The sequence below is a fragment of the Bufo bufo genome, chromosome 3, assembly GCF_905171765.1.
Source record: "Bufo bufo chromosome 3, aBufBuf1.1, whole genome shotgun sequence".
NCBI classification, from domain to species: Eukaryota; Metazoa; Chordata; class Amphibia; order Anura; family Bufonidae; genus Bufo; species Bufo bufo.
Window position 1 is genome coordinate 679,948,730 of NC_053391.1, and position 144,179 is coordinate 680,092,908.

Genomic DNA, 144,179 nt, shown 5'->3' on the forward strand with positions numbered 1-144,179 from the left:
ACTCCTACTATCACTACACTCAATTTATTGCAAGTGAGCCAGGAGTCCAGCCGTACCCAGGTAGGAGACACGGTTGACACCATTATCATCACCATACAGAGACATTATAGGCAATCACACCACTCTGGCATTCCTAACCTGGGACGTGCGTTATAACACCTTGGGAGGGCCCTGTGATAGTACCCTGTGCATGCTGCAATTGGCGTCACGAACAAAACATAGACTATCATCTACACCTGACCCAGTCATTGCATAATTTGGCGTCAGCGTATACCCGTATCCTGCTCTTTTGCATTTCTGGTGTCACTGGAACAGGATCGAACTGTGTGCCATAACAGGATCGAAGTGTGTGCCAATGTTAGGGCAAAACCCCTAATTCTATGATCTGCTGGGGTCCAAATCAGATAAAAGTACGAGTATACTCTGGAGAGATAAATGACACAGGCTCAAGGTTGTATCAGAATGATCTCTCTCATCTTTATTGGGTGGATACAAAATATTTATACCCTTTTTCTAGAACTCAAGCCAAACACAGATATCGTCATTTTACGTAAGCATCACATGATTAATAATAATAACTTATTTTTGATGCTTGAAAGTCAAGCACATTTGATTACAAAAAAAACTTATCTTAGCCTTGAAAAGTACCTAGTACCAGTTATACTCCCAGAACATCAGGCACACATACTTCTGAGAACTAATAAGCAATTAACGTTGTTTGTCTCAAATACACACGGCTCAGCAATTCTCAATTCTGACCTAAAATAAACCAAGTAAAATGGAACCCAGGATACAAAATAAATGTGCAATCCCTCACATCAACAGGATCAAATTGTATGTTTAACAGTACTGCAAGATCTGAGAATTGTGCCAAAACCCTGAAAATTGACTTTGCTGCCTTTATTTCTGTGCCAGAAAGCGTTCCCGGTGCAAACCGGCACTCCAAGGGTTAATCCGCCATATTTCAGTAATGGCGCCGCTTCTTCATGCCCTTTGGAAGCGGGAAAACTTAAGAATGCCCTCTCAAGAGCGCGAAAATGATGTCTACGCCCCCCTAGAAGCGGGAAAACTAAAGACTGCCCACCAAGAACTATGCTATGTGAACCAAGGGAGTGAAGACTCCTCCCTCTGGGCTCCACCCTCAGTTCCTGTCTTGAGTGAGGGCGAAGACGCAAGGAAGATGGTGCTCCCACAACCCAAGTGGGACCAAATGTCCGTACGAGGAGAACCCGTTTATGTGACTCACCTACCGGAGATCCGGGTCTCCCAACTTGTGAGAAGAGACGGCCCCAGCACTTTTGGAGTGTCGCCAGAGGCTGTGGGTTACTCGACAGGTGACGAGCTGGCCGCCCCTGTTCAAGTAAAGATGGCCGCTGAACCCGCTCCCATGGAAGATTACGTTGAGTCTACAGTCCAGATCCCGGAGGCTGTGGATCCCTCCACAACGGCTGGATACCCAGACCAGACGTCCCCCAAGATGGCCGCCGACCACAAGCCTACTCCTGCGGGAACCACTGCCAGCAAACCTGACCAAGCCCCGGAGGTTTCTGCATCACCAATCGCACTAACGCCTCCAGTGACTGACGTCCCAGCTACAGAGACGGCCGCGACCACCGCCAGGCATCAGCAGGAGGCACCGGATTCGGCCACCGGGCCGCGACACCAGGTTGTAGCAGCCCCGCTCCCTGAGGCCCTGGTCCAGTCCGTAGCTGCCCACGCACCATGCCCGGAGGGTCCTGATACTCCTAGTAGGCCCGAACAGGCTCCACACACCGGCTGGTGCGGCGGCCGCAGTTTCCACTCCGCCGCCCAGAGGAGACAGCCCCAAGCCTGGACAGCTCAACCCAGAGGTCCCGCCGGAGAAAACTGGCCACACGAAGACCCCATGGGAGTATAAAACTGCCGTGGAGGAGTGGGTCAAACAAGTTTTAGATGACCCCCAGCCTGGAGATCCTAAACTCACCAGACGGATCGGGACAGTCCTCTGGTTTTCTGTACAAAGAGGAGTGGTCTTCCTCCAGCACAATTATTCCGGAGTCAAAATATTTGTGGGTCGCCGCTCCGTTAAGCGCCCCTATTTGCCGCAGGCCCGGCACAACCTGTATGTGGGTGACCAAGTCGAGTACACCCGAATGCGCTCTATTCAAGGCCCTTTCACCGCCGGTGTGACTGTATTGGCTAAACCATTGTCCCCTGCCTTAACCCCAGAGACCTGGCAGGAGGACCCAGGCTCTGCAGGGAGGGTTAAATGCCTTCAGGAGACCCCAGATGGCAGGATGAGGTTCAGAGAACAGGTCCAGCCAGAACCGGAGCCCCTCATCCCTGACCTGGCCGCACCCCCAACACTACGGGTGTGCCAAGTCAACAATTCAGTTCTCACCTTTAACCCCAGGGTGCAACCCTACATTTTACCTTGGAAGCTGCCACAGGCACCCTCAGTGTGCCGGCCAGAACCCCTTCAACCGGAGGTATTGCCCACCTCTGCACTGGCAAGGGATCCCGGTCTGCAGCAGGTCACTGCAGCGTTTGCCAGGCTGACTGCTCAGCCAATTCCAAAAGACACAAGAAGAGGGCAGTGGCGCACCACTACTACTACTATTTTTGCACTAATGTTTACAGGTTATGCAATGTTAAAGTATTATATGCCCATTGAATGTGACCTTTGCACTTAGCCAGATATGTAGCACCTTACTTTTGTGTGCCTTGCTTTACAGCTCTTGTTCTTTCCCCCCTTTATACGGACTGCCTATCTGGACGCTTAATACTAATGGCCTACACCCGATGTTATATACCCATAGGTACCTAGGGTAGAACCAAGTGGTCCCGGCAGGTCTAGTAACTGCACGGGTAACACCGCTGCTTCAGGAATGGTTAGAGGAGTTTTTGACCCCTCCTTCCCGTTTATTTGTTCAGGATTGCTCCCATCCTGAGGTGTCTTCCAGGAGTTTCATGGGATTACTATACCCTTCTCCTGTGACATTGCCAGAAGTGCATGGAGAAGCTGAAACCTCCCCTTCTGTGTCTTTGCCTAAGGTGTAGGCCTCAACCTTAGAGCCATTTTAGCTACCCATAATCACCATAGTGATCGTGCTATAAGCCTTATAGTTTGACTTTGGTGCAGGGAAGGGAATACAGGATAAAGCCACCCATCCATTTGCGGGCATTTCACTACACAATGGTGGGATTACAGAGTAAAGACACCCCTATGCTTTCTTTGGTATCGGATGGACAATACTTCAAAGTCAGTCTGTAGTAAGTGCTTAGTGCAGACCTTTGGTTCATTGGGTATACCGAGAGGGAAACTGTTACTTAGGAGACCCTACTCATGCAGGCAGGAACCTCAGGGTAGCCGTTTTATGTTTGTCTTTGTATGTCTTATATGTATTACATGCAGCACTTTGGACTTAAGCCGAGGGCGGCTTAACTCAAAGTAAGGAGGAATGTAACACCCCAGAGTTGTGTTACTACACTTCTCTACCCCGCTACTATCTTCTAAGAGCTTTCACACTGTCATCTGATATGATTTTGCTCATGTCTTCACAACTGTGCATCTAAACACTGTGTTAAATACAATGTTCCTTGTAATTTTCCATGTTCACCAGCAGGTGGCAGCAATGGATTGGTAAGGAACTAGTTACAATTTAGTACATCTAGGCTGGAATGGTTCATTCCAGCTTAGCTCCCCCTCTGTGGAGGTGTGGACTGTTCCCACATCCTACAAGATGGGTGGAGGAGGAAGTTAGGTTCAGTGTAGCCCACCCCCTGCTAGGAGTAGGGTGTGTGTGTAGGAGATCCCCCTGCATAGGGAAGAAAGCCAGGATCTTGTCTCGGCTGAGACATTGATCAAATACCCAGCCTGAGCCCTGCAGCCTCAGCTGGATGACAAGCAAGCAGACAATCTCCAGAGTTCCAGGACGAAAGCATTCCCTGAGAATATATCTGTGAGTCAAGTCCAGAGACCTAGGAGAAGCCATATTCCTCCTCAGCTAATCAGTCCCCACAAAGCAGAAGATAGAAGCGCGGAAGCTAAATTCCTGCCACAGTTATAGAGCTAACAAGCAAACGTATTTTCCTGCAAGCTCCAGAGTTATAGAGCAGAAGATTTATTCCTGCCAACCATTGCCAATACCTGCTGGGACCTAAGACCAAAGCTGTATTCTGCTTGGATGAAAGTTATCTTCAGTAAAGACAAGTTTTAACTTCCCCTAAAGGTCTGGACATCAATTTCTGCTGCAAAATCCCTCTATTACTCCTACTATCACTACACTTAATTTATTGCAAGTGAGCCAGGAGTCCAGCAGTACCCAGGTAGGAGACACCGTTGACACCATTATCATCACCATACAGAGACACTATAGGCAATCACACCACTCTTGCATTGACCCTAACCTGGGACGTGCGTTATAACACCTTGGGAGGGCCCTGTGACAGTACCCTGCGCACGCTGCAATTGGCGTCACGAACAAAACATAGACTATCATCTACACCTGACCCAGTCTTTGCATAATTTGGCGTCAGCGTATACCCGTATCCTGCTCTATTGCACATGCGTTGGCCTTCACAGAGCGATAGCTGAGGTGTCAATGCCAATAGCGACTTCCATTGCTCCTCTGTTATTGGTCCAACCTTCCCCCTCCCATTTATACTTGACCACTAGAGTATCCTGTTTCATTGATTTCACAAATAAGTTCCTATAAATGGACGAAATTAATCCGCTCGAGGAGTAACCTGTGAGGATTTGTTAAAAACAATGGGACTGTCGTACACTTAAGTGACATAGATTTCGCCTGAACCTGAAAGGTGTGTCGTAGCTGCAAAAACTGGTAAAATGCTGTATGAGGAAGACAAAACTCATTTCTAAGTTGCTCAAAGGACTTAAACTCGCCATCTTTTTCTGGCAGCAGAGAGGCAGCACCCCGGCAACAAGTCTGGGTCCTCTTGACCACTACCCCCCCCCCCCCATGATTGTCTTGGCCTGGCTCCCACACCAGGCACTTATCCTACTCCTCCTCCACGGACATATTGCTGCCTGCCTGTATCATGCCACGGCTGCGACCTGACTACCATCCACGTTCTGTACGGCTGCTGCGGCCTGCCGACATCTACTGCCATCGCTATTAATGCAAAACATCTGCCATTACCACCACTACAACTACTACTACTACCCATAGGCAGCCGATCTACTGCCTTGTATGTTCCATGCTATACTGCTCCTGCTGCTGCCACTATTGCGACCACATGCCACTATATCCGTAACGTTCCCTTTCCACATCCACACTGCACAGCTGCTGCTCCCAATTAAAAGGGATAATTTTTTTAGGCTCGTTTACAATGAGCCACTTTTTCTTCTGACACTTTTTAACTGCTTCCCGACCGCCTAACGCACAGATGCGTCCCGGTGGCGGTCGATTCATTTCTCCTGGACGCATCCGTGCATCATCTCGCGAGACGCGAGATTTCGGTCTGAGCAGGCCCACGCATGCGCATTGCGGGCCGGCAAAAGTTAAAGAACAATTTCGTCACCAGCCTGCCAGCCAATGATCGTTGCTGGCAGGCTGGCAATTTTCAAAAAATCTAATCAGAAGCCATCTAACACCTTATATTTATAAATATAAGGTGTTAAATGGCTTCTGTGCTCCTCTGCTGGTCCTTTTCATCGGTTGGTTCCAGCAGAGGAGCAGACATCACAGTGAGTAGCCACCAAACACTGCACTTAGCCCCAGATCACCCCCCATCACCCCAATTAACCCCTTGATCGCCCCTGTCAATCACCTAGTGAAAGGGAAAAAAGTGATCAGTGTAAACTGTCACTTTTTTTTTCCCACTGGTATTGACTGTTAGGTTTAGGATAGTTTAGGCCCCTTGGTTAGGTAGTTTAGCGTCAGTTAGCGCCCACCCCACTGCACTGCAGTCACTGATTCGCTGATTAGCGTATCGCTAATCAGCATTTGTACTTTTATAGTATCTGTAAGTGATCAAAACTGATCACGGTCAGATCTATAATAGTATTAGTGTCACTTTAGTTCGCCCTCCACCCAAAACGCAGTGTTTGCCCGATCAGGCCTGATCGGTCGCCCACACGTGCTTTCACCCACGCCCGCCCGCCACAATGACAAAAATGATTATTTTTTTTGATCACTGCACAATCACTTTACAAGCGCTGCGGCGATAAAAAATTTTTTATCAACCGCAGCGGCCTCCGGTACTTCGCTAGCCTCCCCTTTGTAAGACAGGTTTGCTTTTTTTCTTGGGTAGTCTCAGGGAATACCCCTAAATTTAGTAGTCCAAAATGTCAAACAGGGGGTATTCTTCTGAAGAGGCCTACAGGATTCTGACCCAGTCGGATGAGGAGTGGGAACCCTCATCTGATGAATCTAGCGGGTCAGAATATGAACCTGTGGAAAGCAGTGGCTCTCTGACCCAAAGTTCGGATGAGGAGGTTGAGGTCCCTGATAGCACCAGGCGTACCCGGCCCCGTGTCGCTAGACCACAGGTTACGCAGGATCCGCTTCAAGAGCAGCAGAGTGGGGCTGGCGCTGTCGGATTACGTGGTGAGGCATACACCAGCAGCGCAGCCCATCCTGGACCTAGTACCAGCACTGCCGTACAACCTGGTGAAGTAGCGAGCACCAGAAGGGCAGTTGAAGCTGGTACGGTGGCACGTGCAATAGTGACCCCGTCACAGCCACCGCACAGACAGGCCCGTAGAGCCCATAGAGTCCCTGAGGTGCTGGCAAACCCTGATTGGCAGTCCCCAACTTCAGCCGCACCTGTAGTTCCCCCTTTCACCGCCCAGTCTGGAGTTCGGGTTGAGACGGCTCAGATCGGTTCGGCCCTGGGATTTTTTGAGCTGTTCTTGACTGCGGAGCTCTTGGACTTAGTCGTGGCAGAAACAAACCGGTATGCCACTCAATTTATAGCCGCCAACCCGGGAAGATTTTTTGCCCAGCCTTTCCGGTGGAAACCAGTCCAAGTTTCCGAAATTAAAATTTTTCTGGGCCTTCTCCTCAACATGGATCTAACCAAAAAGCATGAATTGCGTTCATATTGGTCCACGAACCCGATTCATCACATGCCCATGTTCTCTGCTGCTATGTCCAGGACACGATTTGAGACCATCCTGCGTTTCCTGCACTTTAGCGACAACAGCACCTCTCGTCCCAGAGGCCACCCAGCTTTTGACCGGCTCCACAAAATTGGGCCCCTCATAGACCACTTCAACAACAAATTTGCAGATTTGTATACCCCTGAGCAAAACATCTGCGTAGACGAGTCCCTAATACATTTTACCGGGCGCCTTGGCTTCAAACAATACATCCCAAGCAAGCGCGCCCGGTATGGGGTCAAATTTTATAAGCTCTGTGAAAGGGCCAGAGGCTATACCCACAAATTTTGGATCTATGAGGGTAAAGATCAGACCCTGGAGCCGGTCGGTTGCCCTGACTACCTGGGGAGCAGTGGGAAGACAGTCTGGGACTTGGTGTCACCCTTATTTGGCAAGGGGTACCATCTTTATGTGGACAATTTTTACACAAGTGTGGCCCTCTTTAGGCATTTGTTTCTAGAACGGATTGGCTGCTGTGGCACTGTGCGACCTAGTCGCCGGGGCTTCCCCCAACGGCTCGTTACCACCCGTCTTGCAAGGGGGGAGAGGGCTGCCTTGTGTAACGAAGAACTGCTCGCGGTGAAATGGAGAGACAAGCGTGACGTTTACATGCTCTCCTCCATGAACGCAGACACGACAATACAAATAGAACGGGCAACCAGTGTCATTGAAAAGCCCCTCTCAGTCCACGACTATAACCTTCACATGGGACGGGTGGACTTCAATGACCAGATGTTGGCTCCCTATTTAGTTTCCCGACGCACCAGACGCTGGTATAAGAAGGTGTCTGTATATTTGATTCAATTGGCTGCATATAATAGTTTTGTTCTCTACAGTAAGGCCTCATGCACACGGACGTTTTTTTTTGCGGTCCGCAAAAACGGTTTCCGTTGTTTCGTGATCCGTGTCCGTATTTTCATCCGTGGTCTTCCTTGATTTTTGGAGGATCCACGGACATGAAAAGTGAAAAAAAAAACTAAGTCAAGTTTGCATGGAAAATGATAGGAAAAACGGACATGGATCACGGACGCGAATGACTATCTTGTGTGCATCCGTGATTTTTCACGGACCCATTGACTTGAATGGGTCCGTGAATTGTTGTCCGTGAAAAAAATAGGACAGGTCATATTTTTTTCACGGACTGGAAAAACGGATCACAGACGCGGAAGCCAAAAGGTGCATTTTCCGATTTTTCCACGGACCCATTGAAAGTCAATGGGTCCGCGAAAAAAAACGGAAAACGGAACAACGCCCGCGGATGCACACAACGGTCGTGTGGATGAGGCCTTAGGCTGAGAGAACAGGATCCTTCCTCAAATTTCAGGAAGAGATCATCAAGAACCTCCTGTATCCAGGAGGTTCCGTGGCCCCATCCACCAGTGTAGTGAGCCGTCTACACGAGCGACATTTCCCCAATGTCGTTGCTAGTACCTCAACCCAACCGTCACCCCGAAAAAGATGTCGTGTCTGTAGCAGGAGTGGAATAAGGCGTGACACCCGCTATTTCTGTCCTGACTGCCCTGACCACCCTGCCCTATGCTTAGGGGAGTGTTTCCGGAAGTACCACACACAGGTACACCTAGCATAGGGATTGCATCTCACAGGACAGGCACACAGGGCTATTAGGGCCCTTACAGCTGCTGCAAACCTCTCCTTTCACCTGGGACAAAGTGCATAATGTACTTCGCCACATCTTTGGGCGATTTGCGCTTTGCACATTGTCCCATGGGGAAGGAGAGGTTTGTCCTATAAAGGTAAAAAAAAAAAATCACCGGTAAGCAAAAAAGTTAACGTTCTGTTCAAAAAGTTAAATAAAGTTTATATGTTCCGTTCAAATTTTATTATAAAGTTAATAAATTTATTGTGTTGCGGCCTGGTTTTTTCTTTTTTGTTTTGTTTTTTTTACCTTCCAGGTGGACCATCCGATCGACCAGCTGCAGCACTGATGTGCATTCTGACAGAAGCATTGCGCTGCTGTCAGATTACACGCAAGTCGGTGTATGCGGCGCTGCAAGACGAGATTTCTCCTCTGCAGTAAAAGATACGTTTGCCGAGGCATATGAGCTGAGGAGGTGGCGGTGTTCATATACTTTGGCAAACACTTTGTATATAAAAAAAATATATAAATCCCGGCAATGATTTATTCATTCACATCGATTGATGTGAATGGAGAAATCGGGTTTGCCAGGGCATACGAGCTGAAGTGGGTATGGATGTTGGGCGGAGCTCCTATGTCCTGGCAGACGCCTTTCCCCTCCTTTTTCTTTTTTTGGCAGAGATTTTTTTATCCACATTGATCGATGCGAATGAAGAAATCTGTGCCGTTCATTTTTTCTTTCAGCCCAGAGGCTGAACGGAAAAAAAAAATCTCATTACCCGTATGCTCAATATAAGGAGAATAGCAGAAACTCCTAATGCTGGGCATACATGTAATGATTGCGGAGACCCTCAAATGCCAGGGCAGTACAAACACCCCACAAATAACACCATTTTGGAAAGAAGACACCCCAAGGTATTCGCTGAGGGGCATATTGAGTCCATGAAAGATTTAAATTTTTGTCCCAAGTTAGCGTAAAGGGAGACTTTGTGAGGAAAAAAATATATAATTTCCGCTAACTTGTGGCAAATTTTTTTTTTTTCTATGAACTCGCCATGCCCCTCATTGAATACCTTGTGGTGTCTTCTTTCCAAAATGGGGTCACATGTGGGGTATTTATACTGCCCTGGAATTTTAGGGGCCCTGAAGCGTGAGAAGAAGTCTGGGATCCAAATGTCTAAAAATGCCCCCCTAAAAGGAATTTGGGCCCCTTTGCGCATCTAGGCTGTAAAAAAGTGTCACACATGTGGTATCGCCGTACTCAGGAGAAGTTGGAGAATGTGTTTTGGGGTGTCATTTTACATATACCCATGCTGGGTGAGAGAAATATCTTGGTCAAATGCAAACTTTGTATAAAAAAATGGGAAAAGTTGTCTTTTGCCGAGATATTTCTCTCACCCAGCATGGGTATATGTAAAAAGACACCCCAAAACACATTGCCCTACTTCTTCTGAGTACGGCGATACCAGATGTGTGACACTGTTTTGCAGCCTAGGTGGGCAAATGGGCCCACATTCCAAAGAGCACCTTTCAGATTTCACAGGGCATTTTTTACACATTTTGATTTCAAACTACTTCTCAGGCATTAGGGCCCCTAAAATGCCAGGGCAGTATAACTACCCCACAAGTGACCCCATTTTGGAAAGAAGACACCCCAAGGTATTTCGTGATGGGCATAGTGAGTTCATGGAAGTTTTTATTTTTTGTCACAAGTTAGTGGAATATGAGACTTTGTATGAAAAAAAAAAAAATCATCATTTTCCGCTAACTTGTGACAAAAAATTAAAAGTTCTATGAACTCACTATGCCCATCAGCGAATACCTTAGGGTGTCTACTTTCCGAAATGGGGTTATTTGTGGGTTTTTTCTACTGTCTGGGCATTGTAGAACCTCAGGAAACATGACAGGTGCTCAGAAAGTCAGAGCTGCTTCAAAAAGCGGAAATTCACATTTTTGTACCATAGTTTGTAAACGCTATAACTTTTACCCAAACCATTTTTTTTTTTTTACCCAAACATTTTTTTTAATCAAAGACATGTAGAACAATAAATTTAGAGAAAAATTTATATATGGATGTCGTTTTTAAAAAAAAATTACAACTGAAAGTGAAAAATGACAATTTTTTGCAAAAATTTCGTTAAATTTCGATTAATAACAAAAAAAGTTAAAATGTCAGCAGCAATGAAATACCACCAAATGAAAGCTCTATTAGTGAGAAGAAAAGGAGGTAAAATTCATTTGGGTGGTAAGTTGTATGACCGAGCAATAAACCGTGAAAATAGTGTAGGTCAGAAGTGTAAAAAGTGGCCTGGTCATTAATTTAAGCTAGAGGGGCTGAGGTGGTTAAATCCCCTGTAAGTTAACGTCGTCAAATGTGCGTTTCTCCGTCTCAATGTATGTCAGTGTCACTCAGACATCATTTACTATCGCTGTCATTGCGTTCCACAGCTGGGGGAGGGGGAGGGAAAAAATTCATAAAAAATAAATTAAAAGAGATGTTTTCCTAAAAACTCAGAGTCCTAGGAGGCTAGAGGGGGTTAAATACCAACTTTCAGGGCAATTGGAGCAATTTCGGTTCAATCTGAACCAATTCGGGTCCGAACCAAAGTTTTCAAAAATTCTGTGAACCGGACCCAAAACGAATCTCGAGTGATTCACTTGTCTCTACTTCTGGGGAGAAAACGGCCTCACGATCAGTGATGGTCAGTTCGCAGTGTTCGCCAGCGAACACATGCGGGCTGCCATCTTTAGTAAGGTAGACTCACCCTTCCGGCGATGCACAGGTAAGTCCTTACCTGTGCCGGGAGCCGGTCTGTAATCAAATGCAGTCATCGGGAGCAGGCAGTTCCAAGAACAGCCGCCGGGGGTCTTCATCGGGCTGTTCTAAGAACTGCCTGCTCCCGGTGACTGCAATTGATTTCAGACCGGCTCCCGGCACAGGTAAGGGTTTACCTGTGCATCGCCGGACGGGTGAGTCTACCTTACTAAAGATGGCAGCCCGCATGTGTTCGCTGGCGAACACTGCGAACTGACCATCACTGCTCACGATCCTTCTAACTTTTTGGGACTAGGGGCTTATTCACCCGACTGTTGTTTGGTTCCTCATCCGAGCCGCATTTTTTGGGTCTCAGGTGCGGACCCATTCACTTCAATGGTGCTGCAAAAGATGCTGTCCGCATCCGTTGCTCCGTTCCGTGGCCCCGCAAAAATTATAGATCATGTCCTATTCTTGTCCGTTTTGCGGACAAGAATAGGCATTTCTATAATCGGCTATCCGTTCCGCAGATTGCACACGGGCGGCATCCATGTTTTGCGGATCCACAATTTGCGGACAGCAAAACACGGCACAGTCGTGTGAATGAGCCCTAACTCTCATTTTATTTTAGGCGCTTATGGCATGTGTTTATTGTAGTACCCTACTAAGTGCACCCTATGTGCTGGTGGAATATCAGCACTGTTGTTTGGCACTCTATGGCTGTATTCTGTGTGCACAATATGATGGTATTATATGAGTATTGTTGTTTGGCACTATATGGCGGTATTATGTGAGCGCTATATGGTGATATTATATAAGCACTTTGGCACTGTATGGCAGTATTATTTGTCCAAGATATGGCAACTTTATATGAACACTGTTATTTAGCACTCTATGAATGCACTATATGGCAGTATTATATGAGAACTGTTGTTAGGCACTGTGTGGCGGCAGTATGTGTACACTGTATAGCAACATTGCTGTTTTGCACTGTATGGTGCACTATGTGACACTATTATTTGAGCAGTGTTGTTTGCTACTGCATGGCAGTATTATGTGTGTGTTATATGGCAGTATTATATGAGCATTCTTGTTTGCAACTGTATGGAGGTATTATTTTGCCTTTATAGGCGTCGACCCTGCTCTGATCACAGAATGTAAAGGCTGAAGCCTGAAATGCCGCCTGTGAATACACATGACGTACACTGTGCAGTATTATACATGAGCCCGTGTGTACTGTGGCAGTTAGGAGCCTTAACGTATTGCTTAAACCTAAAAAATGAAGAGGAAGCGATAAGAAGAAAATAAATCAGAGTATGGGCGTCTGGTCCTGTTATCTGGGAGAGATGGCAGGGGCTCAGAATACTCATTAGTACTCGCTCCAGGAGTGATGTCGCCTGTTATAGCGCATTTATGGCATGCACACGATGCAGCCTCCATATGTGCAGGCACAGGGCCGGCTCCAGGTTCATGTGGGCCCTTGGGCGATAAAGACCCCTCAGCACAACGCACGCGGCAATGAAGCTGCATGTGTTATAGATGCTGACAGAGCACACTACAGAGCGGATATATGTGCGCCTACCCAGTGTTTCAGTCCCTCAGGTCCGCTCACAGTATTCTGCTGTACGCCCTGAATATACTGCAGACCGGGAAAGGGCCGCTGAGCCTGGGGAACTGTGCCCCACTTTATGCTCATGATGCTGATGTGCCGCCTCCTCTGACTGGCAGCTCACGCTCCGTGCTGGCACCTAGCCTGTTGGGCTTCCCTGTGTCACCAGCTACTATTGGCTGAGAGCCGAGGTGTAATCAGGGGCGTTGCTAGGGTCTCAAAAGATCCGGGGCCCAAGCCCCAATAAATATGGCCCAGTTCTCTAAGGCTGGGTTCACACCTGAGCGTTTTACAGCGCGTTCCTACGCGCTGTAAAACGCTCAACAGGCAAGAACCAATGTTTCCATATGGGAATGGTTCTCACCTGAGCGTTTCACAGCGCGTACGATCGCGCTGTAAAACGCCCGACGCCCCAAGAAGTACAGGAGCTTCTTCGGGGTGTCTTGTCGCGCGTTCCCATACATAGACTTCCAAGAACGCGCGACAATGGGCGTTCGCTTGTTCCGGAGCCGCGTCTGTAAACGCGCATAAAATAGCTCATACAGAGCGCTCCATCCCGTACGCTCAGGTCTGAACGCAGCGTAAGTCGCTATACTTGCTATACAGCAGCACGTACCTGTCACATCTAGAGCCTCTCAGGTGACGTCTCCTCCGATGTAGATCTTCTCTGTCATCATCTTCTGCATTTGGTCCGGACAACTTCTTTCAGCCGCGCCTCGTCTCTGCAGAGTGTGACACACGGACATCTTAGCTTCCTCAGATTTCTATCATCATCCCCCAATCTGGAGTCCCCATATCCTGCTACTCACTGTGCTCCCCAATACCCCCAAATACTATCTTGAAGAAAAATGAGTGCTCCTCATAGTAATACTGCTCCTCATAGTCCCACCAATAGTAATTCCCTTCTAGAGTGCCCCCATTAGTAATACTGCCCCCTAAAGTGCCCCCAACTGTGATAATGCTCCCCAAGAGTGCCCCCATTCAATAGAAGATCCCTCCAGTATTAAAAAATACCCTCACAGAGCCCCCAGTAGAAATAAGGCCTTCTATTGTTCACCCAGTGGTAATAATGCTATCTAAAGACCCCTCAGTAGTAATAAGCCCCCCATAGTTTTCTTAGTAGAAATAAGGTGGATCTATAAGTCCCTCCTATAGAGCCCCCAGTAGTAAAAAGAATGTCTAATGTCCCCTGGATTTATAATACCCCTACAGTGCCCCCAGTATTTATACTGCCCCCTACTGTTATAATGCTCACCCTGAAATGCCCCCAGTATTTATAATGCCCCCTGTAGTTATATTCCTCCCTCCACCATATAGTCCCATGTAAATAACATCACACCATCTCTCCTGCTAAGCCACTGAGGAAGGGGTATCTTTAACCCCGAAACGCGTCTGGCACTGAACATCAAGCAATAGCGGTTTCAATATTATTGACGCTTCGAGGTCATCTACAGCAAAAACCCAGTAACAGCAAACAGGGATCATCGCTTAACCACCTTATTCCAAATACGGGACCAAGTTACCCCGCCTCCAGAGTCACGTGATACATCACGAGGGGTGCCGTGGACCACGTGGGACGCTGCGTGGGTCCTTGCAGGGCAAAGCAAGGAGTGAATCCTGTGTTCCCTGATCAAAGTTGCAGGGCAAGGCAACGACTGGATCCCTGACCTTTTTACCCACTTCCAGCGAAGAAGTTCGGACATACGATGAGTCTTGGAGGGGTAAGGCAAGTCATATGCAACTATAATATAATACAAATATAGTGACACCTATTGCAAGCCTTGTTATCACCGCCAACCCAAGTGCGGTTGAAACGTGGGGATTGGTGTAAACTCCAACACTAACTCCAATACCGGAGTACCAATACCTGACAATATTTTTAGACCTGCACACTCAATATTCCACAGGGATTTGAATAACTTTTTACTTTGCCAGGCACCAGCACTGGTTGCCGTGACACAGAGGATCTGTTCCATCAGGTGTACAGTGATCACACTTTGATTTCGTCTCGCACATGTCTTTTAGCTTCGCCACCCACATGTCATATGCGAACCTACTATTCCGAATCCATTAGGACTATACGCTGCATATTATAAATTTTTATGCATTTATGTATTGAGTGCGATTGTATTATATACCATTTTTAACCGTCGAGTTTATTGATCTATTGCATACTTGTTTATGTTAGTTTTACTTCGATTAAATTATTCTTAACCCATTCCACCCCCCATGTCCATGTGTTGCCAGATATAGAGTGTCCCCCACCTATTCATCCATTCATCCTAAATAACATCCCTCCCTTCAGCCCTAACATACAGTCCCAGTTAAATAACTCCCAGCATTGCTCTGCCTCTCCCTTTACTTACCTCTCCTCATGTAGCAGACATCACCTCAGCTTCTTCCCCGGGTCTTCTCCTCTTCACTGCGGCCTTCTCCTGCACTGGTCACATCATGGTGACATCATCACAGGTCCTTCTCAACCACTGCCTGTTTTACTGGTCACATGACCTGTGATGTCATCACAGGTCCTTCAGATCTTCCAGTGCATTTGATTCACTTGTATTGCAGTCCTTAGGAGGGCAATACAGTTGTATCTATCAGGCAGGACATTCGGGGCCTGGGACAAAACATCAGGGGCCCAGGCCCCGAATGTTTCAACCTAGCAACGCCCCTGGGTGTACAAACCGTTTACCAAAAAAGTTGGGACACTAAACAAATTGTGAATAAAAACTGAATGCAATGATGTGGAGATGGCAAATGTCAATATTTTATTTGTAATAGAACGTAGATGACAGATCAAACGTTTAATCCGAGTAAATGTATCATTTTAAAGGAAAAATACGTTGATTCCAATTTTCACGGTGTCAACAAATCCCCAAAAAGTTGGGACAAGTAGCAATAAGAGGCTGGAAAAAGTAAATTTGAGCATAACGAAGAGCTGGAAGACCAATTAACACTAATTAGGTCAATTGGCAACATGATTGGGTATAAAAAGAGCTTCTCAGAGTGGCAGTGTCTCTCAGAAGCCAAGATGGGTAGAGGATCACCAATTCCCACAATGTTGCGCAGAAAGATAGTGGAGCAATATCAGAAAGGTGTTACCCAGCGAAAAATTGCAAAGACTTTGCATCTATCATCATCAACTGTGCATAACATCATCCGAAGATTCAGAGAATCTGGAACAATCTCTGTGCGTAAGGGTCAAGGCTGTAAAACCATACTGGATGCCCGTGATCTCCGGGCCCTTAAAAGACACTGCACCACAAACAGGAATACTACTGTAAAGGAAATCACAGAATGGGCTCAGGAATACTTCCAGAAACCATTGTCAGTGAACACAATCCACCGTGCCATCCGCCGTTGCCAGCTTAAACTCTACAGTGCAAAGAAGAAGCCATTTCTAAGCAAGATCCACAAGCTCAGGCGTTTTCACGGGGCCAGGGATCATTTAAAATGGAGTGTGGCAAAATGGAAGACTGTTCTGTGGTCAGACGAGTCATGATTCGAAGTTCTTTTTGGAAATCTGGGACGCCATGTCATCCGGACCAAAGAGGACAAGGACAACCCAAGTTGTTATCAACGCTCAGTTCAGAAGCCTGCATCTCTGATGGTATGGGGTTGCATGAGTGCGTGTGGCATGGGCAGCTTGCATGTCTGGAAAGGCACCATCAATGCAGAAAAATATATTCAGGTTCTAGAACAACATCTGCTCCCATCCAGACGTCATCTCTTTCAGGGAAGACCCTGCATCTTTCAACAAGATAATGCCAGACCACATTCTGCATCAATCACAACATCATGGCTGCGTAGGAGAAGGATCCGGGTACTGAAATGGCCAGTCTGCAGTCCAGATCTTTCACCTATAGAGAACATTTGGCGCATCATAAAGAGGAAGGTGCAACAAAGAAGGCCCAAGACGATTGAACAGTTAGAGGCCTGTATTAGACAAGAATGGGAGAGCATTCCTATTTCTAAACTTGAGAAACTGGTCTCCTCGGTCCCCAGAAGTCTGTTGAGTGTTGTAAGAAGAAGGGGAGATGCCACACAGTGGTGAAAATGGCCTTGTCCCAACTTTTTAGGGATTTGTTGACACCATGAAATTCTGATTCAACATATTTTTCCCTTAAAATGGTACATTTTCTCAGTTTAAACTTTTGTTCCGTGATTTATGTTCTATTCTGAATAAAATATTAGAAGTTGGCACCTCCACATCATTGCATTCAGTTTTTATTCACGATTTGTATAGTGTCCCAACTTTTTTGGAATCCGGTTTGTAATTATTACCCCTTTGTGCCAGCACACAGTAGTAATGCCCTGATGTGCCCCTTCACAGTAGTTATGCCCACACTGTGCCCCCTTAACAGTTGGTATGCCAAGATATGTTCCCCCTCTTACAGTAGATACGCCAAGATATGTTCCCCTTCACAGTAGATATCTCTAGATATGTGCTCCCTCCCAGTATATATGCCAAGATATGTGCCCCTTCACAGTAGATATGCCAAGATATGTGGCCCTTTGCAGTAGATATGCCAAGATATGTGCCCCCTCACAGTAGATATGCCAAGATATGTGCCCCCTTCACAGTAGATACACCAACATATGTGTCCCCTCACAGAAGATATGTGCCCCCTTCACAGTAGATATGCCAAGATATGTGCCCCTCACAGTAGATATGCCAAGATATGTACCCCTTTCACAGTAGATATGCCAAGATATGTACCCCTTTCACAGTAGATATGCCAAGAGATGTGCCCCCTTCACAGTAGACATGCCAAGATATGTACCAACCTCACAGTATATATGCCAAGATATGTGCCCCCTTCACAGTAAATATACCAAGATATGTGCCCCTTTCACAGTAGATATGCCAAGAGATGTGCCCCCTTCACAGTAGACATGCCAAGATATGTACCAACCTCACAGTAAATATGCCAAGATATGTGCCCCCTTCACAGTAAATATGCCCAGATATGTGCCCCCTCAGAGTAGATATGCCAAGATATGTACCCCCTTCACAGTAGATATGACAAGATATGTACCCCCTCACAGTTGATAAGCCAATATATGTGTCCCCTCACAGTAGCTATGCCCAGATATGAGACCCTCTACAGAAGATATGCCAAGATATGTGCCCCCTCACAGTAGCTATTCCCAGATATGTGCCCCCTCACAGTAGCTATTCCCAGATATGTGCCCCTCACAGTAGATATGCCAAGATATGTACCCCTTTCACAGTAGATATGCCAAGAGATGTGCCCCCTTCACAGTAGACATGCCAAGATATGTACCAACCTCACAGTATATATGCCAAGATATGTGCCCCCTTCACAGTAAATATGCCAAGATATGTGCCCCCTTCACAGTAGATATGCCAAGATATGTACCCCCTCACAGTAGATATGCCAAGATATGTACCCCCTCACAGTTGATAAGCCAATATATGTGTCCCCTCACAGTAGATATGCCCAGATATGTGCCCCCTCACAGTAGATATGCCAAGATATGTACCCCCTCACAGTTGATAAGCCAATATATGTGTCCCCTCACAGTAGCTATGCCCAGATATGTGCCCCCTCACAGTAGCTATGCCCAGATATGTGCCCCCTCACAGTAGCTATTCCCAGATATGTGCCCCTTCACAGGAAGTGAAAAAAAAAAAACCATGATCTGTGCTCCCAGGAGGGACACCGTGACATACCATGCTGCTGTCTAGGAGCCGCAGAGGTTGATTCCCAGCCTGCCCCGCTTCTCCTCCTCCACAGACCAGCAGCGCGATGTGTGATGACATCATGGAGCGGGAAGCAAACAACTCCCTGCTTCACCGTTACATCAGCTGTCGGCCCCCCAGGAGCAGTGGGCCTCGACACCGGCATCATGGAAAATCCACAGGGGATGTGATGAAAATCCACAGACATACGAGCCATTGTCTGGACTGCAGTCACGGACCTGTCAACTTAACCAGTTTACCTGTATGTTGTCCATGTTTGCCCTCAATGGACAGCCACATCTCCCCCCCAGGGAACTGCAGTATACAGGGTGAGGCAAAAGTCTGGAGACACCTCTTTAACTGGTGTAATTTGTAGTATCAACTGGGAAGGAGGCTGCATTATTTGGTGGAGAAACGTTTTGGCCTCCATTTTGAAATCCGCCATATTGAATTGAGCTCAGGTTTTTTCGGTGCGGAGGGGGTCATGTGATATATCAATCTTGGCTAGAATGTACTCAGAAACACACTGGAAATATGAGTTTTGACCCATCTTTACCTGTTTAGGAGATAAGCGAGGTCCTAGTTTCCTAAAGTGCTTTACATGACGTGTTCCATGCGTCATCCATTCTGCCGGATGCAAAAGGGGGAACGTTTATTCCAGTCTTTGTGAACGCACTGAGGAAACGCGGGCGATGCTTCCTCACAGCACTGTACAATTCGCCATTTTAGGTGAGCCATATTGCGTTTCGGCAGCCTTGGGGGCCATTCTATGGAACCTCTAGGCCAAATCTAATGCCCAGGGAATTTCCCAAATACCACCCCAGATTATGACCTTATCCAAACACATTGGCAGTATTTATGAACATTTTGTCGTATGGACCCCTTTTTGCAACATTTTAAACCCTGAGGCACTGGGCCTATTTTCGTTTTTGCATTTTTGATTTTTCCTCTCCCCATTCCAATAACATTAACTTTTTAAATTTTCCGTTCACAGTCACATGAGGGCTTATTTTTAGCATTTTTTTATGGCACCATGTAATTTACCATGTCTTGCATTGGAACATTATTTGTGGGCTAAAATTGAAAAAAAAATTTGCCAAGGTTTTTTAGGGGTTTAACTTTACGGCGTTCAATACGTGCTAAAAATGACCTGATGTCCTTATTCTGCAGCTCAATACGATTACACCAATAACAAACTACAGTTTTTGTTTTATTACTTAAAAAAAAAAAAGCTTGAAAAAAAAAAAAAAAATTTCCTTGCATCGCCATTTTCTGAAAGTCGTAACTTTTTTATATTTCGGTTTATAGAGCTGTATGAAGGCTTGTTTTTTTTGCGGGACAAACTGTAGTTTTTATTAGTACCATTTTTGTGGTAAGTACAACTTTTTGATCACTGTTATTACATTTTTTTTGGGAGGGGACAAGGTGACAAAAAAATCGTGTGTTTTTTTATTTTTTTTCCGTTACGCCGTTCACCGCTTTGGAAAATTTTTAAAATATTTTAGTAGTTCAACATTTTCAAACGTGGCGATATCTGATATGTTTATTTTTTATTGTTTCTAAATTTTTATTTAAAAAAAAACAAAAACACAATTATTAAAAGTTTAAATCACAAAAAAACACAAATATTAAAAGTTTAAATCACCCGATTTAAATATTATACTTAATATTTTAGTGTTTTGTTTTTTTTTACCTTGTTTTTTTTTTACTTAAAGGGATAATCCAATGTCTAAAACATTCCCCCCAATGCCCGGGCCCCTCAGAAAGATTATACTTACCCCACTCCCCAGCACCCGCGTCACTCCTGATCCCTGCTCAGCCGAAGCTGCACCCCCCCCCCCCCCCCCCCCGTCATGCGGATCAAAATCATCCGGCGATGGGGGAGAACAGCCAATAGCAGGCCACGACGGGGATGAGCCTCCCTAGCATCATGGGTGATCCACGCAACAGGGAGATGCAGTGGCAGTGATCAGGAGCAGGGGTGCCCAACCAATGAGGCCACGTGAGGCGATCGCCTCAGGAAGCACCAGGTAGGGCCAAGAGGGGGGGCAACCGAAGGGCCATGGGCAACGAGCGCTTTCATTGTGGCAAAGGGGATAGTTTAAGAAATTGGCATTTGGGCGGGGGCGTCGTTTCAGTTTTCGGCTCAGGCAGCAGAAAGGCTAAGTGCACCCCTGATCAGGAGCGACGCGTGTGCCAGGGAGTGGGGTGAGTATAATCTTATATGAAGAGCTGGCTGGGGCATTGTGGTGGGGCATGTTTTAGACTTTGGATAATCCCTTTAATAACTATTAGCCCCCTTAGGGGTCTAGAACCAGGGTGTACCAGGGGGGGTGTATGCAAATTTTCCAGAAAGTGTCTGTAACGTTTGATGGATGCTCTTGGGCAGAATATAAACAACCTGCAAATGGGGATTTGGATGTCGGAAGGAATGGCCATCGGCAGTGATAAGGTGGGAGTTACCTCCAAGCCCTTGGTTCCTAAGGGGACATATATATGACATGTGGTAGATGGGGGGTCCTTTAACAGGTTTCGCACTGTGGCGCCTCTGAACGGGTCTGCAGGGTCCCAGGTCGGTTCTCTGCGCCCTCCTCGGAGACCTGGATGCCTACAGCCTCTTGTTGCCATAATTATACGGCAGGCGGCTGACAAACGACCTTGTATGATTTGTTAGGAGCGCGTTCTCCCATCTGTGCGCTCCAGGTCAGGAAGAACCGCTATAGCATGCTTTCCCCTGCTATTTGCAGATACGTCCCCCTGCTCCAGACCCCGCAGCTTTCCAGATCTATAACATACACAAAAAGAAGGGGGGGAGGGGGGAATATTGCGCAGAGAACCAAAAACCGCCGGCAGCACGTGAAGCGCTGGATGTTTGTTTCTTTCCCCGCGCTGCTTCTGCAGACGTTCCCCGTTCCTTCCAGGATCCACCGACGAGGCGAGCTTTTATCTGCATTACAGGACGCTCCATCACGAGGCTTCCGAATATCATTGTAGGAAAGCTGCAGGAGCGCGACTGCGGGGAGAGATAATGTGAGATTTAATAAGGGCAGAGCCTGGATCATCCAGACTGGTAATTACAGGAGACGTGAAGACGTCTTCTCTTAGTATCCTCGCTCTCTGAAGGAGGCTTTTCTACAAGCATTACCACAGCCGTGATCGCAGGTCCCAGTAAAGCTGGGCTTACACAGGGAGCGGCTGTCAGCGCCATATCCTTACCTGTCTGAGAAAGTAGCTTTCAGGTGACAACAGATCTCTTATCTGTTATGGAAACAGACTGGTTGTCAGATGACAGCTGTTCCCCATCTGTCATGCACATAGAGTGGCTGTCAGGTGACAACAGATCTCTATCTGTTATGTTAATAGAGAAGTTGTCAGATGACAGCTATTCCAACTCTGTCATAGAAATAGAGTGGTTGTCAGATGACAACTGTTCCCTGTCTTGGAAAGAGAGCCAAGGAAACAGAGTAGCCGTCAACTGTCATGGAAATAGCATAGTTGTCAGATGACAACTGTTCCCTATCGATCATGGGAATAGAGTAGTTGTCAGATGGCAGCTGTTCCTTCTCTGACAAGGAAATTGACTGGCTGTTAGGTGACCACAGATCTCTGTTTGTTGTGAAAACAGAGCAGTTGTCAGATGAAAACTGCTCAGTCTCTGACAGGGAAACAGAGTAGTTGTCAGAGGACAGCTGTTCCCTGTCTTGGAAACAGAGTGGTTGTCAGATGACAGCTGTTTCATATCTGTCATGGTAAACAGAGTAGTCAGATGAAATCCATTACTTCTCTGGATATGTCAGAATCCCTTAAAGAGTATCTGTTAGCAGGATCAACCCTATTGAAGTAGGCATCCTACCTGGTAGGGTTGATCATGCCGATTAAAATGATACCTGTCTTGTGAAAATCCGTTGCAGCGTTTCCGAGAAAATAAACTTTTATTCCTTATGCAGATGAGGGTGTGGCCAGCACTGGAGAGGCCACTCCCCTCAGCGCACTGAAGCCCTTATTTGCCTGAAGAATAAATGTATTTTTTCTAGGCCACTCCGCAGCCGATTTTCACAAGACAGGTATTATTTTCATCTGTAGGATTGACCCTAGCAGGGGGTATGTCTGGTTTAATAGAGTTGATCCTGCTGACAGATGCCCTTTAAATAGAGGACATATACCCTGCTATGCTCTTATGACATCTTTTTTTTTTTGTGCAGACTACAGCTATATAACAAAACCCCATTGTACTTTGGGTGTAAAATGAGGTAATAGTGCCAGTAAGCAGCTGCACGAGCCCGTTCATGTGTTACTTAAATATAAATAATAGATTTAATAGCGACACTAAATGTCAGGTCATAGACAAGTTATTATAGGCTACAGATATAAAGCTATTGTAATGCACCACATAATGTACTTTACTTTCTTTATAAATAACTTGAAGGAAAAATATAAGACCCCGGCACGTCTTATATCTACCCGTATAACGTGGAGAGGAAATGAATCCTGATGCTGGAAATCTTTCGCCCAACATCTGCTGAGTTATGACGCCCCAACAAACTAATTCCTATGCACATCCTCAGGTCACCCGCTATCCACGGCGCATATTTTACAGCTCCTGTCAACTTTCAATACGTCATCGATCAAAGTGCGCTCTGCTCTGTAGATACAGGAGCCATATATTCCTTCTAGATTCACGTGGAGGCGCCCATAAATAAGACGTTTGACACCTGGGACAATCCATTCATTGCCACTGACTTCACAAATGAGACGTCAGGGTAAGGAAGGAAATGAATTAGCGTCTCCAGGGCAGGAGGACCGGCAGCAGAGGAGACTGCGGGCCTCTGCTTTCTAAAGGCACCCAGTAATCTGTTCATGGCCTGAACTATAAGTTCCAGCAAGGCAAGTACAACTAGAGACTCGCATGGTAAGAAATTTTACATGGGGGGGGGATGTGCTAGTCGTATACAACTGTATACATTACCAGAAAATGAAAAAAGAAGGATGTTACATGTAGTGATCATGGTTCCAAAATCCTTACTTTACATACAGATGCTCCACAGGTTGTTTTTTTTGTCTGGCATCACTGTTGTTGTTTTTTGTCTGGCATCACTGTTGTTTTTTTCTGTTTGGCATCACTGTTGTTGTTTTTTGTCTGGCATCACTGTTACTGGTATTTGTCTGAAATCACTGTTCCTGTTTTTTGTCTGGCATCACTGTTGTTTTATTGTCTGGCATCACTGTTGTTTTTTGTCTGGCATCACTCTTTATGTCTAGCATCACTGTTGTTTTTGTCTGGCATCACTGTTACTGGTATTTGTCTGAAATCACTGTTCCTGTTTTTTGTCTGGCATCACTGTTGCTGTTTTTTGTCTGGCATCACTGTTGTTTTTTGTCTGGAATCACAGTTGTTTTTTGTCTGGCATCACTGTTGTTTTATTGTCTGGCATCACTGTTGTTTTTTGTCTGGCATCACTCTTTATGTCTAGCATCACTGTTGTTTTTGTCTGGCATCACTGTTACTGTTTTTTGTCTGGCATCACTGTTGTTTTTTGTCTGGCATCACTCTTTATGTCTAGCATCACTGTTGTTTTTGTCTGGCATCACTGTTACTGTTTTTTGTCTGGCATCACTTACGGTTTTTTGTCTGGCATCACTGTTGTTTTTTGTCTGGCATCACTGTTGTTGTTTTTTGTCTGGCATCACTTACGGTTTTTTGTCTGGCATCACTGTTGTTTTTTGTCTGGCATTACTGTTGTTTTTTCTGGCATCACTGTTGTTTTTTCTGGCATCACTGTTGTTTTTTTTGTTTGGGATCACAGGTTTTTTTTGTCAGGGATCACCGTTGTTATTTTCTGTTTGGAATCACTGTTGTTTTTTCCCTGGCATCACTGTTGCTGTTTTTTGTCTGGCATCACTGTTGCTGTTTTTTTGTCTGGCATCACTGCTGTTTTTGTCTGGCATCACTGTTACTGTTTTTTGTCTGGCATCACTTACGGTTTTTTGTCTGGCATCACTGTTGTTTTTTGTCTGGCATCACTCTTTATGTCTAGCATCACTGTTGTTTTTGTCTGGCATCACTGTTACTGTTTTTTGTCTGGCATCACTTACGGTTTTTTGTCTGGCATCACTGTTGTTTTTTGTCTGGCATCACTGTTGTTGTTTTTTGTCTGGCATCACTTACGTTTTTTTGTCTGGCATCACTGTTGTTTTTTGTCTGGCATTACTGTTGTTTTTTCTGGCATCACTGTTGTTTTTTCTGGCATCACTGTTGTTTTTTTTGTTTGGGATCACAGGTTTTTTTTTGTCAGGGATCACCGTTGTTATTTTCTGTTTGGAATCACTGTTGTTTTTTCCCTGGCATCACTGTTGCTGTTTTTTGTCTGGCATCACTGTTGCTGTTTTTTTGTCTGGCATCACTGCTGTTTTTGTCTGGCATCACTGTTGCTGTTTTTTGTCTGACATCACTGTTGTTTTCTGTCTGGCATCACTCTTTTTGTCTAGCATCACTGTTGTTTTTGTCTGGCATTACTGTTGTTTTTTCTGGCATCACTGTTGTATTTTTTTGTTTGGGATCACAGTTTTTTTTTTGTCTGGGATCACTGTTACTGGTATTTGTCTGAAATCACTGTTGTTGTTTTTTTTGCCTGCATCATTGTTACAGTTTTTTGTCTAGCATCACTGTTGCAGTTTCTTGTCTGGCATCACTGTTGCTGTTTTTTGTCTGGCATCACTGTTGCTGTTTTTTGTCTGGCATCACTGTTGTTTTTTGCCTGGAATCACTGTTGTTTTTTGTCTGGCATCACTGTTGTTGTTTTTTGTCTGGCATCACTGTTGTTTTTTTTGTCTGGCATCACTGTTGCAGTTTTTTGTCTGGCATCACTGTTGCAGTTTTTTGTCTGGCATCACTGTTGCTGTTTTTTTGTCTGGCATCACTGTTGCTGTTTTTTTGTCTGGCATCACTGTTGCTGTTTTTTGTCTGGCATCACTGTTGTTTTTTGTCTGGAATCACTGTTGTTGTTTTTTGTCCGGCATCACTGTTGTTGTTTTTTGTCTGGCATCACTGTTGTTTTTTTGTCTGGCATCACTGTTACTGGTATTTGTCTGGAATCACTGTTGTTTTTTGTCTGGCATCACTGTTACTGTTTTTTGTCTGGTATCACTGTTGTTTTTTTGCCTGGCATTACTTTTTCAGTTTTTTTGTCTGGCATGACTGTTCCTGTTTTTATTCTAGCATCACAGTTTTTTTTTTGTTTTTTTGCCTGGCCTCACTGTTGCTGTTTTTTGTCTGGCATCACTGTTGCTGTTTTTTTTGTCTGGCATCACTGTTGTTTTTGTCTGGCATCACTGTTGTGGTTTTTTATCTGGCATCACTGTTGCTGTTTTTTTGTCTGGCATCACTGTTGTTTTTTGTCTGGCATCACTCTTTTTGTCTAGCATCACCGTTGTTTTTGTCTGGCATCACAGTTACTGATTTTTGTCTGGCATCACTGCTGTTGTTTTTTGTCTGGCATCACTGCTGTTGTTTTTTGTCTGGCGTTACTGTTGTTTTTTGTCTGGCATCACTGTTGCTGTTTTTTTGTCTGGCATTACTGTTGTTTTTTGTCTGGGATCACTGTTGTTGTTTTTTGTCTGACATCACTGTTGTTTTTTGTCTGGCATCACTCTTTTTGTCTAGCATCACCGTTGTTTTTGTCTGGCATCACAGTTACTGATTTTTGTCTGGCATCACTGTTGTTTTTTGTCTGGCATCACTGCTGTTGTTTTTTGTCTGGCGTTACTGTTGTTTTTTCCCTGGCATCACTGTTGCTGTTTTTTTGTCTGGCATCACTGCTGTTTTTGTCTGGCATCACTGTTGCTGTTTTTTGTCTGACATCACTGTTGTTTTCTGTCTGGCATCACTCTTTTTGTCTAGCATCACTGTTGTTTTTGTCTGGCATTACTGTTGTTTTTTCTGGCATCACTGTTGTATTTTTTTGTTTGGGATCACAGTTTTTTTTTTGTCTGGGATCACTGTTACTGGTATTTGTCTGAAATCACTGTTGTTGTTTTTTTTGCCTGCATCATTGTTACAGTTTTTTGTCTAGCATCACTGTTGCAGTTTCTTGTCTGGCATCACTGTTGCTGTTTTTTGTCTGGCATCACTGTTGCTGTTTTTTGTCTGGCATCACTGTTGTTTTTTGCCTGGAATCACTGTTGTTTTTTGTCTGGCATCACTGTTGTTGTTTTTTGTCTGGCATCACTGTTGTTTTTTTTGTCTGGCATCACTGTTGCAGTTTTTTGTCTGGCATCACTGTTGCAGTTTTTTGTCTGGCATCACTGTTGCTGTTTTTTTGTCTGGCATCACTGTTGCTGTTTTTTTGTCTGGCATCACTGTTGCTGTTTTTTGTCTGGCATCACTGTTGTTTTTTGTCTGGAATCACTGTTGTTGTTTTTTGTCCGGCATCACTGTTGTTGTTTTTTGTCTGGCATCACTGTTGTTTTTTTGTCTGGCATCACTGTTACTGGTATTTGTCTGGAATCACTGTTGTTTTTTGTCTGGCATCACTGTTACTGTTTTTTGTCTGGTATCACTGTTGTTTTTTTGCCTGGCATTACTTTTTCAGTTTTTTTGTCTGGCATGACTGTTCCTGTTTTTATTCTAGCATCACAGTTTTTTTTTTGTTTTTTTGCCTGGCCTCACTGTTGCTGTTTTTTGTCTGGCATCACTGTTGCTGTTTTTTTTGTCTGGCATCACTGTTGTTTTTGTCTGGCATCACTGTTGTGGTTTTTTATCTGGCATCACTGTTGCTGTTTTTTTGTCTGGCATCACTGTTGTTTTTTGTCTGGCATCACTCTTTTTGTCTAGCATCACCGTTGTTTTTGTCTGGCATCACAGTTACTGATTTTTGTCTGGCATCACTGTTGTTTTTTGTCTGGCATCACTGCTGTTGTTTTTTGTCTGGCGTTACTGTTGTTTTTTGTCTGGCATCACTGTTGCTGTTTTTTTGTCTGGCATTACTGTTGTTTTTTGTCTGGGATCACTGTTGTTGTTTTTTGTCTGGCATCACTGTTGCTGTTTTTTTGTCTGGCATCACTGCTGTTTTTGTCTGGCATCACTGTTGTGGTTTTTTATCTGGCATCACTGTTGTTTTTTGTCTGGCATCACTGTTGCTGTTTTTTTGTCTGGCATCACTGTTGTTTTTTGTCTGGCATCACTGTTGTTTTTGTCTGGCATTACTGTTGTTTTTTGTCTGGCATTACTCTTTTTGTCTAGCATCACCGTTGTTTTTGTCTGGCATCCCTGTTACTGATTTTTGTCTGGCATCACTGTTGTTTTTTGTCTGGGATCACTGTTGTTGTTTTTTGTTTGGCATCACTGTTTTTTTTTGTCTGGCGTTACTGGTATTTGTCTGAAATCACTGTTGTTTTTTTGCCTGGCATCACTTTTGCTGTTTTATTTGCCTGGCATCATTGTTTCAGTTTTTGTCTAGTATCACTGTTCCTGTTTTTTGTCTGGCATCACTGTTGTTTTTTTTTTGTCTGGCATCACTGCTGTTTTTGTCTGACAGGACTGTTACTCTGATTCCTGTCCTGACCTCGGATTAGTTACTTGGATACACATAAACCCTGCCTGCCCTGACCTCAGCCTGTTTCCTGACTTCAAGTGCTGCTTGATCCTTTGGTGCTTTACACCAATGTTTCTGACCGCCGTGCGTCAGCTGCCAACTACACCGGTACTATTCCAGGAGGTAGCAGCCTGGTTAGTTCCCTCCAGCACAGTCCTCATCCCTGAACAGGAGTTAAGGGTGAATACTAGGGGAGTGCCACGATAACACCCTTAAGTGTAACCCAAACAGAATAAAACAGAGCTCTTTATTAAAGTGTCTAAAACTGGAAAAACAAGATTTTTGTGAACTCACCTGTAAAATCTCCTTCTCGCTTAGTTTATTGGGGGACACAGGACCGTGGGTATAGCTGCTGCTGCCACTAGGAGGCGACACTAGGCTGAAAAGTGTTAGCTCCTCCTCTGCCGGCTATACTCCCTCCAGCCTGGAGAGAGCATATCAGTTTGTGCCAAAGCATTAGGAGTAGGAGAAAAACATACATGAAAGGAACCATAACCCAACCAATGTTAGTAGGACCGAACCAAAACTGAGGACCGTGCCGGCAAACCAGCCGCCATCACCTGCGGCAAAAATAGAACAATAATGGGTGGGAGCTGTGTCCCCCCATAAACTAAGCGAGAAAGAGATTTTAGAGGTGAGTTCACAAAAATCTCGTTTTCTTGCTAGTATCACTGGGGGACACAGAACCGTGGGACGTTCCAAAGCAGTCCACGGGGAGGGAAGAACACACCACTATGGAAACTGCCTCGCTGAAGATCAATAAACCGCCGCCTGCAAGATCTTGCGGCCCAGCGCAGCGTACGCTGATGCAAAAGTATGCATCTGGTAAAACTTGGTTAACGTATGCAAGGATGACCACGTCGCTGCTTTGCACAGCTGTGAAGCTGAAGCTTGGTGGAAGCGAGCCCTAGATGCGCCCATCGCCCTGGTCGAGTGGGCCATGATACCGAGGGGCGGCGCCTTGTCCCGGGAGCGGTATGCCTCGGCAATTGCCTAACGGGTCCACCTGGCAATCGTCACCTTGGAGGCCGCTAGAGTTGAGCGGACACCTGGATGTTCGGGTTCGGCCGAACTTCGGAAAAAAGTTCGAGTTCGGGACCCGAACTTGACCCCGAACCCCATTGAAGTCAATGGGGACCCGAACTTTTGAGCACTAAAATGGCTGTAAAAATGTCATGGAAAGGGCTAGAGGGCTGCAAATGTCGTAAAAATGTGGTTAATGTTAATGTGGTGTCGTCAAAATGTGGATGTGGCAGTGGAGGAGGTAGCCTACACTTCTTTTTGGTTTAAAATTTATTTTTATTATTTTAAGTTAGGGTACACCCCAAAACATTGGGAAATATAACTCTCAAGTCGTGCTAAACACACGTTCAGACAATACACCGGCTGCAGGGCAGGCCAGCACCTCCAAGGGGTAAAGGGCAAGCTCAGGCCATGTGCCCAATTTGGAGACCCAGAAGTTGCAGAGGCTGACCCCTGTCAGTCAGTTCGTGTAGGCGTGTGCACACTTACTGCCCCACCATGTCGCACGTCCCCGTGATGTTCACGATCCAATTTGATATCTGCTCTATCAACTTTCGATGTTCTTTTATGCGCCTACCATGGTGATCACGGGTGGCGGGGAATCTGGGTTCCAGGCCGGAGAGGGAGTGTGAGAAAGAGAGACCACATCCAAGGGAGATAAATTTATTAAAATAAAATAAAATTGGGATCGAGAAGAAATGTGGGAAAAGCTATTGAGGCGCAAATGTGGGACAAATTACAGAAGCCCAAATGTGGGCCAAAAGAGTCAAGCGGAATTGTGGGAAAAGTTATTGAGGCGCAAATGTTGGCCAAAAGAGTATAGCGGAAATGTGGGACAAAGTATTGAAGCTTAAATGTGGTACAACTTGTTTAAGTTTAAGCATTGAATCAAAGGAGGTGGCGCGCATCAATTATAGAAGCAGATCAGAAATTTTATTCCCTGTCACCTATGCAGAGCAGGGGTTTATTCACGTCCAAAATTGTAAAATGTCAACCCAAGAATGTAACAGAAAAATTACAGAAATTAATTAACCTGTCTACTTGGTAGAGCAGGGGTCTATGACAGAAAACAATTGTTTATTGTCACCCGAAAATGTAAAATAAAAGTTATTGAAATTTATTAAGCTGTCAACTAGGTAGAGGAGGGGTATATTACACCCAAAAATTGGTGAATTTGACCATAAAATGTAATTGACAAATGTTATATTTTTTTTTTTATCGGTCTACTAGGTATAGCAGTGGTACTTCACACCAAAAAATTGCTGAATTTCACCAGAAAATGTAACTGACAAAAAAAATGTTTTGTTAACCTGTCTACTAGGTATAGCAGTGGTACTACACTGCGTGCAGAATTATTAGGCAAATGAGTATTTTGACCACATCATCCTCTTTATGCATGTTGTCTTACTCCAAGCTGTATAGGCTCGAAAGCCTACTACCAATTAAGCATATTAGGTGATGTGCATCTCTGTAATGAGAAGGGGTGTGGTCTAATGACATCAACACCCTATATTAGGTGTGCATAATTATTAGGCAACTTCCTTTCCTTTGGCAAAATGGGTCAAAAGAAGGACTTGACAGGCTCAGAAAAGTCAAAAATAGTGAGATATCTTGCAGAGGGATGCAGCACTCTTAAAATTGCAAAGCTTCTGAAGCGTGATCATCGAACAATCAAGCGTTTCATTCAAAATAGTCAACAGGGTCGCAAGAAGCGTGTGGAAAAACCAAGGCGCAAAATAACTGCCCATGAACTGAGAAAAGTCAAGCGTGCAGCTGCCAAGATGCCACTTGCCACCAGTTTGGCCATATTTCAGAGCTGCAACATCACTGGAGTGCCCAAAAGCACAAGGTGTGCAATATTGAGAGACATGGCCAAGGTAAGAAAGGCTGAAAGACGACCACCACTGAACAAGACACACAAGCTGAAACGTCAAGACTGGGCCAAGAAATATCTCAAGACTGATTTTTCTAAGGTTTTATGGACTGATGAAATGAGAGTGAGTCTTGATGGGCCAGATGGATGGGCCCGTGGCTGGATTGGTAAAGGGCAGAGAGCTCCAGTCCGACTCAGACGCCAGCAAGGTGGAGGTGGAGTACTGGTTTGGGCTGGTATCATCAAAGATGAGCTTGTGGGGCCTTTTCGGGTTGAGGATGGAGTCAAGCTCAACTCCCAGTCCTACTGCCAGTTTCTGGAAGACACCTTCTTCAAGCAGTGGTACAGGAAGAAGTCTGCATCCTTCAAGAAAAACATGATTTTCATGCAGGCCAATGCTCCATCACACGCGTCCAAGTACTCCACAGTGTGGCTGGCAAGAAAGGGTATAAAAGAAGAAAATCTAATGACATGGCCTCCTTGTTCACCTGATCTGAACCCCATTGAGAACCTGTGGTCCATCATCAAATGTGAGATTTACAAGGAGGGAAAACAGTACACCTCTCTGAACAGTGTCTGGGAGGCTGTGGTTGCTGCTGCACGCAATGTTGATGGTGAACAGATCAAAACACTGACAGAATCCATGAATGGCAGGCTTTTGAGTGTCCTTGCAAAGAAAGGTGGCTATATTGGTCACTGATTTGTTTTTGTTTTGTTTTTGAATGTCAGAAATGTATATTTGTGAATGTTGAGATGTTATATTGGTTTCACTGGTAAAAATAAATAATTGAAATGGGTATATATTTATTTTTTGTTAAGTTGCCTAATAATTATGCACAGTAATAGTCACCTGCACACACAGATATCCCCCTAAAATAGCTAAAACTAAAAACAAACTAAAAACTACTTCCAAAAATATTCAGCTTTGATATCAATGAGTTTTTTGGGTTCATTGAGAACATGGTTGTTGTTCAATAATAAAATTAATCCTCAAAAATACAACTTGCCTAATAATTCTGCACTCCCTGTATACACCCAAAACTTGGTTAATTTCACCCGAAAATGTAACTGACAATTTATTTAATTTTTTTAATGGCCTACTAAGTATAGCAGTGATACATCACACCCAAAAAATAGTGAATTCCACCATAAAATGTAACAGACAATTTTTTTTATTGTTCAACCTGTCTACTGGGTATAGCAGTGGTACTACACACCCAAAAATTGTTTAATTTCAACTGAAAATGTAACTGACAATTTTTTTTTTGTTAATCGGTCTACTAGGTATAGCAGTGGTACTATACACCCAAAAATTGGTTAATTTCACTAGAAAATGTTAATGACAATTTTATTTTTATTTTTAACCAGCCTACTAGGTATATCAGTGGTACTATACACCCAAAAATCGGTTAATTTCACCAGAAAATGTTAATGACAATTTTTTTTTTTTTTAACGTGAGCTTGTCCACGTTGACTATGGACAGGCCACTGCGCTTGTCTGTGATGACGCCCCCTGCCGTGCTGAATACACGTTCAGATAATACACTGGCTGCAGGGCAGGCCAGCACCTCCAAGGCGTAAAGGGCAAGCTCAGGCCATGTGCCCAATTTGGAGACCCAGAAGTTGAAGGGGGCAGACCCGTCATTCAGTACGTGTAGGCGTGTGCACACATACTGCTCCACCATGTTGGTGAAATGCTGCCTCCTGCTAAGACGTTCCATATCAGCTGGTGGTGCTGGTTGTTGTGGCGTGCTGACAAAGCTTTTCCACATGTCGGCCATGCTAACCCTGCCTTCTGAGGTGCTGGCGGTGCCCCAGCTGCGTTGGCGACCTCTTCCTCTGCCTTCGCCTTGTGCTTCCACTGTGCCCCCGCTGTCAGGTGGGAATGCCACTAGCAGCGCGTCTACCAGCGTGCGCTTGTACTCGCGCATCTTACGATCACGCTCCAGTGATGGAATTAAGGACGGTACGTTGTCCTTGTAATGGGGATCCAGCAGTGTGGCCACCCAGTAATCAGCACAAGTTAGAATGTGGGCAACTCGGCGGTCGTTGCGGAGACACTGCAGCATGTAATCGCTCATGTGTGCCAGGCTGCCCAAAGGCAACGAAAAGCTGTCCTCTGTGGGAGGTGTATCGTCTGTGTCCTCTGTATCCCCCCAGCCATGCACCAGTGATGGCCATGAGCTGGTCTGGGTGCCACCCTGCTGTGAACATGGTTCCTCCTCCTCCATCTCCTCTTCCTCATCCTCCATCTCTTCATCCTCCAGAACTGTGCCCTGGCTGGACAATTGTGTACCTTGGGTTTGTGGGTGCAGGAACCCACCCTCGGAGCCACTTGGGAATGACTGGCCGGAAACCCTACGAAATGATCCCTCTTCCTCCTCCTCCTCTTGTGCCACATCCTCTTCCATCATCGCCAGGAGCGTTTTTTCAAGGAGGCATAGAAGTGGGATAGTAACGCTGAGAACGGCGTTATCGGCACTGGCCATGTTGGTGGAGTACTCGAAACAGCTCAACCACTTGCCTGAAGTCCTCCACAATTGTCCCAATTCCAAAACAGGCCGGGGTGAAGACCTTAAGTGATTATCGCCCGGTGGCTCTCACTCCTATTGCTATGAAGTGCTTTGAACAACTTGTCCTCAGGCACATGAAGAGCAAGATCTGCACCTCCATGGACCAATACCAGTCTGCTTACAGAGCACATAGGTCGGCTGAGGATGCTGTCTCACTTACCCTTCACACTGCGCTGTCACACTGGAGCAGAGAGACAGCAATGTGCGGATGCTGTTCATTGATTACAGCTCGGCCTTTAACACCATTCCTCCCAACAAGTTGGTAACGAAACTGAACAACTTGGGTCTCAGCTCACACCTGTGCAACTGGACACTGGATCTTCTTACAAAAAGACCACAAATCGTACGCATGGGCAAGCCCTTCTCTTCATCCTTAACACTAAACACTGGGGTACCGCAAGGCTGTGTGTGGAGCCCTCTCCTTTACTCCCTCTTCACAAATGACTGTAAACCTATTCACAATACCAATACCATTATACAATGTGCAGATGGCACGACCGTGATAGGCCTGATCTCCAACAATGATGAAACAGCCGATAGGAAAGAGGTTGAGAACCTAGAGAGATGGAGTAAGAACAACAACCTCATACTCAATACCAAGAAAACAAAGGAGCTGATTCTGCATTTTAGGAACAAGAAACGAAATGGACACCATCCCATTAGCATTAATGGTGGAAACGTGGAGATAGTTCAAAGTTTCAGATTCTTGGGCGTTCATATTAGTCAGGACCTGTCATGGATAAAAAACACAACAGAAATTACCAAAAAAGGCCTTTAGAGGCTTTATTTTCTGAGGAGTCTGAAGAAAGCACAACTCCCAAAACAGCTGCTAGTCAATTTTTACAGCTGCCCCATAGAATCTGTGATCACATACTGCATTACAGTGGGGTCCTCCGGCTGCTCTTCTGAGGACAAGAAGACCCTCAAGCGCATCATCAGAATGGCTGGCAGAATTACTGGTACTCAGTTACCATCACTGGATGACATCTTCACTGCTCGCTGCAGCAACAGGGCAAAAATTATCTGCGGGGATCCAACTCACCCCGGCCACAGCCTTTTCATTCTCCTACCCTCTGGTAGGCGTCTTAGAGCCCTACACGCCCGCACTACTAGGCTGAAGAACAGCTTTTACCCCAAAACAATCAGTCTCCTAAATGCTCGGAGATTATTGCCCCTTCCTAGGATAGAAACTACCACAGACTGAAAGTGACTGCTGCATTCATGACCCCATGATGATCTCTTGTCTGCAGTGGTGTCTGATCAGTGTGTGTATATACTCAGAAGCACTTCCTACTTTGCTCTTGCTATATATATGCTGTGAACTGTGAATAGTAATGTTTTCTAGTGCAATGTTTTTTTTTTTTTTCTAGTGTAATGCTTTAGTTTAAATGTCAGTTCTTGTTCCTCTGTCCATGGCATCTAGGATTGCTCCAAACAGCATTTCATTGTATTGTACATTGTATTACATTGTATTGTACATTGTATTACATTGTATTGTACAGTGACAATAAAGGCATCTTATCTTGTCTTAGGTCTCGCATGGAGGCCCAGTCATTGGTGGTGAAGGGGTGCTGTTCCGCAGAGCGACTCACCCGTGCGCGCTGCAGCTGAAACTCCACTATCACCTGCTGCTGCTCGCACAGTCTGTCCAGCATGTGCAAGGTGGAGTTCCACCTGGAGGGCACGTCGCATATGAGGCGGTGAGCGGGAAGGCCGAAGTTACGCTGTAGCGCTGACAGGCGAGCAGCAGCAGGGTGAGAACGCCGAAAGCGCGCACAGACGGCCCGCACTTTATGCAGCAGCTCTGACATATCGGGGTAATTTTTATGGAATCTCTGCACCACCAAATTCAGCACATGCGCCAGGCAAGGGATGTGCGTCAAACCGGCTAGTCCCAGAGCTGCTACGACATTTCGCCCATTATCGCACACCACCAGGCCGGGCTTGAGGCTGACTGGCACAAACCACTCATCGGTCTGTTGTTCCATGCCCGTCCACAGCTCCTGCGCGGTGTGGGGTTTGTCCCCCAAACAGATAAGTTTTAAAACTGCCTGCTGTCGTTTACCCCTGGCTGTGCTGAAGTTGGTGGTGAAGGTGTTACGGTGACCGGATGAGGAGCCGGTAGAGGAGGAGGAAGCGGAGTAGGAGGAGGAAGCAACAGGAGGCAAAGAGAAGTGCCCTGCAATCCTCGGTGGTGGAAGGACATGCGCCAAACTGCTATCCGCCTCAGGCCCAGCCGCCACTGCATTTACCCAGTGTGCTGTTATGGAGATATAACGGCCCTGACCGTGCTTACTGGTCCACGTATCCGTAGTCAGGTGCACCTTGCCACAGATGGCGTTGCGCAGTGCACACCTGAATTTGTCCCCTACTTGGTTGTGAAGGGAAGGGATGGCTCACCTGGAAAAGTAGTGGCGGCTGGGCACGACGTACTGTGGGACAGCCACCGCCATAAGGCCTTTAAAACTATCCGTCTCCACCAGACGGAATGACAGCATTTCAAAGGCCAGTAATTTAGAAATGCTGGCATTCAGGGCTAGGGATCGCGGGTGGGTAGGGGGGTACTTCCTCTTCCTCTCCAGCGTTTGGGAGATGGAGAGCTGAAAGCTTCCTTGGGACATTGTGGAGATGCTTGGTGACCCAGGTGTTGGTGTTGCTGGCAGATCCTCTGTTTGCGGGGTGGCAGGTGGCACTGTCACTCCAGAGGTGGATGAAGAGGCCGCGACTGCAGCAGAAGAGGAAGCAGGAGGAGCCAGAGACCTTTCTTGGTTTTTGAGGTGTCTACTCCACTGTAGCTCGTGCTTTACACTTAGATGCCTGGTCATGCAGGTTGTGCTCAGGTTGAGAACGTTTATGCCTCCGTTCAGGCTCTGATTGCACAGCGTGCAAACCACTCGTGTCTTGTCGTCAGCACATTGTCTGAAGAACTGCCACGCCAGGGAACTCCTTGGAGCTTTTGCACCCTGCTCCCTCTTCTGCTGTGCTGGTGGCTCTGTGCGACCACCGCCTCTTCCTCCGAACTACATCGGTCCCTCGCATGACCTTGATTCCATGTGGGGTCGAGGACCTCATCGTCCTCCACATCATCTTCCACCCAGTCTTCACCCCTGACTTCCTTGTCGGTCTGCACACTTTCGAAAACCCCAGCAGTTGGCACCTGTGTTTCGTCATCATCCGAGACGTGCTGCGATGGTCCTCCCATGTACTCATCTTGAAAGATAAGTGGTTGGGCATCGGTGCACTAAATCTCTTCCACTTCTGGGGCAGGGCTATGTGGATGGCCCTGGGAAACCCTGCTAGCAGAGTCATCAAAAAGCAGAAGAGACTGCTGCATGACTTGGGGCTCAGACTGCTTGGCTGATTTGCAAGGGGGTGAGGTGAAAGACTGATGGACATCGGCTGCAGGTGCCAACTGTGGTCTTTCAGCAGGAGACTGGGTGGGAGACAATGTGAAGGAACTGGAGGCACTGTCGGCAACCCAATCTACTATCGCCTGTACTTGTTCTGGCCTCACCATTCGTAGAGCAGCATTAGGCCCGACCAAATACCGCTGCAGGTTTTGTCACCTAGTCGCACCTGAGGAAGGGGTTTCACTTGTGCGTGTAGCTGGCACAGATCGACCGCAACAGGAGCTCCACCAGCAGCACCACGACCTGGGCCACGTCCCTTATTTGACGCTCTCCTCATTGTTTTCAAATTTAGGATCTTTCCCTAAATGGGTGTTTAATTAATAGTAGAATAGAATGACAGTATGTAAAGGGTGTATCTCACACGGCCTGAACCAGTGTAGGCCTGAATGAAATATTTATTTCCCCAAAATGGCTGTATTTCAAATGCCTGAATCAAACCCCTGTATGTAGAGGGGGTATCTCACACGGTCTGAACCAGTGTAGGGCTGAATTCAATATTGGTCCACCAAATGGCGGTATTTCAAATCTCTGAATCTAACCCAAATGTATTAAGGGTGTATCTCACAATGACATCTGCATCAAAGGCTGCCAACTAATTTTTTTTGGCCCAAACGAGTGTTTGTTTAACAACTGAATTTGACAGCAGTACATAAGCCTGTAATTTCACACGTGCTGATGCTGCAAGGCCTGAAAATAGTGGTTTTTGTCAAAAAAGTGTGTTTTTAAAACCCCAGAAAATGATGGGTGTATTTCTAGCTTAAAGGGACACTGACAGGCCCTATAAACATATTTAGTTATTCCTATGCAGTCATAGATCTATTAAAGTGTATTCCAATGATATAAGAGTGTCCCCTGTCCGCATTGTAAACCATGTAAAAACAACTTTATATTGATCTGTCAATCAGATTTCTTTATGCCCAAGGGGCGTTTTTTCTCCTACCTTCGTGCCCAGCCGCGCCTCAACTGTTGATTCCTAGTGCCGCCCAGCTCATTATTATTCACTGCGCTGGGCGGCTCTTACATTCCCCGATCCTGTCACCCGAGAGAAGAGCGCTGGATTCAATTACAGGCTTGGGAGGGTGCCGGCGCATGCGCAGATGGTCCGATTGAGACCGATGCCCATAAGTATCTATCGGGCATGCGCGGGAACGGACAGGATCGGGGAATGTAAGAGCTGCCCAGCGCAGTGAATAATAATGAGCTGGGCGGCGCTAGGAATCAACAGTTGAGGCGCGGCTGGGCACGAAGGTAGGAGAAAAAACGCCCCTTGGGCATAAAGAAATCTGATTGACAGATCAATATAAAGTTGTTTTTACATGGTTTACAATGCGGACAGGGGACACTCTTATATCATTGGAATACACTTTACTAGATCTATGACTGCATAGGAATAACTAAATATGTTTATAGGGCCTGTCAGTGTCCCTTTAAATTGCACACTAATCCAGATGTTGTAGATTGCCAAAAAAGTGTTTTTTTGGTAACAGAATATGAAAGCTGTATATATTAAACTTGAATTTAACACTTGCAGATCAGGAAAATACAGTTTTTTGACAAAAAAAAAGTGTGTTTTTAAACCCCCAGAAAATGATGGGTGTATTTCTAGCTTAAAGAGGACCTTTCACCGATTCTTACCCTATGAACTAACTATACAGATATGTAGAGCGGCGCCCGGGGATCTCACTGCACTTACTGTTATCCCTGGGCGCCGCTCCGTTCTGCCGCTATGCCCTCCGGTATCTTCGCTCACTAAGTTATAGTAGGCGGAGATACCAGTCCCTAAGTTATGGTAGGCGGAGTCTGCCCTAGCGCTGGCCAATCGCATCGCAGAGCTCACAGCCTGGGAGGTTATTTTCTCCCAGGCTGTGAGCTCTGCAATGCGATTGGCCAGTGCTAGGGCAGACTCCGCCTACCATAACTTAGGGAACGGAGATACCGGAGGGCATAGCAGGAGAACGGAGCGGCGCCCGGGGATAATAGTAAGTGCAGTGAGATCCCCGGGCGCCGCTCCACATGTCTGTATACTTAGTTCATAGGGTAAGAATCGGTGAAAGGTCCTCTTTAAATTGCACACTGACTAATCCAGATGTTGTAGATTGCCAAAAAAATGGTGATTTGCAATGTCCCAAAAGCTCAGATGCAGTGCTGGTGCACTGAGCTTGCATAAAATGGCCGCCACCGCCGCCCACCTAACTAACAGAATTATAAAAGTTTTTTTTTTTTTGGTCAATGGCCTCAGGGCAGGGTAAAACGATAGTGCCCGGCACCCACACAACTATTTCTCTGTAGATCACCGAGTTAGATTCTCTCCTATTCTCTCCCTGAAATCACAAGTCCAGCAGCATCCTCTCCCTACACTTGTATCAGCAGAGTGACGTGCAGCGCTACGTGACTCCAGCTTATATAGAGGCTGGGTCACATGCTGCTCTGGCCAATCACAGCCATGCCATTAGTAGGCATGGCTGTGATGGATTCTAAGGTCAGACAGCTAACCGCTTGGTGATTGGCTGCTCTGAAAGCGCCGAACACCGAACCCGAACTTTTACTGAAATGTTCGGGTCCGGGGTCCAAAAATCCTAAAGTTCGGTACGAACCCGAACTTTACAGTTCCGGTTTGCTCAACCCTAGAGGCCGCCAAACCTTTGCACGGACCTTCCGGAATAATGAACAGAGTCCGTACGGCGGAAAGTTCTCGAGACAGATAAGTAAATCCTGAGAGCTCTAACCATGCGAAGGAGAGGGGCAGAACGACGGAACAATGTATTCGTTGACATGGAAGGCAGAGACTACCTTCTGAAAAGAAGGTATAGGTCGGAGCACTGCCTTGTCCTGGTGCAGAATATGGAAGGGTTCCTTACAGGAAAGCACTCCGAAACGCGCCTGATGGAAGTGATAGTCACCAGGAATGCAACCTTCCATGAGAGAATACGAAGGGGAACTGTGTCTAAATGCTCAAATGGAGCCACTTGGAGGGAACCCAGAACCAGGTTCAAGTCCCAAAAAGGCAAGGGGGGACGATATGGAGGGACAGTGTGGGCCACCCCTTGCCTGTAGTGTCAGAGGACGCTGGAAAAAAATTTACAGCGCCGACACCTGCCCCTTCAAGGAACTCAGGGCAAGGTCCAAATCCAGACCCGATTGCAGAAATGAAAGGATGGCGGGAAGAGAAAAGCGTAGCGGGGGGAGGCTACGTTCCTCACAGAAATGCAAAAAGGACTTCCAAGTTCTGTAATAAATTCTGGACGACGCTGGTTTCCTGGCTTTAATCATGGTGCAGATGACACTGTCCGAGAAACCTCGTTGCTTCAGAATGGCGGTTTCAACAGCCACGCAGTCAAACGTAGCGACTCTAAATGCCGGTGGAAGACAGGACCCTTAGAGAGAAGATCGGGCCTGAGTGGTGTGTCTACTAGGAGACGACCGATTTCTGTGTGCCACGCGCAACAAGGCCAACCTGGAGCGATGAAGATTGTTTGGATGCCCTCCATCTTGATTCTGAGTAAGAATCAGGGCAGGAGAGGGAGAGGCGGAAACACGTACACCAGGGAGAACCTGTCCCAAGGTGCTACCAGCACGTCTACTGTGCGTGCCCTGGGATCTCTTGTTCAAGAGAGGAAGGCGGGGAGCTTGTGGTTGAGTCTGGATGCCATAAGGTCCACCTCTTGGTGGCCCAACGGAGACAGATCGCTTGGAACACCTCCGGGTGCAGACACCACTCCCCTGGGTCCACCGTCGTCCGACTCAGGAAATCGGCCATCCAGTTCTCCACTCCCGAAATGTAGACCACCGAAAGAGCTGGCACATGAGTCTCTGCCCATCGCTGACTGCGCCATCACTGTTTGACTGCGGGTTCCTCCTTGATGATTGATATAAGCCACTGCCATGGCGTTGTCTGACTGTACCCGGATCGGCCGGCCCTTCAGGAGAGGGGCCCAATGTAGAAGGGACAGATGAATGGCCCAGAATTCCAGTATGTTGATGGGTAGTTTTGACTCAGACTGAGACCATACACCTTGGACTGTCTGGGGCGGGAAGACTCCGTCCCAACCTTGGAGACTGGCGTCGGAGGTGATGACCGTCCATGAGATTGGGAGAAAAGATTTCCCCGACTCCAAGGTTGTGGTCGAAAGCCACCACCTGAGTGCCGAACGGACCCCTGGGGGTAGGACGATGTGACGGTCCAGGGAATCCGGTGACTTGTCCTACGACGACAAGATTGTTCGCTGAAGTGAACGAGTGTGAAATTGTGCAAATGGAACCGCCTCGAAAGAGGCAACCATTGAACCCAATACCTTCATGTAAAACCGAATTGAAGGGTACCTGCGCCGGAGGAGAAGGCGGATTGACCGACGAAGGGCCAACAGCTTGTCTAGAGGGAGGCGCACCAACTCCGCGGCCGTATCGAGGATCATGGCTTGAAAAGTGATCCGTCTGGTAGGACGCAGGGAAGACTTTTGGAAGTTCACCAACCACCCAAACTGCGCCAGGGTATCCAGAGTGATACGTAGGCTGTCCTCGTTCTGACCGAAGGTCGCCGCTTTGACCAGAATGTCATCCAGATAGGGAATCACGGTGATGCCCCTGGTACGAAGAAGTGCCAGGAAAGGAGCGAGTACTTTTGTAAAGACTTGCGGTGCCGTCGCCAGGCCAAAGGGAAGGGCTATGAACCAATAGTGGTGGAGCCCCACTGCAAAGTGGAGGAAACGCTGATGTGCCGGGGAAATCGGGACGTGTAAGTACGCATCCGGAATGTCTATAGAAGAGAGAAATTCACCTCGATCCAGTGAAGCATTCACGGAGCGAAGGGATTCCATTCTGAAGTGTTGAACCCAGAGGAACTGGTTCAGGAACTTGAAGTCCAGAACCGGGCGAACTGACCCTTCATTTTTTTGGGGGACAACAAACAGGTTTGAATAAAACCCAGAGAATTGCCTGGAAAAAGGCAACAGCCGAACCTGGATCCCTGGGTGGTTGGGAGGGAAAGAAACGTTGCGGAGGAGGTGACGCAAACTCGATCTTGTAACCCGAGGTTACGATTTCGAGTGCCCACACGTCTGAGATGTGGTCCTGCCATACTTCCTGAAAAAGGAGCAGGCGACCCCCCACCCGAGAGGGTGGGGGCACATCTTCATGAGGAGGACTGCTTGTCGGACGAGGGACGGGCAGGCTGTGAGCCAGGCTGATTGAGGCCTGAAAAATGGCTTCTTCCGCTGGTCCTGCGCGGAGAATCTGTGAGGGGCTGCTGCTGCTGGGCGCGTGCCAGAGAAGCGACGAAAGGACTGGGCCCGGGCACTTGTCTGCTTAGCGTGAAACGTGCGCCTGGATTTGCCCTGCGGGAGGTGGGTACTTTTACCGCCCGTAGTCTCAGAGATAATTTCATCAAGCCGGGCTCCGAACCGGGAGCCAGCAAACGGAAGGCTGGTAAGGGAACACTTTGACGAGGAGTCGGCTGCCCAAACCTTAAGCCAGAGTTTGCGCCTCAAGGTTACCGCAAGAGCCGATGAACGGGCAACAAGTGCACCCCGCATCCAAGGACACCTCACAGAGGAACTTCCCCGCCTGAGAGATCTGCAGAGCCAAGGACTAGAGCTTGGTGAGCAGGAGGTCCGCCGCTAAGTCCTGGTTTAACCGAAATGCCCACTCTGAGACTGCCTTAGCCACCCAAGCGGAGGTGAAAATGGGCCGAAGTGCTGAGCCACTTGCCGCGAAAATGGACTTCGCCCAAGACTCCATGCGGCGATCCACAGGATCCTGAAGGGCTGAGCCATCGGCCACCGGAATGGCGGTGTTTTTGCCGAGGCGTGCTACCAGAGGGTCCACCTTGGGAGGAGAGGACCATTTAGTCACCCAATCCGCCAGAAAGGGATAAACCAGATCAAGTCGCTTTGGCGTACTAAAGTGACGATCTTGATCGTCCCACGCCTTGGCAATGACAACCGAAAAGTCGTCATGTAAGGGGAAGGCTTTAGGAGTTTGCCTGGCTTGGAGAAAATACAGTCCCTGGTGACTCGTGGAGGGGGAGTCATCCTGCACCTGGAAGGTGTCACGGACAGCAGAAACTAAGCTGTCCACCGTGGAAGCAACCTTGGAAGATTGCTCCGGATTCATATCCGAGTCACCAATTTCCCCATCTGACAGAACTTCCCCTGGGAACCAGGATGCGTCCGAGCGTCATTCCTGGGGGGGAGGGGATGCTGAGGAGTGACGACCTGCTCTGGGCCGTTTGTGCGAAGGTCTGCCCCTAAGGCGCTCTCCAGAGGAAGGTGCGGACTGCCCAGGTTGAGATTTATCAACCAATTGACCCATGAGAATGAGGGTGGATTGGGATATCTTAGAGAGGTCCTCCACTGCCCGAGATAAGGCACGGGCCTAGTCTGGTTACACCCGGTCAGGGCGGTCATGCAGCCGCGTGGGCTGGGGGGGCAGAACCTGCGTGGAGCGGAGCAGACAGAGTCCGGCTGGCCGCGAGGGAACTTAATTTAGCATTTCACACATGCATAATAAGTGGCGGCTGTTGGAATGCGGGGGTCACTAGTGGGTTCGGACATGGCTGCCCACTACTGTTCTCAAGGCTAGAGAGGGAAGGAACCGTCCAACCAGCATGCAGGGGACCCCAGGCCCAGTGGTCCCTGAAGAATGGTGCTGCCGGCCGAAGCAGAGTCCACGCTGATAGCTGCGGTCCTGCTGGGTCCCCTGAGCTGCGGTGGGAGACTTAGCCCCGCCCCCTTGCATCACTGTGGGAGGCGCCGGTTGCGGCCTACACTTCCCAGAAGCCGGGATTTTAATTTGTGGAGCGTGGCCGACCGGGAGGCATTTCCGGTTGGCTGGAGAACGGAGGGACCCGAAGCGGTGCGCGTAGGCGCCCGCTTGTGTATACCGGCCGCGGGAGCCCACCCCGTGGGACGGAAATAAACCAGCGCGGGGTGGAACCCAAATCCGGGTAGGCCCGAAATGAAGTCGGGAGAAATTGAAACGGCGTGGGCCCCCCCAGACATGGCATCCCAGTGTCCCTACCCTGGAATTAAAGAGTCGAAGCCGTCTACCCTAATGAGCTGGCCGAGAGAGGGGGTGGGGATGCGGAGAATACTCACCCAATCCCGACTACTCACCCCATCTTCATCCTCTTCTCTTCACCCCTCCCCAGAGTACCAGCAGGGTCACCTTTTCAGTAGCTGGCACCCGAAGTGGCAGGAGACTGGAATGGCGGGGGGGTCCAGGTGACCCTTTGGCTGGTGGAAAGCAGCAGTGCTCCAGACTAAAAAAAATAACCAGGAGCCATTGGCTCCTAAAGAAAAAAATTTAGGAGCCAAAATAAAAAATTTTAGTTGCCAAATTAAAATGCATATAATTAAAAAAAGGAGGGAGAAGATAAGACGCAGGTGACAGTACTGAGCCAGCACTACATATAAGAGAATACAGCACCACATACCTCTTTTGGGGGACAAGGTGACTAAAAATGGCGAATTGCGCGGTTTTGATTTTTTTTCTATTATGGCCTTCACCAGAGCGGAAATATTTTTTAATATTTTAATAGCTCACACTTTTTCGGATGTGGCGATATGTAATATGTTTATTTTTTATTGTTTGTAAATTTTATATGTAAAATTGGGAAAGGGGGCAATTTAAACTTTTAGTATTTTTATTTAATAACCATTTCCCCCTTAGGGGGATCTTTTCATCCCTTGTCCTATTCACCCTGATAGATCTCTGTTAGGGTGAATAGGACCTCACACTCTCCCTGCTGCCCTGTGCATAGTGCACACAACAGCAGGGAGGTTACCATGGCAGCCAGGGCCTGAGTAGTGTCCTGGTAGCCGATCGGAGCCCCAGCAGTGTAATCTGCCACTGCCACCAATGGAGGGGAGGGGACCCTGTGGCCACCATATAACAATGAGGGGGGGGGGGGGGGCTGTAGCCACTGTGCCACCAATGAAACTAATAATGCGGGAGGGCTTTGGGAGGGCGCACTGCACCACTAATTATACTAATACTAAGGGGGGGCGCACTGCACCACTAATTATACTAATACTAAGGGGGGGCGCACTGCACCACTAATTATACTAATACTAAGGGGGGGCGCACTGCACCACCAATTATACTAATACTAAGGGGGGGCGCACTGCATCACCAATTATACTAATACTAAGTTATGTCTGGTGTCACTGTTATGTCTGATGTCACTCTCTGCGTGGCACTATGTCTGGTGTCACTCTCTGCGTGGCACTATGTCTGGTGTCACTCTCTGCGTGGCACTGTTATGTCTGGTGTCACCTTCTGCGTGGCACTGTTATGTCTGGTGTCACTCTCTGCGTGGCACTGTTATGTCTGATGTCACTCTGCGTGGCACTGTTATGTCTGGTGTCACTCTCTGCGTGGCACTGTTATGTCTGGTGTCACTCTCTGCGTGGCACTGTTATGTCTGGTGTCACTCTCTGCGTGGCACTGTTATGTCTGGTGTCACTCTCTGCGTGGCACTGTTATGTCTGGTGTCACTCTCTGCGTAGCACTGTTATGTCTGGTGTCACTCTCTGCGTGGCACTGGTATGTCTGATGTCACCTTCTGTGTGGCACTGTTATGTCTGGTGTCACTCTCTGCGTGGCACTGTTATGTCTGGTGTCACTGTTATGTCTGGTGTCACTCTCTGCGTGGCACTGGTATGTCTGATGTCACCTTCTGTGTGGCACTGTTATGTCTGGTGTCACTCTCTGCGTGGCACTGTTATGTCTGGTGTCACTGTTATGTCTGGTGTCACTCTCTGCGTGGCACTATATTTGGTGTCACTCTCTGTGTGGCACTATGTCTGATGTCACCTTCTGCGTGGCACTGTTATGTCTGGTGTCACTCTCTGCGTGGCACTGTTATGTCTGGTGTCACTCTCTGCGTAGCACTGTTATGTCTGGTGTCACTCTCTGCATGGCACTGGTATGTCTGATGTCACCTTCTGTGTGGCACTGTTATGTCTGGTGTCACTCTCTGCGTGGCACTGTTATGTCTGGTGTCACTGTTATGTCTGGTGTCACTCTCTGCGTGGCACTATATTTGGTGTCACTCTCTGTGTGGCACTATGTCTGATGTCACCTTCTGCGTGGCACTGTTATGTCTGGTGTCACTCTCTGAGTGGCACTGTTATGTCTAGTGTCACTCTCTGCGTGGCACTGTTATGTCTGGTTGCAATTGTAACAGAAAAACTGCAGCACTCTCCAGCCTTGATCCTTAATGCTTTATTTCACCAACAAATGCGACGTTTCGATCAGTGTGATCTTTCTCAAGCAATCTTGAGATTGCTTGAGAAAGATCACACTGATCGAAACGTCGCATTTGTTGGTGAAATAAAGCATTAAGGATCAAGGCTGGAGAGTGCTGCAGTTTTTCTGTTACAATTGCATCTGGATTTGGGGAAGCTTAGGACTGGCTTCTGACACAGCGAGCACCACCACAGTAAGGAACAATCTATATTTTTCGTAGTGCTGCTACACATTTTTTCTTTTTACTGTTATGTCTGGTGTCACCCTCTGCGTGGCACTGTTATGTCTGATGTCACCTTCTGCGTGGCACTGTTATGTCTGGTGTCACTCTGCATGGCACTGTTATGTCTGATGTCACCTTCTGCGTGGCACTGTTATGTCTGGTGTCACTCTGCGTGGCACTGTTATGTCCGTTGTCACTCTCTGCGTGGCACTGTTATTTCCGGTGTCACTCTCTGCGTGGCACTGTTATGTCCGGTGTCACTCTCTGCGTGGCACTGTTATTTCCGGTGTCACTCTCTGCGTGGCACTGTTATGTCCGGTGTCACTCTCTGCGTGGCACTGTTATGTCCGGTGTCACTCTCTGCGTGGCACTGTTATGTCCGGTGTCACTCTCTGCGTGGCACTACGAATTCTGCAGTATTTGGGGACATTGGTCAGCACAGCTGGCGCTGTAATGGCGGGGCACCTGTAGCAGTAGCACAAACACAACCACCATCCCGAGCAGTCCACATGACGCCACGGCATCCAGGCCAACACAGAAACTAATTCATAAATTTCCACGATGGGAGAAAGACGTTAGCAACATATGTGTCAAAGATAAATAGCACCAAACAGTAACCAAACCAGCAGCCCATTACCAATGCAGAGAATGCTGCCAAACACAAGGAACAGAACTACATTACCCAGAAATCCTCGAGCACCTCCGCCCCTCTGCTCGGCAGCCTGTCAATTACATTTTGTCTCCTGTGCGGCCGCCATTTTTGTGAAGACTCCCGTTGGATTATAACTATGTAGGTCTTCAAGAAAATGGCCGACGATTTATTTTTCCGCCTTCTTTCTTTCAATGATTTTGTGGATGTAGTCGGGGCCTGCAGCCGGTGACAAGTGTGAAGAAGCCCCAGCAGTGCAGTGTGAGGAGGTAGGGGACGGAAGGGAGAAGGGCAGAGAGTCTGCCTGGGTTCTCAAGCTGGCAGCCGGTCACTGAATGGCAGGGAGACTTGCGTGTGTCTTCACAGTTACAAGCTGCAGCTTCTCCGTGGTGCTTGCTCTGTGACTGCTGGGACTTGTAGTTCTCCAGCAGATGTATATTTTCAATGTATTATTATATCTTTTCTGTCTGAGTAGAAATGCCATTTATCATCAGGTCATTCTTATAAAATACATTATAAAAGTCAGGTTACGTTTTTATAATAATAATAACGTAATAATATATATATATATATATATATATATATATATATATATATATATTAGCCCTTGACTCTTTCTTCAGGTCACTAAAAATGTTAAGCGGCCAGTTGTTAGTTATATCTGCCTATGGGAAAGCTGGGTGACAACCGATATGGCCGCCGCTGCAGCCTAACAGTGGTTGTCACCTAGCTCCAGAATGTGACATCCGCCTCTACAGGATAAGTGACGAATGTGGGACCCCCGGGAGCCCCGCCGTCCCCACAGCTGACATCCTGGAGGGCACTGAATGGCGCTGCGGGTGACCATGTGTGCTGACAGTCTATTCGGAGTCTATGGGTCTAACGGAAACAGCTGAGCGTGGTGGATAAGTGATACGCGTACTTTGTGCGAAACCCCCTTTAAATACAGACCTCATAATCTGTTCTCCATACCAAACCTCCTAACGAAATCCAGACCCCCTAAACCAATACAGACCTCCAGATAAGTACCCACTACAAGTGAACCCCTGAAGTAATACAGACCCCAGACCAGACCCCCCCCCCCCCCCTCCCAAATAGAGGGCAGACCCTCTAAACCAGAACAGGCCTCTAAATAAGTGCATACTACACCCGGACCCCTGAAGTAATACAGACTCCAGACCAGACCCCCAAATAAAGGCAGAGCACAGACCAGAACCACCTTAACCAATACAGACCTCCAGATAAGTACCCACTACAAGTGAACCCCTGAAGTAATACGGACCCCAGACCAGACCACCAAATATAAGCAGACCCCCTAAACCAGAACATAGCCCAGACCACCTAAACCAATACAGACCTCCAAATAAGTGCACACTGCATGGAAACCCCTGAAGTAATGCAGACCCCCAAATAAAGGCAGACCCTCTAAACCAGTACAGACCCCAGACCAGAACACCTGAACCAATACAGACCTCCAAACAAGTGCACACTACACATGACCCCCTGAAGTAATACAGACCCCCCCCCCCCCAAATAAAGGCAGACCCCCTGAACCAATACATACCCGTAGACCACAGGTCCTAAACAAATACAGAGCAGACCCTCCTAAATCAGTATAGACCCCAGACCTCCTAATAAGTTCAGACTCACACAAGACCCCCCTAAAGTAATGAAGACCCCACACAAGAGCTTCAAATAAATGCAGACCTCCTAAACAAAATGTATTATCTTTCCTTCATCTCACTCAACCCCCCCCAGCAGACCTCTCTATCACAGTCCGTGGCTTCCCGCTGTCCCTGGTCACACAAGTCCGCTGCCTTGGAGTAACCTTGGATTCTGCCCTCTCCTTCAGACCGCACATCCAAGCCCTTTCCACCACCTGCCGCCTCCAACTCATATCTCCCGCATCCGCGCTTTCCTCAACCAGGAGTCTGCGAAAATGCTTGTACATGCCCTCATCATCTCCCGCCTAGACTACTGCAACACTCTCCTCTGTGGCCTCCCATCTAGCACTCTCGCACCCCTCCAATCTATCCTCAACTCTGCTCCCTGACTGATCCACCTCCCCCCCCCCCCCCCCGTTACTCCTCTGCCTCTCCCCTCTGCCAATCCCTTCACTGGCTCCCCATTGCCCAGCGAATTAACTTCAAAATACTAACAAATACATACAAGTCCGTCCATAACCTGTCCCCTCCGTACATCTCTGAGCTACTTTCCCGATACATCCCCACACGCACTCTCCGATCCTCACAAGACCTCCTTCTCTCCTCTCCCCTTATTGCCTCTTCCCACAATCGCCTCCAAGATTTCTCCGGTGCATCCCCCATACTCTGGAACTCGCTACCCCAACATATCAGACTCTCACCTACAGTGGAATCCTTCAAAAGAAAACTAAAACCCACCTCTTCAGACAAGCCTAAAACCAGTGACCCTGCTGCCTCTATACCGCCATGACCAACTTAACTCGCACCTACTGTGTCCTTCTCCCATACCATGTAGATTGTAAGCCTCGCGGGCAGGGCCCTCTCTCCTTCTGTACCAGTCTGTAACGTGACCTGTTCATGCTTATTGCTATTGTTTGGTATTGTGAATGTTCACCTCTTATCATATGGACAGCGGCGCCATGGGATGAATGGCGCTGTAATAGTAATAATAAACCAATACAGACCACAGGTCCTAAATAAACACAGAGCAGGTCCTCCTAAATCAATATAGACCCCAGACCTCCTAATAAGTACAAACCAACGAAGACCCCCTAAAGTAATAACGACCTCACACAAGACCCTCAAATAAATGCTTACCTATTTTAAATACAGATCTCCCAAAAACCCTAGACCCTCCTAAATCAATACAGATCCCAGACCTCCTAATAAGTACAGACCCTCACAAGACCCCCTAAAGAAGTACAACCCCCCACAGAAGACCCTCAAATAAATGCAGACCCCAGACGAGACTACCTTAACCAATACAGATCCCAGACCTCCTAATAAGTAAAGACCCACACACAAGACCCTCTAGACCAGATCCCAGACCAGAGGTCCTACACAAGTACAGAGCAGACCTTCCTAAATCAGTATAGACCCTTCCTAATAAGTACAGACCCACACAAGACCATCAAATAAATACAGACCCCAGACTAGACCCCTTAAACCAAAGCTGACCGCAGTCCAGACCCTCTTAAATAGGCAACAGACCAGACCCCTAAACAAATAAAGACCCCAGAGCAGACCACCAAAATAGACGCAGACCCCTGACCAGAACTCCTAAACAAGACCATAGACCAAACCTTCCTAAATCAACACAAATCTTAGGCCTCCTAATAAGTAGAGGCTTCACGCAAGACCCCCTAAAGTAATCAAGACCCCACACAAGACCGTCAAATAAGTACAGGCCCCAGACCGGACCCCGTAACCCAATACACGGCCCAGACCCTCCTATATAAATACAGAAACAAAACCTTCTAATAGAGTAGAGACACAAGACCCTTAAAGTAATACAGACCCCAGACCATCCCAAATAAATACAGACCGTAGACTCAACCCCCTGAACAAATACAGACCCCAGACCAAACTTACGACACATAATACCTAGTGTGTATGATGGAATAATCCCAAAGATGCCAAATTATCAGAATTCATCCTGCGGAGAGGACATCATTCATAGAAGTGTTGATTCATCGTTAACCTCCGTTCCCTTCGCTGTCAGAGGTGACGGGCGCCTCCGAGGAACCGGTTAGACCCCATTTTCCTATGAGTTTCCATTGGGCGCCGTTGGTTCCCATCGTGTGGCAGTTCCAGACCCTGCTTTGGAGTTATTGTGGACAGAAGCCTCAGACGTGATCCTGTTTTATTTCAGGGACCGTGAACCTCATCAGAAGGTCCTCCACTGCCTGATGCCATGTATGCTCCCAGGAAGCTGATGTTCTCCCTCCTCGGACGATGTCCTTGGCGTCATTGTCACCGGAGGCACAGCACGGCAGCCGCCAAGCTAAGCGTGCGTGAAGCTCTTGTGGCAAATGTTGAAGAAGGTGCAAAGAATATAAAAATCCAGGTAATTATATTTTCCTCATCGGGATACACCCGAGACAATCCCACCACGAAAATCAATGGTTAGAAGTGAGGCTGCACTACTGATTCTAGACCCTGGCACCTTGGGTTAGATAAAGGGTTAATACTGAATATTGGTATAATATAGCCTAGGGTCTAATAATAATATGGTAGGCCAGGGGGGGGCTCTGTGGTCATCCTTCGTGGCCTGTATGGGCAAATTACTATTAACCCTGCTGGTCTATGGTAGTGAAGGGATTGATCCCAGCATCCCTGGTGTTGTAGTGAGATAAAGTGATTAAAGGGCTTATCTGACCCCTGAAATGCTCCCCCATATGCCCGGGCCCCTCACACACAATGTACTTACCTTGTTTCCTGGCACCCGCGTCGCTTCTGAACACCTGCATCTCCCCATCGTGTGGATGAAAACATTCGGGGGGGGGGGGGGCAGCCAATGACAGGCGGTGACGGGGACGCGACTCCCTAGTGTCATCCGCAATGCTAGGGAGGCTCATCACCGCCTGCCATTAGCTGCCCTCCCCCGACGCCGGATGTTTTCATCCGAGTGACAGGGAGATGCAGCGGCGGCTGTGTGGGCTTCAGAAGCGACGCGAGTGCCGAGGAGCGAGGTAAGTACAACCTGTGTGGGGGGCCTGGGCATATGGGGGGGATGTTTCAGGGGTCGGATAACCCCTATCTGCACCCATAGTGTTGTAGGGTAGTGAAGGGGTTAATGTCGGCGTCTTTGGTGGTCTAGAGTATTGAATGGGGGTAATGATAGCATCTCTGGTGGTCTAGTGTGGTGAAAGGGTTAAATCCAGCATCCCTGGTGATCTAGCTCAGTTAAGGGGTTAAAGCCAGCATTCCTGGTGGTCAAGCTTAGGCCTCTTGCACACGACCGTATGCCTTTTTCAGTATTTTGCGATCCGCAAAAAATACGGATGACGTCCGCATGCATTCCGTTTTTTGCGGAACGGAACAGCTGGCCCCTGATAGAACAGTCCTATCCTTGTCCGTTATGCAGACAATAATAGGACATGTTCTATCTTTAAACGGAAATACGAAAACGGAAGGTATATGGAGTTTTTTTTTTTTTGCGGATCCATTAAAATGAATGGTTTCTTTGGCGCAGTTTTAATCGTAAATTCTCTCTAGCACCTGAAAAGTCTTCAATGACTTCCTTCTTATTTAATCCCCTGTTCCCGATGGGTATGCATGCCTCTTTTCTTAAAGGGGTTATCCCACTTAGCAGTTTCATACTTACCTGCTGCCACCGCGCGTTCACTTCCTGGATTCTGGCTGGGGGCGGGCTTCATCTTGATTGAAGTCTTCTCCCGGCCGGGCCGCGCGCTGGACTGAACGCGCACGCTGCCGCGCATGCGCAATGTGACTTATTTCTGGCCAGTATAGTACAGAGCCGGCGTGCGCGTTCGCAGCTCTGTACTATTCTGGCCGGGAAGAAGTCACCGTCGCGCATGCGCGGCAGCGTGCGCGTTCAGGACAGCGAGTGGCCCGGCCGGGAGAAAAGAAGAAGTCTTCTGGGCAAGCGCGACCATCGGGATCTTGCGGAAGAGCGGTGGTCGTAACCAGGGGAGACCGAGTCACAACAATAAGGTAAGTGGGGATGAATTTTCTCCTAATCGGTGGGAATTTGTTAATAAAGTATATTTACAAAAATGATCACTGTCAAATCATTAACAGATTTAACAGTGATCATTATGATGGGATAACCCCTTTAATACTTGGTTCTCCAATAAATTATTTCGCTTTGTGGATATAACTGACCATAAAACACTCCGTTTATTGCCACTGGATAGGTTAAGAATGTCCTTTAAGTTACCTGAATCCTCTGGATATCAATATCTACAACTTCAGCATCTGCTTTCTGGCCTCTTTAAATCCTCGAGTGTCTCCACCCCTTCTACATTTGAGAAATTATGCAAGTTGTCAAACACCACTAGGGGTCTCATTTCAGAGATTTATGGTATATTGTCGTCTTCAACTGTGAAACATCCTTATATGATTAAATGGGAATCTATCCTTGGTCGTTCTGTGTCGCCTGCTGAATGGAAGCTGATTTGGGAAAGGACTGCAAGGACCTCCTCCTGCGTTACACATAAGGAAAACTCTTACAAGATACTTATGTTTTGGTATCACACCCCAAAACTATTGAGGCACCTTAACCCTAACATCTCAGATAGATGTTGGAGATGTGCTACAGGAGAAGGTTCTCATATACATATTTTCTGGGAGTGCCCCCTGATTCAGTCTTTTTGGCATATGGTACAGGAGGTTCTTTTCAGTCTGCTCAATATCAGATTCCCACTAGACCCTTTCTTTTATTTGTTAAATATGCCGTCGATATCACTGAGGAGACATGTTCTATTTCTTACTTTACACATTCTGACCGCAGCCAGACGTCTTATAGCTAGATTCTGGAAGAAAACAACTTCCCCCACCCAGCTAGACCTTCTTACCAATATCATCGAGGTTAGAAGGATGGAATATCTATCAGCTGGCCTAACTAATAGTTTGGAAAGGTTCAACAAAATATGGCAGTTATGGGACAACGTTCATGAGCTTAACCAGTGAGCGAATGGCATCTACGTTTTACTTCCTTTCCTCTTGTGTCGTGTCTTTGTCAATTCCCCCATTGTTTGTGTCATTTATTTATTTGTTTGTTTTTCTTTACTTACCTAAGTTAGGATTACTTTTACTGCTGATTTTTTTTTTCTTTTTTATTCTATGCATAATCCTATACAATTGGATACGGTATTATATAATTTTACCAACATTTGCTTATGTTCTCTATACTCTAAGATTATTGATAACAAATAGTCTTTTGTAAATGTTAAGCATTTTGTAAAAAATTATAAGTGATGTCAACTTGTCTACCTGTCTATGCTTTTAAAATGAAAATAAAAAGATAATAAAAAATAAATAAAAAATGAATGGTTTCGTATACGGTCCGTATACAGAACGCAAAAAACGGAACGTAAACTGAAAAAATAAAAATCCCGCCCATCAGTGCCGGTGACGTCACCAGGCTTCCTGGCAGCCCCATGGAGAGCCCCGGTACGTCACCGGATCTCCAAAAAATGCCTTTGCCTTGCGCGATTGCTCCGATGCTCCTGTCAGGGGGGCTGCCGGGGTGAAAATGGGGGTATGTCCGGGTTCAGCTCTGAACCCGGACAACCCCTTTAATGTCAGCATCCATGATGATGTAGTGTACTGAATTGAGTAACGCTAGGATCTCTGGTAGTCTAGTGTGGTGAAAGGGTTAAAGCCAGCATCCCTGATGTGCTAGCTCTGTGAAAGGGTTAAAGACAGTAATGCTAACATCCCTGGTAGTGTAGTGGAAAGGTTAATGCCAGTATTTCTGGTGGTCTAGTGCGATCTTCATACCTGGTGTCTAGTGAGGGCTCATCTCTCCATCATCCAGTGTGGTGCAGTAATGTTCGTCTAGTGTTGACAACCCCTTTAATCTTCTGACAACCAGTGATAACATTTCGTTTTACTGCAGGCCGTAATGTGAGACGTTTTCCTAGGCTCTATCTGCAGTGCAGCTGCCGGTTTGGCCACCAGATGTCAGCACATGTGAATACTAATGTAGTGTGTGCATCGTCATGTATGTTGTGCCCCTTCTTCTCACAGGGCTGGGTCCGCTCCGTCCGCTCACAGAAAGAGGTTTTATTCCTGCATGTGAATGATGGCACCTCACTGGAAAGTCTCCAGATTGTGGCCGAGCCGGGTCTTCAGAGCAGGTATGACATGGGCAGGATACACTAGACCCATGATGGCTCCGCGCGGATGCTTCATTACATACGTAGCTGTCATCCATACAGGAATGTCTGCTTTGGACAGTTCTGTTTGCTTGAAGGATCTTCTGACAGTAAGTCAATCACAGGAGGTCCAGCTGCTAATACAGATGTTCAGTTCCCTGCATCGCACTCAATGGGCTATCTGTGTAATGTGTGGACATGAGGGCCCCCCTGACAGTTCCCTCGTTATAGTTACCTCCTGTATTATACTCCAGAGCTGCACTCACTATTCTGCTGGTGCAGTCACTGTGTACATACATTACTTATCCTGTACTGATCCTGAGTTACATCCTGTGTTATACTCCAGAGCTGCACTCACTATTCTGCTGGTGGAGTCACTGTGTACATACATTACATTACTTATCCTGTACTGATCCTGAGTTACATCCTGTATTATACTCCAGAACTGCACTCACTATTCTGCTGGTGCAGTCACTGTGTACATACATTACATTACTTATCCTGTACTGATCCTGAGTTACATCCTGTATTATACTCCAGAGCTGCACTCACTATTCTGCTGGTGCAGTCACTGTGTACATACATTACATTACTTATCCTGTACTGATCCTGAGTTACATCCTGTATTATACTCCAGAGCTGCACTCACTATTCTGCTGGTGCAGTCACTGTGTACATACATTACATTACTTATCCTGTACTGATCCTGAGTTACATCCTGTATTATACTCCAGAGCTGCACTCACTATTCTGCTGGTGGAGTCACTGTGTACATACATTACTTATCCTGTACTGATCCTGAGTTACATCCTGTATTATACTCCAGAGCTGCACTCACTATTCTGCTGGTGCAGTCACTGTGTACATACATTACATTACTTATCCTGTACTGATCCTGAGTTACATCCTGTATTATACTCCAGAGCTGCACTCACTATTCTGCTGGTGCAGTCACTGTGTACATACATTACATTACTTATCCTGTACTGATCCTGAGTTACATCCTGTATTATACTCCAGAGCTGCACTCACTATTCTGCTGGTGCAGTCACTGTGTACATACATTACATTACTTATCCTGTACTGATCCTGAGTTACATCCTGTATTATACTCCAGAGCTGCACTCACTATTCTGCTGGTGGAGTCACTGTGTACATACATTACTTATCCTGTACTGATCCTGAGTTACATCCTGCATTATACTCCAGAGCTGCACTCACTATTCTGCTGGAGAAGTCACTGTGTACATACATTACATTACTTATCCTGTACTGATCCTGAGTTACATCCTGTATTATACTCCAGAGCTGCACTCACTATTCTGCTGGTGGAGTCACTGTGTACATACATTACTTATCCTGTACTGATCCTGAGTTACATCCTGTATTATACTCCAGAGCTGCACTCACTATTCTGCTGGTGCAGTCACTGTGTACATACATTACTTATCCTGTACTGATTCTGAGTTACATCCTGCATTATACTCCAGAGCTGCACTCACTATTCTGCTGGTGGAGTCACTGTGTACATACATTACATTACTTATCCTGTACTGATCCTGAGTTACATCCTGTATTATACTCCAGAGCTGCACTCACTATTCTGCTGGTGCAGTCACTGTGCACATTACATTACATTACTTATCCTGTACTGATACTTAGTTACATCCTGTATTATACTCCAGAGCTGCACTCACTATTCTGCTGGTGGAGTCACTGTGTACATACATTACTTATCCTGTACTGATCCTGAGTTACATCCTGCATTATACTCCAGAGCTGCACTCACTATTCTGCTGGAGAAGTCACTGTGTACATACATTACATTACTTATCCTGTACTGATCCTGAGTTACATCCTGTATTATACTCCAGAGCTGCACTCACTATTCTGCTGGTGGAGTCACTGTGTACATACATTACTTATCCTGTACTGATTCTGAGTTACATCCTGCATTATACTCCAGAGCTGCACTCACTATTCTGCTGGTGGAGTCACTGTGTACATACATTACATTACTTATCCTGTACTGATCCTGAGTTACATCCTGTATTATACTCCAGAGCTGCACTCACTATTCTGCTGGTGCAGTCACTGTGTACATTACATTACATTACTTATCCTGTACTGATACTTAGTTACATCCTGTATTATACTCCAGAGCTGCACTCACTATTCTGCTGGTGGAATCACTATGTACATACATTACATTACTTATCCTGTACTGATCCTGAGTTACATCCTGTATTATACTCCAGAGCTGCACTCACTATTCTGCTGGTGGAGTCACTGTGTACATACATTACATTACTTATCCTGTACTGATCCTGAGTTACATCCTGTATTATACTCCAGAGCTGCACTCACTATTCTGCTGGTGCAGTCACTGTGTACATACATTACATTACTTATCCTGTACTGATCCTGAGTTACATCCTGTATTATACTCCAGAGCTGCACTCACTATTCTGCTGGTGCAGTCACTGTGTACATACATTACATTACTTATCCTGTACTGATCCTGAGTTACATCCTGTATTATACTCCAGAGATGCACTCACTATTCTGCTGGTGGAGTCACTGTGTACATACATTACTTATCCTGTACTGATTCTGAGTTACATCCTGCATTTTACTCCAGAGCTGCACTCACTATTCTGCTGGTGGAGTCACTGTGTACATACATTACATTACTTATCCTGTACTGATCCTGAGTTACCTCCTGTATTATACTCCAGAGCTGCACTCACTATTCTGCTCTGCTGGTGCAGTCACTGTGTACATACATTACTTATCCTGTACTGATCCTGAGTTACATCCTGTATTATACTCCAGAGCTGCACTCACTATTCTGCTGGTGCAGTCACTGTGTACATTACATTACATTACTTATCCTGTACTGATACTTAGTTACATCCTGTATTATACTCCAGAGCTGCACTCACTATTCTGCTGGTGGAGTCACTGTGTACATACATTACATTACTTATCCTGTACTGATCCTGAGTTACCTCCTGTATTATACTCCAGAGCTGCACTCACTATTCTGCTCTGCTGGTGCAGTCACTGTGTACATACATTACTTATCCTGTACTGATCCTGAGTTACATCCTGTATTATACTCCAGAGCTGCACTCACTATTCTGCTGGTGCAGTCACTGTGTACATTACATTACATTACTTATCCTGTACTGATACTTAGTTACATCCTGTATTATACTCCAGAGCTGCACTCACTATTCTGCTGGTGGAATCACTATGTACATACATTACATTACTTACCTTTGGCTTCAGAGTAGAATTCTCTCAGCAGCCCTTGCTTGTTCACTGTCTGCACAGAGCTCTTAAAGGGGCTGTCTGATCATGACATTGGCTAGGATATGCCACAGATGTTAGGTGCATATTCCACTCCTGGGACCAACTCCTATTGGCAGAACCCCCCAAAGTAAAGTAAAGCACACTGCGCAAGCGCAGCCGCACCGCTATAAGAGTTTTGAAAATAGAAAATGGTACTTTATCGGCTATTTTTGGAACTCCCCTAGAAGTGAATGGAGGGCAGCCAGACATGAATAGTGCACTGTCCCTCGCTTTGCAGGCCCCATTCTGAAGATAGGAGCAGGTCCCAGAGGTAGGGCCTGCACCGTTCTGACATTGGCGGCACATCCTAGCGCTTTGCCACCAATGCCTGAGATGAGACAACCCCTTTAAAGACTTGCATTCTGCACGGTGTTTCTTTACACCAGACGGTGTTACAATCTGATATAGGAAGAAGTAACTGCCCCCCTGCTTTTTGTCCACAAGCTTTCTGATGGCTTGCAACTGGTTAATAACGGAAACCATCAGCATGCTTTTTTATATATATTTTTTATACAGTGCGATCAGTTTCGGCAGTTCGGTAGAAGTCAGTGGTGCGTTGGTGAAGAGCCCCAGCAAAAAACAGAATGTGGAGCTGAAGGCCGAGGAGATTCGTGTAACAGGAGACTGTGACTCCAAGGTAGGAAGGGGTGAAAAGTGTGGGACGCACACGGACCGCAAACTGTGTGCATGCACCCTTAAGGCACGTTCGCTTGGTGCCGCTGCGGCAGAAATCTTTTCGCAGTCCTTTGGCCCACGGATTCTCATATGGTTTCACTGTGTGGGTGTGCTCTGCCTGGTGCAATGTCAGCTCTTTTTCCCCTCTCACAGCATCCAACCTCACAGACACGGAGGAAAGGATGTGATATCTCTAATATGTAATTGCTGGGGTTTTGTTTTGTTTTTTTGCAGGAATTTCCCTTTAAAATTAAAGAACATCACCCTCCAGAATATGTCCGCCAGTTTCCTCACCTCCGCTGCAGGACAAACGCATTTGGTTCGTTACTCAGGGTCCGCAGTGAAGCCACGTCGGCCATCCACCAGTTCTTCAAGGTTTGGAGGTTTCCTCTTTGGTCTGTGTGAAGCTGAGGGTTGGCTTCATGTTTAAAGAATCCCTGGTGAGCGGCTGCTTGCCTGAGCAGATCGTCTTGATTACGATCTCCTGTTTTCTGTATGCAGCTTCTGTGCAAATGAATGGGTCTCCATGGTTACAGACTACAAACAAGCCCTACGTAGTCTGATCCTGCAGTCATATGTAACTTTCTGAAGTCTGCCTCCCTTCTACTGTCTGTCAGAGGGAGTGACCGCAGGATGAAACTTCACAGGGTTCGCTTGTTTAATCCGTAGCTATAGGTCTCCGTAGGAGCTGCGTACACAAAACGGTAGGAGATTTTAATCAAGATTATTTGCAAGGTTGCCTTTTAACAGCGTGGAAGGAAAAAAATATGCTTGCAAAAGTTTACATTCCCTTTAAAGGGGTTGTGCCAAGTTTCTAAGTTATCCCCTTTTCGATCAGATAGGGGATAACTAGCTGTTCGCTGGGGGTCCAACCGCTGGGACCCCCACCGATCCCAATCACTGATGCCTTGTTCCCATGTTGTGATGGAGCGGCAGGCTGTGCATGCGCACTGATGCTCCATTTATTCTCTGAAGTAGCCAAGTACAGTGCTCAGCTATCCCTGGCACTCCCATAGAGAATGAATGGAGCGTCAGTGCACATGCACAACCTGCCGCTCCATCACAACGGGGCCCCCGTTCTCAGGATCGGTGGGGGTCCCAGCGATCAGACCCACTGCGATCTGCTTGTTATTAGCTATCCTGTGGGTAGGGGATAACTTAGCACACAACCCCTTTAACTGTGACCACCAGGACCGGTAGAGGCAGCCGCAGTGTTTTTGTGTTCATTCCTGGGTGCTTAGCAGTCTCTGACAGCCAGGCACCCGACATTCGGGTAGGTGGCTTAAAGGTTTTGTCCGGCCTAGGAGCCCACTGCCCCAATGGTCAGAACCTAAGCCTATTTTTAAAAAAAAGTGCCATTACCCTATTCCTGGCCTCTTCCAGTTCCTGCGGAAGTGGTTTAGCCCCTCTTGGTGACCTCTGCGCCCAATCCCTGGCTTCAGCAGCCACATTTGCAAGAATGGCAAGTCACTGCTAGGCCGGATATAATGGCTTCTGGATTTAACCACCAGGACCACCTGCCAGGTACAGTGGGTGGTCCATAAGAGGTTAAACTTTACTCAGTACCCATTGAAATCAATGGATGCTCGGTGTAAACTGCATTCCTCCAGTGTTGGAGCCACTCATTATAGAAGCTCTGGAGAATCAAAAAAAGATCGCCATGGGGGTGTCAAATATTTCCTTCAGCCGTACTAAAGCTACTTTCACACTTGCGTTGTTAATTCCGGTATTGAGATCCGGCAGAGGATCTCAATACCCGAATTAAACGGATCCGTTTTGATTTTACACATCAGGATGCATAAGTTCCGTTAGTATGCTGTTATGTGAAATCAGAACGGGGAAAAAAAACGGATCCGTAACTAAATACATTGAAAGTCAATAGGTGACGGATCCGGTATTTTAGGCTCCTAAAAAAACATAGCCGACACCATTGACTAGTTTTTATTCCCCATTTTTATGACCAGACACAAAACTGCAGCTTGTCTGGGCACAAAACGGAATGCTGACGGAACGGAAGACGTCCTGATGCATCCTGGACGGATCTTTTTCCAATCAGAATGCATGAGGACGAAACGCAAACTTTTTTTTTTTCCGGTATTGAGATCCTCTGCCGGATCACAATACTGGAAAACAACGCCAGTGTGAAATTAGCCTTAGTCAGGGGTTGTACAAGTCGCCATAGGCGTAGTAGGTTTTTTCCCACACAAATCTCTCCGTCCTTGTTCTCTGTCCATTATGATAGTTGATTAGGAATTATCACAAATTGGGGATTATTATTATAAGCTGCATTTAACCACTGTTACCACCAGGTGGCGCGGCTTTCCATCCATATTTTTATTGCACTGAAAACTGATCGTCTATAAAGTACAATTCAAAGATGGCAACTAATTAAGATGCTATTAACCCCTTCTCGTTACCTAGTCACATAGTGATGCACCCCTCCCTCCCCCCCATATTTATTGAGCGCTCTTAAATATGTATATTTATTAAACTATTTCAGGTCGCCTAATATCTTACTCTGAATTATTAGGAATACTCATAGAAACATAGAATGTGTCGGCAGATAAGAACCATTTGGCCCATCTAGTCTGCCCAATATAAATTATCTATCCAAAAAAAAAATATGAGTGATACTTTGTTCTTTTAAAATCATCACATGATTAAAATAATTATCAATCAGTAATTAGAAGGGATACCAATATATAATTTATATTTACTGTGGATTTTTTTCCTTAGCTGCATTTAACAGTGTGACCACAAGGGGGTGCTCCATACATAAAAATACACTGCTCATATCGCCAGCATCCATGATATCACTGTGCCGGGGTTTATGTTCTACCGTGTAATATTACTCTGTGTTCTCTCCCCCGATAGAGTAATGGATACGTTCACATCCACACCCCCATAATTACCTCTAACGACTGTGAGGGCGCCGGAGAACTCTTCCAGGTGGAGGTAGGTGTGAAGCTTACCCTGCTGTAATATCCAAGAGACATTTCAAACACAAGGAGCCGTTAAAGGGACAGCGGCCCCCGCAGTCTGTCTCCTCTGCATTTGCTTTGCAGGTGAATACAGTCTATTGTTCTCTGTTATCCGCCGTTTCAGGTGGGAGAGGGGCTGAGTGACAGTATTGCCATAGAAACCGGTTGGATGACGTCTAAATTCCCAAAATTGGATCTGATTGGTTGCTGTGGGTGATGGATACCATAGGGCAGAACTATCAAAACTAGTGCAATAGTAAAGTGGAGCAGTGATGGACCAGTGACGTAAAGGGAATATGTCATCGGTATGCCCCATTATGGACTGGAGCTGTCCCTTTTGGCCCCTCTAGGTGCAGCATCAATAATTCACCACTAGGGGGGGCACCCTCTCACTTACTATTTTTATTTTTATTTCTTCATCTCATAGGCTTCAAACAGAGACGGCACGCAGGAGGATGGCGGCTTTTTTGGAGTCCCCGCTTACCTTACTGTGTCTGGACAACTGCACCTGGAGGTCATATCAGGGTAATGCACTTTTTTAAAGAAATTTTGGAAAGCTGATTGAGTATCTGCATTGGCAGGATTTTTTAGTAGACTGCAAGGCCTTAGATACGGCCCCTGACTCTATCTAAGGGCCACATATTACATTCAGCATGTAGCGTTTGCATGAGCGACATGCATGACCACGTTCCAGGTGGTCAGCTCTCTGGCCTGGACCTCCGTCTATGTAGCAGCATCAGGGGCGGACTGGCCATGGACCCTACAGGGAAATTCCCGGTGGTCCGAAGCCCAGAGGACCAGCAAGGCCTCCTTATGCCACTGATGCTCTCAGCATTAATTGATGTAGGAGTATCAGGCACTTATACACCTGGCCGGCGGCTGCAGATGCCCTGCTGAGTTCAAGTCGTCAGGATGGTGGTAGCATTGAATACTGCAGTATTTTATGCTGCACTGTGGTATTTGGATCCGCTGGGGCGGTATTGTGTGCTGCACTATAGCATTGCTGGCCCCGACTACTTCTGTTGTCCCTGCCTAATTGTATCGCTCCATCTTCTTTCAGTTTGGACCCACCTACAACATGGGGCCACTTTAAGTTCCCAGTCCGCCCCTGAGCAGTGTAATCCCGGAGGTCACACCTCTCACTTATACTTTTATGAACTGTCTAATTGATAACCTCCCTTGTATTTTATTCAGGGGGTTCAGGAAAGCCTTCACCTTTGGCCCCACATTTCGAGCAGAGAATTCCCAGAGTCGGAGGCATCTGGCCGAGTTCTACATGGTGGAAGCAGAAGTCTCCTTCACAGAGAGCTTGGAGGACATACTGCAGGTTGGAGCTGGGAGGGGTCCTGTCTTCTTCTGTCAAGCTGTAAAAAAATAATCTTCAAGTGCTGCATCTGGTAAAACTGGATGACAACTGATATGGCTGACAACCATTTCCAGCCAGCTTTCTAAAGATTTCTGAACGGTAGGTCTGTGCAGCTAAATAACGGTACAGATCTACCGTCCACGAGTCTGGGAAAGGGCTATTCCTTTGTTAGGATTTGCCACCACTTTATGATTGGTGGGGGTGTGACCTCTAGGACCCCCACCACTCCTGAGGCGGTAGTAGTGGTAGTGATAAGGCGGCAGTAGTGGTAGTGATAAGGCGGCAGTAGTGGTAGTGATAAGGCGGCAGTAGTGGTAGTGATAAGGCGGCAGTGGTGGTAGTGATAAGGCGGCAGTAGTGGTAGTGATAAGGCGGCAGTAGTGGTAGTGATAAGGCGGCAGTAGTGGTAGTGATAAGGCGGCAGTAGTGGTAGTGATAAGGCGGCAGTAGTGGTAGTGATAAGGCGGCAGTAGTGGTAGTGATAAGGCGGCAGTAGTGGTAGTGATAAGGCGGCAGTAGTGGTAGTGATAAGGCGGCAGTGGTGGTAGTGATAAGGCGGCAGTAGTCCTGTCTTATCGCTGCTTCCCATTTCCTCAGCACAGCTGTGCCCGGCTACCTGCTGTGTAGTGAACTGTAGTCCCATCTTAGTGACTATGGCAGGCTGCACTTCCCTGCACAACCAGGTGGCCCGATGCCGCACTGTGCGGAGAACGCAGCTCTATACCGGCACTGTAGCCCCTTGGTGTGAGTTCAGGCCCTCTGGCAGCCGCCTACAGCAGTTGTCATGACCAACCCAGGAACCTGTGCAAGAAATAACTCTCCTATCTATGTCCTGTGCAGATTCCCAGGTCGGGCCAACCACTACCCTAGACCTAATCTTTCAGCCAGGCTGCAGAATTGCCCTGCTAGAAGACTATGGAGAATATGTGGCTTGGTACCGACTAGGGAGCAGCTTGGGCACCTTGATTTTCCGCATTCTCCTGGGTTTCCACTTTACATGTTTAAATAGTATAACATTATAATATTTCACTTCCTCGCAGAGTTTCATCCTGTGGCCCCTTGCACGTCATTCTACTTTCTTTTTCTAGGTGATGGAGAATCTATTTAAAGACACAACCACAACGTTACTGTCCAATTGCCCTGACGAGATGAACTTTTTCTTTAAACATGTATCGCCGGGACAGCAGGTGGGTGCGGGAGGACCTGGCATGTCTGTACATTGTCTCTATAGCCCATTGATTTGTCTGGACACCATGTAATACTTCATTTCGCCTGTGGTGGTGCTGTAGGGAAGTTGCTTCCCACACAGATTACAGTTGATCACTAGGGATCCCAGGAGATGGAAACCTGGTCGTCAGCTCAGTGTTCAGAGACCAGTCAGGGGCAGCACGTGACTCCCGGGAGTCGATTTCTCCAAATGAGTATATGGTGCAAAGAAGCACATACCCCCCCTCTCTCTCTCTAACCTCCAGTCCCATGATCAATGTCATCGGAGGAACTAAACTGCCAGGATCAGAGTTATTTCTGATCCAGGTCGCTGCAGACGGGTATCCTCTGTATAAGACAACCATGTATGGAGCAGGCTCAGCTGCTGAGCCCCCGACATGTCCCTGGACACATGTACCATGATGTCACTGAAGGGTTAAAGTCGTTCACGTCTCGGCTGCCGGCAGCACTGTTTTCTTATTAATGGATATGTTTGTCGTCTAACCTGTCAAACCTGTCAGTTAAGCGGCATCGGCTAACGACACATCAGGAAGCAGTCACCAGCTCACCACTTAGACCTGCTGCTGGAGCGCCTCTTCCTGAACCCCTGCCCGGCATGATGCCCCCAAATCATCACTATAATTACCCCATATGCCAGCCACAGCTGCTCACAAATATGTCAGCCACGGATGCCCCCAAAATAATATGCCAACCTCAGATGCCCTCAAAATGATATGCTAGTCATAGATGCCCACACATATGCCCCCAAAATACTATGGTAGCCACAGATACCCCCAAAATAATAAAAGTTGTACTCCCTACGATCCCCCAACAAGCGCTGCTATTGAGTCCCTACACAGCTGGCATCCTGATGACGACATCGTAGCCTGCGCCTCTACTCGGTCTCCTGTACTGTACGCCACCGGTTTAAAGCAGCCATGAGATGGAGAGTGGCAAGGCAGCCTGTCGCTCTCTGCCCTACCACAGAGGTCAGCTGTACGGCCGTCCTGTGGACACTGATACAGTCGAGAGTGGTGTTTACCAGGGAATCGCCATTTGTCCCTTGGTGGGCGCCACCATGTGAGTGTGCCCTGTGACCATCACCCCTCCTCCCCCTGCACACCTGCTAGCTACACCACCACTGGGACCCGCACCAATAATTTCTATGGGGCTGACAATGAATGGGAGCAGTGGCCGCTCAAGCGTGGTGCGCCCCTATTAACTTCTATGGGGAGAGCGCTTGGCAGTGGCCGGACCCGGGGAAACTCGTGGTCCTCTAGCCACTACTTTCTCCGCTCCATTCCCAGCTATGGGACCCGCACCTATCGGACAATGGGGACATATCCTAGCGATATACCCCCATTGTCTCAGGCCAAACGTGCGCCATCATTTGCGACTTTTAACTTCTAACGTGTCAGTAAAAGAGGGACACGGCCTCTCACTGCCCGATGGATTTGCTGCTGTAAATGGTAATTCAAATCTGCTCCGTCCCATCTCATTTGATTACTTTTTCTCCTTTCTTCACAAGGGCCGGCTGGAGAGAATGACAAAGAACAAGTTTATTGTGTAAGTATTGTGTAAGTAAGAATTCAATAAGTTTCATCCTTGCCTTCCAGTACCTATTGGGTTAGAAAGAGCCAGCTTCAAAGGTATATGGGCCCTTGGATGGGGCCCTTGTGATACACCGCCTCAGCTTGAAACATGGGGAACTCATTTGTTGCCCGTAGCAGCCAATCAGAGCTCAGCTTTCATTTCTCAGACAGATCTAGTGCAATAAAAGCTGCGCTGTGATTGGTTGTTATGGGCAAGAAAGACCTTTTCTCCTCATGTAGAGGTCACACGGGGCCCCCAGGCCCTTCAATGTGCCCAGAGTTATCCACTGATACTGGCCCTGGTATGGACTACATAAATTTGCCCCAGAGGGGAAAACTAATGCTAGAGTCAGCGCTTAGACCAGGGATGCCCAACCTGCGGCCCTCCAGCTGTTGCAAAACTAAAACTCCCAACATGCTCTGCTATCTGTAGGCTGTCTGGGCATGCTGGGAGTTGTAGTTTTCTCACTCGTATCATTGGGGGGGGGGGGGGGACCGTGGGTATAGCTGCTGCTGCCGCTAGGAGGCGACACTAGGCTAAAAAGTGTTAGCTCCTCCCACCGGCTATATCCCCTCCAGCCTGGAGAGAGCATATCAGTTGCTCTGCAGGGTCAATTCTGCTATTGTTTGTTTTTTGTTTATTTCGTTTCTTTTTCAGGATGGGGGAACAGGGCCGCCTGGGCTCCCTGTTCTCCCGGGGACCATGGCCTGGGTCGGCTTCCCTCCCAGTCCTGCTTCCCCAAGAAGAAAAAGAGGACCAGGGCAGCCTCGCTCCCCTGCTTCCCGCCAGCCAAGGGGTCACCTGGATTCGGCCCTCCCTCATTGCCAGCTTCCTGCCACTTCGGTGCCAGCAGCTGAAGAGGTGACCCTGCTGGACCCATCGAGGGAGGGTGAACAAAAGAGGAGGAAGATGGGGTGAGTAGGCCTGCTCCCCTTTTTCCCTCCCTGGAGCCCAAATGTTCTCTCCTCGGACAAGCTTTTTTGCATGCGAGTGTTGGGAACGATGGTCTCTTCCTCTGAGGCACTTCCGTTCGTGCAATTTCACACTGGTCCTCTCCAGCGGGCGATCTTCTCATCCTGGGACAAGACACCAAGTTCCTTGGACCATACCATCGCCCTTCCTCCGCAGGTGCGGTCAGGTGGTGGCTCTCGACTCCAACCTTGGTCTCCGGCAAATCCTTTCTCCCAGTCTTCTGGTCGGTCATCACTACTGATGCCAGCCTCCTCAGATGGGGTGGAATCTTCCCACCTCGGACAGTTCAAGGCAAATGGTCTCTGTTGAAATCCAGACTGCCCATCAACGTCCTGGAACTTCGGGCCATCCATCTGTCTCTGCTTCATTAGACTCCTCTGCTTCATTAGACTCCTCTCCTGAGAGGACTGCCGGTCCGGATCCAGTCAGACAATGCCACAGTGGTGACGTACATCAACAACCAGGGGGGAACCCGCAGTCGGACGGTGATGGCGGAGTCAGCCAAAATTCTAAAGTGGGCGGAGGAACATGAACCAGCGCTATCGGCAGTCTACATTCCAGGAGTGGAGAATTGGATGGCGGACTTCCTCAGCCGGAAGACCGTGGACCTGGGCGAGTGTTCTCTGCACCCAGAGGTGTTCGACTCCATCTGTCACCGTTGGGGCCATCCGGACGTGGATCTGATGGCATCCAGGATCAACCACAAGCTTCCCACCTTCATTTTGCGGACAAGAGATCCCTGGGCATGCGCAGTAGATGCACTGGTGGCCCATGGGACCGCTTTTCCCTCTTGTACGTCTTCCCCCCTCTCCCTCTCCTACCCCGGGTCCTTCGCAGGATCAAGAGGGAGGGCATCCAGATGATTCTCATCGCCCTAGATTGGCCACGCCAAGCCTGGTACACCGATCTCATCCTTCTCCTAGGAGATGCTCCGTGGCCGCTTCCGCTCAGGGACGACCATCTCTTTCAGGGACCCGTCTTCCACCAGCATTTGCAATTGCTACGTTTGACAGCGTGACTATTGAAACCACCATTCTCGGGCGGGGTTTCTCCAATGGAGTCGTTCGCCCCATGATTAAGGCCAGGAAGCCAACGTCGTCCAAGATATATCACAGGACTTGGAAGTCTTTCCTGTGCTTCTGTGCGGACCATCGCCTCCCTCCGCTCCCTTTCTCCCTTCCCACAATCCTCTCCTTTTTGCAAATGGGACTGGATTTGGGTCTTGGTCTTAGTTACCTAAAGGGGCAGGTGTCAGCGCTTGTGATCTTTTTCCAGCGAACTCTGGCGCAAAAGGCCCTGGTTAAGACCTTTCTCCAAGGGATGGCTCATACTGTCCCCCCTTATCGCCCCCCTTTACCCTCTTGGGATTTGAACCTTGTGCTTGGTTCTCTCCAGTCAGCTCCCTTCGAGCCTCTGGACATGGTTTCTCTCCGCCTTCTTTCCTGGAAAGTGGCCTTTCTGGTGGCGGTCACCTACATCAGGCGCGTGTCGGAATTGGCGGCGCTCTCCTGTAGGGAGCCCTTTCTTATTCTGCACCAAGAGATGGCGGTGCTTCGCCCTGTGCCTTCCTTTCTTCCGAAGGTAGTCTCTGCCTTCCATGTCAACGAGGACATCGTTCTCCCCTCATTTTGCCCCTTGCCTTCACATCATAGGGAACGGTCCCTCCACCAGCTGGACGTGATTCGTGCCCTGCAGATTTATTTATCCGCTTCAGAGTCGTTCCGGCGTACCGACTCACTGTTCGTTATTCTTGAGGGACTTCGCAAGGGTTTGGCAGCCTCCAAAGGAATGATTACCAGGTGGATCCGCTTGGCCATTGCCGAGGTGTATCGCTCTCGGGGCAAGGCTCCGACCCTCCATATCACGGCTCACTCGACCAGGGCGATGGGCGCTTCTTGGGCCAATTTCCACCAGGCTTCCCCTTTACAGTTGTGTAAAGCGGCAACCTGGTCTTCCTTGCACACTTTCACCAAGTTATACCAGGTGCATACCTTTTCATCGGCAGACGCCGCTCTGGGCCGCAAGGGTCTTGCATCGGCAGACGCCGCTCTGGGCCGCAAGGCTGCGACTTCCATGGGCGTGTGGTTTCTCCCTACCGTGGACTGCTTTGGGACATCCCACAGTTCTGTGTCCCCCAATGATACGAGCAAGGTGGACTCACCTGTAAAATCTCTTTCTCGCTGAGTTCCCACCCGTTGTTTTTGTTTCTAATTTTGCCGCAGGTGACGGCAGTTGATTAACTGGTAAGGTCCTCAGTTTTGGGTTCGGACCCACTGGTTATTGTTATGTTATTTCATTTCTGATTTCTTTTCCTCCTACTGCTTGTGCACAAACTGATATGCTCTCTCCAGGCTGGTGGGGATATAGCCGGCGAAGGAGCTAACACTTTTTAGCCTAGTGTCGACTACTAGCGGCAGCAGCAGCTATACCCACGGTCCTGTGTCCCCCAATGAACTCAGCGAGAAAGAGATTTTACAGGTGACTTCACAAAAATCTCGTTTTGCAACAGCTGGAGGGCCGCAGGTTGGGCATTCCTGTCTTAGACCATACTGTACACTTCAGTTTTATGGACACCCCGGGGGTGTGAATGGAGTAGAAGGCATAGATCAGTCCATGTAGTCCTTGTAGTTATAATAGTTGGCCATCCCAACGCTGGCAGGCCACCACACAACATCAGTGGTGGTGCGCCATTGTTCTCATAATATTCACGCTTCCTAATCTCATTCCTGAGGAAACACCTGGCTTAATCTTAGGTGTCGAAACGCGTTGGGTCGGCAGTAGGGAATTAGTTTTCTGAGATAGATAGTATCTCGGTCTCTATTAGTGATAGGAGATAGAGGGGATTCTTTTTTCTTTTTTTTTTCGTTTAATGCTTTATTTATAGCAATATGAAACAATTACATATTCAATCAGTAGTTTCATTAATAAATTTCTCCCGATTCCCACCCAACCCCCCCTATCCCCATCCACCCCCCCCTATCCCCATCCACCCACACAAAAAAAAAAAAAAAACGTAAAGTGGAAGAAGGATGGAAGTTGGTATGTAGATCCTACCAGTCTCCCCATATTCTGGACCATTTTTCTTCAGAGTTCCTTTGTTTATATAAAATATTCTCATATCGCTTGACCATATTTACTAAGTGTAGCCAGTCCTTAATTTTTGGAGTATTTTGAGAAAGCCAAGCTCGGGTAATAAGGAGTCTGGCTAAGAACATAATCTTAACCAAAAGAATTTTCCGGTACTTATGGCAGTTTAGCTTGGAGAAATCAAGAGTATCCAAAAGTCAGATGGGTCACTATCTTCAATTTAAAAAAAAAAAAATAAAGTCATTTATTGAACTCCAATATGTTTTTAAATCCGGACACCACCAGAAAATGTGAAAAAAATCCACCCCCCTGTGAATCACACCGGGGGCAGTTCGAGAGTTCTCATAAACCACATTTTCTCGCTCATATCATTGGGGGACACAGGACCGTGGGTATAGCTTGCTGCTGCCACTAGGAGGCGACACTAGGCTGAAAGCTGTTAGCTCCTCCCCTGCAGGCTATACCCCCTCCAGCCTGGAGAGAGCATATCAGTTTTTAGCTTAGTGTCGTAGGAGGCAGACCTCCCTGCTTTGCAGGGTGGCGTTTTTATTTTTTCTTCTGATTTTTTTTATCTTTAATTCACAGACTACTGGAAGGGGGCACAGGGTCGCCTGCGTCCCTGTATCCCCGGGAGGCTGGCCGGTGTATCTAAGTCACCGCCTTGCCTCCCCCAAGAAGGCAAAGTGGACCAGGGCAGCCTCGCTCCCCTGCTTCCCCCCAGCAAGAGGGCCACCCTCTCTTCAGCCCTTCTCTGCCCGGACCCCTGTCGCATGGTGCCAGCGGTCATAGGGTGGCCCTGCTGGTGTTGCATCATAGGGTGAAGAACACGGATAAAGACAGGTAAGTAATCTGCTTCATCCCCCTAGCTGCAGGAGAACTCCTCCATCTTCCACCCCCCCCCCCCCCCCGGCCGTCAGCCCGATCTCTGGCCTCACTGCTCTCGCCGCACGGCCGCTCTGCGGCATATCGGGTCTATTTATTAGAGGCGGCGGCATAGCACACATTACCTTTTAGCCGCAGCGGTTCCAGTACCGCTGTGGTCAGGGCCGGACATGGGGATCATAGGCGTTCTGACCTCACTTCAGCATAGGCTGCCGTTCCTGGGCTGGAAGGGGGTGTGGCTTGTCGTTCCCGGGCTGGAAGGGGGCGTGGCTTGTCGATCCCGGGCTGGAAGGGGCGTGGCTTGCAGTTCCCGGTCTGGAAGGGGGCGTGGCTTGTCGGTCCCGGGTTGGAAGGGGGCGTGGCTTGCCGGTCCGGGCTGGAAGGGGGCGTGGCTTATTCTCCCACCCTGATTCAGCTTCCTGATTCTTCCTCTGCACTGCGTGGGTAGGATACAGGACCTGGGACCTCCATACTGGTAGGCAATCGATACCCCCATCCAGCAGGAGATTTGACCATGTCTGACCCCGCCACTGACCCCCACCGACCCCCACCAGGCACCCTGTAGGACCACTTACTATGCCTGCTCCTTATGTTCGGAGAAATTCCCTCGCGGTCAGTCACTATCACTGTGCTCTGCATGTCAGAAACCTGCACAGAGCCATCCCCCTAGGGCACAACAGCCCACAGAAGCCCTGGAGCGGCCTGTCCAGGGGGAACCAGACTGGGCAAGGTCCCTGTCACGGGCAGTGGAAGACCTCTCAAAAATCTCCCATTCCACCCTTTCATTGCTGGGTCGTTTGGTAGAGAAATCACCACCGGCGCAACCCGCACAGTCGCATAGCGCACAAACCAGAGGTAGATTTCCTAGTAAGCGCCCCAGAGCAGGCACCCATTCCTCCTCTGACGCCTCAGCATCCCCCCCTGCTCCTGGATCCCATTCACAGACGTCCTCCCTTTTAGGCGACGCACTGTCAGAAGGAGAGCTTGGGGATTCGGATGCAGATATGGATCCGGAGCACTCTTCTCAGATTGCATCCATGGTGGATAGCCTGATATCGGCAATAAGGGACACCTTCCAGGTTCAGGAGGACCTTCCCTCCACTAGCCAACAAGGGGTGTCATTTCTGCATACAAAGCAGAACCCCAAATCGTTCCCATTACACGACGATTTTTCTATCGTTGTCACGAAGGCTTGGGACCAGCCAGGTTTGCGTTTCATTATTCCGAAACGCCTAGACCTACTCTACCCTTTTCCAAGCTCGGGTAATAAGGAGTCTGGCTAAGAACATAATCTTAACCAAAATAATTTTCCGGTACTTATGGCAGTTTAGCTTGGAGAAATCACTTAGTATCCAAAAGTCAGAGGGTTCACTATCTTCATAATAAAAAAAAAAATGTGCAAAAAATCCGCCCCCCTGTGAATCACACCGGGGGCAGCTTGAGAATTCTCATAAACCACATTTTTTGAGCCAAGTAGGAGTGATATAGACTCTGTGTATAATATTAAATTGTATCAATATATGATTAAAATTGTGCGAAACTAATTTTAAGTGAGTACCTATATTACCCCACCCCTGTGACATAATCATTGGGCAGTCAGTTTCCCAAGCTCTCTGGCCCGGTAAAACAGTCTTGTAAAAAAAAGTGCATTAATGAATAATTTATATAATTAGGAAATTTTACCCTTATAACCATTACTTCCAAACAAATCATTTAAAGGTGAAGAAGTGTCTATCTCCAACAGTGAAACTTCTCTTACACTTGAGAGCGCTGAGTGTATCTAAAAGTATCAGAACCAGCTTAGATTATCTAAATTCCCCAATAGTGCCATACTCGAGAGGGACAGTTCCTCTCCGTTCTTTACTACCTGTGATAAATACATAATATTAGATTTTTGCCAGAACTTATCCCCAAGTAGTTTATCAACCTCCTGTAAAAAAAAAGTGTGCCAAAGAGGAGGGCACCGAAAAGAGAGAGAGGGGATTCTTGATATTGTACTAGAGCTGTACTCCATGCAGCCCACAACAGGGCGGCTGGGTGGAGCGGGTGGCTGGCTAGCACTCGTTTAATAGCTGCAATGTCAGCCACATATAGCTACTTCAAGTGGCGTACTACATTTACCTTATCATTGTACACGCTTTTAAAGTACTATTAAAAGTTATGTTTTAATGCTGTTCCTTTTCAGTTAGCTACATACAAATATATTGCAGCTTCTACCTCTTCACCTGCATTTAGTGAGCCCTAGTTATAATACTAAGTTGTGCCCCAGTATAGATATTAGCGCCCAGTTGTGCCCCCATACCTATATAATCGACCCCCAGTTGTGCCCCCATATTTGAAATGGCTGAAATACCGTAAGCCATTCCAGCCAACTTTTGCTTTGTTTGTGGGCGGCATAACACCACCTTTTGGTTGGCCTACTTTGAGCCAGTATGTAAGAACACCTAAAACTCATGCCCCTTATCCTGCCAATAGAGAAATAGAATCTCCCTTAATGCGGATGCAAAGTCGTGAGTCTTTATTGGAAAATGCGGCTGTACAAGTGTGACATTTCGGCCACGCAGGGCCTTTATCAAACTACAGCGAAACAAAAATAACATAAACAGAAGGTAAGTTCATATGACGAGCACCACGATTAGTGGTGTATAAAAACCATGTGTAGCAAGCGACGTGAGAAGATTAAACAGATCTATATCTGGTGTTTGTTTAGTGGTTTGGATCCAGAGTCCGGTGACCCGGCGGCATAGAAGGGCTGAATATCTATCAAGGTGATAAGGAACAGGACGCATAAGTATTGTAAAATATATTACATTACTAGATTATAAATGAGCAGCATTGCTTACCAGAGGATAACTATCCTGACTATAATACAGAAAAAATGGAGGTACATAACAGGCAACAGTAATGGTCATATGGATGATGTTAGGACATACATAAGTGTAGGTGTAAAATCCAGAATATTATAAGAATATTAGAACGCTAGAATACCTGATGCCGCAGAAAGTAGAATATCCTTGAATGGCTGCGCTGTTGGAGAAGTGCCTCAGCACTGTGCAGTGAGGCGCCACGTGGAGCGGGCAGCACGCCCTTTAGTAGGACGCGCTGACCGAGGAGAGAGTGTTGCGGACGCGCATCGGCTCACAGAGCGTGTCAAGCTTCACTCTGGTAAGAGACAGGGTTGGAGCGCTCTTCTACAAGAAATGTGTAGCGGACACCAGGGTTACTGGGGAAAGGGAAGGGCAAATGATACAGCACTAGATATGGGGGGGTAAGTAGATTAAGTACATTGACAAGGCAATGAATTGAATACATTTATATCACAATATGTATCAGAGTCGCCACAATTGATCGTTACTCACTGGTTAATATTAATAGTTATTATTGGTTATTATACACTGTTAATATACTCTGACAAAGCAATGTATGTTACAATGTTATAATGTGTATCAGGTTTGCCCCAATTGATGATTATTCACAGATAAAAGGACCACACAACCCAGCACACAAATCTCCGTAGGCCTACGTAATAAAAGCCATTTCATGCCTCCCAGGAACCAACCTGCTATTGAGACATTCATTAATCTAATAAAACAGGACGTCACTCAATTCAGGAAAGACCTAGCGGGGGGGGGGGGGGGGGGGATAAAAATCTGAACATAATCTAGAAAACATACAGAGACAGGCCCTTTCCTCCCTGTTAAAGAGGAAGGACCTGGTCCTAAAACCGGCAGATGAAGGAGGGGCCAATTGTGATTATGGATAGGCACAAATATATAGAGGAAGTGCACAGACAGTTGAATGACAAAACGGTCTACACCAAATTACCTAGAGACCCGACTAAACAAATTATGGAGAAAATACAAAAGGTAGTAAACCATTACCACAACCTAAAAGTCATTGACGATTCTACTGCCACCTTCCTATCCAACTCTAACCCTTCAACACCTGTCTTTTACATTCTGCCAAAGATCCACAAAAAATCTCTATAATCCACCGGGACGCCCAATAGTGACCTCAACCAATTCCATCCTCTCCCCGTTAGCGATACTTCTAGAAAAGGTCCTGACCCCAATTATTAAGCAGACAAGATCCTTTCTTACAAATAATAATTGATGGGGCAACCCCGATACACATTATAACATTGTAACATACATTGCTTTGTCAGAGTATATTAACAGTGTATAATAACCAATAATAACTAATAATATTAACCAGTAAGTAACGATCAATTGTGGAGACTGATACATATTGTGATATAAATGTATTCATTGCCTTGTCAATGTACTTAATCTACTTACCCCCCCTTATCTACAGTCGTGGCCAAAAGTTTTGAGAATGACACAAATATTAGTCTTCACAAAGTTTGCTGCTAAACTGCTTTTAGATCTTTGTTTCAGTTGTTTCTGTGATGTAGTGAAATATAATTACACGCACTTCATACGTTTCAAAGGCTTTTATCGACAATTACATGACATTTATGCAAAGAGTCAGTATTTGCAGTGTTGGCCCTTCTTTTTCAGGACCTCTGCAATCCGACTGGGCATGCTCTCAATCAACTTCTGGGCCAATTCCTGACTGATAGCAACCCATTCTGTCATAATCACTTCTTGGAGTTTGTCAGAATTAGTGGGTTTTTGTTTGTCCACCCGCCTCTTGAGGATTGACCACAAGTTCTCAATGGGATTAAGATCTGGGGAGTTTCCAGGCCATGGACCCAAAATGTCAACGTTCTGGTCCCCGAGCCACTTAGTTATCACTTTTGCCTTATGGCACGGTGCTCCATCGTGCTGGAAAATGCATTGTTCTTCACCAAACTGTTGTTGGATTGTTGGAAGAAGTTGCTGTTGGAGGGTGTTTTGGTACCATTCTTTATTCATGGCTGTGTTTTTGGGCAAAATTGTGAGTGAGCCCACTCCCTTGGATGAGAAGCAACCCCACACATGAATGGTCTCAGGATGCTTTACTGTTGGCATGACACAGGACTGATGGTAGCGCTCACCTTTTCTTCTCCGGACAAGCCTTTTTCCAGATGCCCCAAACAATCGGAAAGAGGCTTCATCAGAGAATATGACTTTGCCCCAGTCCTCAGCAGTCCATTCACCATACTTTCTGCAGAAGATCAATCTGTCCCTGATGTTTTTTTTGGAGAGAAGTGGCTTCTTTGCTGCCCTTCTTGACACCAGGCCATCTTCCAAAAGTCTTCGCCTCACTGTGCGTGCAGATGCGCTCACACCTGCCTGCTGCCATTCCTGAGTAAGCTCTGCACTGGCGGCACTCCGATCCCGCAGCTGAATCCTCTTTAGGAGACGATCCTGGCGCTTTCTGGACTTTCTTGGACGCCCTGAAGCCTTCTTAACAAGAATTGAACCTCTTTCCTTGAAGTTCTTGATGATCCTATAAATTGTTGATTGAGGTGCAATCTTAGTAGCCACAATATCCTTGCCTGTGAAGCCATTTTTATGCAGCACAATGATGGCTGCACGCGTTTCTTTGCAGGTCACCATGGTTAACAATGGAAGAACAATGATTTCAAGCATCACCCTCCTTTTAACATGTCAAGTCTGCCATTTTAACCCAATCAGCCTGACATAATGATCTCCAGCCTTGTGCTCGTCAACATTCTCACCTGAGTTAACAAGACGATTACTGAAATGATCTCAGCAGGTCCTTTAATGACAGCAATGAAATGCAGTGGAAAGTTTTTTTTGGGATTAAGTTAATTTTCATGGCAAAGAAGGACTATGCAATTCATCTGATCACTCTTCATAACATTCTGGAGTATATGCAAATTGCTATTATAAAAACTTAAGCAGCAACTTTTCCAATTTCCAATATTTATGTAATTCTCAAAACTTTTGGCCACGACTGTAGTGCTGTATCATTTGCCCTTCCCTTTCCCCAGTAACCCTGGTGTCCGCTACACATTTCTTGTAGAAGAGCGCTCCAACCCTGTCTCTTACCAGAGTGAAGCTTGACACGCTCTGTGAGCTGATGCGCATGCGCAACACTCTCTCCTCGGTCAGCGCGTCCTACTAAAGGGCGTGCTGCCCGCTCTAGGTGGCGCCTCACTGCACAGCGCAGCCATTCAAGGATATTCTACTTTCTGCGGCATCAGGTATTCTAGCGCTCTAATATTCTTGTAATATTCTTTTATCACCTACAGCTTGTATGGATTTTACACCTACACTTATGTATGTCCTAACATCATCCATATGATCATTACTGTTGCCTGTTATGTACCTCCATTTTTTCAGCATTATAGTCAGGATAGTTATCCTCTGGTAAGTGTTGCTGCTCATTTATAATCTAGTAATGTAATATATTTTACAATACTTATGCGTCCTGTTCCTTATCACCTTGATAGATATTCAGCCCTTCTATGCCGCCGGGTCACCGGACTCTGGATCCAAACCACTAAACAAACACCAGATATAGATCTGTTTAATCTTCTCACGTCGCTTGCTACACATGGCTTTTATACACCACTAATCGTGGTGCTCGTCATATGAACTTACCTTTTGTTTATGTTATTTTTGTTTCGCTGTAGTTTGACAAAGGCCCTGCGTGGCCGAAACGTCCCACTTGTACAGCCGCATTTTCCAATAAAGACTCACGACTTTGCATCCACATTAAGGGAGATTCTATTTTTCTATATGCCTGGGGTGGGAACCAGACTCCCAGCACAAGAAAGCGCAGTGCCACGAGGTTCTCTTCTATGTCCTTATCCTGCCAAGCCATGATCCCCCCCCATTCAACAAATTCCAAAAAGTGTCTAGAACACGTAATAAATGCGGTACAAATCATGTAAAACAAGTTTTTGGTGCAAATTGACATAATTACTGAAGCTGACTAAATCTCCCCCAGTACGCAGTGAATTAGCAAATTTGGAGATTCTGTTGCCAATCAGATTAGTCCACCATTTAGTCTAGACCAGGCATGCTCGACCTGCGGCCCTCCAGCTGTTGTAAAACTACAACTCCCACAATGCCCTGCTGTAGGCTGATAGCTATAAGCTGTTCGGGCATGCTGGGAGTTGTAGTTTTGCAACAGCTGGAGGGCCGCAGGTTGAGCATGCCTGGTCTAGGGCTACACCGGCGACATTTGTCGCTGAAAAGTCGCGCCACATTCTTTATAATGATAGTTAATGGTGTTGCACTGCGACATGCCACAACAGTCGCAAAAAAATCCATCCAAATTGGATTTTTGTGCGACAGTCGCAGCATGTCGCAGTGCAACACCATTGACTGTCCTTACAAAAAAATGTTGCACGACATTGGTGTGGCATGAATGTCGCGCTACACATTTCGCAGTGTGGTTGTTCCCTTAGATGCCTTAAAGGGGTTGTCCGTGCTGCGCGGCCTGCCGTACATTGTACATGTGATCATCCTATCCTAGGGTTAGAACCAGCAGCGCGTGCGTGAGTCTGAATCTCTCGCCAGCCAGAGAGTCAGGCTTACGCGTGCGCAGTGGGATTTAACCCCAGGCTAGGATCACTGGTGCAGTGTTAGGCTACTTTCACACTAGCGTTAATATTTTCCGGTATTGAGATCCGTCATAGGGTCTCAATACTGGAAAAAAACGCTTCCGTCTTGTCCCCGTTCATTGTCAATGGGGACAAAATGTAACTGAACAGAACGGAGCGCTCCAAAATGCATTCCGTTCTCATACCGGAGAGCAGCAGCATGCTGCGATTTGCTTTCCGTCCTGTGATGCGGAGCAATGACACAATAGAAAACGGATCCGTCCCCCATTGACTTTCAATGGAGTTCATGACGGATCCGTCTTGGGTATGTTAAAGATAATACAACCAGATCCGTTCTGAACGGATGCAGACGGTTGTATTATCAGTAACGGAAGTGTTTTTGCTGAACCCTGCCGGATCCAGTATAAACACTAGCGTGAAAGTAGCCTTAGGCTGCCACAAGGGATCGCGGCGCAACTCGGAAACCCCTTTAATCCCTAACGACCAGACGCTTTTTTCTGATTTTAAACACCTGGTGATTTTCATTGCCATATTCTTTACATTTTCTTATAAGGGATGGAGCGGTGCTCCGGGGGATCTTTAGTCTTTGGGACCTTCTTTTAGAACCCATCCTGATCCGTCCTTCTCCGCAGCTTTGTCTCTGATCTGTTTGGAGGCTCCTTGGCCTTCATGCTGCTTGATTAGTCGTGTTGTAGACTCCGCGGCCTATCACAGCATGTGACAGATCTTGTGGCACTTTGATGGCATCTTATTTAACTAATTATGTGACTTTGGAAGTTAATTGGTTGACAAGAAGACCTTGTTTAGGAGTTTCATAGCAAAAGGGGGGTGAATACATATGCACTCACGTTTCTTTTATTATTATTATTTTTTTTATTCCCCTGTAACACGCTGTTACTGCTTTGTCAGATCCACTAGATTAATTCCAGGTTTCAACTAAGTCTACTTTCACACTGGCGTTTTGGCTTTCCGTTTCTGAGATCCGTTCAGGGCTCTCACACGCGGTCCAAAACGGATCAGTTTTGCCCTAATGCATTCTGAATAGAAAAGGATCCGCTCAGAATGCATCAGTTTGCCTCTGTTCAGTCTCCATTCCGCTCTGGAGGCGGAAACCAAAACGCTGGCTGCTGTCCGCTTGACGAAACTGAGCCAAACGGTTCCGTCCTGACACACAATGTAAGTCAATGGGGACGGATCCGTTTTCTCTGGCACAATAGAAAACGGATCCATCTCCAATTGACTTTCAATGGAGTTCATGGCGGATCCGTTTTGGCTATGTTACAGATAATACAAACGGATCCGTTCATGACTGATGCATGCGGTTGTATTATTGTAACGGATCCGTTTTTGCAGATCCATGACGGATCCGCCCAAAACGCTAGTGTGAAAGTAGCCTAAACAAAGAGACCACGGGTAGGGGGTGAATACTTTCACAAGGCGCTGTAGCCGGAGGTATGACACTGGGACAAGCTCATGTCCTCTCACTGCAGCCCCCTCTCGGCCGGTGATGACGACAGTCAGGGAAGCACATTCAGTCCCTGACAGTAATTGAGGTGCAGTTAAGACAGTAATTCGGCAGAGCTGGACTGACCTAAATCCCCTAATTGTCAACCAGGAAAGTGCGGCCAGTTAAGTGAAAAACACAGAGGAAGAGGGGGGCGCAGACTTCTCAGAATATCACTTCTGTGGAGAAGACGTCCCGTGTAATTACCCTCAATGGACGGCTCATTTCTTACAGACTGTTCTTTCTCTCTTCCCAGGATGTCTTATACCGAAGCCCTAGAAATTCTCAAGAAAGCGGCGACTTCATTTCAGCACAAAACCGAGGTGGGAGATAGGTCTGAAAATGATTGCGCTCGGTTTTGAAATCACGTAAGGGGGGCCGCGTTTTCTTAAGCAAGAGCCCACACAACCGCCTGGGTGTGTTACGTAAGACATGGCGTGCAGAAGTGAAACTGAGTAAGCGGGATCAGGGAGAGTGTCCTCTTCTGTCTGTTTCTGCGAAAGCTGGGTGACAATCAACACGGCCATCACTTTGGTTTTAGCCTTGCAGGAATGGGTGGGAGCAGTAACTGCAGCTAATTCGGATGTCATTTAGCTTCCTGTGTTACAGATGTCACCGGTCATCAATATCAGATCGGCCGGGGTCCTATTCACTTCAATGGGATGACTCCTTCCTGTTTAAGTGAATACTACAGATGTGTCCTATAGAAGTGAATGGGACTGCTGAGCTGTAATTACACCGTTCACCACTGCAGCGGCGACAGCGAGCAGGTAAACAGTGAAGAAAAGGTATCGCTCGTAAGAGCGCTGCCCTCTCTTCAAACAGCTGATCTGTGGGGGTCCTGGGTGTCAGACCCCTGCCGTTGTGATATTGATGACCTATTCTGAGGAATGAATATAAAAAAAAACAGACGGCTCTTTTAATATTCCTGGTGGTCTAAAGCAGTGAAGAGTTTAATGTCAGTCTCCATGGTGGTCTAGGGAATTGAAGCAGTTAATGTTGGTAAACTTGGTGATCTACGGGATTAATTCCAGTATGCCTCTGGTCAAGAGCAGGAAAAGGGTTAAAGGGGTTGTCTGAGTTATTTTTTTGTTCTTTGTATGTTTCTAACTAATCAAATGTAAGGGGTTTACAATTCACTTCCTTCAGCTGCAGTGGCTCCTTTCTCAGATTTCACTGAGGGTCACATGACCTGTGATGTCAGCTTCTCTCCCTGCTCTGATGATGTTTCGTGCACAAGCCTGGGGAGCAGGTCTGTATCTGTGCACAAAATGTGACTGTGCTGGCCATGTCCCCCTGCACTGCCATCTGCCACTGTCTGCCCTGGATTCTTCAGGAAAGATTTACAACTTCTACCATTGACAGCACAGACTCAGGGCTGGAGGCTTTGCTGAGCAGCTGCAGGCAATGAAGAGACAAATGCTAGGCACAGAATCTTCCCTCCTGCAGACACAGAGCCGACAGACTGGAGGAGGTCTGCAGAGCATTGCACAAGAACAGGTAGGGGGAAGATCCTGTGTGTATAAGCAGTATCATACAGCTGGGACTTGTAGTCCTACACCTACAACATGCTGCTGAGTCTCCCAGCAGTCAGACAAAGGGCCAGAAGAGAACCAGGGACATGATTAAATAGATTTTTTATTTATTTTTTTGCCTGAAGCTTGCTTAGCTTATGTATATATTGCTGACCATCAGATTTACAGTGCTATATTTATTTATTTTTTTACATAACTCGGACAACCCCTTTAATGTTAATATTCCTGGTGGTCCAAGGCAGTGAAGGGGTTGATGTCAATATCCAAGGTGGTCTAGGTCAGTGAAGCGGGTAATATGAGTAAACTTGGTGATCTAGGGGATTCATTCCAGTATCATTGTGGTCTAAGGTAGTTAAGGGGTTTATTTAAGGATCCCTGGTGGCCTAGGTCAAACGGTCCATTTTAAGGTCCCTGCCAGAGTTAGTGGCGCACACCTGTGGCCCAGTGGGTTGCACAGGCTCCAGCGGTGTCCTGGCTGAACACTGATGGTTCAGCTTCCGGTTTCCTCGTTGCAGGAATACAATAGAGAGGACCGAGTAGTTGTAACTAAGAAGGCTTTCTCCGGGTGATGATGGCTGAGCTGCGTGACCACTCGAAAATGTCCAAAGCACGTTTATGCGCTTTGAGATATGTAATAAGGACAACTTGCTGGTGGTTTTCAGGCAAAATCATGATTAAAAATAGGTAACTGAAAAAAGTTTTGAAACCCTAAACATAAAGGTAATAAAGATTGAAAAGATGCTGAAGGGTTTGTGTGTGGTGATCTAGAAGACGGAGCGCTGTCTCTCCTTGCAGTGGGGCTGCGACTTGCAGACAGAACACGAGAAGTATTTGGTCAGGCACTGCGGCGATTTCCCCGTGTTCGTCATCAACTACCCGTATGACCTCAAGCCATTCTACGCCCGTGACAATGAAGACGGACCTCAGCGTACGGTAAGTGATTGGTTCATATGTTTGTTTCTCCTCTTGATATCCTATAGGGGGTAGATGGAAAGACAGTTACACAGGACTGCAGGCTCAGACTACACAGGGTTTGTTTGTAGTCTGTAACCATGGAGACACGTAGATCTGCATAGCAGCTGTATACAGGAAACTGGGCATTTTTTCAATACTAATATTTTGTGAAGGTGCTTCCTGTTTTTTTTTTTTGTTTTTTTTCAAGCAGTGGTGAAATAATTTGGTTGTAAATGTGGGCATTTAATTAAAATTAATTCAATGGGATTATAATGCAATTGAAGCCCTCCGAAAGCGAGAAATAAAAATGCAAAAAAAGACAAAATATTGGCTAGGGCTGTATGAAAAAATAGGTGCAGACTGACACTTAACACCAGATTTGAAAAACCTTGCAGTATGTTATATTTAGCAATATATATATATATTTTTTGTATTTGTAAATTTATATCAGTTGTTCAGTATAGTAATTCCCCTATAGATATAAGTAGATTTGATAGCGGTTGATGACTGTTTTTTTTTACCTTTATTATGAATACCCAGGACCTACAAGCTTATGAATCCTTTTGGTCTCCATGATCCAGATACCAGCAAATTGCACAATTGACAAATTGTTTGATAAGGTGCAGGGAGTGATTATTAATGCAACTGCTCATCTTCTTAACCCTATAGTAGAAAAAAGACCCCTTAAGGCCTCATGCACATGACAGTAGTTCTGGTCCGCATCCGAGACGCAGTTTTTGCGGCTCAGGTGCGGACCCATTCACTTCAATGGGGTCGCAAAAGATGCGGACAGCACTCCGTGTGCTGTCCGCATCCGTTGCTCCGTTCCGTGGCCCCGCAAAAAAAATATAACATGTCCTATTCTTGTCCGTTTTGCAGACAAGAATAGGCATTTCTACAATGGGCCGCCCGTTCCGTTCCGCAAATTGCGGAAGTCACGCGGGCGGCTTCCGTTTTTTGCGGACCGCAAAAAAAACGGAACGGTCGTGTGCATGAGGCCTTAGTGTGAGAAACAGAGAGCACATATCCTCTGTCATTGTTAAAGGTGATGCCATGAAGTAAAACCCATGCATCGCCCCCTGGGGGGGGTCACTGGAGGCTGAGTAGGGGGAAGCGATAACAGTAAGGCCTCTTTCACACGGGCGTTACGGATTGGGGCCGGATAGGATGCGGGTGCGTGGCGGGGAAATCGTGCGAGTTAGCACACAATTTCTGTCAGTTTTGACTGCGATTGCGTTGCGTGGTTCAGTTTTTTCCGCACGAGTGCAATGCGTTTTGCTGGCACGTGAGAAAAAACTGAATGTGGTACCCAGACTAGAATTTCGGGTTTGGGTTAGTTGTAGTGTAGATTGTATTATTTTCCCTTATAACATGGTTATAAGGGAAAATAATAGCATTCTGAATACAGAATGCTTAGTAGAAGGTCAATTGAGGGTTAAAAAAAAATTACAATAATTAACTCACCTCCTCCATAGCTGCCGTTCTCTGCTCTTTCTTCAGGACCTGTGGTGACGTCACTGAGCTCATCACATGGTCCATCACCACGGTAATGGACCATGTGATTGGACCATGTGATGTCACCACAGGTCCTTTAGCCGGCAGCTCATGATTAAAGAAGTAAGAAGAGATCGGCAACTACGCAATCAAGAGGAGGAGGTGAGTTAATTTATTATTATTTTTTAACCCTCAATTGACCTTCTACTAAGCATTCTGTATTCAGAATGCTATTATTTTCCCTTATAACCATGTTATAAGGGAAAATAATAAAGAATGGGTCCCCATCCCGATCGTCTCCTAGCAACCATGCGTGAAAATCGCACCGCATCCGCACTTGCTTGCGGATGCTTGCGATTTTCACGCAGACCCATTCATTTCTATGGGGCCTGCGTTGCGTGAAAAACGCACAAAATAGAGCATGCTGCGATTGTCACGCAACGCACAAGTGATGCGTGAAAATCACCGCTCATCTGCACAGCCCCATAGAAATGAATGGGTCCGGATTCAGTGCGGGTGCAATGCGTTCACCTCACGCATTGCACCCGCGCGGAAATCTCGCCCGTGTGAAAGGGGCCTAAGAGACTGTGGTCTGCCTTCCTGCTCTCATTTGCAGCTTCCCCTCCCTCCTCTCCCCTACTTAGACACAGAACCAGGAAGTAAAACGTTTCATATTGCCAGACTTCAAATAAGTGCCGCCCCCCCCAAATATTGAACCTAGAGATTTGGGCCTGGTGTCACTTAAAAGCTAAGATCCTGGGCTTTTAAAAGACCTCCTTAGGCCTCATGCACACGACCGCACACAGACTCCATCCGTGTTTTGCAGATCCCCGGTTTGCGGACCGCAAAACACACAACGGTCGTGTGCATGAGGCCTTATTAATACCAACCCTTTATAACAAAACAATCTGCGGGTCCAGCTTCTCTACCAACCACGACCTTCAACCAGCAGTGGCCACTGCAGGGAAAATGTAGCGTTACAACGCATGGACGTTTGGGGTCCACCGGATAGGTGTCCAGTTGGTGTTTGGCGCGGGGGTCCTCCTTTCTATGTGGTACATGATGCTCAATTACACAGACATGCAAATTACCTGATTGTAATCGGAATAATTAACGCCTGCTTTGGGTATTTGTGTGCTTACGGGTTATTGTTGAAAAACCTAATATTCATTCTCAACAGGCGCCATCAGACACTCTAAACTAAATAAAGATGCTTAATAAGTATGTTAGAGTAGTCAACAGCAGCTTGCTGACTGTTTCCAGACATAAAATAAATGGCTAGAGCCGATGTTAGTCAACGGATATTTGAGTGCTTATTGGTTACTGTTGAAAAACCTAAAACTCACAACAGGCACATTCCAAAATACAAAGGAAAATGTCTCTGGTTGTCTTACGGTAAATCCTCGGCGCCGCAATGAGTGACGTGGGTTTTTTTGTCACGTATCCAAAGTTCAGTCAAATAAAAGAGACTGCGCTGCCAAGAGAATATTTCTTTTCTTTTTCCTCCCTTTTGCAAACTTCTCTTCTCGGATTTAAAGGAAAAAAAAAACGGGTTTTCACCAGGTTCACAAGATATAACAGAATCCTCCTCGGAATCTACAAGTGCCTGCAGGGTGCGAATAGAAACTCCGTATGGTGAAGTACTGCCACTGTGTTTTACAACCGCAAGGAGATAATATACTCACAAGATTCCATTCACAGTTTTAATCTTGTGAGTATAATAAATGAATTTTTATAATCGCACACCTTAAGTGCTTCGCTATCCTCCGCGCCTATTCTGGCTTATGAGAAAACGGGGATCTATGAGAAGATCAAAGAATACCGGAGAAGGTGTTTTCTGAAGCCTGTGGAGTTGCGAGGACACAAGTGGTAATGAATACGCACACTGTAAATGGAATCTTGTGAGTATATTATCTCCATATGGAGTTTCTATTTGCACCCTGCAGGCACTTGTAGATTCCGAGGAGGATTCTGTTATATCTTGTGAACCTGGTGAAAACCTTTTTTTTTTTTCTTTTAAATCCGAGAAGAGAAGTTTGCAAAAAAGGGAGGAAAAAGAAAAGAAATATTCTCTTGGCAGCGCAGTCTCTTTTATTTGAATAAGCTCTACATTAAATAAAGATGCTTAATAAGTATGTTAGAGCTGTCAACAGCATCTTGCTGACTGTTTCCAGACATAAAATACGTGAAAATGAATGGCTAGAGCCAATGTTAATCAATGGGGGAGCATCTTCGGACGTGGGAGCACATGGGTGAGGTCGAAGCCATTATGCGGCTCTCACCTGCACTGACCTGCCCCGTGTTGCCCCATAGGTGAGGAGAAAAGTGAAATAACACTTCTGCTGAAACAAGCGCCTGGTTTCCCATTTAGCAATTTCCACAATCGACTCAAAAATTGCTTTACTGTTAGGAAACCACAAGTGAACACAAGCGGCTCTAAATTCTGCGAAGTGACTTCAGCTTGTGCGAGGAGACCTACTGTAGTGACCGCAGCTATCGGTGGCGTAACTAGGAATGACTGGGCTCCACCGCTAATTTTTGAACAGGCCCGACTTCTTCGCCACCCCCTCCTCCCCATGCATCCATCACTCCTGCGGGGAGTCAAGATCCCTCTCTAAGACCAGACCCGGCAGCCGCTCTGCCCCGTATCTACACGGGATACTATTAACCCCTTAGATGTCGCAGTCAGGAAAGGTGTTCCCTCTGTAAGTCCATCAGTATCTCCTGCAACACGGTCACAGGATGATCATGTAAAAGAACCTATTAGACCCGGCCAGAGGCTCCCTGACAGGCATAATACAGTGCAATGCAGAAGTATTGTAGTGTAGTGTAAAAGTGATCAAGAGATCCGATGTTCCGGTTCCCTACTGCAACTGAAAAAGGAAGCTTAAAAAAAAAAAAAAGTTTGATAAATGAAGGGATACGACACCCGGCACCACCACCCATCAGAAGAGAAGCATTGGGGCCTCCTCACAACATATCAAGCACTTCACTTGAGTGGGACCGATCTCGCCTAGGTTGTGTGACCAAAGAATGCGACGTCACCGGTCTAGGAAGAAGCCTCAGCGCTCACTGAAGTGCCGCGGTCTCTTCAAACATCTGATCGGTGGCAGTACAGGGAGTCGGACACCACCCCCTCGGTGACTTATCCTGCTGATAGGTCACTAATAATCTACTCCCAGAAAATCCTTTAAAAAAGTTTTTATTGCAAAAGAAATTACAAAACTGGATACATTTGGTATTGTGATAATCGTAATCACCCGCAGAATTAAGAGAACGTCTACCGGTAATTTATAAGCACGAAGAAACAAAACCAAAAACAAAAAACATAACCTAATAGACAAGGATACAGGAACTTGTCTTCATGTTATCACCCCTGTGACCAATTAAAACCTGTATCTCTCATCATTGCCTTTTACGTTCTCCAGTTGCCCTGCAGGGGGTATGCCCAAACTTTTCTTCTTGTTATCCCCCCGTTACCAACCAGAGCCTGTACCTGTCATCGCTGTGCCCAGTACAGTCCCCAGGGGGTGATGCAGGAACTTTTCTATATGTTATTACCCCTCTAACTGTTACTGTCATCTATCTCCCTGTACAGCCTTAAGAGACCCCAGGGGCGGGAACGTTTCTTCATGTTATCACCCCCTTACACCCCCTTATAACAGCCTGATATATTTATTTCCCCACTGTAAAGCCTCCAGTGACCTGGAAGCTGTAGGGTGGGATTTTCTTCTAACAAATGGATGATGAAGAAGAAGAGTAGTTGCATATGTAATCACCCCCTGTGCTTAATCAGGACATTTGTGGACTGGAATGTTTAGTGTCATCCAGATGGAGATTTTTAATTTCTTCTGTTCTGGTGATACGGACATGTGACATGTACAAGTTTTGCACATCCTGCATTTGCATTTTTAGGAGGTATCGTATGTCAAAATTCTTTCCAAACTCTTGGCAGCACAGGGATTAAGGCTGGTTTTACGTTGTTATCATCTGTTTAGCAGATCCATTAAACAAATAGCCAAAAATGTATGACAGCAGGAGAGGAATGTCACTATCACAAGGGATGATAGTATAAGGGATGCGCGGCGGAGGAGGCACTGAGCCCCATCTCATTGTCTACCGCAGGTGGCCGCTGTGGATCTGCTCGTTCCAGGGATCGGAGAGCTTTTCGGTGGGAGCCTGAGAGAAGAGAGACTTCACATCCTGCAGTCACGTCTGGACACGTAATTTATTTGATTTTATATAGATTCTTGTGACAAATTACTGGATATTCTGAACTATTAGACGTTTACGTAGATAGACGCAGATATTGGTAACCTGTGGTCTTTGCTTCAATTCAGACACATTTCAGTCACAAATGTACAATAATGAGGGACATCTAAGAGAGGGGGTGAATATTATTACGAAGCACTGTGGCGATCACTAAATTAGGCGTATTCCGGGTCGCAAATTGCGGTGCAAAGGTATGTTGTGCCGCAATCTGCAACTTCTCCCTGCTCACACCTGTCTACTGGGCGGGGAAAGGGACAGGCCAGCAGGCCCCGATCATTTACCATTTTCAACGCCTGTTTTAGATCTATCTATCTATCTATTTCATATCTATCTATCTATCTCATATCTATCTATCTATTTCATATCTATCTATCTATCTATCTATCTATCTATCTATCTATTATCTATCTATCTCATATCTATCTATCTATCTCATATCTATCTATCTATCTCATATCTATCTATCTTCTATCTATCTTCTATCTATCTATCTATCTATCTCTTATCTATCTCATATCTATCCATCTGTCTATGTTCTATCTGTCTACCTACCTACCTCAGACACTTCCGGGGGTGACACCTGTGTGCAGTATAGCAGGTGGACTTCTCACACTCAGCACCATAGTGGTTTATACTTTCTGACACATTCTACGAATTCAAATGCCATGACACGGCTTCTGTGCTATTTTTATCTCTCGCTCAATTAATTTAATGTACATTTATTAACTTTCCAAATCATGTCCAGATGACGGCCTCACATGTCACACTGGCTTTTATTACCGAACAGCTGACTCCAATGAGAAAAAGTTATTTCCAGCCTTATTTTATGGGAGAGATGATGGTAACGAGAGGCACAACTCTGTAATTAGTGGAAGTCGCCTAATTCCTCATCTGTGCAAAGTCACATTGATGCCACTCTGCATTCCCAGGGCCCCTACTATAAAATCATCCGAGAAAGCGGCTGACCTGGAAATGTATCTGTATGTGGGAGAGCTGGGTGACAGCCATTACAACTGCTTTATAGCCCCCACTGCTATCCAGGTTTACTGCAGTCAGTAACTCTACGTAGTCCTCTTCATATAGGCAGTATTATGGTAGTTATATTATTGTATATAGGAGCAGTATTATAGAAGTTATATTCTTGTATATAGGAGGCAGTATTATAGTAGTTATATTCTTGTACATAGGAGGAAGTATTATAGTAGTTATATTCTTGTACATAGGAGGCAGTATTATAGTAGTTATATTCTTGTACATAGGAGCAGTATTATAGTAGTTATATTATTGTACATAGGAGCAGTATTATAGTAGTTATATTCTTGTACATAGGAGGCAGTATTATAGTAGTTATATTCTTGTACATAGGAGCAGTATTATAGTAGTTATATTCTTGTACATAGGAGAAGTATTATAGTACTTATATTCTTGTACATAGGAGCAGTATTATAGAAGTTATATTCTTGTATATAGGAGGCAGTATTATAGAAGTTATATTCTTGTATATAGGAGGCAGTATTATAGTAGTTATATTCTTGTACATAGGAGCAGTATTATAGTAGTTATATTCTTGTACATAGGAGCAGTATTATAGCAGTTATATTCTTGTACATAGGAGGCAGTATTATAGTAGTTATATTCTTGTACATAGGAGCAGTATTATAGTAGTTATATTTCTGTACATAGGAGCAGTATTATGGTAGTTATATTCTTGTACATAGGAGCAGTATTATAATAGTTATATTCTTGTACATAGGAGCAGTATTATAGTAGTTATATTCTTGTACATAGGAGCAGTATTATAGTAGTTATATTCTTGTACATAGAAGCAGTATTATAGTAGTTATATTCTTGTACATAGGAGCAGTATTATAGTAGTTATATTCTTGTACATAGGAGGCAGTATTATAGTAGTTATATTCTTGTACATAGGAGCAGTATTATAGTAGTTATATTCTTGTACATAGGAGCAGTATTATAGTAGTTATATTCTTGTACATAGGAGCAGTATTATAGTAGTTATATTCTTGTACATAGGAGGCAGTATTATAGTAGTTATATCCTTGTACATAGGAGCAGTATTATAGTAGTCATATTCTTGTACATAGGAGCAGTATTATAGTAGTTATATTCTTGTACATAGGAGGCAGTATTATAGTAGTTATATTCTTGTACCTAGGAGGCAGTATTATAGTAGTTATATTCTTGTACATAGGAGCAGTATTATAGTAGTTATATTCTTGTACATTGGAGCAGTATTATAGTAGTTATATTCTTGTATATAGGAGCAATATTATAGTAGTTATATTCTTGTACATAGGAGCAGTATTATAGTAGTTATATCCTTGTACATAGGAGGCAGTATTATAATAGTTATATTCTTGTACATAGGAGCAGTATTATAGTAGTTATATTCTTGTATATAGGAGCAGTATTATAGTAGTTATATTCTTGTACATAGGAGCAGTATTATAGTAGTTATATTCTTGTACATAGGAGCAGTATTATAGTAGTTATATTCTTGTACATAGGGGCAGTATTATAGTAGTTATATTCTTGTACATAGGAACAGTATTATAGTAGTTATATTCTTGTACATAGGAGGAGTATTATGGAAGTTATATTCTTGTACATAGGAGCAGTATTATAGTAGTTATATCCTTGTACATAGGAGCAGTATTATAGTAGTTATATTCTTGTATATAGGAGCAGTATTATAGTAGTTATATTCTTGTACATAGGAGCAGTATTATAGTAGTTATATCTTGTACATAGGAGCAGTATTATAGTAGTTATATTCTTGTACATAGGAGCAGTATTATAGTAGTTATATTCTTGTACATAGGAGGCAGTATTATAGTAGTTATATTCTTGTACATGGGAGGCACTATTATAGTAGTTATATTCTTGTACATAGGAGGCAGTATTATAGTAGTTATATTCTTGTACATAGGAGCAGTATTATAGTAGTTATATCCTTGTACATAGGAGCAGTATTATAGTAGTTATATTCTTGTATATAGGAGCAGTATTATAGTAGTTATATTCTTGTACATAGGAGCAGTATTATAGTAGTTATATTCTTGTACATAGGAGCAGTATTATAGTAGTTATATTCTTGTACATAGGAGGCAGTATTATAGTAGTTATATTCTTGTACACAGGAGGCAGTATTATAGTAGTTATATTCTTGTACATAGGAGCAGTATTATAGTAGTTATATTCTTGTACATGGGAGGCAGTATTATAGTAGTTATATTCTTGTACATGGGAGGCAGTATTATAGTAGTTATATTCTTGTACATAGGAGCAGTATTATAGTAGTTATATTCTTGTACATAGGAGGCAGTATTATAGTAGTTATATTCTTGTACACAGGAGGCAGTATTATAGTAGTTATATTCTTGTACATAGGAGCGGTATTATAGTAGTTGTATTCTTGTACATAGGAGGCAGTATTATAGTAGTTGTATTCTTGTACATAGGAGCAGTATTATAGTAGTTATATTCTTGTACATATGAGCAGTATTATAGTAGTTATAGTCTTGTACATAGGAGGCAGTATTATAGTAGTTATATTCTTGTACATGGGAGGCAGTATTATAGTAGTTATATTCTTGTACATGGAGGCAGTATTATAGTAGTTATATTCTTGTACATAGGAGCAGTATTATAGTAGTTATATTCTTGTACATAGGAGCAGTATTATGATGTTATATTCTTGTACAGAGGAGCAGTATTATAGTAGTTATATTCTTGTACATAGGAGCAGTATTATAGTAGTTATATTCTTGTATATAGGAGCAGTATTATAGTAGTTATATTCTTGTACATAGGAGCAGTGTCTACCTACCTACCTCCTGACACATCCGGGGGTGTCACCTGTGTTGCAGTATAGCAGGTGGACTACTCACACGCAGCACCATAGTGGGTTTATACTTTCTGGACACATTCTACAAATGCACATGCAAGGTGCGGCCCTCCTCCCTCCTCCTCCTCACCAGGGTTGGGGCACTCAGCCATGACTCGGCTTCTGTGCTATTTTTTATCTCTCGCTCAAATCATTTAATGTACATTTATTAAGTTTCCAAATCATGTCCAGATGACGGCCTCACATGTCACACTGGCTTTTATTACCACACAGCTGACTCCAATGAGAAAAGTATTTCCAGCCTTATTTATGGGGAGAGATGATGGTAACGAGAGGCACAACACTCATGTAATTAGTGGAAGGGTCGCCTAATTCCTCATCCTGTGCAAAGTCACAATGATGCACACTCTGCATTCCCAGGGCCCCTACTATAAAATCATCCCTTTCGGACGTGGCGATATCTAATATGTTTATTTATATATTTTATATGTAAAATTGGGAAAGGAGGTTATTTAAACTTTATTTTTATTTATTAACTATTAGCCCCCTTAGGGGCTAGAATCTGGATCTTTTGTCCTATTCAGCCTAACAGAGCTCTATTAGGGTGAATAGGATCTTACACTGGTCCCTACGCCACGCAGCTCAGAAGCGGGACAGCACTCCTCTCGCAGCCGATTTCCCTCCCGGTTCCTGTGTTGCTCCCTATACTTGACGGAGCACGGAATATGAACCAGACCAGATCCCCTTCCATGGAGGAAGTCCTCCTCCCGAATGTGGAGGTACGGCAGCAGTTTGAGACCACGAGGCTGGATAAGGTAGGAGACGAGCATAGGCCCCCGCCAAGCAGCGCCGCACTCTCCTCTACCCTCCGCTGAGAACACTCCTCAGAGCCCGCTCTTACATTCCCAGCCAGAAGGCATATCTTTGCCGTCAATGCAGGTGCCATTAACACCTTTGGCACCAGATAGGCCAGGCACTGATAATGAGCATGAACTTCTGCCTTTATTGAGGGGGACATCTGTGTCTGCCCCCCCCTTCAGGGATTTTCTCACCCCATGTTAAATATGCCTCTGAGCTATCACAGCAAAGCCCATTGCCGCAGAGAGCCTCTCAGCATAGGAGAAATGCAAACCCTACACCTGAGGAGATGCCCATGCTTCATCTTGCAGATTGCTCGGACATACCGCCGGTTTTGCGGTCTAGATCGCCTTCAAGACTTTGGTCGTCCTCATCCTCAAGTTCAGCCACCCCAGACGCCCCTGGATCTCCCCCACCTGACTGGTGGTCCCATATACAACAGCTTCCGACGAAACAGGACTTTAAAGCCCTATTATCAGAAGTTAAAGAAGCACTTTAAGCCGAAGTGGCGATCATCAGAAAAGACGTCCAAACTATAGGCGCTTGCCTTAACCAGCTGGAGGAAGATCGCAATGCAGCTAGATCAGTGATATGCCATATCCAAGAACGCACTACCACGCAGTCCCTTCTTATACGTGACCTACAAAGACATGTTGAGGACTTAGACAACAGAGGCAGACGCCATAATATCAGAGTGAGAGGGGTTCCCGAATCCCAAGAAAGTGAAGATGTTACTGCAATACTACATCATCTTTTTAACACTATTCTTGATCGCCCAACATCACACCTTATCAAGATGGATCTATGGGAATTTTGCTCTCACTTGGGCATTCAGCCTCCATCTTTGCCCGACTGGGAAACCCCCGACAGATCTCCCTCCGCTCCCGCCGACCTGGTCTACGGTCGCCTCCCACAAGCGACGTCTGAAATCATCGACAGAGACTTCAGGAACTGAAGGCTGTCCAGATGCTTCACACAATTGTTGGACAGTTGATTAAGTATCAGTTTATTCCGCCTTACTTTACGTCCTTACTGTTGAGGGATTACATAGCACTTTATTAGTATGGAGTCTTGTTAGGCACAACTCTAGTTGTACTAATAGCTAGAACATGCCCTTTACAGGTTGAAGAGACAGAGGTTGATACACAGGGTCGCTACCTCATCCTACGTGGCACCTTGTCTGGCATGAAAGTAACTTTATGCAATATATATTCACCTAACTCAGGTCAGATTACTTTCCTCTCCTCTGTTTTGTCAATCTTAAAGACATACCATAACTCTGCCTCCGGACCGCCTAACGCAGGATCGCGTTCCGGAGGCGGCTCACTCAGGCAGAGTCACGCATATACGCGTCATCTCGCGAGACGCGGAACTGCAGGTAAGAGAAATATCTCTCTAAAAGACAACTTTTCCCATTTTTTTATACAAAGTTGTCATTTGACAGAGATATTTATCTCACCCAGCATGGGCATGTGTAAAGACACCCCAAAACACATTGCCCAACTTCTCCTGAATACGGAGATACCACATATGTGACACTTTTTTGCAGCCTAGGTGGGCAAAGGGGCCCACATTCCAAAGAGCACCTTTAGGATTTCACAGGGCATTTTTTACACATTTTGATTTCAAACTACTTCTCACGCATTAGGGCCCCTAAAATGCCAGGGCAGTATAACTACCCCACAAGTGACCCCATTTTGGAAAGAAGACACCCCAAGGTATTTCGTGATGGGCATAGTGAGTTCATGGAAGTTTTTATTTTTTGTCACAAGTTAGTGGAATATGAGACTTTGTAAGGAAAAAATAATAATACAAAAAAAATCGGCATTTTCCGCTAACTTGTGACAAAAAATAAAAAGTTCTATGAACTCACTATGCCCATCAGCGAATACCTTAGGGTGTCTACTTTCCGAAATGGGGTCATTTGTGGGGTGTTTCTACTGTCTGGGCATTGTAGAACCTCAGGAAACATGACAGGTGCTCAGAAAGTCAGAGCTGCTTCAAAAAGCGGAAATTCACATTTTTGTACCATAGTTTGTAAACGCTATAACTTTTACCCAAACAATTTTTTTTTTTACCCAAACATTTTTTTTTTATCAAAGACATGTAGAACAATAATTTTAGAGAAAAATTTATATAGAAATGTAGTTTTTTAAAAAAAAAAATTACAACTGAAAGTGAAAAATTTCATTTTTTTGCAAAAATTTCGTTAAATTTCGATTAATGACAAAAAAAGTAAAAATGTCAGCAGCAAGGAAATACCACCAAATGAAAGCTCTATTAGTGAGAAGAAAAGGAGGTAAAATTCATTTGGGTGGTAAGTTGTATGACCGAGCAATAAACGGTGAAAGTAGTGTAGGTCAGAAGTGTAAAAAGTGGCCTGGTCATTAAGGGTGTTTAAGCTAGGAGAGCTGAGGTGGTTAAAGAGGACCTTTCACCGATCCTGACATTGTGAACTAAGTATCCTGACATATACAGCAGCGCCCAGGGATCTCACTGCACTTACTATTATCCCTGGGCGCCGCTCCGTTCTCCCGTTATGTCCTCCGGTATGTTCGGGGACTTGGTTATAATAGGCGGAGACTTAGGGGACTTGGTTATAGTAGGCGGAGTCTGCCCTTGTTCTGCTGGGCGTCTCCTTCTCCTAGGCTGTAGCGCTGGCCAATCGCAGAGCTCACAGCGTGGGAGTTTTTTTCTCCCAGGCTGTGAGCTCTGCGATGCGATTGGCCAGCGCTACAGCCTAGGAGAAGGAGACGCCCAGCAGAACAAGGGCAGACTCCGCCTACTATAACCAAGTCCCCGAACATACCGGAGGGCATAACGGGAGAACGGAGCGGCGCCCAGGGATAATAGTAAGTGCAGTGAGATCCCTGGGCGCCGCTGTATATGTCATGATACTTAGTTCACAATGTCAGGATCGGTGAAAGGTCCTCTTTAATGTCCACTTTTCAGACATGACCAACAGACTCGCTTTACACCCCACTCCTTCTTCCCGTCTGGCTAGAAACTTTCGTAAGCTTATACACGCCCATTCTCTTTACGATCTATGGAGAATTGATAATCCCACTGCACGACAATATTCCTTTTTTTCCCACCCACCTCAAACACACACTAGAATTGACTTATTTTTTTGGCAATCTATTGACTCTTCGAGCGTTGTCTTCAGCGGCATTAGGGCCTATCACTTGGTCAAATCATGCCCCATTAACCATAGATTTGAATTGTGAGATTTCATTCTCGAAACGCACTCATTGGCGGTTAAACAAAACCCTTTTGTCCAATGTAGCTTCAAGAGAGGAACTGACAATCCACCTAATCAACTACTTTCAGACTAATGAATCATCGGTTTCCTCACTTGGGACATTATGGGAGGCCCATAAGGCAGTTTTTCGAGGATGTTGCATCTCAACAGCTTCTAAGGTTAAAAAAGACAGAGCTAGTCACTACAGAAAATACATGGCAGAGTTGCATCAGGCAGATCAAGACCTGGCCACTAGACCATCAAAGCGCTTGCTCAAGAGGATACTAGACCTTAGGAACCAATTAAAAAATATTACACTTAATAAAAACAGAGAAGCTTCTAAGATATTCTAGACAACGTTTCTTTGAATTTGGCAATAAACCCCATACGCTATTAGCAAAGCAGTTACGGGACCGCAAAGCTACAACAACTCCCCAGGTTATAAAAGATACGTCGGGCACTCAATATTTCGACCCTGAGAAAATTGCTAACATTTTCCAATCATATTATACTTCCTTGTACTCCCTCCCTTCAGAGCTTCCTAAAAACCTTGAGACAAGGTCCCAAGTACTAGACGAATATTGTCTGCTTGTATTCTGCCTACTCTTTCCCAAGAGGCTTTAACACACCTAAATCAGCAGATTACATTGGAGGAACTAGAAGAAGTAGTGCGAGATCTACCGGGAAATAAAGCGTCGGGGCCTGATGGTCTCACATATCACTACTATAAAACATATGCTGAGATTTTGCTCCCACATATGGCCTCTTTATTTAACTCATTTCTAGCGGGAGAACCAATACCGCAGATCATGCTTCAATCTACTATAACAGTCATACCAAAACCTGGAAAGGATCCCTCAGAATGTGCTAGCTATCGTCCGATTAGTTTGCTAAACTCAGATCTTCCGATTTTTACCAATCTACTAGCGAATAGACTGAGCTGCTGGCTTCCCCAGTTAATCCATAAGGACCAAGTAGGGTTTGTCCAGTTCTGCCAGGCGGGAGATAACACAAGAAGAGTGGTGGACCTGGTTGATGCAGTCAATAGGGAGTCGATGGAAGCTTTACTTCTCAGCCTGGACGCAGAAAAAGCTTTCGACCGCCTTAGCTTGTCTTTTAGGGGTGGGCGATATGGCCTAAAATCTATATTGCAATATAATTTTAAGCATGTGCGATATGCGATATATATATTGCGATATATTGTTTTCTATATTTGGGGGGGGTGTGGTGTTTAAACTTTTTTTTTTTTTTTTACTTTTTATTTAATAACTATTAGCCTCCTTAAGGGCTAGAACCCTTGTCATTATCACCCTAATAGAGCTCTATTAGGGTGAATAGGACTTTACACTCTCACTGCTGCCATGTGCTTTGTGCACACAACAGCAGGGAGCTGACCATGGCAGCCAGCATCTCATGTGCCCCCCAGCCTCTGATCAGCCCCCCAGCCTCTCATGTGCCCCCCAGCTTCTGATCAGCCCCCCAGCCTCTGATCCGCACCCCAGCCTCTCGTGCCCCCCAGCCTCTGATCAGCCCCCCAGCCTCTCATGTGCCCCCCAGCTTCTGATCAGCCCCCCAGCCTCTGATCCGCCCCCCAGCCTCTGATCAGCCCCCCAGCCTCTCCCTTATCAGCCCCCTCTGGTAACTCAAACCCACCCCCCCTCCCTCCCCAATATTAATCATTGGTGGCAGTGGCCACAGGGCCCCCCTCCTCCCCCCCATCATTGGTGGCAGTGGGCAGTTCCGATCAGTTACCATGGCAGCCAGGAGTCACGCTACTGAAGTCCTGGCTGCGATGGTATGTTAGTAAGCAGCATTATACTCAAGTGCGCCGTGGCCGCCGGGCGCTCCTTCTTCTCACAGGTCTGTGCGGCGCATTGCTAATGCTAAGCATTAGCAATGCGCCGCACAGACAGAAGAAGGCGCGCCACGGCGCACGTGAGTATAATGCTGCTCACTAACATACCATGGCAGCCAGGACTTCAGTAGTGTGACTCCTGGCTGCCATGGTAACCGATCGGAGCCCCAGCATTACACTGCTGGGACTCCTATCGGAACTGCCCGCTGCCACCAATGCAGAGACTGAAGAGCATTCCCGGCACCCGACCTCTAACAGGACGCTGTGATCCGCGCGATTAACCCCTCAACTGAGGGGTTAATTGCGGCGGATCGCAGCGTACAGTCATAGGGGCCGGGATATGGCCGACACATGAACGCTACGTTGGTATTCAGGCCTTCATTGGTGGCGCAGTGGCCACAGTCCCTCCCCTCCTCCTCCTACTCTGTTCTTATTAGTGGCCAGCGGCAGCCGCGCACAGTGGGGAGGGACTTCCTCCTTCTCCACTGTGCCGGCTCAGGAGAACATGGTGCGCGCCGAGAGCGCGATCATTCACTACCGCTCCGTGGTCATATCGCGCTCCGGCGGTATGCACAAAATCCATATCGTGGCACAAATTTATATCGCATATCGCCTATATCGCCCACCCCTATGGTCTTTTATGTTTCACACTTTGCAGAGATTTGGGTTTGCGGGCCCATTTTTACAGGCACTTAGAGGTTTTTACTCGACTCCTACTGAACGTATCAATCTGCCCCATGCATGCTCCTCTATATTCCCTATTAAAAATGGCACCCGACAGGGATGTCCCCTGTCTCCGCTTCTATGTGTACTGAGTATTGAACCTCTGGCCTCTCGGATCCGGACAAACCCAGACATCAAAGGCATTCAAATAAAGGACTGACCATTTACTATATCTTTGTTTGCAGACGATGTCCTTTTGACATTAACGAATCCAATCGTCTCGCTCCCTAATCCACACGCCACTATTGCTGACTATAGTAGGCTTTCAGGTTATAAAATAAATAGCACAAAAACTGAATATTCCCCCGCGAACGCTGACGGCCCTACAACACTCTTTTAAATACTCTTGCCAAAACCGTTCTATAAAATACTTAAGGGTTCATATCACTCCGAACTACCCTGCTTTGTATGAAGCAAATTTACCCCCTCCCCCGGTAATAGCGAACATCAATACGCTTCTCAATAAGTGGAGGCCCCTGCATATATCCTTACTGGGTCGTATTGCAGCAATCAAGATGTCGGTCCTGCCTAAATTGCTTTACTTGTTTGAGACGCTTCCAGTTAGAGTGCCGGTGGGGACTTTGCGCCAAATCCAATCTGCCTTTCTTACGTTTGTATGGCATAATAAGCGACATCGTATTGCTAAGACGGTACTAACTTCTAAGAAAACACAAGGAGGCCTTTCGTTACCGGACATAGCTCTTTATTATTATGCCACGCATCTTAGACACTTAGCTTCTTGGACTACATTACACTCCTTTAATAAATGGACAGAGATAGAGAGGCTCTGGGTGGCCCCGGTCCACATGGGAGCTATGATTTGGGGTCACCCAGCTGACATTGCGACTCAAAATCTACTAGGTCCTTTTGGAGTATGGTGGCTTCTGTGATACGGGATATTCGGTGAAGTTAGACCCACTCACATACCTGTTGAATGTCCCACCTAGGAAGATGAGAGGTCACGTCTCCAGGCTGCTCTTACATCTTCTCACTGCGGCTAAATGTCTAATAGCCCTCTTTTGGAAAATAACTGCCCCCCCCCCCCCCCCATAAGGCGGATTATTATTCCCGTATTCAGGAGGTACGTTCATTAGAATATTATACAGCCTTGGCTCGGGGGAAGGTAGACGCATTTTTGCAGATCTGGTCCCTATGGGATGTTCATCATGCTGATTTGCACTTATAGTCCGATAGAGAGAACTATTAGGTACTTATCTCATTTATTTATTTATTTATTTTTCTCTCCCCCCCCCTCTCTTATTTCTTTCTCTTTATTCATGAGAAGTGCGTTCACATCATTCATTTCTTTTATAAGTCAAAAATATATTATCCTATATTTTGGATATTACACCATGTACTGATATATGTGGAGAATTTCGCTGTAAATTGTACTACATTGATATAAAAATAGTTTAATAAATACAAAGTTGAAGAAAAAAAAAAAAGAGTTAAATCCCAGTATCGAATCGATGCGGGTACAACAGTATCGATTGCGTTTCGATAATTCGATACCCAGTGCAACCCTAATGTAGTGTCCATTGTACTTACGGAGTGTGAATCTGCTTCAAGCAGTTGTCTCTCACCTCCTCTTAGGGTAGGAGAATATGAATCTGTGCTGTGTTCTTAGGTATGTTTGGACTCCTCTGTGTGTATATACCTTATTTTTCGCCTTATAAGACGCACTGGCCCATAAGACGCACCTAGGTTTTAGAAAAGGACAATAAGAAAAATATTTTTCAATAGACCTCAGATCAGGCCAGCAATCAGACCCCCACTATTAATAAGACCCCCATTCAGACATCATATCAGCCCCCATTGCCATATTACAGCCCCCATGACACAGAGCACATCAAATAAAATAAAAAAACACTTACGCCTCCTGCTCTGGACGCCACCGCTCCTCATCTCCAGCGCGCCCTCGAGCTGTGCGCAGCCGACAGCTGAGGACCAGGAAGTGGTGAGTACAGAACCTTCACCACTTCCCGATCCTCCGGTACTAATGAGCACTTCCATAATGGAAGCGCTCATTAGTATTCACCCCAAGAGATGGGGCAAAAAATAAGGTGTGTGTATATATATATATATTCCAAAAATGGGGTAAAAAAAAAAAGCAATTCCACCACAGTTTTATGGGGTTTTTTTATTACGACATTCGATGTACAATAAAACTGACCAGTTACTTTTATTTTACAGGTCAGTACAAATCCGGCGATACCTTATATGTATAGTTTTTCTTAGTTTTGATAGTGATAAAAAAAAATTAAAAGTGGGAAAAAAATCTGTTTTATTTTTTTTTGTCTCCATATTTTGACCCCTAAAACTTTTTTGTGATTATGTGTACGGAGCTGTATGGGGGCTCATTTTTTGCGGGGCGATCTGAACTTTTCATTGATACCATTCTGGGGTGTGTATGACGTTTGCCGTATGGGGAATATATTTTTATACTATGGGCGTTTTCGCACATTGCGACACCCATGATGTGTATTTTTTTTTATTTTTTTTTATTTTGGGAAAAGGGGGGTGATTTGAATTTTTATGTTTTTTTTTCTTTATTTTTTTTAAACTTTTTATTTTTTTTCTTTTACATTTTTTTTTAGTTCCCATATAATATGCAATCATCTGATTGCTATTATCATAGACTTCAATGCACTTGCATTGAAGTCTATGATGATTTCACTACTTTCCTATTACAGGCAAGGGCTCCATAGGAAATACTATGAGGTCACTGATAAGAGGGTGGGATGCTGTGCAGGTCACTTAAAGCAGCGGGCTCTGTGGAGGTCTCTGTTCAGGGAACTGTGGAGGTCACAGTTAAAGGGGTTGTCCGGGATTTGGGACCTTTGTCCTATAGTACTGCAGTGTCACCCACATCAACAACACCCATGTCCTACCTGATGAACTTACTTCTAATGCCCCCTTTTGCTCCAATAAATTCTCTGCCGGAAGTGAAGGTTTTCTCTCACTTAGTGACGTACCGGGTCCTTTGACGAGGAGGAAAGCTTCCTCTTCCGCTGCTCAGGGAACCCGGTGACGTAACTGCCAGCCTAGCTAATTATGCAAAAGTGTTGGAGGGGCGGTAACTAGCCTGGCCGAGATCCTGCTAAGCTCCGCCCCCTCCAGTCCGGTGACGTCACCGGGTGCCAACAAGGGACCAATCAGAGTGATCCCTTGCCCACGCTCACTCCAATTGGAGTGCGGTACTGTAAAAATGCTGGTTTGAGGCTGCAATCTCCACTCAGAGTGGAGATCGCTGCCTGAAAGCGAGTAAGTGCCCCCAGTTCCCTTTATTTATAAAATAAAAAGCCCCCTCATATGTGCCCCAGTGCCGGTCATCAAATAAATCCCCCCTCATGTATGGGCCCCCATTGTCCTCGATCGCCCCGATGTTCCTCCGCTCCTGGAGCCGCTGACATCTGCAGAGAGAGTGTTAGCGGTAATTTACAGCTAACACTCGTCTCCAACGCCCCAAATCGGTGCTGGCACTGATCTGGGGTGTTTAACCCCGTAGATGCCGCGGTTGAGAGGGAGGGAGCGGCAGGGTTGAGAGGGAGGGAGCTCCCTCTCTCTAACATCCGGACTTTCGCAACGGCGTCCTGGTTGCCATTTGCAAGGAGGAGTTTATGGGGGAGGAATATGAGGCTGGAGGATGAATATGTATGAGGGGGGCGGATCTATGGAGGAGTGAATAATGTGAGGCGGCTGAATATGTATGAGGGGGCGGATCTATGGAGGAGTGAATAATGTGCAGGAGGCTGAATATGTATGAGGGGGCGGATCTATGGAGGAGTGAATAATGTGCAGGAGGCTGAATATGTATGAGGGGGCGGATCTATGGAGGAGTGAATAATGTGCAGGAGGCTGAATATGTATGAGGGGCGGATCTATGGAGGAGTGAATAATGTGCAGGAGGCTGAATATGTATGAGGGGGCGGATCTATGGAGGAGTGAATAATGTGCAGGAGGCTGAATATGTATGAGGGGCGGATCTATGGAGGAGTGAACAATGTGCAGGAGGCTGAATATGTATGAGGGGGCGGATCTATGGAGGAGTGAATAATGTGCAGGAGGCTGAATATGTATGAGGGGCGGATCTATGGAGGAGTGAATAATGTGCAGGAGGCTGAATATGTATGAGGGGGCGGATCTATGGAGGAGTGAATAATGTGCAGGAGGCTGAATATGTATGAGGGGGCGGATCTATGGAGGAGTGAATAATGTGCAGGAGGCTGAATATGTATGAGGGGGCGGATCTATGGAGGAGTGAATAATGTGCAGGAGGCTGAATATGTATGAGGGGCGGATCTATGGAGGAGTGAATAATGTGCAGGAGGCTGAATATGTATGAGGGGGCGGATCTATGGAGGAGTGAATAATGTGCAGGAGGCTGAATATGTATGAGGGGGCGGATCTATGGAGGAGTGAATAATGTGCAGGAGGCTGAATATGTATGAGGGGGGCGGATCTATGGAGGAGTGAATAATGTGCAGGAGGCTGAATATGTATGAGGGGGCGGATCTATGGAGGAGTGAATAATGTGCAGGAGGCTGAATATGTATGAGGGGCGGATCTATGGAGGAGTGAACAATGTGCAGGAGGCTGAATATGTATGAGGGGCGGATCTATGGAGGAGTGAACAATGTGCAGGAGGCTGAATATGTATGAGGGGGCGGATCTATGGAGGAGTGAATAATGTGCAGGAGGCTGAATATGTATAAGGGGGGCGGATCTATGGAGGAGTGAATAATGTGCAGGAGGCTGAATATGTATGAGGGGGCGGATCTATGGAGGAGTGAATAATGTGCAGGAGGCTGAATATGTATGAGGGGGCGGATCTATGGAGGAGTGAATAATGTGCAGGAGGCTGAATATGTATGAGGGGGGCGGATCTATGGAGGAGTGAATAATGTGCAGGAGGCTGAATATGTATGAGGGGGGCGGATCTATGGAGGAGTGAATAATGTGCAGGAGGCTGAATATGTATGAGGGGCGGATCTATGGAGGAGTGAATAATGTGCAGGAGGCTGAATATGTATGAGGGGGGCGGATCTATGAGGAGTGAATAATGTGCAGGAGGCTGAATATGTATGAGGGGGCGGATCTATGGAGGAGTGAATAATGTGCAGGAGGCTGAATATGTATGAGGGGGCGGATCTATGGAGGAGTGATATGTGCAGGAGGCTGAATATGTATGAGGGGGCGGATCTATGGAGGAGTGAATAATGTGCAGGAGCTATTGTATGAGGGGGCGGATCTATGGAGGAGTGAATAATGTGCAGGAGGCTGAATATGTATGAGGGGGCGGATCTATGGAGGAGTGAATAATGTGCAGGAGGCTGAATATGTATGAGGGGGCGGATCTATGGAGGAGTGAATAATGTGCAGGAGGCTGAATATGTATGAGGGGGGCGGATCTATGGAGGAGTGAATAATGTGCAGGAGGCTGAATATGTATGAGGGGGGCGGATCTATGGAGGAGTGAATAATGTGCAGGAGGCTGAATATGTATGAGGGGGGCGGATCTATGGAGGAGTGAATAATGTGCAGGAGGCTGAATATGTATGAGGGGGGCGGATTGAGAGGAGTGTGAATAATGTGCAGGAGGCTGAATATGTATGAGGGGGCGGATCTATGGAGGAGTGAACAATGTGCAGGAGGCTGAATATGTATGAGGGGGGCGGATCTATGGAGGAGTGAATAATATGCAGGAGACTGAATATGTATGAGGGGGCGGATCTATGGGGGAGTGAATAATGTGCAGGAGGCTGAATATGTATGAGGGGGCGGATCTATGGAGGAGTGAATAATGTGCAGGAGGCTGAATATGTATGAGGGGGCGGATCTATAGAGGAGTGAATAATGTGCAGGAGGCTGAATATGTATGAGGGGGGCGGATCTATGGAGGAGTGAATAATGTGCAGGAGGCTGAATATGTATGAGGGGGGCGGATGCAGGGAGGGGATCTTACACTGAGCTGCACTGGGACACACAATGCTTTGCAGCAGGAAGTGATGTCATACATAAACAGATATGTAAACAGTCTGTTGGGGACTGTAGGAGCAATGCAGCAGTGTCAAAGCTACCTAAAAACATCTTGGGAACATAAACTTGGCTACTAATGGTGAGTAAGCTACTTTAAAAAAAATGAGTTTGATCTCGGACAACCCCTTTAAGGGGACGGTCGGCTATGGAGGTCAGTGTTAAGGGGCGGGGTGTTGTGGAGGTCACATTTTAAGGGAAAAGAGCTCTGTAGAGGTCACTGTTAAGGGGGCGGGTTATTGTGGAAATCACTGTTAACGAGACGGGGTACTATGGAGGTCACTAATAAAGGTGGCGGCTACTGTGGAGGTCACGGTTAAAGGGGAGGGTGCTGTTGATGTTACTGTTAAGGAGGCAGGCCACTGTGGAGGTCATTGTTAAAGGGGCGGGGTACTGTAGATGTCACTGTTATAGTGGATACTGTCCCGTGCGAAGCCGGGTCAGGGTAATGTATTTTTCTTGCTATAAAAGAGAGGAGAGCGGGGGCCTCAGGTTTACCCTGCGCAGGCTCCTGGCTCTGACGTCTGCCAGTCAGTGAGGTCAGTGACTAACAGATTGGACCAGACCTACTTAATTCATGTGGAATGTGTGATGATCGTCTGACTAAGATACGGAGGTTACAGAAAGTTCAGCTCTGTATTTTGTTGCCTCTTCAATGGAATCCAAAATTAATTATGAAATGATTATCTTATCTCTTATTAGTATAATTCAGAATTCCTTAGTTCACATAAGTTAACTCTTACAGCACCAGGGGTGTTATTGGTTTTGTAGAGAGTAATCAGCCGGTCAGGTTTCTCTTTGCATTGTATCGACTGCAGGATCATGTCCCAAGTGGAGAAATGCAGTATTACATAGCGCCCGTCAAATAAATGTGTGCCCCCAACTCAGTATGGTACCCCTTTAATGCCTCAAAATGAACTCTTGTGTAGTCCACATTCCCACCACAAACGGAGCAGATCCCTCACTTGATCACGCCTGCTAGCGCCAAACGATTGGGTGAATGGTGGCGTATTCAACTGTATCTGCATCCTGGAGACGCGGATACAGTTGGAAATGGTGCCACTGTCAGAGGGGCCCAGGAGCCAAGGGCAGCAGGAGACCCCCTGATCTCTGGAGTTCCCACACACCTGCATGGAGGCTTAATCCACCCCTGTTAATGTAATTAAGTTTTCAACCTTCTTAAAGGGGTATCCTGAGCTACATCAAGATTGGTCTTCAGTATCAGATTGCTGAGGGTCCAACAATGGGCACCCCACCTATCAGCTGTTTCAGGCAGCCATGCTACTGGAAACTAATCGAAGGCTTCGTACTCTGTGTAGTTTCTGGAGGGTATCCTCAGGATAGGTCATTAGTATCTGATCGGTGGGGGTCCGACACCCGGGAACCCCGCTGATCTTCTGTTTGAGAAGGCACCAGCACTCCTGTGAGCGCCCGCGGCCTTCTCGCAGCTCACCGAGCACAGCTCCATACATTATACAGCTGCTGTGCTTGGTATTGCACATTGAAGTGAATGGGGCCGAGCGCGATACCAACCACAGCCACTATACAATGTACGGCGCTGTGATTGGTAAGCTGCGAGTCCGCCGCAGCGCTCACAGAGCTTTTTCAAACAGATGATCAGCGAGTGTCCCGGGTGTCAGACCCCCACGATCAGATCCTGATGACCTATCCTGAGGATGTATTATAATTTAGAGCTACATTACATAACTTATCCTGTACTGATCCTGAGTTACATCCTGTATTATACTCCAGAGCTGCACTCACTATTCTGCTGGTGCAGTCACTGTGTACATACATTACATTGCTTATCCTGTACTGATCCTGAGTTACATCCTGTATTATACTCCAGAGCTGCACTCACTATTCTGCTGGTGGAGTCACTGTGTACATACATTACATTACTTATCCTGTACTGATCCTGAGTTACATCCTGTATTATACTCCAGAGCTGCACTCACTATTCTGCTGGTGCAGTCACTGTGTACATACATTACATTGCTTATTCTGTACTGATCCGGAGTTACATCCTGTATTATACTCCAGAGCTGCACTCACTATTCTGCTGGTGCAGTCACTGTGTACATACATTACTTATCCTGTACTGATCCTGAGTTACATCCTGTATTATACTCCAGAGCTGCACTCACTATTCTGCTGGTGCAGTCACTGTATACATACATTACATATCCTGTACTGATCCTGAGTTACATCCTGTATTATACTCCAGAGCTGCACTCACTATGCTGCTGGTGGAGTCACTGTGTACATACATTACATTACTTATCCTGTACTGATCCTGAGTTACATCCTGTATTATACTCCAGAGCTGCACTCATTATTCTGCTGGTGGAGTCACTGTGTACATACATTACATTACTTATCCTGGTACTGATCCTGAATTACATCCTGTATTATACTCCAGAGCTGCACTCACTATTCTGCTGGTGCAGTCACTGTATACATACATTAGCATATCCTGTACTGATCCTGAGTTACATCCTGGTATTATACTCCAGAGCTGCACTCACTATCTGCTGTGGAGTCAGCTGTGTACATACATTCATTACATTACTTATCCTGTACTGATCCTGAGTTACATCCCGTATTATACTCCAGAGCTGCACTCACTATTCTGCAAGTGGAGTCACTGTGTACATACATTACATTACTTATCCTGCACTGATCCTGAGTTACATCCTGTATTATACTCCAGAGCTGCACTCACTATTCTGCTGGTGCAGTCACTGTATACATACATTACATAGTCCTGTAGCTGATCCTGAGGTTACATCCTGTATTATACTCCAGAGCTGCACTCACTATTCTGCTGGTGGAGTCACTGTGTACATACATTACATTACTATCCTGTACTGATCCTGAGTTACATCCTGTATTATACTCCAGAGCTGCACTCACTATTCTGCTGGCTTCAGTCACTGTGTACATACATTATATTACTGATCCTGAGTTACATCCTGTATTACACTCCAGAGCTGCACTCACTATTCTGCTGGTGCAGTCACTGTGTACATACATTACATTACTTATCCTGTCTGATCCTGAGTTACATCCTGTATTATACTCCAGAGCTGCACTCACTATTCTGCTGGTGGAGTCGCTGTGTACATACATTACATTACTTATCCTGTACTGATTCTGAGTTATATCCTGTATTATACTCCAGAGCTGCACTCACTATTCTGCTAGTGCAGTCACTGTGTACAGTACATTACATTGCTTATCCTGTACTGATCCTGAGTTACATCCTATATTATACTCCAGAGCTGCACTCACTATGCTGCTGGTGGAGTCACTGTGTACATACATTACATTACATACTTATCCTGTACTGATCCTGAGTTACATCCTGTATTATACTCCAGAGCTGCACTCACTATTCTGCTGGTTCTGTCACTGTGTACATACATTATATTACTGATCCTGAGTTACATCCTGTATTACACTCCAGAGCTGGACTCACTATTCTGCTGGTGCAGTCACTGTGTACATACATTACATACTTATCCTGTACTGATCCTGAGTTACATCCTGTATTATACTCCAGAGCTGCACTCACTATTCTGCTGGTGGAGTCGCTGTGTACATACATTACATTACTTATCCTGTACTGATTCTGAGTTATATCCTGTATTATACTCCAGAGCTGCACTCACTATTCTGCTAGTGCAGTCACTGTGTACATACATTACATTGCTTTATCCTGTACTGATCCCTGAGTTACATCCTGTATTATACTCCAGAGCTGCACTCACTATTCTGCTGGTGGAGTCACTGTGTACATACATTACATTACTTATCCTGTATTGATCCTGAGTTACATCCTGTATTATACTCAGAGCTGCACTCACTATTCTGCTGGTGCAGTCACTGTGTACATACATTACATTACTTATCCTGTACTGATCCTGAGTTACTCCTGTATTATACTCCAGAGCTGCACTCACTATTCTGCTGGTGCAGTCACTGTGTACATACATTACATTACTTATCCTGTACTGATCCTGAGTTAGCATCCTGTATTATCCTCCAGAGCTGCACTCACTATTCTGTCTGGTGCAGTCACTGTGTACAGTAGCATTACATTACTTATCCTGTACTGATCCTGAGTTACATCCTGTATTATACTCCAGAGCTGTACTCACTATTCTGCTGTTTATTACTGGAAACAGTCGGCAAGCTTGTTAACGTGAGTACAGCTCTGCAGAAAAATGCAGGCTGTGACTTAGAAATCAGTATATAAGTGTCAAAGTAAGTACTAACCTTTTGGCTTTTCTATCTCTTTCAGGTTAGGACTGGCAGATACATACCAGTGGTAAGTTCTCATTCAATAAATAGGACTTGCATTAACAGGAGTCTCTCGTTATCCTCCTAAACCCTTTGTTCCTGTTTAGTTGGTGCCTGGAGTCCACTGAAAAGGACTTTGGGAGGAGCATTGTGATAAGTGCCCTGTCTGTTATTACGCTTTTTTTCAGCCAATCAGTATCACCAGTAATGTTCTCAGAGATGATGACTGGCTGAGAGCAGCTAATAGACAGGACTGTGCTGATGTTGACCCTTTGAAGAGTCCTTTTCAGCAGGACTCTAGGCACCCTACACAGCTTCACTTAAACTCTGAGAGTTGCTGAATACTAGGGTCTCTTAGGCACTGGTCAGTTCAGCCTTTCTGTTTTTCCATACCATAGGTATCTAGATTTACGTCGGTATCGGCTCTGTTCCACACGGCGGTTTCGGCATGGGATTTGAGCGATACCTGCAGTGCGTTCTGGGAATCGACAATATCAAAGATGTCATTACCATTTCCAAGATTTCCCTATTCATGCCTTTTATGAGACCACCTGGACATAGGACGTGATGATGAATGGTCAGACCGAGGAACGTCTGTGAGAAGACCCATAACGTCATGGCCAAAAACATCAAGGAACTGTTGAACATTGTCCATGAAGGACCAGATTTTTTGGGCCAAATTTATAATAAAAAAATAAAAAAACATAACTTTATTTCAAATACATATAATATTATGGACATTTTGCACCCGCCCTCAGACGTTTCATAGGATTGTTTTATTTGGGGGGGGTAGATTTATAAAAAAAATAAAAATCATAACCATAATCTTCTATATGTATTTTTCAAAAGGGCATCTACATGGGAGTCCAGTAGAGGGGGTACATTGTTATTTGGCTTGGTCTGTTCAGCTGCCATTTTTATTTAATACCTAGTGAAGGTACAGCCCCATGTTGCAGGTGGTCATGTATAGCTAAAAACCACACCCTTGTGGTGGGCGGAGATTCCAAATAGATTGATAATTGGTGGCCCAATTTTGCCAGAAAATGTGCGGCCATTACCCTCAAAATCACCCCATGTCATGCGACTATTTTTATGCCAAAAAAATTACCTCCAATATCTTGTTGGCTTTTGGCGCAGCAGTCTGGCATTGAGTGCTTTTATTTAGTCTGTTATCAATAATTACACCTAAATTATTTTCATTTATAGGCTTTCTTAATAGAGATTACCCATTGCCACAGGTGTATAACATCCATCCCCTCGTCATGCAGTCTGACATTATCACAGGTGTATAACATCCAGCCCCTATCCATGCAGTCCGCCATTACCACTGGTGTATAACATACATCCCCTAGCCATGCAGTCTGACATTACCACTGGTGAATAACATCTAGTTCTTAGCCATGCAGTCCGCCATTACCACTGGTGTATAACATCCATCCCCTAGCCATGCAATCTGCCATTAGCACAGGTGTATAACATCCAGTTCCTAACATGCAGTCAGCCATTACCACTGGTGTATAACATCCAGCCGTAGCCATGCAGTCTGCCATTACCACAGGTGTATAACATCCATCCCCTAGCCATGCAATCTGCCATTACCACAGGTGTAATAACATCCAGTTCCTAATCATGCAGTCAGCCATACCACTGGTGTATAACATCCATCCCCTCGTCATGCAGTCTGACATTACCACAGGTGTATAACATGAGTCTGCCATTCCCAAATGTGTATAACATCCAGTCCTTAGCCATGCAGTCTGACATTATCACAGGTGTATAACATCTAGCACTAGCCATGCAGTCTGGCCATTATCACAGGTGTATAACATCCATCCCCTTGTCATGCAGTCTGACATTACCACAGGTGTATAACATCCATCCCCTTGTCATGCAGTTCTGACATTATCACAGGTGTATAACATCCAGCCCTGGCCATGCAGTCTGCCATTATCACAGGTGTATAACATCCAGCCCTAGCCATGCAGTCTGCCATTACCACAGGTGTATAACATCCATCCCCTTGTCATGCAGTCTGACATGATCACAGGTGTATAACATCCAGCCCTGGCCATGCAGTCTGCCATTATCACAGGTATATAACATCCAGCCCCTTTCCATGCAGTCTGTCATTACCACAGGTGTATAACATCCAGCCCTGGCCATGCAGTCTGCCATTATCACAGGTGTATAACATCCAGCCCCCGACCATGCAGTCTGCCATTATCACAGGTGTATAACATCCAGTCCTTAGCCATGCAGTCCGCCATTACAGACATCTATGAAAGAAGGCTTGTTCCCTGAATTTCAGCGTTGTCATTTAATAAGATGTCACCTCTGTCACCGCAGCAGTCACCCTCTGAAATGTCGTCCCTCTTAGATATTCCACCATTACCTGTGACGATATTATTGTGGAAGGAACCGAAGCAACTCAGCCACGAAGTGAATATAAAAATGAGTGCCGATCAATGATATAGAAGTAGATCAGTGCTCGTTTTTAGGGCCTTAGTACTTCCGCACCGCTCCGGAACTTGAGGATTGCGGACCCATTCAAGTCAATGGGTCCTCATCCGTTATACAGAGTGCACACGGCTGGTGCCCGTATATTGCGGACCCGCTGTTTGCGGTCCGCAATTCGGGCATGGGGCCGTGCAGATGTAGAAAAAGTCCTGAAAACGCTAGTCAGTACCAAGGGACAGCGCCATCTGTGCCAACCGTGTCCGAGGGGCAATTACTGCCGCGCTAAAGAGACATGAGAGGTAGAGGAGATGTATGAGACACTTCCAGAAACGGCGTCACAACCATCCAGTACTTATATTGAAATGAAAGAGGATGATGCAATACCAGACACGACCTGTGGACAGGGGTGGCGCTGTTTTTGGACATCTGCAGCCATGTCTTTTTAATCATGGACAACCCCTTTATTAATCGTTGGTTTTCCCATAATAGAATGCATATGTCTGTGAGTGGGAAGCCAGCACCTTAAATGGGAAATATACACGGAAAATGAGTTATCACCTATCCACAAGATCATGTCAGTCCCGTAGAAGCGGTGGACCAACGTGCTCAGTGAGGGCACTCCAACACCGCTCGTTCTTGGGGTTGCTGGGGGTTCCCAGAAGTCGAACTACCCCCCACAATGCGATATTTATCACTTGTCCTGTGGATAGATGATAAACATTTTTGTGGGATGAATCTGACAGAAAGTGAAACTGTCTTTGCTGCCCATAGCAACCAATCACAGAGCAGCTTTAATTTTTCTGGAGCAGAATATGAAATGAAAGCTGCGCTCTGATTGGTTGCAAAAGACAGTTTCACTTCTATTCAGTTTCTATCTGCTGTGCTGCGTCCAGGAATAGAAAAACATGGCCGCTTTCTTCCAAAAACTACTCCACGCCTGTGTGTGTGTGGTACTGCAGTTCAGCTTCATCCATTTCAATGAAGCTAAGCTGCAATAGACAAACCATGGACAGGTATGGCACTGTTTTCTGGAGGGAAGCATTTCCCGCCGCTCCTTGTCGTCCAGTATCGGTGCCATCTTCTAGTTGCTATGGTGATGACTGGTCGGTATCTTACTTTTGTAGGGAGCAAGTCACTAATGGCTGCCCCTCTATATAACCTCTGACCATTGTGACATCACAGCTTTGTGATGTCATAGGCTATAGGGAGGGGCTAATGACCACACAGAGCATGTGATGTCATAAAGCTGTGATGTCACAGGGTATATAAACCAGGCACGGGGCCCGGCAGCCATTTGCAATCTGCTCCTTGCTAGAAGGAAGATACCAACACGCCATCAGCATGCCACCTAGAAGGAAGAGAGTCAGCAACGCCCCTCGGAGGAGGCGTAGGACGTACCGCAGGACGACTGCCCATAAGCACCAGGAAAGACCAGGTACCGCCATATCACCCCCCTGCCCCCTATACACCTCGCTCCAGGCTGCGGGGAGGCAGCACTCGCCGTAATCCTGAGACTGAACCTCATCCTCCATTTCTTACAGTTCACAGGCGCAGACGTCGTCGTCACTAAGCCGATGGGTGTGAAGAAGGAGAAGAACGTCTCCCGCTAATAATTATCAATCACTAGAAGATCCATCAACAGCAATCACCCCGAAGCAGCAGGAGACGTTCCCTAATAAACCTATGGAGCAGAATTTAGTGTCTTGTAATAATTCCATAATCAGTAGATGTGGGGATGGAGAGGAGGATGGAGTTCCCCTCTGTAAAGTCAACGGTAGAATGGGCTTTACAACCAACAACCCGCCTCAGAGCAGTTGTCTCTTCCCGTACTGCTCTAGGTTATTCTTACATTACTCAGCAGGTGGCGACAGTGAGCACCGAGGAAAGAGAACATGACATCTGCCCACCGTCCTGAGGCATCATGGGAGTGACAGTGGAGTGCCTAGGATGTTTGGCACCTGGGGTGGGTCTTTCTCTGGCACCAGCCCCCACCCATATTTATAAAAACTATTGTACCCCCTCACAGTAGTATTGCCCTCAATGTACAACCTTCACAGTAGTTTTGTACAGATGTGTGCCCCCTCACAGTAGTTATAACCACATTGTGCCCTCTCACAGTAGTTATGCCCTCCTCTGTGCCCCTTTCAGAGTTGTAATGCCCTCTTTGTGCCCCTTCACAGTAATAATCCCCATTGTGTCCCCTTCATAGTAATAATCCCCATTGTGCCCCCTTTATAGTAATAATGCCCATTGTGCCCCCTTCACAGTAATAATGCCCATTGTGCCCCCTTAATAGTAGTAATGCCCACTGTGCTAGTAATGCCCTCTGTGCCCCCTCCATAGTAGAAATCCCAATTGTGCCCCCTTCACAGTAATAAAGCCCACTGTGCCCCCTTCACAGTAATAATGTCCTCTGTGCCCCCTTCATTGTAGTAATGCCCTCTGGCTCTGTGCCCCCTTCATAGTAGAAATGCCCATTGTGCCCCCTTCACATTAGTAATGCCCTCTGCCCCCTCCATAGTAGTAATGCCCTCTGTGCCCCTCCATCGCAGTAATGCCCTCTGTGCCCCCTCCATAGTAATAAAGTCCTCTGTGCCCCCTCCATAGTAATAAAGCCCTCTGTGCACCCTCTGTATAAAAAAAAAAAAAAAACTGTAACTACTCACCTTGTCCCGTTCCTGAAGCTCAGAATCCTCTCTTTCCTGCAGGCACAGATCGCTCTGCAGCACTGTGTGGGCTGAGCTTATGCAGATTTCTGAGCTACAGGCTCCGCCCACATATGCTGGCAGCGCGATCTGTGTCTGCAGGCTGAATGGTGGAGCAGGGAGAGGTCTTCCTGCTTCACCATTCTGTGAGCCCCCGACCTGAAAGAGGGGAGCTGAGCGGTGAGTGACAGGACCGCACCTCCCAGGGCTCCAGCAATGAGCGCTTCCATTTTTTCTTTCCAGCCCTGCACCAATGTTTTCTGTGTGTGAGCTGTGACCACCAAGCGCTGATCAGTGACTACATCACCAATTAGCAGCTTTGCTCAGTTTTTTGCACAGCCTTTTTTTTTTGGGCCTTTTTTTAGCCAACTTTCCTGTTCTGCAACTACTGATCAGTACTGTAAAATGCAGATTGTTTCTGTGCTCACTTTTCAGATCAAGGTTTTCTCTTATGTAAAAAAAAGAATTACCATATTTTTCACTCTATAAGACACAACTATGTTTTAGAGGAGGAAAGTAAAAAAATTTTTTTTTTTTTCATCAAACCTCAGATCAGACCCTCAATCTTCATCAAACCTCCAAACTTCATCAGACCCCCAAATCAAGACCCCAATCTTCATCAAACCTCCAAATCAGACCTCCAATCTTCATCAGACCTCAGATCAGACCCCCAATCTTCATCAGACCTTAGATCAGACCCCAATCTTCATTAGACCTCAGATAAGACCCCCAATCTTCATCAGACCTTAGATCAGACCCCAATCTTCATCAGACTCCCAATCTTCATCAGACCTTAGATCAGACCCCCCAATCTTCATCAGACCTTAGATAAGACCCCCAATCCTCATCAGACCCCAAATCAAGACCCCAATCTTCATCAGACCTCCAATCTTCATCAGACCCCCAAATCATGGCCATCAATCTACATCAGACCTCAGATCAGACCCCAATTTTTATCAGACCTTAGATAAGACCTCAACCTCATCAGACCCCAATCTTCATCAGGCCTTAGATCAGACCTCCCAATCTTCATCCAGACCTGAGATCAGACCCCTAATCTTCATCAGGCCTAAGATCAGACCCCCAATCTTCATCAGACCCCCCAAATCATGGCCATCAATCATACATAAGACCTCAGATCAGACCCCAATCTTCATCACACCCCAAACTTCATCAGATCTCAAATCAGACCCCAATCTTCATCAGACCCCCAAATCATGGCCATCAATCTACATCAGACCTCAGATCAGACCCCCAATCTTCATCAGACCTCAGATTAGACCCCCAATCTTCATCAGACCCCCAATCTTCATCAGTCCCTCGAATTAGACCACTAATCGTCTTCAGACCTTAGATCAGACTCCCAATCTTCATCAGACCTCAGATCAGATCCCCAATCTTCATCAGACCTCCAATCTTCATCAGATCTTAGATCAGACCCCCAATCTTCACCAGACCTCAGATCAGTTCCCACTCTTCATCTGTCCCTCAAATTAGACCCCCAATCTTCATCAGACCTTAAATCAGACTGCCAATCTTCACCAGACCCCCAAATCAAGACCCCTAATCTTCATCATACCTCAGATCAGACCCCCAATCTACATCGGACCCCAAATCAGACCTCCCAATCTTCATCAGACCTTAGATCAAACCCGCCAATCTTCTTCAGATCCCCAATCTTCATCAGACCTTAGATCAGACCCCCAATCTTCATCAGACCTCCAATCTTCATTAGTCCCTCAAATTAGACCCCCAATCTTCATCAGACCTTAAATCAGACTCCCAATCTTCATCAGTCCCCCAAATCAAGACCCCTAATCTTCATCAGACAAAAATAAAACTTTTTACCTCTGCTGCTCCATAGGTGCTACCATTCGAGGAGATCCAGAGCGCTTCCTCCTGCATGGATCAGCAAAAGCGCTCCGTTACTGATAATACAACCGTCTGTATCCGTTATGAACGGATCCGCTTGTATTATCTTTACATTGCCAAGACGCATTCAAAAAACGCTGCTTGCTGCGCTTTTTGTCTGTATCATGGGGACGCAATTAAACGGAACGGAATGCATTCTGGTGACTCCGCTCCCTTCAGTTCAGTTTTGTCCTATTGACAATGAATGGGGACAAAACTGAGGCGTTTTCCTCCGCAATTAAGACCCTGTGACGAATCTCAATAACGGAAAGGAAAGCGCAGATGTGAAAGTAGCCTAATACCAGCACTAGCAGTGCTACAGTCACCGCTCCCCAGTTCTACAGTACTAATGAGCGCTTCCATACATTTCCCCCCTACTTTTGGTATAGTAGCAGTTAGAGGTAGATAGTTTTCTATGTGTGTGTAATTTTCAGGTAGTTTCTTTTTACAGCTTTTTTTTATACTACAGGTTTTTGCGCTCACTCACAAAAATATCTGCTTGCGTGCGTCCTGCAACCGCTGAGTGCCAATCGGTACCATATATTTTACTGATTGTATCTGTACTCACTTATCAGCTCAGGGCTGTTACTACATTTTTATTATATTTTATTACTTAAATTTTTTTTTCTTTTCTTTTTTTCTATCTCCTAAATCTCATTTGAAATTTTTTTACAGCCCCCTTCATGTGTAAAAGCACTACGTACACACTCCTGTGAATAAAAAATTATAATATTAAACACGTCACGCACCCCAATAAAAAATATAAATGTCCCAAACATGCAGAGAGAATGCACACGGAGGGGAAGCTTGTGTTCACGAAGGTCGACCGGCCGCTGTTATAAAGTCATCGTAAATCACCGCATTGATTGGAAGAGGGGGACGTTATGATGCGAGCGGCGGGGGTTAATGGTGGTAAACATGGCTTTCTTCTCAGCCGGAGTTTAATTGCAAACAGTCACGATAATTAAGATTTGCTAGTGGGATTAATTCGCTGGAGGTCACTGCTGAAGACAAGCAGGTCAATTATTTCTAAGTTAGGGCTCGTATTTTCTTTCCATGTCTGTTCCGTTTTGAAGACCGTATGCGGAACCATTGATTTCAATGGGTCCACAAAAAAACGGAAGTTACTCCGTGTGCATTCCGTTTCCGTATGTCCGTATTTCCGTTCCGCCAAAAAATAGAACATGTCCTATTATTGTCCGCATTACAGATTAGGGGCTAGCTGTTCCGTTCCAGAAAATACGGAATGCACACGGACGTCATCCGTATTTTCTTGCGGATGTGTATGAGCCTTTACTTTGCTTTACTTACCTTGAGCTGATTTAGAGTTCTATTATGTCTATTTCTCTAGTTACACCCAGAGCTGCATTCCCAATTCTGCTGGCTCCCATTTGGGGTTCATGCACACGAACGTATCTTTCCATATCAGTTCCGTTGTTTTTTTTTTTGCGGACTGTATGCGGAACGATTCATTTTAATGGGTCTGCAAAAAAAAACAACAACTAAGTTACTCCGCGTGCATTCCGTTTCCGTATGTCCGTATCACAAAAAAAAAAAAGAACATGTCCTATTATTGTCCTACTGTTCTATTAGGGGCTAGTTGTTCCATTACGCAAAATACGAAATGCACATGGACGTCATCCGTATTTTGGCGGATCCGTGTTTTGCGGACCGCAAAATACATACGGTCGTGTGCATGAGCCCTTGGACCGTGTGCCCAGCTGACAGCCATACGTCATAATGTACAAGTCCAGTGTTTCTAAGTCAAGTGCTCCAATAAATGACATCAAAGTTACCCCTAAGGCCACCTTTAGAGTTCACACTCCACGAGCTGAAAACCTAAGCACTATATACCCTGCTGCATTGCATTCGGGGAGATGATGCGGTTAGGTGCAAACATTCAGATCCCTTAATGCACCATAATATGGCATGTTCAGTACTGACATTGAGCCACCAGAAGCAGCAGTGAGGTAATGGAGCCTGAGATCTAACAGAAACTCGGCAGAATTTTGAATTCAGCTCTGGATGCAACTGAAGTGCCATTGTTTTTTTCCATAGGAGAAGCTATTAATATGCGATTGGTGGGGGCATTACTCCCAGCAGACCTTTCACTTTCCTCTCATGATGGATGAGTGAGCCGAGATGGGCTATGTGTGCCCCCCGCATATGCTAATGCCTCAAACAGAGTCTTGAGGCTTCTGAAGCTTGGTTTGGAGACCATGGGTGGACTAGGGCATGGAAAAAAAAATATTAAAGTTGCCCAATTTTGTAGTGGGGCCCAAATTGACAGAAGCAGGGTCTACACAAGTAGGTGGGGCAGCACATAATACCACCCCAGCAGGTTCCAGCACCGCAGTGCCATCGCGGAATACTGCTCCTGCAGCACAAAATATCTCCCTAAAAATTGCCCCTCTGCCACATTCTGTCCTCCTACTCGGGATGGCAATACAGTGACATTCAGGAGGGGAGCATCAGATCATTACTTGACCATGGCTGGCGGCTGTAAGGTGGGCAGGCAGCCCCCTGAGTATCGGCCACCAGGAAGTTTCCCTGTAGGGTCTATGGCAGCCTGCTATTCACTAGGCCCAGCTCCAGTTTGAAAAAGGGTTTGTTGAGATGAGATCACACGAGCGTATTTGCAATTCGTATACGGCCCGAATTTTTTGTACCGGGATCCGCTGCTAATGTTATTGAACAGGGCGGTATAATTTCCGTCAGTATTTTAAATCCGCAGCATGTCCGAGTTTTGTGCGTATTTGTTTCCATATACGCACATTATAGTCTATGGGAGTGCATCAAAAATGCTGTAAGAGGAATACACGTGTAAAACCGGATGAAATACTGATGGTATATCATCAGGATCCGTGCGAATTCCAGAGCCAGAATATTTATTTATTATAAGACCTGTGGTTTTTAGACAGAATATCCATTGCAACAAGATTGTCAGCTCCTTGGCCTAGAGCTGGATTGATAGCAAAGAACCTGTATAGGATAATTCCAGGACGGGAAATACTACAGGACTTAGTGAGGACAATGACATTGTGACACGTGTCGCTGGTCTTAAGCAGGCCATACACCTGATGGCTATCATTCCCGACCTCTGCAGGAGGGGGGGGGTTGCTACTACACTCCTCTGTGCGGTGCCATATTTCCTCTAGGGCAGAAGGATCAACAATGTCTAAATCCAGCTGGCCGATCCTTCTCTCCTCCGACATCTGCTGTCATGGAGGAGTGTATCTGTCTATCTATCTCTAAAAGCGGGTCCATCACCCTTTCACCTGAATTGGAGTGTTGCCTCCTTTTTTCCTGTGGATATCCTTGAATCAATAACCAACAGTCTTGGAGGGATTTCACACCCCTAACTACAAGTGCAAACGGACTAGTGGAGACAGCGTCTGGGGTATGTATCCCTTACCCTTTAAGAGTTTTTTACGATATATGTCCCTCTGGATAGAGCAAGTTGTCTGGCGCCAGTTTGCATTACATAGAGTCCCCTTTAAGTATAGTGGTGTTGGTACCCAGATGTAGGATTGCCAGAGTGGTGTAAGGGTTGCCTAAAGTGTCCCTTGGGTGTGGCTTTAGCACTTGTCACGGTGCTCCTACCTGGATATCCTTGGATCCCAGACGTGGTTGTCCTAAGCAGTGATAAAAGGGGTATTAACTTGGATTATGAAGAGTCCAGACTTGTAGTAACGTTGAACACAGCTTTACTGGCATACACTTTATCAAGGAACAATCTTCCAACTTTATGTTGGTCATCAGCAGTTTTGGCATGAAAATGGCAGGCAAACACTCTCAGCTCTGCTATGCTGTAGCTTTCTCAGCTCTGCTATGCTGTCAGATGAAATAGAAACTTTCCTCTTCTGCTGGAACTTAGCTTTAGCTGTAGTCTGTCTCTCATTGTAATCCTAGGAAAACTTCTTCCTGGCTTCAAGCTTACTTAGCTTGGCTTTAGGCAATGCAAGCCCAGAGGGGACATGTAACCATTTAGAACTCACAGGCAGGGCTCGTCCAGGGAGGGATGAGGGCCTGCTGCTTCCCCATACCGGGGCTACTCTGAACTGAAGACAACTGAAAACATCTCCCTCTCTAGAGAGGGCTGAAATGGAACTAGAAGATTCCTCTCCAGGGAAACTAGTTCTGCCACGGTTGCCCGCCATCTGCAGGTGAACCAGGCACATTACACTTAAACAGTAGTTAGAAAGGGAATACATACACACATATTGCAGGAAAAGGCAATAAATATAGGAGATGGACACATGATGCACCAACAAAGATAGTGGGGGTACACAAGAGGTGGCAATGCCACTCTGGTCATTACACAAGCAGGCTCGGACTGGCCCACCGGGTAAGCGGGGGATTCCTCGGTAGGGCCCCCAGTCTCCTGCGCCCAGAGATAAGATGGAGGAGTAATTATTTCTCTTGTTTCTCAGGAGAGATAATTATTGTAGCCACTAGGTGGCAGTATGGCACAGTGATGCAGCCTCCTAATGGTGTAAGGGTACTTTCACACTAGCGTTATTCTTTTCCAGTAAAGGGTCTCAATACCGTAAAAATACGCATCAGTTTTGTCCTATGCATTCTGAATGGAAAGCAATCAGTTCAGTATGCATCAGGATGTCTTCCATTCCGTCCCATGTACGGTATTGACAACGGCAAAATCCCGGAACAATACCACACTTGCCGTATCCGGCATTAATTTCCATAGAGATGTATTAATGCCGGATCCGGTACCAAGTGTTCTGGAAATTGCCGCATCGCCGGATCCGGTTTTCCGGTCTGCGCATGTGCCGGGATATAGAAGGAGCTAGTTTCACTTTTGATCTTTAAAAGTTTTTTAATACTGGATCCATTATTCCGGATGATACCAGATGAAACAAATCCGGTATATCATCAGATCCGGGGGAAAAAGCTATCCGTTTGTATACGGCTTGCCGGATCCTGCTTGCCGATTCTAACAACGCTAGTGTGAAAGTACCCTAAATTGTACAGGAGGCCCCGCAGTATCTTCTAAACTTCCGTCTGTTGGCAGTGAAGGAGGAGAGAACATGTCTGGCCATCCTCCTGCCTTCCCTGCTGTCAGAAAACTGTGGTTGCTGAAGAGAAGGATTCCTCTGCGGTGCTGGCACTGGCGTAACTATAGGGGTCGCAGCGGTTGCGACTGGGCCCCTAAGCCAGATGCAGTACATCTTATAAAGGGAATACTAGCAAGCGCTTCCATAATGGAAGCGCTCACTAGGAGGAGGGGAGAGAAGCGCTGTGAGCGCTGTACAGTACTTACTCCTCCTCCTGCTCGCTCTTCTCAGGGCCCGCTCTGCTGTGTCCTGGCTGCCTGCAGCGTCAGGACGTACAGAGCGCGCTCTGACCTGACGCTGCAGGAGGTGAGGTGACTGCAGAGCAGGCCCTGAGGAGAGAAGACAGCCAGGACAAGGAGAGTGGCGGCAGGAGAGGTAAGTGATCTGAGGTCTGATATAGAGGCCTAATGGGGGGTCTGGAGAGGTCTCACTGGGGTCTGGAGAGGTCTAATGGGGGTCTGGAGTGGTCTGTGGGGGGGTCTGGAGGTCTGACTGGGGGGGGTCTGGAGGTCTGACTGGGGGTCTGGAGAGGTCTGACTGGGGGTCTGTAGGTCTAATGGGGGTCTGATTGGGGGTCTAGAGGTCTAATGGGGGTCTGGAGTGGTCTAATGGGGGTCTGGAGGTCTGACTGGGGGGGGGGGCTGGAGGTCTGACTGGGGGTCTGGAGAGGTCTGACTGGGGTCTGGAGAGGTCTGACTGGGGGTCTGTAGGTCTAATGGGGGTCTAGAGGTCTAATGGGGGTCAGATATGGGTCTGGAGGTCTAATGGGGGTCAGATATGGGGGTCTGGAGTTCTAGTGGGAGTCTGGAGGTCTAATGGGGGTCTAGAGGTCTGAGATGGGGTCTGGAGGTCTGATATGGGGGTCTGGAGGTCTGATATGGGGGTCTGGAGGTCTAATGGGGGTCTGGAGGTCTTATCTGGGGGTCTTATCTGAGGTCTGATATTGGTTCAGGGTCTTACATGGAGGTCTAATGGGGGTCTGATCTGAGGTCTAAAACTGGGGTCCTATATGGGGTCTGACATAGAGGTCTAAAGGGGGTTTGGTCTGAGATGGGGGGATCTCATTTAGGGTTTTATATGGGGGTCGGATCTGAAAGGAAGGGGGATTTTTTGTACTAGCGCACAATATAAAGGGGTGTTTTTGTGTGGTACCAGTATTTTCAGGGGGACTGTTTCTGCAGGAAAGTATTTGGGACTCGGAGCACAGTGGGCACAGTATTGGGGGAGGCAGGATGGGTGTTGAGAAGGTGAGGAGGAGAATGGAAAAGTAGGAAAATTAGATGTCTGTTTGTTAAACTCTGCAGAGACGAGGCGCGGCTGAAAGAAGTCATCATGGCCGTCTGGTCTGACAGGAGAAGAAGAGGACAGAGAATGTCTAAATCAGAGAAGAGAAGTCACTGGATGTAAGAGGTACATATGTGGCGCTGTATGACCCTGTATGTTCTGTAGCGCTGTATGTAATGTTTTCCAAGTATGTCTTAAGGACACAGCCTTTTTACACCTTAGGACCAGGCCATTTTTTGAAAATCTGACCAGAGTCCCTTTAAGTGCTGATAACTTTAAAACGGTTTGACTTATCCAGGCCGTTCTGAGATTGTTTTTTCGTCACATATTGTACTTCATGACACTGGTAAAATGGAGTCAAAAAAAAAATTTTTTTTGCACCAAAAAATACCTAATTTAACAAAAATTTGAAAAAAATTTGCAAATTTCAAAGTTTCAGTTTCTCTACTTCTGTAATACATAGTAATACCCCCAAAAATTGTGATGACTTTACATTCCCCATATGTCTACTTCATGTTTGAATTGTTTTGGGAATGATATTTTATTTTTTGGGGATGTTATAAGTAGGGTTGTCCCGATACCGATACTAGTATCGGTATCGGGACCGATTCCGAGTTTTCTCGGCGGTACTCAGCCGCCGATACCCCGCCCCGATACATAAATAGAATACTATGGGCGTAACTATGGGCGGGGCCCGGTGCAGTCACTGTACTCTTACACCGAGCCCCGCCGCTCACCGAAGTATTTATAAACGTGAATCCTTATCCTGTTGTTAAGTTGAACTAACGCTGCCCTCTCCCATGTTCCCCTGTATCCCCCTGTATCCCCACAGCACTTACTTAAGCTTCCATAGCAGGCAGAGCGGACGGCACCAGTAACGTCACTCACTGACGTAGAGCGCCTGCTCCGCCTGCTTTATGAATGAAGCAGGCGGAGCAGGCGCGCGACGTCAGTGAGTGACGTTACTGGTGCCGTCCGCTCTGCCTGCTATGGAAGCTTAAGTAAGTGCTGTGGGGATACAGGGGGATACAGGGGAACATGGGAGAGGGCAGCGTTAGTTCAACTTAACAACAGGATAAGGATTCACGTTTATAAATACTTCGGTGAGCGGCGGGGCCCGGTGTATTGGGGGACACTGTTATGAGGGGGATCTGTGGATGACATATAGCAGTGTCATCCACAGATCCTCCCCATAACAGTTCCATCCACAGATCCCCTATAACAGCACCATCCACAGATCCCCCACCAAATAACAATGCCATCCTCAGATCCCCCCACCCCATAACAATGCCATCCACAGATATCCCACCCCATAGCAGTACCATCCACAGATCCCCATAACAGTGCCATCCACAGATCCCCCATAACAGTGCCATCCACAGATCCCCCATAACAGTGCCATCCACAGATCCCCCATAACAGTGCCATCCACAGATCCCATAACAGTGCCATCCACAGATCCCCCATAACAGCACCATCCACAGATCCCCATAACAGTGCCATCCACAGATCCCCCATAACAGTGCCATCCACAGATCCCCCATAACAGTGCCATCCACAGATCCCCATAACAGTGCCATCCACAGATCCCCCATAACAGTGCCATCCACAGATCCCCCATAACAGTGCCATCCACAGATCCCCATAACAGTGCCATCCACAGATCCCCATAACAGTGCCATCCACAGATCCCCCATAACAGCACCATCCACAGATCCCCATAACAGCGCCATCCACAGATCCCCCATAACAGTGCCATCCACAGATCCCCCTTAACAGTGCCATCCACAGATCCCCCATAACAGTGCCATCCACAGATCCCCCATAACAGTGCCATCCACAGATCCCCCATAACAGTGCCATCCACAGATCCCCCATAACAGTGCCATCCACAGATCCCCATAACAGTGCCATCCACAGATCCCCATAACAGTGCCATCCACAGGTCCCCCATAACAGTGCCATCCACAGGTCCCCCATAACAGTGCCATCCACAGATCCCCCACATGACAGTGCGTCATCCACAGATCCACAGATCCCCCAAAACGGTCACATGACATTTAAAAAAAGTATCGGTATTCGGTATCGGTGACTACTTGAAAAAAAGTATCGGTACTTGTACTCGGTCCTAAAAAAGTGGTATCGGGACAACCCTAGTTATAAGGCTTAGAAGTTTAGAAGCAAATCTTGAAATTTTTCCCGAAATTTACAAAAACTCAATTTCTAGGGACCAGTTCAGGTCTCAAGTCACTTTGCGAGGCTTACATTATAGAAACCGCCCAAAAATGACCCCATCTAAGAAACTACACCCCTCAAGGTATTCAAAACTGATTTTGCATACGTTGTTAACCCTTTAGGTGTTGCACAAGAGTTATTGGCAAATAGGGAGGAAATTTGAGGAATTTCATTTTTTTGTCTAATTTTTCATTTTAACCCATTTTTTCCACTAACAAACCAAGGGTTAACAGCCAAACAAGACTGTATCTTTATTGCCCTGACCTCTGCCATTTACAGAAACACCCAATATGTGGCCGTAAACTACTGTACGGCCACACAGCGGGGCGTAGAGTGAAAGGTGCGCCGTTTGGTTGTTTGGAAGGCTGATTTTTATGGACTGGTTTATTTACACCATGTCCCATTTGAAGCCCCCTGATGCACCCCTAGAGGAGAAACTCCCTAAAAGTGACCCCATCTAAGAAACTACACCCCTCAAGGTATTCAAAACTGATTTTACATACGTCGTTAACCCTTTAGGTGTTGCACAAGAGTTATTGGCAAATGGCGATGAAATTTGAGAATTTCATTTTTTTGCCTAATTTTCCATTTTAACCCATTTTTTCCACTAACAAAGCAAGGGTTAACAGCCAAACAAGACTGTATCTTTATTGCCCTGACTCTGCTGTTTACAGAAACACCCCATATGTGGCCGTAAACTACTGTACGGGCACACAGCGGGGCGTAGAGTGAAAGGTGCGCCGTTTGGTTTTTGGAGGGCTGATTTTGCTGGACTGTTTTTTTGGCACCATGTCCCATTTGAAGCCCCCCTGATGCACCCCTAGATTATAAACTCCATAAAAGTGACCCCATCTAAGAAACTACACCCCTCAAGGTATTCAAAACTGATTTTACAAACTTTGTTAACCCTTTAGGTGTTGCACAAGATTTAATGGAAAATAGAGATACAATTTCAAAATTTCACTTTTTTGGCAGATTTTCCATTTTAATATTTTTTTTCCAGTTACAAAGCAAGGGTTAACAGCCAAACAAAACTCATTATTTATGGCCCTAATTCTGTAGTTTACAGAAACACCCCATATGTGGTCGTAAACAGCTGTACGGGCACACGGCAGGGCGCAGAAGGAAAGGAACACCATATGGTTTTTGGAAGGCATATTTGCTGGACTGGTTTTTTTGACACCATGTCCCATTTGAAGCCCCCCTGATGCACCCCTAGAGTAGAAACTCCAAAAAAGTGACCCCATTTTAGAAACTACGGGATAGGGTGGCAGTTTTGTTGGTACTAGTTTAGGGTACATATGATTTTTGGTTGCTCTATATTACACTTTTTGTGCGGCAAGGTAACAAGAAATAGCTTTTTTGGCACCGTTTTTTTTTTGTTATTTACAAAATTCATCTGACAGGTTAGATCATGTGGTAATTTTATAGAGCAGGTTGTCACGGACGCGGCGATAACTAATATGTATACAATTTTTTTTATTTATGTAAGTTTTACACAATGATTTCATTTTTAAAACCAAAAAAAATGTTTTAGTGTCTCCATAGTCTAAGAGCCATAGTTTTTCAGTTTTTGGGCGATTATCTTAAGTAGGGTCTCATTTTTTGCGGGATGAGATGACGGTTTGATTGGCATCTATTTTGGGGTGCATATGACTTTTTGATTGCTTGCTATTACACTTTTTGTGACACAAGATGACAAAAAATGGCTTTTTTTACACCGTTTTTATTTTTATTTTTTTACGGTGGTCATCTGAGGGGTTAGATCATGTAATATTTTTATAGAGCCGGGCGATACGGACGCGGCGATACCTAATATGTATACTTTTTTTTTATTTATGTAAGTTTTACACAATGATTTCATTTTGAAACAAAAAAAATCATGTTTTAGTGTTTCCATAGTCTAAGAGCCATAGTTTTTTCAGTTTTTGGGCGATTATCTTGGGTAGGGTATGATTTTTGCGGGATGAGATGACGGTTTGATTGTTACAATTTTGGCGTACATGCGACTTTTTTGATCACTTTTATTACCTTTTTTGGGAAGTAAGGTGGGCAAAATTTCAATTTCATCATAGTTTTTTATTTTTTATTTTTATGGTGTTCACCGTTCGGGTAAAGTAACATGACCGTTTTATAGATCAGGTCGTTACGGACGCGGCGATACCAAACATGTGTAGGGAATTTTATTTTTTTCATTTTTTATCAGTGATAAATGTGTTTTTTGATTTTTACTTTTTTTTTCACTTTTATTCACTTTTTTTTGACCCAGACCCACTTGGTTCTTGAAGATCCAGTGGGTCTGATGTCTGTATAATACAGTACAGTACAATATATATTGTTCTGTACTGTATTTTACTTACACTGAACAGATCTATGCCTTTCAGCACAGATCTGTTCAGCACCATGGACAGCAGGACGCCTGAGAGGCGTCCTGTTGCCATGGGAACCTTCCCCGTCTGCTCAGTACTGCTCAGAACTTCGCAGACGGGGAAGGGTAAGGAGGGGATCTCTCGGGGGGCTCTCTGGGGGCTCCCTCCCTCCCCATCGGGGGGCTGCAAAGGCACAGCAGCCCCCCGATGGGAGAGGGAGGGAGCTCCCTGCGCTGTTAACCTTTTCCATACAGCGGTCCGTACGGACCGCTGTATGGAAAGGGTTAAACGGCTGACATCGCATCGCAGATGTCAGCCATTTATACCAGGGTGCCAGCAATGTGCTGGCACCCTGGTATCCCCACTAGACACCAACGATTATACAAGGGGAGGCGGGCGGGGGATCGCGATCCCGCCTGCCGCACCGCCCGCCTCCCGCACCGCCCACACCGCCCGCAACCCTCCCCCTGCACCTCCCGCCACCATAAAAATCATTCGGGGGTGCAGGGGGGGGTGAATAAAACTTTTTTTTTTGGCATATAAAGTTTCTGATCCCCGCGGTCAGGGACTGCGGGGACCAGAAACTTCAGAAATCGCAGCAAACCGCAGGTCTGAATTGACCTGCGGTTTGCCGCGATCGCCGACATGGGGGGGTCACGGGACCCCCCCGCGCATTTAGCCTAGGTGCCTGCTCAATGATTTGAGCAGGCACCGGGTTCCGATCACTGCCAGCCGCACGGCAGTGATCGAAAATACACAGGGCGTACATGTACGCCCTGTGTCCTTAAGTACCAGGGCACAAGGGCGTACCTGTACGCCCTATGTCCTTAAGAGGTTATTTAAAGGGGTTGTCCGTTTGTATGAGCGCTGCTTTCTCTGTTCTGTTCACCTGCTCATCACTGCAAATGCTACGGCGAGCAGGTGAACAGAACAGAGAAAGCAGCTCTCATATCAGCGCTGCCCTCTCTTCAAACAGCTGATCGTCGGGGGGGGGGGGGGGGGGCGGAGGACCCCGGCTGATCTGGTATTGATGACCTATCCTGAGGATAGGTCATCAGTAGTAAAAATAGGACAACCCCTTTAACAGTAGGACTGGAGGGAAGCGGGGGGGGGGGGCATTTCAATATTTGCCTTGGGCAGCAGAAAAGCTAGGGCAGCAGAAAAGGGGGGGGGGGGTGTCCAAGCTGAACTCTTGCACCAGGGCCCATGAGTCTTTAGCTACGCCCCTGGGTGCCGGGCTGATTTCTCAGGTGTGTGACAGTAGTGAGCTGTAGGAGACTGTAAGGGGGAAATAGCAGACACAGATCTGTGTATGGCCACTTTCACACGGTGCAATGCGTGACGTGAACGCATAGCACCCGCACTGAATCCTGAACCATTAATTTCTATGGGGCTGTGCACATGAGCGTTGTTTTTTTCACGCATCACGTGAAAATCGCAGCATGTTCTATATTGAGTGTTTTTCACGCATAGAAGTGAATGGGGCTGCGTGAAAAACTCTGCATCTGGAAGCAGGTGCGTTTTCACTGATGGTTGCTAAGAGATGTTTGTAAACCTTACATTTTTTATCACGTGCGTGAAAAACGCATCAAAACGCATTGCACCCGCGCAGAAAAAACTGAACAACTGAACGCAATTGCAGACAAAACTGACTGAACTTGCGTACCTACTCGCGTGGGTTTGCCGCACTGCACTCGGGACGCATCCTGAGCCAAAACGTGATGCCCGTGTGAACCCAGCCTAATTACGCATCCTGAGCCAAAACGTGATGCCCGTGTGACCCCGGCCTAATGCCTCTTCTCCAGAATCCCCACTATTACCCTGCCTCAGGTGACCCTAATGCCTCTGCTTCAGTTATGACCCTCCGTTTGTGCCCTTTGCTCACGTTGCTCCTCTAGCGCCTTTGCTTGGGCTTTGTTAAAGGTTATGACCTGTAAAGGGGGTTGGACTTATGCCCAAAAAATTCTGCACAGTGCGTCACATTCTCCAGTATTGACACGTACGGTTTACATGGCGGCAGTGATGATATTACGTATTTACAGGCATCACTGCTGCCATGTAAAGAGATACTGGTGGTGGAGTGGTGCAGGATTTAAAGGGGTTGTCCAGGTTTTCAAATTACCCTCTCCACACCATAGGGCATAACTATACGATTAGTGGGGTCCGATTCTGCGACCCCCACTGATCCCAGGAGCGGGCCCTGTTCACCCTTTTTGATGGGGTGGACGACCGCACATACGCCCTGCTGCCCCATTCATTCTCTTTGGGACCACTGGAAATAGCCAGCGCTGTACTCCGCCATCTCCGGCGACCCCATAGAGAATGGATGGAGAGCTCAAGAAGGGGGATCAGTGGGGGCTCCAGCGTTAAGACCCCCACAGATCACTTCGTTATCCCCGATCCTGTGAATAGAGGATAACTAGTTAACTGGACACAGGCCCTTTAACCCCTTAAGGACCAGAGTCCCTTTAAGTGCTGATAACTTTAAAACGCTTTGACTTATTCAGGCCATTCTGAGATTGTTTTTTCGTCACATATTGTACTTCATGACACTGGTAAAATGAAGTAAAAAAAAAAAATCATTTTTATTTATAAAAAAAATTGCAAATTTACCCAAAAAATTTTCAAAATTGCAAATTTCAAAGTTTCAATTTCTCTACTTCTATAATACATAGTAATACCTCCAAAAATAGTTATTACTTTACATTCCCCATATGTCTACTTCATGTTTGGATCATTTTAGGAATGATATTTTATTTTTTGGGGATGTTACAAGGCTTAGAAGTTTAGAAGCAAATCCTGAAATTTTTCTGAAATTTTCAAAAACCCAATTTATAGGGACCAGTTCAGGTCTGAAGTCACTTTGCGAGGCTTACATAATAGAAACCACTCAAAAATTACCCCATTCTATAAACTACACCCCTCAAGGTATTCAAAACTGATTTTACAAACGTCCTTAACCCTTTAGGTGTTCCACAAGAATTAATGGAAAATAGAGATACAATTTCAAAATTTCACTTTTTTGGCAGATTTTCCATTTTAATAATTTTTTTCCAGTTACAAAGCAAGGGTTAACAGCCAAACCAAACTCAATATTTATGGCCCTGATTCTGTAGTTTACAGAAACACCCCATATGTGGTCGTAAACTACTGTACGGGCACAAGGCAGGGCGCAGAAGGAAAGGAATGCCATACGGTTTTTGGAAGGCAGATTTTGCTGGACTGTTTTTTTTTGACACCATGTCCCATTTGAAGCCCCCCTGATGCACCCCTAGAGTAGAAACTCCAAAAAAGTGACCGCATTTTAGAAACTACGGGATAGGGTGGCAGTATTGTTGGTACTAGTTTAGGGTGCATATGATTTTTGGTTGCTCTATATTACACTTTTTGTGAGGCAAGGTAACAAGAAATAGCTGTTTTGGCACCGTTTTTATTTTTTGTTATTTACAACATTCATCTGACAGGTTAGATCATGTGATATTTTTATAGACCAGGTTGTCACGGATGTGGCGATACCTTATATGTATACTTTTTTTTATTTATGTAAGTTTTACACAATGATTTCTTTTTTTAAACCCAAAAAATCATGTTTTAGTGTTTCCATAGTCTGAGAGCGATAATTTTTGCAGTTTTGGGGCGATGACCTTGGGTAGGGTATGATTTTTGCGGGATGAGATGACGGTTTTATTGGCACTATTTTGGGGTGCGTGTGACATTTTGATCGCTTGCTATTACACTTTTTGTGATGTAAGGTGACAAAAAATTGTTTATTTAGCACAGTTTTTATTTAATATTTTTTACGGTGTTCATCTGAGGGGTTAGGTCATGTGATATTTTTATAGAGCCGGTCGATACGGACGCGGCGATACCTAATATGTATACTTTTTTTTTATTTATGTAAGTTTTACACGATAATATCATTTTTGAAACAAAAAAATATCATGTTTTAGTGCCTCCATATTCTGAGAGACATAGTTTTTTCAGTTTTTGGGCGATTATGTCTCTGTGTCTGTGCATGTTGCTGTGACTGTCCGCCATCATACTTCATCTGTAATATTTCTGTTATCACTGTAAGGGCTCATGAACACGACCGTTGGATGTTTTGCAGTCTGCAAATTGCGGATCCGCAAAACATGGATACCGGGTGTGTGCATTCCACATAATGCGGAACAGAACGGCCGACCCCTAATAGAACCGTCCTGTCCGTGTCTGTAATGTGGACAATAATAGGACATGTTCTATCATTCTGCAGAACGGCCATGCGGACATACAGACACGGAATGCACACAGAGTCTTTTTTATTTTTTTTTATTTTTTTTGCGGCCCCATTGAAGTGAAGTGAACGGTACAGACATGGGAAAAAATAAGTTAGTGTACAGGAGCCCTAAGGTGGGCCCCCAGAATCAGTTACACTGGTGGGCCCTAAGTACCCCAGTCCGACACTGACTACAAGACAGGTGCTGCTGTTTATTCTTGTTTTATCTAATCTATCTGTCTGGTCTGTCTTATATCTATCAATCTTCCATCTCTTCCATACCTCTCATGCCTGTCACTGTGGGGTCCTCTCTGGCTATCATTGTGCACTCCCTGCCTTCCTGTATTTAGGATGACACTCTCTCTCATGTACTGTGTATGATCAGGCCATTATCTGAGGGCGGCTTTCTGTCCACCACGGCATCCACCATCTCCTTCAACCCTGTTGCCATTTCCTGTCCATCAATCTCCTTCCTGGGAAACAAACAACTTTCTCCTTCTGCTCCATACTGTATGAATGCCTGTCTGTCCCAGGATGAGCCATGTTGTCACTTTGTCCTGTTGTTACAATGTTTATAAACAGGTGGATACATTGTATCACTGCCATGCTATGGATTATTTCTTCTGATTCTATACCATACTATAGATTATGTCTCCTATACCATCCTATGGATTATTTCTCCTATACCATCCTATGGATTATTTCTCCTATACCATCCTATAGATTATTTCTTCTGATTCTGTACCATCCTATGGATTATTTCTCCTATACCATCCTATATATTATTTCTTCTGATTCTGTACCATTCTATGGATTATTTCTCCTATACATTCTCTGAATTATTTCTCCTATACCATCCTCTGGATTATTTCTCCTATACCATCCTCTGAATTATTTCTCCTATACCATCCTCTGAATTATTTCTCCTATACCATCCTATGGATTATTTCTCCTATATCATCCTATGGATTATTTCTCCTATACCATCCTCTGGATTATTTCTCCTATACCATCCTATGGATTATTTCTCCTATACCTTTCTATGGATTATTTCTCCTATACTATCCTCTGGATTATTTCTCCTATACATCCTCTGCATTATTTCTCCTATACATCCTCTGGATTATTTCTCCTATACCATCCTGTGGATTATTTCTCCTATACCATCCTATAGATTATTTCTTCTGATTCTATACCATACTATAGATTATGTCTCCTATACCATCCTATGGATTATTTCTCCTATACCATCCTATAGATTATTTCTTCTGATTCTGTACCATCCTTTGGATTATTTCTCCTATACCATCCTGTGGATTATTTCTCCTATACCATCCTATGGATTATTTATCCTATACATCCTCTGCATTATTTCTCCTATACCATCCTATGGATTATTTCTCCTATTCCATCCTCTGGATTATTTATCCTATACCATCCTATGGATTATTTCTCCTATACTATCCTCTGCATTATTTCTCCTACACCATCCTATGGATTATTTCTCCTATACCATCCTATGGATTATTTCTCCTATACCATCCTATGGATTATTTCTCCTATACCATCCTGTGGATTTTTTCTCCTCTACCATCCTATGGATTATTTCTCCTATACCTTTCTATGGATTATTTATCCTATACCATCCTATGGATTATTTCTCCTATACCTTTCTATGGATTATTTATCCTATACCATCCTATGGATTATTTCTCCTATACCATCTTGTGGATTATTTCTCACGTAGCAGCAAGTTGTGCAGTGTGTCCAGGGGTGAGTTGCCCAGCCCCCTGCCATGCCCACTTATTGGAGTAGGGTGTGGTTAGAACCCATTGCTGCTCTGGGAAGCACACAGGCAGTTTAGTTTCCTGCTTCCTAAGGCAGCTGTAAGCTAAAGACAAGAGGAGCCAGCAGTGACTGGGGCAGTGCAGGATGAAGGGGAAAGACTGAGCAGTCAGCAGCACAGTGCCTGCACTGTGTCCTCATACAGAGGGGGTACTGTGCAGAGCTGCCCCCCTAACACTCATGGCACTGGACTGCAGAAGAAAGATCTCCTTCAATGAGCCCCCAATGCTCTTGGATTGACACATAGAGGAGGGGGCTTTGTATCTCATCCCTTTGATTGACACATCCAGACACAAGGGTCTTCTTCTTATCTGAGGCAGGATGAGTGAAGGAGAGGTGGTCTGTGCTGGCTGGCTGAGAAAATCCCCTCCAGAGAAAAAGTTGAGGAGATATGTAAGTAACAGCCCTGATTGCAGGATGCCTGGTGCTGAGTAGAGTGCATTATCATTGGGGAGGGGGTGGGGGTGCTATTAATTGCATTGTGTCTGGCAGGACTGGGGGAGGGGGGGTACAGTTAGGAGATCGCTTTGCACCTGTCACAGGTGCTTGCCTAGTAAACACAGGGCCATCCATCACTTATTAACCCCTCCCTTGCCAGCCCTCCCAGCCCCATTGCTGTGTATTATGCTTTGAACTTCTTTTTTTTTTGTCCCATGAAGGGGTTAATTAAGTGTTCGGCGAGGGAGGGGGGGGGGGGGTTATTGTGCATATTGTGTTTGGGAGACATTTAACAAGTTTGACCAGTTGAGTGTCGTTGTCAGCATTAACCCCTTGTTGCAAGAAGGGTTTGCATTGAGGTGAAGCGAGCTGATAGGATGGTTAACCCTTCATGCCACAGTCAGCAGAGGGTTAAAGATGGTGCATCGACTCCGCCATATATCTATCTATCTATCTCCGGGCTCTCATGTAAGCTTATTCCCTTGTTCCAGGAGGCCAGTGGAAAATTAACCAATTAGCTGCCTGTACGGAGGGCGTGGAGGCTTTATGTGTCCCCTGACCACATGGACCTTCTATCTGTCGGCCACCCCCACCCTACGTTGGCAGCCAGCTTTTGTTTCTGTAGGTGCTTGCGGGACTACAGATCCCAGCTCGCATCAGTCCTCTGTGGTCAAATCATTTATTTTCCAGCCTTGACCATCCACCCGAGGATGATGCTGCAGTTTCCTCTTCACCCTGTCATTCTTCAGCTCTCCTGCAGAGAGTCCTTCACATCTACCGATGAGTCTGGGGGCTTGTCTTGTATGCTGTGAGGAAGGGTCTTAAAAAAAAAATAAAAAAATGTTCCTAAACCTCCTATATTTGACGTCGGTGGAGCGCTATGTGTTGCAGCGGTTGAGTGTAACTCCTCTTGAGGTTGCGTTGACCTGGAGGGGAGACGACGATGGTTCCTTTGTGTAGATATTAATATACAGGGATGGAGGGGAAGGGGAATAGATGGTACCATAAAAGGGCTAGCCGCTATAGACCTTAAAAATGTACCTTCAATCCGACCACAGGGAACAAAATTGACATTGTCCCACATGGTTCATTCTTGGCAAGTTCAAAAATTTGGATGAAATGCAGGACGTAAATGTGAAGGTGCCGACGGTGTCCTTGCTTGATCAGTAAGCGTCTCAAAGTGTAGGTATGAGCTACACTAATAGAGGTCCAGGGGCTATGACCAGGGGTGCACCTGACCTTTCTGCTGCTAATTTCTTAACCTAACCCCTTCCCTTGAGCCCATGACCCTTCGGTCGCCCCCCCCCCCCCTCTTGCCCCTACCTGGTGCTGCCTCACCTGGCCTCATTGGTGGTGCACCCCTCGCTAGGACCACCACTGAACCTCGGCTCTGGTTCTAACACGATGGAGCCCAGGTTTGTCATGGGTGGCCACAGCTTCCGTGTGGTTTATGGACATCTATGAAATGATCTGGCCTACTACAGCCCCTTCTGGAAGTGTCCCAGAGGGTCTCCGCACCAAACGGACAAATTCCCAAATCTGGAAACCCTTTTAAGTCCAATACCACAGGGAGTGAGTGCACGTTCTGGGCTGCTAATCTGAACTCATGCATGTGTAATAATCCCGGTGACCTTGACTCTGCGTCGTCCATGGAGGAGATCGCTTTCTAATCAATAAGATCGGAACGATCCGCTTTCTATGTATTAGTGCACCGGCGCTATGGTGGATGGAGAGGGCGGAATTCAGGATGCAGTAAGGATGTGTTTGTTAGTGGCTCTCAGCCTAAGGCTACATGCACACGACCGTTCCGTTTTTTGCGGTCCGCAAAAACGGAAGCCGCCCGCGTGCCTTCCGCAGGTTGCGGAACGGGAGGCCCATTGTAGAAATGCCTATTCTTGTCCGCAAAACGGACAAGAATAGGACATGTTGGTTTTTTTTTTGTTCGTTTTTTTGCGGGGCCACGGAACAGAACAACGGATGCAGACAGCACACGGAGGGCTATCTGCATCTTTTGCGGCCCCATTGAAGTGAATGGGTCCGCAACCGAGCCGCAACGCAAAAACTGCGGCTCTGATGCGGGCCAGAACTACGGTCGTGTGCATGAGGCCTAAGGGCTCTTGCACATGGCCATTGACGTTTATGCGGTCCGCAAAGCACGGATACCGGTTGTGTGTGTTCCGCATTTTGTGGAACGGAGTGTTCGGTCCCTAATAGAACAGTCCTATCCTTGTCCATAACACATTCTTTTTTTTTTGCGGGTACCACAGAACAGACATACGGATTGCGGATGGTACAAGGTGTTCTGTCCGCACTTTTTGCGTCACCATTGAAGTGAATGGATACACATCTGACCTGGAAAAAATGCGGATCGGATGCAGGCAAAAAATATGTTTATATGCATCAGCCCTACAGGGGTATTTCCATTTCATGGCTTAGCCACAGGATACCGCTATCTCCATTGACGTCTATGGCAGTAAGCAGAGCGTGCTTGGGTTTTTCCGTGACACTAGGAGTGAATGGAGAGAAGCCACCTCTCTATTCATTCTCCTCCTGGATGTGACAAGCCCTTCAGGTGGTTCTGGTAACAGGCGCTGATCCCAGAGATGACGTGACGCCCACATCTATGAGACATAGGCAAAACCGTCTAAGGCTACTTTCACACTAGCGTTTTCACTGGATCCGGCACGGTTCAGCAAAAACGCTTCCGTTACTGATAATACAACTGCCTGCATCCGTTCAGAACGGATCCGGTTGTATTATCTTTAACATTGCCAAGACGCATCCGTCTTGAACTCCATTACGGATCCGTTTTCTATTGTGCCAGATTGTGTCATAGAAAACTGATCCGTCCCCATTGACTTGCATTGGGGGTCATGCCGGATCCGTCTTGCAAAGCAAACTACAACATGTTGCGGTTTGCTCTCCAGTATGAGAACGCAACTAAACGGAACGGGATGCATTTTGGAGCGCTGCGTTCCGTTCTGTTAAGTTTTGTCCCATAGACAATGAATGGGGACAAAGTTGAAGCATTTTTTTTTTTTCCGGTATTGATCCCCTATGACGGATCTCAATACCGGAAAACTAAAACGCTAGTGTGAAAGTAGCCTAAGACAGAATACCCCTTCAAGAGCAGAGCCAATAACCTACACATTTCTGCTATATCCCGAACGCTGCCAGTGCAGTAAATATGTGTAATCAACATTTTAGGGGGGGGGGGGGGTTTATGTATTAAAAATGTCTGACCGTCTGAAGCACCAATCAATTTGCATTAGTGAATCTAGGGTCAGTTTTCTGAAAGGGGTTAATATAAGGGGGGTTCTAATAAGCAGATTAAATATAAAGCGAAGATTTATCAAAAATGGTGCAAAGACATTGTGGAGCAGTTGCCCATAGCAACTATGACTAAGACCTGACACATGAGTCAAAACACCTAGGTAGCAATGCATTTTATAAATTTTTATGCCGGACTGCTTCCTGTTGTTGAAGTATTATAGCAGTTATATTCTTGTACATAGGAGCAGTATTATAGTAGTTATATTCTTGTACATAGGAGGCAGTATTATAGTAGTTATATTCCTGTACATAGGAGCAGTATTATAGTAGATATATTCTTGTACATAGGAGCAGTATTATAGTAGTTATATTCTTGTACATAGGAGGCAGTATTATAGTAGTTATATTCTTGTACATAGGAGGCAGTATTATAGTAGTTATATTCTTGTACATAGGAGGCAGTATTATAGTAGTTATATTCTTGTACATAGGAGCAGTATTATGGTAGTTATATTCCTGTACATAGGAGGCAGTATTATAGTAGTTATATTCTTGTACATAGGAGGCAGTATTATAGTAGTTATATTCTTGTACATAGGAGCAGAATTATAGTAGTTATATTCTTGTACATAGGAGCAGTATTATAATAGTTATATTCTTGTACATAGGAGGCAGTATTATAGTAGTTATATTCTTATACATAGGAGCAGTATTATAGTAGTTATATTCTTGTACATAGGAGCAGTATTATAGTAGTTATATTCTAGTACATAGGAGCAGTATTATAGTAGTTATATTCTTGTACATAGGAGCAGTATTATAGTAGTTATATTCTTGTACATAGGAGCAGTATTATAGTAGTTATATTCTTATACATAGGAGCAGTATTATAGTAGTTATATTCTTGTACATAGGAGCAGTATTATAGTAGTTATATTCTAGTACATAGGAGCAGTATTATAGTAGTTATATTCTTGTACATAGGGGCAGTATTATAGTAGTTATATTCCTGTACATAGGAGGCAGTATTATAGTAGTTATATTCTTGTACATAGGAGGCAGTATTATAGTAGTTATATTCTAGTACATAGGAGCAGTATTATAGTAGTTATATTCTTGTACATAGGAGCAGTATTATAGTAGTTATATTCTTGTACATAGGAGGCAGTATTATAGTAGTTATATTCTTGTACATAGGAGGCAGTATTATAGTAGTTATATTCTTGTACATAGGAGGCAGTATTATAGTAGTTATATTCTTGTACATAGGAGGCAGTATTATAGTAGTTATATTCTTGTACATAGGAGCAGTATTATAGTAGTTATATTCTTGTACATAGGAGCAGTATTATAGTAGTTATATTCTTGTACATAGGAGGCAGTATTATAGTAGTTATATTCTTGTACATAGGAGCAGTATTATAGTAGTTATATTCTTGTACATAGGAGGCAGTATTATAGTAGTTATATTCTTGTACATAGGAGCAGTATTATAGTAGTTATATTCTTGTACATAGGAGGCAGTATTATAGTAGTTATATTCTTGTACATAGGAGGCAGTATTATAGTAGTTATATCCTTGTACATAGGAGTAGTATTATAGTAGTTATATTCTTGTACACAGGAGCAGTATTATAGTAGTTATATTCTTGTACATAGGAGCAGTATTATAGTAGTTATATTCTTGTACATAGGAGCAGTATTATAGTAGTTATATTCTTGTACATAGGAGCAGTATTATAGTAGTTATATTCTTGTACATAGGAGCAGTATTATAGTAGTTATATTCTTGTACATAGGAGCAGTATTATAGTATATATATTATTGTACATAGGAGCAGTATTATAGTAGTTATATTCTTGTACATAGGAACAGTATTATAGTAGTTATATTCTTGTACATAGGAGCAGTATTATAGTAGTTATATTCTTGTACATAGGAGGCAGTATTATAGTAGTTATATTCCTGTACATAGGAGGCAGTATTATAGTAGTTATATTCCTGTACATAGGAGCAGTATTATAGTAGTTATATTCTTCTACATAGGAGCAGTATTATAGTAGTTATATTCTTCTACATAGGAGCAGTATTATAGTAGTTATATTCTTGTACATAGGAGCGGTATTATAGTAGTTATATTCTTGTACATAGGAGCGGTATTATAGTAGTTATATTCTTGTACATAGGAGCGGTATTATAGTAGTTATATTCTTGTACATAGGAGCGGTATTATAGTAGTTATATTCTTGTACATAGGAGCGGTATTATAGTAGTTATATTCTTGTACATAGGAGCGGTATTATAGTAGTTATATTCTTGTACATAGGAGCGGTATTATAGTAGTTATATTCTTGTACATAGGAGCAGTATTATAGTAGTTATATTCTTGTACATAGGAGCGGTATTATAGCAGTTATATTCTTGTATATAAGAGGCAGTATTATAGTAGTTATAGTCTTGTAATATTAATATAATGTAGCTGATCACAGGAGTCAGCTGTTTAATGATCATCAAGCCTATAATTTCCTGAAACTGTGGTACAAAGATGTCTAAAATATAAAATCAGATGTATTTCTAATTTCTTATGCAAACTTTTGTGGTTGACTCCTTATGACCCTTTTGAACTGGTATGACTCAATTAATTCCTAAGAGACTAAGCACAAGTCTGTCCAAAAATGACCCTGAATTTTCCTGACATGAAACTGTTGTGATTAGCTCTTTGATGAAGTCAGAAATGCTTTGTCTTTACAAACCAGAAATATCCAAATTTAGAAAACAATTACTTTCCAAATGCTGATGTAGCCAAGAACATGAAACTGTCACGTGTCCAGCTTATAAAGCTGATCTCAGTCACATATGGATGGAAATGTCACTGGCGGTTCTAAAAACTGAAGATATGAGTACAGTCTTCTAGACTTCTGTCATTGATCTGTCCATCTCCTGCCTGGACAGATGCAGACCAAAAATATGTTTGTGTACATCAGCCCTAAAGGGGTATTTCCATTTCCTGGCATAAGGATAGCACTATCTCTATTGACTTCTATGGGAGTAAGTCGAGCGCACTTGGCTTTTTCCTTGACACATTCTTGTACATAAGAATATAACTGCTATAATACTGCCTCCTATGTACAAGAATATAACTACTATAATACTGCTCCTATGTACAAGAATATAACTACTATAATACTATCTTCACAATTTCAAAAATTTAGCTCTGTATTCACTGGACATTTACTGGTTTTATTCGTTTTCTTGTCCCTCTTGACTTTGGAATTAGAAGCGTTTATCACTGGGGAACACTTTTCATTAGCGTTGGATTAATATGACGTGATGAAATGATGGTTATCACATATGTAATATTACACTGTCACAGTCAGAGCTTCTGCTGCCAGATGGAGGATTCTGATTATCTTCCTATAATTGGTTCACATGTCGTGATTTGTCATCTAATATGGTCGGAGGGACAGATTTAATTTTATATATTAATTTAGTGTCAAGACATTTGTCTTCAGTAATAATTGGGTATACTCAGAAACATATGTCTAACAGTTTAATTTCTATCTATATTATATTAGTGGATCCACTAAACATCCAACAGCGAAATGAGAACATTTTGTCTGCCTTCAGCCACCACTAGGGGGAGCTCACTTCACACAATATGCAGTAAGCACCTCCCTCTAGTGGCCAATTCCAGTACTACCCTTCATTTTTAATGTCTCTTCAGCCAAGTATGGGAATTTGAGAATTTGAGATTCTCTGTAATGATGTATATGACCCCGAATAAGTAATATTTTTCAAATTTTTTTTTTTTTTTTTTTTAATCATATAGCTTTTCCTTATATAGGACAGTATTCTGATATTGGCATTATATTAGGGAATTGCTACTATTTGATGTAGTGCAGAGAGTAATGTATATTTAAGGTGTTTTTTTCCTTTCCTCTGCTGGTTTCTATAGCTTCTTCATATTATTTTTTTCTGTCCATGCTTGCAGAGTGGGCGGGCTCTTCCTGTTGTGTCTGTACCTTGCTGCTCCTCCTCCCCTCTCACAGCATGCTTTTACAGAGAGTGAGATACTGCAGCCGCATCTCCTTCTTCTCCCCTCTTTCCTGTCTGTTGATTAGTTGTGTTCTGGATGGATTATCTACAGTTTTACCCCTAATGTCTTGGAATTGCAAGTAGTGAACTAGATGGACTTGTGTAAACCTATAGGGTTATCTTATGGTGCAGCGTCAGAGGCTCAACCTAAGCAGGCCTGATGAAGCCGTATGACCGATCCAGCTCTGCTACATCTGCACACTTGCTGGAGATGAGTGCCTTGCCCTCCGTAGATGGTGTATATATAGAGGTTGTATTCAATTTACGGTCCCCCTTTTATGCGTAATATGATCCGGTCTCTGACAATTCCTTTCATCGTGTCCCTAATTTAGCTTCCTGCTCCGGTATCGGTCGGCACAGGCCACTTGTACACATCATCACCTGCACTGGTGTCACTGGGAGCTGTAACATGGTGGGACCTTGTGTCCTTATTATGTGGGCATTCTATAGTGGTATTTGTGCACTATATGGCAATATTATGTGTAAAATATGTAGTGCTGTAGGGCAATAGTATGTGGGCAGCAAATAATGGTATTTGGCACTGTATGACGATATTATATGTTCATTATGTAGCGGTATTTGGGCACTGTGCGGTAATATTATGTGGGCATTATGTAGTGGTATTTAGGCACTACTGCTTGCCCATTATCTAGTGGCATTTGTGGATTGTATTTTAATATGTGGATAGTATATAGCAGTATTTGGGCAGTGTATGATAATAGTATGTGGGCAGTACATAATGGTATTTTGCACTGTTTGGCAATATTATGTGTTCAAAAATTAGTGCCATTTGGGCACTGTATGACAATAGTATATGGGCAGTACATGACGGTATTTGGGCACTGTATGACAATGTTATGTTGAAAGTATGTTGTTGTATTTAGCTACCATATGGCAATACGATGTGCCTATTATCTAATGTTGATTAGGCCCTGTATATTTTGTACTGGTATTTGGGCACTGTATGGCATTATGTGGATAGTATGTTGCGGTATTTGGACACTGTATTGCTTTAGTATGTAGCGGTATTTGGGCACTGTATAGCATTAGTATGTGTATAGTATGTAGCGGTATTTGGGCACTGTATAGCATTAGTATGTGAATAGTATGTAGCGGTATTTGGGCACTGTATAGCATTAGTATGTGAATAGTATGTAGCGGTATTTGGGCACTGTATGGCATTATGTGGATAGTATGTTGCGGTATTTGGACACTGTATTGCTTTAGTATGTAGCGGTATTTGGGCACTGTATAGCATTAGTATGTGTATAGTATGTAGCGGTATTTGGGCACTGTATAGCATTAGTATGTGAATAGTATGTAGCGGTATTTGGGCACTGTATAACATTAGTATGTGAATAGTATGTAGCGGTATTTGGGCACTGTATAGCATTAGTATGTGAATAGTATGTAGCGGTATTTGGGCACTGTATGACAATATTATTTAGACACGAGAGGTGGCTACTAAATTCTGGTATTATTTTAGACTTAATTGTAACTATATTGCGGCCACTCATAGTCACCTATGGTATTGTCATGACTATTTTGTGTGGTGGTATTTTTTTTTTGAGCACTGTATGGCACTTTTATTTAAAACCCCATCATGCATTGTGTTGCCCCAGGTTTATATAACCTAGACAAGGTTGAATGTAGGTCAGGACAATATAATACTACTCCAATAAGCAGGGCCGTCTTCAATATTGATCGGACCCTGGGCAAGAATTTACTTGGGCCCCCTGGATCCCGCCTTCCCGCACCCTAGCATGCAATCACGCCCTGCACCACAACACACACAAAATCCACACACCTCGTAAAGTAGTAAACTGTAATAATGTAAACATAAAGAACTGGTTCACAAATAAGTCCTTAGGCTACGTTCACACTTGCGGCAGGATGGATCCGACAGGCTGTTCACCCTGTCGTATCCGTCCTTCCGGTATTTTGCCGTGCCGCCGGACCGCTGCTCTGTCCCCATTGACTATAATAGGGAGCACGGCAGTTCGCGGTGAGAGGCCGCTGGACTAAAAAGTCGGACATGCAGGACTTTTAGTCCGGCGGCCTTCCTCCGTGCACTGCCGTGCTGCACCCCCGTCCCCATTATAGTCAATGAGGACGGAGCGGCGGCACGGCAAAATAGTGGAAGGACGGATCCGACAGGGTGAGCAGCCGCAAGTGTGAAAGTACCCTTAGCTTGACCTATTTACCACCTGTAGCTTATTTTAACCTCAGTCTTAGGGTCCATTCACACATTCGTGTGTGTTTTGCGGATCCGCAAAACACGGAAACTGGCAATGTGCTTTCCGCATTTTGCGGACCGCACATCGCCGGCACTAATAGAATATGCCTATTCTTGTCTGCTATTGCGGACAAGAATAGGACATGTTCTATTTTTTTCGGAATCGGAATTGCGGACCCGGAAGTGCAGGTCCGCAATTTCAGATCCTGGGGCGGCCCCATAGAAATGAATGGGTCAGCAATTTATTGCGGATGTGTGAATGGAGCCTTATTCACCTTAGCAATAAAATGCATAGAAAAGTGCAGTGTGCGAGTATCGCAGGGTCTACAGCAATATAAGTCACAGGAATGTGCCGTCTGTGAGTGTATCATCCCATAGGGAAGCATTGGGAGGCTATGGCACATGCGCGGCTTTATAGAGATGCTTTGAATCAATGCATTTCTATGAGGAGTGCTTAGCGTGAATGCCAGTGTTACACGTGACTAGGAAGCGCCTCTCGTGGCCGTCTGATGAGTGGCCGTCTGATGAGTGGCCGTCTGATGAGTGGCCGTCTGATGAGTGGCCGT

At 45.7% G+C, this 144,179-nt stretch overlaps 2 protein-coding genes across 2 annotated transcripts in view; both read left to right on the forward strand.

The window, feature by feature from the left end:
* Positions 1 to 47,515: 47,515 nt before the first annotated feature.
* NARS2 (asparaginyl-tRNA synthetase 2, mitochondrial) lies at positions 47,516 to 110,148 on the forward strand. Its single transcript, XM_040426404.1, is given in 17 exon segments — positions 47,516 to 47,626; positions 51,216 to 51,410; positions 55,061 to 55,170; positions 59,062 to 59,182; positions 59,455 to 59,595; positions 62,095 to 62,175; positions 62,629 to 62,726; positions 63,396 to 63,528; positions 64,656 to 64,754; positions 66,302 to 66,339; positions 80,551 to 80,617; positions 82,625 to 82,762; positions 88,403 to 88,500; positions 109,437 to 109,463; positions 109,834 to 109,855; positions 109,857 to 109,943; positions 109,945 to 110,148. Coding segments are annotated over 16 exon segments (1,449 nt in total). The 5' UTR covers positions 47,516 to 47,626; positions 51,216 to 51,257; the 3' UTR covers positions 109,981 to 110,148.
* Positions 110,149 to 133,643: 23,495 nt separating this feature from the next.
* Positions 133,644 to 144,179, forward strand: part of GAB2 (GRB2 associated binding protein 2) — a 109,191-nt gene continuing 98,655 nt past the window's right edge. The window contains exon 1 of the mRNA XM_040422647.1: positions 133,644 to 133,964. Coding sequence (XP_040278581.1) covers positions 133,893 to 133,964 — 72 coding nt within the window. The 5' untranslated portion in view covers positions 133,644 to 133,892. The remainder of the gene's footprint in view (positions 133,965 to 144,179) is intronic.